Source organism: Diospyros lotus, chromosome 12, assembly GCF_014633365.1.
Source record: "Diospyros lotus cultivar Yz01 chromosome 12, ASM1463336v1, whole genome shotgun sequence".
Classification (NCBI taxonomy): domain Eukaryota; kingdom Viridiplantae; phylum Streptophyta; class Magnoliopsida; order Ericales; family Ebenaceae; genus Diospyros; species Diospyros lotus.
Window position 1 is genome coordinate 25,933,476 of NC_068349.1, and position 144,179 is coordinate 26,077,654.

Here is a 144,179-nt window from a genome sequence, read left to right on the forward strand (position 1 = left end):
GAGTGTGATCCGAATTGAGAGAGAGATTCAAATTGGGTGTAGGTGATTCGGATTTGCTTATATTTTCAGTGTGCAATGTTGCATTCCAATCGAATTTCGCCCCTGATTCAGTCCGAATCTCTGAAAACCCAAAGGATGAAAGTTGTATCTATTTCTATTATCTTTCCATATCATCTTGAATCACCAAAATTGGAGATCATATGAGAGAGTTATGGCCAAATTAGTGCGGTGTGTCACAGCTGTCCAGAATTCCGTAAATGCTGCATTCCAGCTTCTGTCTCCTCATTCAATCTGAATTTTGACTGTGATTAATACAGCTTATCTCACAACTTAAATCATAAAAGTTGTAAATATGTCTCTTGGCTTTCCATACCATTTTGAATCAACTCAATCGGAGCTCGGATGAGTGAGTTATGCCTGAAATTCGAAAGCATGTCGAATCTGTCCAAAAATATCCGCTTTTCATTAAACCCTCTCAAATCCGGATCCGGGTCGGCCATTCGGGTATCCTCTGAAATCAGACGAACGCATGTTTCTGGAAGCGAGTTCCCAAGCCATTTCTCGACCAAAAATCCCAACTTTTAGAGTGGTGGTAGAGAGTTTCCAGGCTGTCTAGTCGTTGTCTCCTCTTGTCTCTAATTTCAGCCTATATAAACAAAGAGAATGTGAGGATTAGGCAGAGAATTTTCAGAGTTGCCGAGAGCAGAAGAAAACAAAGGAAGAAGGAGGAGAGTTTGACAGCTTTTGGGGTCTTCTTCTTTGCGAATCAGGCAAGCTTCCCTCCTCCTTTTCTCTCCTTGGGTCACTGTTATTTTTCCAGTGAATGTGCGAGCTGCGAGCTCTTCGCCTTCCAGTTATCTTTTATTTCCAAGCGTCTTTGTTCCTCCTCTTCCTTGCCTGCCTCCTCCATCTTGTTGTTCACGTTTTATATAGAAGTGGGTTTCGGTGGTTAAATATGTATATATATACGGTCCCGGTGGCCTTCGCGCAAGTCTGTGAGGTATTCTAAGGTGTTTGGCAGTTGGGAATGGGAGTTCCGATAGGTCCTCGGGTGGCTGCCATTGCTGGGTACTACAATGGGACTCGTCTATATCACCTCACGATATGCCCAATGATCGCCCACGTGCAGCCTTTATCTAGGCCCATCGAAACGATGTCAAAGCATATCGGTCTTCTTATGAGATGACCGTGACAACCTCAGGTCCAATGATTAGTTACACCCATCTCGTATGAGAATTCCATCAACATATAACCAAAATGGATTCTCATGGCGAGTCATGTTTAATGACACATTCTCCAACATTGGTCACCTATGTACTTGTCTAGGCATCCCCATGCCTATGGGTGTGAGACCCCCATTGCTATCACATAGCAAAAATATAGTACATACAAATCTTACCGCAATTATCAATGTCCATTCTTGACATTGCTACGACTTGGTACGTTTAATGATGTTTAGAAACTGTGATGCATCATCTCACATCTTTATAAATTAATCACAGTATACATCATATGGATTTTTATCTAGTTTCATTTGGTTATTACAATAATAACAAGAAACTAATAGAATGACTTCTTGTGAATTTGAACAACTCCTTATTCAAATAATAAACATGATTACAATTGTTAGTGTACAACATGTCCAATTTGATTGGGTTTAGAGCACCTACACGAACAGATATTTGGGTAATGGGATCGATGGTCATCCCATTCACATCATCTAAGGAATGATGATAAATGTATCAACCTATAATTTGGCAAAGGAAGGGATGTCAGGTAGTAAGTTAGGTAGTTGTGAGTTAAATGAGTGTTAATTGTAACTTTGAGTATGATTTGTGGCTTTAAGGAATGTAATTAAGGATGAAAAGAAAGATGTAACAAGACTACTCTAGACTTTGTTATGAATTTTTATGATAAGCTAGTAATGATACTTGGGGTTAGCAAACGCATCTGTAACCCCTGTCAGTTGATGATTGAGGTGTTCAAATAATACTTACATGAGTTTGTGGACCGATATCTGACTTGTTCTCCTTGATAGAATTCAAGCATGAGAAACTATAGGTATTAGGAGTATAAGTGTTGCATCGTGTGCTGAGTGGGCTCGGGCAATCAGAGGTTTGGAAATGGGGGTGAAGGAATGGTAATTGCATACGTGGGTCGGGGTAGGTCAAACTATGGGTGGTATGTTTTCCCCGATGTAGGCATGTGATGTGTTGTAAACTTGCTTAGGAAATGTGTTTTCCAGTAATAGCAAGCAATGGGATTGCGGTTCCCATACTTGGCCTTTGGGGAAGGAAAATTTTATTCTTGTTACCGACCTAACCTTCGGTTTGGTATGCAAATTGTTGTACACCCTAGAAATTGTATGTAATTGGCTCTGATTTGATTATCCTGAACTCTGCCCTTGTTGATGCGGATGTTGATGCAGTAGTAGGCGTGGTATGGCAGCGTTATATGAAAAGTTTGAGGTCTTCATGATTGCTTGAGGTGCCTATTCTTTCAAAGGGATTCGAATGCGGGGTACGACGGTGGATAGAGTTTTTGAAGGGTTGTGGTTGTGTGATCCAGTACCATCTCGGGAAAATGAACGTGGTGGCTAACGAGCCTACTCTACAAGCCTGTTCTGGGTGAACGTGGTGGCTAATGCGAGAATGAGCTTATTCTATTGACCCGAGAGTGGGGACTGGTGGAGGCTTTTTGACCTGTGGCATTGGATGTGATTCCTGATGGAACATCTATTTACGTTGCTAGCCTAGCGATTCATTCTCATCTGATGAACAGACCTGGCAAGCTATTCTAGAAGACTCGAAGGTATGGTCGTGAGTTGACAATCGGGAAATGGTCGAAAACCTTGATACTGATTTCGGATGAAACATTTCAATTTTTGAGTTAAAAATGTGTGCCTTAGGCCAAGAGTTAAGGCAAACCATATTGATCGAGGCACACCAGGTCAAATAAATCATTGACCTTAAAGTGAGTCTTAAGGAATGAAATAATATATCTTAGAGAGGGTACTTTGGAGACATCATGATTTTGAGGAATTTGCTTGGGAAAGTAGATACTAAGTGAGTTATGAAGAAAATTTCGAGGACGAAATTCTTTTAAGGGGGGAGGATGTAATACCCTGGATTTTTAAACTCAAATATGAAGTGATACCTAAGGTTATTAGGTTCTAATACTTGAGGAAATAGGTCATTTCAAAGGATTATAGAAGCCTTAAGACAGTTTCAATTTCTAAACTAGTGGCAAAATCGTAAATATTGAAGTTGGGTAAAAGTGTAATTTATCTAAAATCTTGGGGTGCTAAGTGTAATTTATCCATTTTACAGGGACCAAAAAGTGCAATTAAAAATGGCCCAGGGACTATGTTGCAAAGGATCTAAGTACAGTTACGTGAAAAGTTCAGGCCGAAGCGTCGTTTGTTGAAACCTTAAAATATCGCTTCTAAATATATTGGATTTCAAACTCAAATCAAATGTAGCTTTGGATCGTTTTGAAGTCCAAGTCCAAGTCTTTGTTAAAGTAAGTCTTCTCCAACTCTTCTTTAAGTCTTTGCTAAGTCTTTTCCAAGTATTTTCTAAGTCTTCTCCAAGTCTTTTGCTTAGTCTCCAGGCTAGAGACATGTGGTAAGCAACCATTGGACTACTTGGAAGCTAAGTTAAGGACTCATGATGACCCTTGAGGTGGTGACATGTGGTTGGTTAGAAAAGTCTATAAATAGGCGCCTATGTTAATCACAAATCATTTCAAACATTCTAGAGGAGAATCTCTTCCAAATTGAAGGAAACGAAGGGGAAGGTCTTGTTCTTGAGAAAAATGAGAGAATCCTACAAAAAGAAAGAAGAAAATCGATAGAGAATCGAGGGGGAACGGGCCTCACCGGAGTTTTTGAGTCTTTCTCGAAGTTTGTGTCAAGTAGTCAGAAAACCCATCCCTCTCATTGTAAACCATGCTTCCTAAGGTAATTAGTCAAGGTGAGTGATTCTTGCATGTTTTGTGACACTTTGAGCATTTGTTGCTTCACTTGTGTGTGGATGTTGGCTTGCATATCATGCCTTCATGGCTTACATGTCATATTTTCCCTTCTTTATGCATATTCCTTCTGCTTTGTCATATATCGTGTTCATGTTGGTGACTGTGGCTAGTTGTTGGGCCATCATGGAAGATCTCGTGCTCTTACGGTGAGCCAAGGGGTGACTATGATGACCGCGGGGGTGATTGCAACACCCTGGCATTGCTACCACATGGATGGATTTCTTAATGGCATTATTGCATCTGCACGCATGAACTTTCCTTTTATGAGTCACTCACTTAGATGTTATTATCTAACTCGGGTGTTTCATACCCCTGGGACATTCAACATCCCAGGTATATCATATGTGCCAGGTGATCCAAGTTCCAGTACGAGTAAGGGCAAAAGGTGGTGCTTGGCTAGCTTTGGATTTTGCAGTTAGCTTTTGATTTTATTTCATTATTACCCTTGTAACCAAGTGATGTATTGTAATTAGCAGCTAGGTTACTCAAAGTTGTAGGAGGTGTGTGTGGGTGTCCTACAATTGTACCTGCAGTCAAGTGTTGTGTTCTCTGGAGTATTGAAGGTTGTATGCATTTCTTGTACTTGCAAAGGAAATCTAGTGGAAACCCCTTTATTTAGCTTTGGTTAAGCTTGCAGGTTCGATCCAATGCTTCCGTTGGTAAGGGTTTCCATAATGCCCGTAGGTGATATTTTCTTATATTTCACGTTGTTTTGTATTTAGAAAAGTTGGGCGTTACACAACCCAAATGGGTGGAGAGGGAACCTTAGGCCCATTCTCAGACTATTTTCATGGATGACCACTCTTCCCCCTTCAACTTTTAAGGTACTCTCTTTTTTGCTCGATCTCCTTAGAAACCACGAATGGTAGGTTAGTGTTAGCGCCTTAATGCTAGATTTAGATGACATCTAGTATGTGTAATAGGGACTAATGATGTATTCTTGTAAATTTATTAATGGTCATATCATTATTCATAAATCTCCTTTTATATATGAATGAGTCTCTAGATATCCTAATAAAGATTTTATTCTTAAGTTGTTAAGAATATGTTACAAAGATCTTTAGTTCGGGATTTCTTAAAGTAATTCCTAATTCTTAGATTTCTCAAAAGGGGAATATGATTAATCGATTGCAGAGTATCACATGGACTACTACCATTGATTAATATGAGATACTATTGATAATGGATTGTGAGTCACATGCCATATTGCATAAGATATAGATTGTGGACATGTGGGTAGATGTTAGTTGAATGTCTACTAAATGTGACACTTGTAACGAATTACATGGTTGAGAGAATTAATGATCTGTTACTGGTTTTCGAGTATGTAACTAGTCCTCAAACCAGAGGCAAAATGGTTGTCTTGTGTGTTAGTGTCGAAGATTTTTTGTTAAGAGGAACCATCTGAAATGAGAGGTGGGAAAGCTCTATGTGTGATTTTTGTGCAGTAGTATACACAGGGAGGTGATTACTGAAAGGATCCATTGACCTCTAGCATGGGGAAAACATCATATACAATCATAGTTGGTTTGTGATTATTTGAATGCCTGGCTAGGGTATGCATGATCGAAAAGAAGTTTCCGATGCCAGAAAGTATTTTAATGTGTCATCTCAATCACACCACACTAAATCTTGGCATAGCTAGTGAGTCATGTGAATTTAATCAGTCCATGACTCTCTGTCAGTCAGGATGTTAGTCAGTGGAAGGATTATAGTATATGGTAATTGAAAACCCAAATAGGTTTACAAGAAGTATTAACTTTATTTCCATTAGGATCATCTTGAATCTATGCTAGAGGACACTCTAGATCTTTCAAGATGCTTTAGGGAGATGGAGAGATCCTCATAATAGATGAAATGTTTAATCAATGTTAAAGAGTTTGACATGTCTTGATTGCTACATGATTGTGAACCTAGAAGGTCACAAGCATACTAGACAATGCACTAGATTAGTGATTCGTCGTTGTTAATCTATTCTTCATCATTAAAAAATTGATTGAGCAATCCCTATAATAATTGACAACCTTGTGAATGACATTTTGTTGAACCCCACCAGGAACCTTCAGGACTAAGCACTTACCACCGCGCCAAAAACTATAGTTGTTAATAGAGGTACAACTCTTTATCCCTATCCACACTGTGGGTTTGCAACCACATCCCCAAGTCTCAAGCAGTCTCATGGAGTAGCTAGGACAATGGTTATGGACCAATAGTCCCCCTCCCCAGCACACCAAGGGAGACTCAAACCTGTAACATGCTCTGATACCAGTTGGACCCCACCAAGAACCTTCAAGACTAAGCACTTACCACCATTGCAAAAGCTATAGTTGTTAGTAGAGGCACAACTCTTTATCCCTATCCATATTGTGGGTTTGCAACCCCATCCCTAGGTCTCAATAGGCAGTCTCACGGAGCCACTGGGGCTATGGCCATGGACCAATACATTTCACCCGTGAGCTTTCGTTTTCTATCGCTTTCAGAAACAGAGCATTTAATTCTCTATTGCTTTTTTAATTATGCCTTTTGCATAGCATTAAATAAAGTGGATGGGTGGGAGAATAAAACAAGAAAAGGAAAGAAATCAGTTATGCACATTTCCTCTTCTCCTTTTCTCTCGTGTGCTTCTTATTCTTCTTTCTCTAGAAGCCATCTTCCATCTCCTTCTTACTCCCTCGTTCTTCTTGTTGATCCTTAGTCGTTTGATGACCAGTTTTCATCCATAAGAATAAATCCACAGCCTTGGTTCACCTTCATTAAGATAGGCAAGCACACATCCGTTATAGTACATTTTAGGCATCACCTGACTAGGTCCCTTGCATTTGTGAGGGTGGACTAGTCATCCAAGTAAGTAGGTTTCGGAAGCTATCCATGTCAGTTTGTGGAGGCTTGATGGGAGGTCGAGAGCTATACGACAATGGTGCATTAAATAACCGATAACTTCTTCTTCCCTTGAGGTATAGGATACCTAACCCCCTATGGTTGGATGTTTTGATATGCGTATCATTGCATCATATCAATTTTTGCAAGGATTTTATGTTTTGCTTCCATTGTCTGTGTGTTAAGTTTTTGAAAATGTTTTGAAAACCCATCTCATTCCTTACATGATGCACCAAGTGTTGGTGTGTTATTTCAAGGTATACTGAAGGCCTTCCTAAGCCTCTACATGTCCTTGTGCTAAGGACGTGTTAGTGTATGCCCTATGCGCCAAGTATGGTGAGCTCATAAATGATGCACTAAGATGTAAGTCAGTGTAGGCTTCACGAACCAAATGTTGTGGTTTGGTGACAGATACACTATAACACCCCATTTCCTAGAATTGCTCGAGAAAAGGTACGAAGGGAAAAATAGATAAAAAAAAAATAAAACCCTCTGATAAATTGAAATCTGATACCATAACTGAACATCTCAATCAAATTTAAATAAAAACTCTGAGTCAACACAAACTAAAAATCATAAACTCTGTCTAAGGGACAATCCCTCAATTGAACTATAAAATAATCCTAAACTGATAAGACATTATAAACTAACAAATTCCCAGACATCTTTGATCTTGACCGGCTCCACGTATACACACTACTGACCACTGCTGCTAGGCCCTATATTTGGTACTCTCCCACTAGGATTTGGAATGGTGAAGAGTACAAGGTGAGCTACAAAGCTCAACAAGTAATAAGTTAGAAAGAATAACTGAAACTAAATCAAAAAATATCGATGTTGATAAATTACTTATTGAACTTGTACTAAGTATAATCATTGTTTGTTTGCATTCACAAAATGTAATGCACATAAACTGTAAACTAAATGCAGGTATGCAAGTTTAGCTCATAAGCCCACATAACTGTAATACATACCTGACTTATCTGAATCCTGCATACATAAAAACTATAAGCAAATACTGTGGGCAATATGCCCTTAACCCACCGGTCGTCACCAGGCGAGCAACATATAAACTAAAATTGGTAGGATCCCCACGAACAAGCTGCCTTGCGTGCCTACTGAATGTAATGTCCATACACATGCTAGCACACGATATGAAGTGCTCCATATAAAGTCATGCTCAATGCTCATACCAAAATGTATGCACATAATCTCACAAAATAATGTTGATCATGTCATAATAAATACTAAACATGTAATCTGATTTTCAAAATATTGGAATACAAAGATTATATGAATTATGTATTATGGTATGGGTATGATTAACTTGTTATATTCTGGCATATAAATTAAATATTTGGAGGTATTGAACATTTTTATTTGAATAAAACTTGAATTAAGTTGTACTGAAAGTTTAATTGGATTTCTGGAAAAGCCATCCAGATATCAGAAAGGATTGCTGCATCACTCACCCTGCATTGTCACTTTTTATCCTTATTCCAATTATAATGAAGGTTATTTAGCAGCTCAAATCATCATAAAAAAAATAGTGAGGCATTTAAACTCGCCAGTGCACGAGTGTAATCGTATAGGAAATTTATATTTTCCTAGTAAGTCCGAGTCGATTCACAGGGAGATTACTCATGAAATGAGGTAATCACACCAAATCGACCAGCTTAAAGAATATGAGAATTGTTTAGACTGATAGTAATTATCTGATGTCTGGATATGGAGAAATCTTAGGTTAAGACAATTCGAGTGCCAAGCTCAACTAATTCCCATATAGCTTTCTTAAGAATAACAGAATGTTTAGATTGCTTGAGGTTCAGTCATTAAATAAACTGCCGAGATAATGATAACTCTGGTTCTAGCAATTCCCAAACATGGCATTGAGGATTTATGTTAAGCAATTATCATAAATCAGTGTATAAATAACGTTTTACACAGATGATCATTTAGGCTTGGGTATGAGAATGTTTCCAGGTTAAGTAACCCCCATACATGGCATAGAGACTCTAGGTTAGGCATACGAACCAATCCAAGCCTGAAGTTTTTAAATGAAGAACAGCTCTCAAGCTCCCTTAGGTTCTGCTATTGAACATTTGAAGTTCGGCTACCTTGGGTAATCAGAGGCATTGGACACTGTCCTTGCCTTGCCCCAAGTTTAGAGTTAGCCACATATTTTCATGGAAAATAAATAACTTAAATTAAACTCAGTAGATAGGTAATGAATAGAATGAAAACAATCACGATAACTATAAGATGAACTACTGTTGTATTGAATGCTGAAAGAAAGACAAAACTACAATTGGTATGAACTTGCAGTAAACTGGAAGAACAAAATGATGAACGAGAATCAAAGTACGTGTTTAAAAGTACAGACCAACATGCAGAATGTAAAGGAAAAGACTACTTTCTACTGATTCCTATCTGATTCTAAGCATAAAAAGAGTTTGTTGTTATTGTCCCTACTGTCTTGATTCTGAGGAGGATCATCCCTTTTTAAACTTGTAGCACATAGAGGAGAAGGACCACTTGGTAAAAAATTATCCAAAAAGTTGAATGAATTTACCACTCGTTCCATCGCATTCATTTGCGCATTTGAATGGGTGGGAGAAGACATTCGAATGGCATGCTTAATTCCCTTGAGTTGCTCGCGTTATTCGAATGAGTGCAAGGGTCATTCATGCACTCATTCGAAGAATTTCCCTTTTACTGTTCATTTCCTCATTGATTTTCTTTAGTCATTCGAATGCAACAGTGACTACATTCGGATGAATTTTTTATTTTGCTCTATGATTTCTTCAATGCATTCGAATGAATTTGGCTATATTCGAATGGGATTATTTTCATCTGAATGGGTTTGACTTATTCGAATGACCTTGATTTCTCGATTCACTACTTCATATTTGAATTAAGCTAACCTCGTCCGAATGAGTAATTGGTGGCCCTAACATTCGAATGAGTGCATATACCATTTGAATGAATTTTCCTTGGCTAGTTCTTTTTCTTTCTTTCTTGGGTTGCTCATCTTCATCTAAATATTCGATCATGCTTCCAAAGAATTATCTTGACCATTGATCGTTATCTTCCATTGAATCCTACAAACAAGTATTTTTTTGACATTTTAGCTCATTAAATTAATTATGGATCAATAAAATTATGAAATTTTTTTGATATTTTTGATCATCAATCAAGGATATCCGGATATGATGAAAGACATCCAAATATGAAGAAGGCTCATCTGGATACACTAGCATTCAAATCATAAGCTATTCGAATATGCTGAGATGAAAGACATCCAGATATGAATGGGCTTAAACTAAAGAAATGTAATGTAAATAAGTTATGATGTATACATGCTATAGATTGTGCTTTCAAGTAAATCCTTTTGAAACTCTATCATGTTTCTATTCATGTTTCGAAACCCCTTTGAAAAGGTTTTCATTGTTTTCAAGTGTATGCTATTTCGAAACATCTTTGCAATGCATTTTTTTTCAAATCCGATTTTAGACTATGTTTCGAAACTTGGATTCTATGTTTCAAAACACCTGACATTTCTGTCAGCAAAACAATCAAATCCGAAATACATGTGTGCTGCATTTTTGTCTCTATCTAAAAGTATTTTATAAATGTATTCTCCATGCTCTAAAAATTCAAATTCAAATTTGAATGTGAGTGCTTTTAATTAATCATAGTGGGGAATAGATTATGTCTCCCACTCATTGTTGTCTCTAAGTGCAAGTTCAGCTGGAAAGGTTGTATGTTTCCAAACACGAGGAGTATGTTTCGAAACCTTAGTGTAAATTTGTGATGTTTCGAAACCTACTTTTCTGTCTTGTCTCTAATGACTATAAAACAGTTAAATTTCTATCTCTTGATATAAATAGCAGGTGTTTGAAGACAAGAACAAGAAAGAACAAGAGAACACACACTAGAGACATACACAAGCACAAGTGGTGATCAAAACCTTTATTCAAGTTCTCAAAGAAGATCTTCTACAAATCCTACTCTTGTGCATTGCAAGTGTGAAAGGAGAAGCAAGTGCAAACAAGGAGTCTCATCTCTTCAACTCTCCTCACCTCAAACCAAAAGGTTTGTATAGTCATTTGGTAAGGCATTTTATTGCATTCAATCTATTGGGCTGTAAAGATAAAACTTTATTTATCTTGTTAATGTTGTAAGGTTTGAGTTTAGCCTAAAACTCATTGTGGTGAAAGGTTTGAATTGAGCCCATAAAAACTCATTATACAAGGTTTTGGGGTGAACCGTGGTAAAACCCTTATTGTGGTTCATCACTAGTAAAAATGATTGGGTTTGAAAAATCTTTCAAGTGGGTAAGCTTGAACATAGTGGACTAGGTGGGGTGCTGAACCACTATATATAGGGGTGTGCAGCGGTTCGGTTAGACCAAACTAACCGGACCAAACTGACCGGTTCGGTTCGGTTAATTTATAATCGGTTATCGGTTCGGTTAAGGAGGGTCAAATTTCGGTTTATAAAAAATCAGTTCGGTTTTACTGGTTTGGTTTACTCAGTTAACTGAACCGACCGATAATCAAAATGACGTCATTTTGTATATGATAAAAATCATGTCGTTTGACGCAAAAAATTGAGTCTGCACAGAGAAGATATCGCGTGAAGAACAATGGGGGGCTACGCACGCATCCATTCGGACCAATCCATTGTGCGAGAGAGAGAGAGGGAAACCAAAACCCTAGCATCATCGTTGCTTCCAACCGTCGCCGTCGCTTCCAACCGTAGCTGTCGATTCCATTCGTCGCAACATTGTCTTTTCCTTTGCCGTTAGACGTTGACAGAGTTGAGGTGAGTTCTTGTTCGTCATCGTCAGTGGCTTTGTATCTTTGATTCTTTGAGCGTTCGAGCCCTAATCCATCCTAACCGAAACTAAGAGAAAGAGAAGCCCTATCGTCTGTCGATATTCATCATCGTCGGTTAGGTCCTTGACTCATTTCGTTTTACTCCTAGCCCTAACTGAAACCCTAAACCTAAATCACAATCGATTAGACCCAGACCACACCTAGTCACCGACGATTGACCCACACGGCTGTTAGTGTAGGTGCTCTAGACTCAATCAGATTGGGCATGTTGTACACTGACAATTGTAATCATGTTTATTATTTGAATAAGGAGTTGTTCAAATTTACAAGAAGTCATTCTATTAGTTTCGTGTTATTATTGTAATAACTAAATGAAACTAGATATAAGTCCATATGATGTATATTGTGATTAATCTATAAAGATGTGAGATGATGCATCACAGTTTCTAGACATCATTAAACGTCCCAAGTCGTAGCAGTGTCAAGAATGGACATTGACAATTGCGGTAAGACTTGTATGTGCTATGTTTTTGCTATGTGATAGCAATGGGGGTCTCACACCCATAGGCATGGGGATGCCTAGACAAGTACATAAGTGACCAATGTTGGAGAACGTGTCACTGGACATGACTCGCCATGAGAATCCATTTTGGTTATATGTTGATGGTATTCTCATACGAGATGGGTGTAACTAATCCTTGGACCTGAGGTTATCACGATCATCTCATAAGAAGACTGATATGCTTTTACATCGTTTCGATGGGCCTAGACAAAGGCTGCACGTGGGCGATCATTGGGTATATCATGAGGCTTATGGAGATGGGTGTATAACTAAAATGGGACTCATCTATCCCTTGATAGAGGATGATGTATCTAAGGCGCCTTCGGTGGATATTCACTTTAAATCCATGGCCATGGTGAAAGAGATCAATAAGGAGTTATTGATTTACTTTCTAATTAAGTGAAGATATCCGGAAGACCGAAGAAAACTCATGTGATCGTTATCAAGCAACACATCGCCATACTTGAGATCACATAAGATACATTGACGAGAGGATCGAATTACACGGTAACCATGCTCGTGAAAGGTTATTTGCGGATTATGAATCCTTCTGAATAATTGGGTAGGCATGATGCCTTGCTAGAGGCCAATCTTGTCTTATGTGTTTGTACCGACACATTGCCAACATATTCGGAAGCCTAATGAGTCATACGCAATAGGCACGGTCCCTGGCTTAAACCAGGAGAGTGGATGTATAGTTAAGTGGGACACTTCGGCAAGATGTTGTGCCATCGTAGGTTCTCACGGGAAAAGAACAAATAGACGTAATGACGTCGATATGGCGAGGGGTCGTCATAATGGAAAGAGTTTCCTAAAATGACAATTGATTAAATTAGGAAGGAGTTTCTAATTTAATAATTTTCTATTTGTTGGAGTGGCAAATAGGAAATAAAATATATTTGGGCTTAAGTTAATATTCGGACTAAATTAGATTTGGGCTAAATATTAAATTAAATATTATATTTGGACAAAATTGGATTTGGGCCAAATATTAAAATAAATATTATATTTGGACTAAATTAGATTTGAGCTAAATATTAAATATTATATTTGGACCAAATTAGATTTTGGCCAAATATTAAATAAAATATATTTGGGCTTGAATTAGATTTGGGCCATAATATTTTATTTAACCCATAAAAGGATTGAACCATTTAATTATATTTCTAGTTGGACTAGAATAAACCCACTTAAGATTCTAATTAAATTAGAATTAATGGGCCAGCCTAATCCATTAGGGTTTTAGAAACCCTAGGATATTTCCTTATAAATATTCCTTTATGGGTTGCCCAAAATTAATGAGTTTTTGGTGTCGTTTTTCAAGAGTTGAAAAATGTATTGCCGTTCACTCTTTCCGTTTTTTTTTGGCATCGATTTGAAATGTGGGTGTTCTTTTACCGTCCATACACAAGCCGCGCAAAGGAGAAGGAGCTAGCACTCCTATTCCGCTCTCCTTGCCAACAGACGTGTGCCACGTATCACGAGTTAGAGGCCGGACGCTTGGACGGCTCGAATCCGCGAACGACTCGATAATTTAAATGTTAGATTTGTTTATTTGTTTATGAATGATTTAATTTCGACGTTGATCCAATCGCCGGGATCGGGGTAAGTTCAAAATTTTGAATTACGCTGTTTACCCCATAGCGATCTTGCTTTACTTTCAATGGTATCAGAGCCATCGTCGAAATATTTCAATTCCTTACGTGCGGATTTGGTTATGTTGTTATTTGTGAAATAATTAATTAATTGTTGCGTTTGTATTTTTGGATTGCAAAACATTTTTGGGTGAAGGGCAAAAGATCGTGTTTGACACGAAAAATGGCGAAACGGGGTTCAGGGTGCATACGGATGCACTGGGGCGTCGAAAGACGCAGCCGAGCGGGGCTCGCGTGCTCTGGGCATGGCCTAGGCGCGCACATGGCCCGATCAGGCGCAGCCGCGCGCGCTGGTGCGCTGCCAGGCTTGGCCACGCGTGCGCATGGGGCGGCCGGGCGCGGGCGCGACCCGGGGCCCGCAGGTGTGACCCGCACGCCCGCACGTGGCTGCGGCCGACCCGCGCGGCCCCAGCGGCCCGCGCTTGCCCCCTAGCGGCCCTAGCGGCCGCGACCATTGCGCCTGGCGCGGCCCCAGCGCGCCCAGCGCAGGCTAGGTACGCCCAATGGGCCTTGCGGCCTGGCAGCATGTTCGACATGCTGCCCAGCCACCTCCCGGCCCCTCCCGCTCCCTCGGGCTTGGGTTTGACCCTTCCCCGGGGTCCCCGTGGAGCACCCGGGCTGACTCTTCGGTGGCCCAGTGCGTTCCATACCCTCAGGTGGGGCCCGGCCAAATTGTTTGGCTATTTTTATTATTTTTATTCGATCCATGAGTGTATGACACCTATGGGCCGTAATAAAAAATGGGTCGAGGCCATTAATTGGATTATTTATTAATTAATGGGCTATTAGTGTATGTTTGATATGCATTGGTTAATTCAAGACCTGTTGAGCCTTGTTAGTTAGACTAATGGATGGAGCCCAAGCCTAACACAATTAAAACAATTTTGTTTTTCCAAAATTATACAAATTTTCAATTTATTGAAAGCGTTTCATTAAGATTGAAATAGATGCAATAATTAATTAACATAATAATGAATGAATCAATTAGATTGATTGCATGTGTGTATGGTATGGATTGAGTCAACCATTTATTTTATGTTTGGAATGAATGCTTGTAAATTTGGTTTTTGAAATAGGGCCTGCATGTCCTGCCTCTCTTATACTTTGATGTACATTCTCTTCTCATCTCACTCCCCCCGAATGTAACTCGGGATTTCTCATTATATGTAATGTATGTAGAATAGAATATAGTAGTGATAGTTGTAGTTTGTATGAAGAGAAAGAGATGGAGCCAAATTGAAGACAAGATTCGAAAACCAACGAAGGCTTGAAGAATGTGCTTGTGAAGCAAGATGTGATTCTTTACCTAGGTTTGACCCACTAGCTTCCCTTCTATGGCTCGAGGGGACTAGCCGTAGTTATCCATACCATACACCGGTTTGAGTCATTTATTATGCATTATTAATTTGATTAATTGCATGTGATGAGACCTAAGTAAATAAATAATAAATCCCTCATTAATATTAAGCCAACTTGCCTTCCATCATTATGAAGCATTAGGTTTCTAGCTGGCACTTGATTTGTTGAGTCACTCAAGGTCATGTGTTACCTATGATTCCTATGTTTCATGGGCCATGAGATGTCCTTGAATGGTGGGTCCGACTTAACTAGAAAGGTGGGGTTTGTTGAGTCACTCAAGGCCTTACTGAGTATAGAGGCAAAGATTGGGAGTCACATAAGATGTGCTTGGCAAGGAGTTGTCAACCCAATGAATCTAGGAGTTGCATGGAGATGCAATTGGTAGCAAGTACCTACCTAATCGATCCTAACACAATTTGTTGAGTCACTCAAGGTTGTGCGAGGGGAGATGGGATCCTAGCCTACTAGGAAATCTTCCAACGGGATTTCTCAAGTTATGTTTTGAAGGTGGCAAACTCGTAGAAAATAGTGGGAGCAATCATAAAATGTTACTTCTTGCAATTTATGATTTCATAATTCAATATGATTATAATAATATCTCTATTTAGTTGTTGATCCAAAATGTCTGGAAACATGTCAATAAGATCGATACTCGAGGGTAATAATACCTTCAATGAGACTAATTTCTATGATTGTGAGATCATCTTGAGGATAATCCTCACATATGATAAGATTCTTTATGCGATAAAGAGCTATCTTCTTACAAAGCCACCAGTTAAAGAAATAATAGCACATTAGGCCTGGACGATGCACATGGGTGATATGATCATCGCTTGATATATCGTCTTGGCTGCCATGACCCCAAAACATAGGTCGTATCATAAGAGTTATGATGCCTATGAGATCATGGCTAGGCTCAAGGATCATCTATTGAGAAGCATGTCATGGAGATGATACGTTTTATCAATAGGTTGCTAGAGCTCAACTTGGGTATGGATGTCGAAACTTACCCTACATTTGGTGCTACAGTCCCTTCCTAACGGCTATGGAAAAGACTCTTGGAGAGTGGTTGTCCATACTTGGAGAGACCAAGCCTAAAATTGATTATAGGCCAAGGGAAGTGTTATCTTAGTTGAAGGGCCTAAGGCGCACAGGGGTAAGCCCAAGAGTAAGAAAGCCAAAAGGAAGAAAAGTTCTTTCATAGCGCAATCTGGTAGTATCCAGAAGACTAAAACCCAAAGGGCAAAGAGGATGCAATCTATCTCCACTGTGATAAACCAAGAAGTGTAGAGTAAGAAGAGTTCTACTCAAGGCACTTCAAGTATTTATGTTATTGGAATTAATCTATCTACTTTTGATCAATCCACATGGGTATTAGATACTGGATCTAGTGCTCATATCTACACTTTTGTGTATGGGCTTAGGAGTACGAGGAGATTAATAATAGGAGAAGTGTACCTACATGTGGTAAATGGGACCTATTTATTAACATTGCCCATAGGGCTTGTATTGGAGTTACATAATTATTACTACAATCCTAGTTTGACTAGGAATATAATTTCTAATTCTTGTTTGACAAGGATGAATATTCATTTTTATTTAAGGACAATAGTTGTTTGTTTTATAAAAATGAGTTGTTTTATGGTAAAACAACAATACGTAATGGTTTGTATGTCCTTGATGTTGATACTCCTATAAATAACATAAATATTAAGTGACTTAAATCAGGTGATTTAAATATCACTTATTTATGGCATTGTCGCCTTGGCCATATAAATGAGACTCGCACATTGATAGAGCGCATATTTTCATATTATTTAGCCCTCATATTTAGTCTTTTTGCACGTTAGTTGTGTCATTTTATTCATCTTGATTTTGTTTTATTTTATTTTATAGGAATTGAGCTTCACACTATTTTATTTTATTTTGGACAGATTTGGGCTTCCTTTGTCAAGAGGAATTTTGATGGCAAGAAGGGAAACAAGGAGATTGGAGACAAAGAAGCAAAAGTGTGCTGACAGATTTGACTTTCTGTTCTTCTTTCAAATTTTTGGCCATGTTATAATCCCATAACGTGAATAATGTCTTCAGAGATATTGTAGAGGACTTCTTGGTCTTTCTGTAATGGTATGGTTTGTCCAAATCCAAGTTCGTTTGGGCCTCCAAACATCGCTTCAAAGTTGGGGCCAGATAGCTGGGTCAAATTAGGAAAGCTACACAGACGCTAAATCTTTAAAAGGCCATAACTTTGGCGTCCGATATCCAAATCAAGTGATTAAAAATCTAAAATTCATCTACTCTTCCTGATCTAAAATTTTTATGAAGGGGCCGAAGCCCAGAACGCACGTTATCCTATTCGAAATCAGCTGTAAAGTTTCGGTAACCTAGGGTTTTCTCCCTAAGTTCTATTTAAGCACATTAAGAGGCCATTAGGGGGGGATAATTCTTTTCTCACGTGAACAGTAGCCAATTTTCCTTTTCTCCATTGTTCTTGTCAAGATGGAAGGCTAAGGATTTTGTAACCGGTTGCATGCCATACTCCTTATCCGGTTTGAATCTTTGAACGTTTTTGTATATCTATTTTCATCTTTAATCTTATGGTTTTGTTTCTTTGCTTCTTCTCAAGTGTGTATGTATTTTATGCGATCGTATGAATGCATGCATGATGCTTAGGCAGATTTGACTAATAGGCTCGATTGGGGTATTTGTTTGCAAGAAACAACATAAACTTAGTGGGCGATTGTTCATGTCGGTTTCAGATCTGTGTGCTAAAAAAATTGAAACTTGTATATTGATTAAGAAGATCTTCTGTGATTTTTATATTTGTTTCAATTTAGTCTTCGGCGATTGTCAAACATTTTCTTTAGATTTGGGGATTAAAGATAAATAGGTTCTTTATATGGTGGATGATGATACCCGGGTAGGGAGGAAAGGTTGCAACTGGTTGCATCTTGGTTTACTATGTTCTTGTTTATTTTGTTTTCTATTTTTCATCAACCCGCCCCCCCCCCCCCGCGTTTAGTCTTGTTTTGACAGATCCGTTTGAGGTTCGTTGGGAGACGACTTTGGGTTGCACCCTTATTGCAAATCCGAATCATTATTCATCTAATCTATCGGTGTTTGACAGCCCGACCACACATCCAACTTGTATAGAGCTGGATATCTTAGCACATTTGATTATGAATCATGTGGTGCTAGCGAATCTTGTTTACTTGGAAAAATGACTAAGTCTCTTTTTAAAGTAAAGGGAGGCTACATAAGTGCTAGGGATTGTGCACATTAATGTGTGTGGACCCATGTCCGCCCAAGCTAGAGGTGGATATGTCTACTTCATAACCTTTACTGATGATAGATCATGTTTTGATTATGTGTATCTTATGGGACACAAATCTGAGGCTTTTGAAAAGTTCAAAGAATTCAGATTTGAAGTAGAGAAACAAACTGGGAAAAGTATCAAAGTACTTCGATCAGATCGAGATAGTGAATACTTGAACAGTGAGTTTCTAGATCATCTGAAGCAGAATGTGATTCTCTTACAATGGACTCCACCTGGAACATCAGAGATGAATGGTGTGTCTAAAGGAGGAATAGGACCTTGTTGGACATGGTCTGGTCCATGATGAGTCGCGCTGAACTCCCTATTTCATTTTGGGGATACACACTCCTCACCGCGATCTTTGTTTTGAACAGGGTTCCAAGTAAATCAGTTACTCAAACTCCATATAAGATATGGAAAGGAAAGAAGCCAAATTTGTCTTTCCTTAAGATTTGGGGTTGTCAAATTTATGTTAAACGTGTTGACAGTAATAAGCTACAACCCAAATCAACGAGATATCTGTTTGTGGGATATCCAAATAGATATTACTTTTACCACCCATGTGAACAAAAGGTGTTTTGTTGCCAAGCATGTGGTATTCTTTGAGAAGGAATTCTTAGATGCTGTGGCTAGTGGGAGGAATGTTAAGCTCGAATAAGATTCGAGGCGAACCACAAGCAAATACTCCCCTCCAGGAATCCGAGAAAGATCAAACACAAGAAGTTGTGTCAACTCCCCAACCTTCTACACAAGAACCTCGTAGGTCGACGAGGGTTCGTCGTGAGCAGGAGAGATATGGATTTCTCATCTCGGCACATGGAGATGTGCTTCTAGCTGAGAACGATGAGCCTACTACCTATGATGAGGGTCTGACATTGACTCTGGGTTATGGTAGATGGATGACAAAATAGCTTTCCTGAAAGGAAACCTGGTCGAGAATGTGTATAAGACACAGTCTGACGGTTTTGTTACTCATAAACATGCAAATAAGATTTGCAATTTGCAAAGGTTCATTTATGGACTAAGGCAAGCATCCCAGAGTTAGAATCAATGTTTTGATGAAAAGATCAAAAAGTTTGATTTTTCACAAAAGGGAAGTTAATCCTTGTGTTTATAAGAAGGTTAGTGGGAGCGTGGTGATCCTTTTAGTCCTATATGTGGACAATATATTGCTCATAGGGAATGGTGTTCCCATTATGCAATTAGTTAAAATATGGCTTTCAAAATATTTTTTCCATGAAGAATTTGGGAGAAGCAGCCTATATTCTAGGAATAAGGATCTATAGAGATAGATCCAGGAGGTTGCTAGCACTCTCCCATAGTGTGTACATTGACAGGGAGCTAAAGAGGTTTAGCATGGAAGATTCTAGGAGGAGAAATCTTCCCATGTCACATGGAATACATCTCTCCAAGGCTATGTGTTCGAAGGCACAAGATGAGAGAGATAGGATGAGTCTAGCACCATATGCCTTGGCTATTAGCTCGATCATGTATGCCATATTATGTACGAGTCCTGATATCGCATATACTTTGAGCATATGTAGTAGATATCAAGCTGATCCAGGTGAGAAACACTGGATTGCTATGAAAAACATTCTTAAGTACTTGTGAAGCACTAAAGAAATGTTTTTGCCATATGGAGAATGAGAGCATACCACGAAGGGGTTCATGGATGCCAGTTTCCAATTCGACCATGATGATTTTAAATCACGTACAGTCGAAATTCATATTCTGCCTATATGGCTGGGCCATGAGTCGGAAGAGTTCCAACAAGAGATAATGGCAGATTCAACAACTGAAGTCGAATACATAACAACCTTCGAAGCAGCTAAGGAGGTTGTATGGATCCGTAAGTTCATTGATGAACTTAAAGTGGTGTCCAGCATTGTTGATCCAATAATAGTTATTGGGACAACAATGGAGCCATCGCGTAAGTGAATGAACCACGGTCTCATCAACGGATCAAATTTGTATTGCGACATCACCATATGATAATGGAGATTATCAGTTAAGGTGACATATATAGAGAAAGTGTCGACGGATGACAACGTCGTAGATCCCTTAACTAAAGCTCTGTCCCAAGAGAAACATTAAAGTCATGTTCAATCATCAGGTATAAGATACATGAGTGATTGGCTCTAGTGCAAGTGGGAGAATGTTAGTGTAGGTGCTCTAGACCCAATCAGATTGGGCATGTTGTACGCTGCCAATTGTAATCATGTTTATTATTTGAATAAGGAGTTGTTCAAATTCACAAGAAGTCATTCTATTAGTTTCTTATTATTATTGTAATAACTGAATGAAACAAGATAGAAGTCCATATGATGTATATTGTGATTAATCTATAAAGATGTGAGATGATGCATCACAGTTTCTAGACATCATTAAACGTCCCAAGTCGTAGCAATGTCAAGAATGGACATTGACAATTGCGGTAAGACTTGTATGTGCTATGTTTTTGCTATGTGATAGCAATGGGGGTCTCACACCCATAGGCATGGGGATGCCTAGACAAGTACATAGGTGACCAATGTTGGAGAACGTGTCACTGGACATGACTCACCATGAGAATCTATTTTGGTTATATGTTGATGGTATTCTCATATGAGATGGGTGTAACTAATACTTGGACCTGAGGTTATCACGGTCATCTTATAAGAAGACCGATATGCTTTGACATCGTTTCGATGGGCCTAGACAAAGGCTGCACGTGGGCGATCGTTGGGTATATCATGAGGCTTATGGAGATGGGTGTATAACTAAAATGGGACTCGTCTATCCCTTGATAGAGGATGATGTATCTAAGGCGCCTTCGGTGGATATTCACTTTAAATCCATGGCCATGGTGAAAGAGATCAATAAGGAGTTATTGATTTACTTTCTAATTAAGTGAAGATATCCGGAAGACCGAAGAAAACTCATGTGATCGTTATCAAGCAACACATCGCCATACTTGAGATCACATAAGATACATTGACGAGAGGATCGAATTACACGGTAACCATGCTCGTGAAAGGTTATTTGCGGATTATGAATCCTTCTGAATAATTGGGCAGGCATGATGCCTTGCTAGAGGCCAATCTTGTCTTATGTGTTTGTACCGACACATTGCCAACATATTCGGAAGCCTAATGAATCATACGCAATAGGGACGGTCCCTGGCTTAAACCAGGAGAGTGGACATATGGTTAAGTGGGACACTTCGGCAAGATGTTGTGCCGTTGTAAGTTCTCACGGGAAAAGAACAAATAGACGTAATGACGTCGATATGGCGAGGGATCGTCATAATGGAAAGAGTTTCCTAAAATGACAATTGATTAAATTAGGAAGGAGTTTCGAATTTAATAATTTTCTATTTATTGGAGTGGCAAATAGGAAATAAAATATATTTGGGTTTAAGTTAATATTTGGACTAAATTAGATTTGGGCCAAATATTAAATTAAATATTATATTTAGACTAAATTGGATTTGGGCCAAATATTAAAATAAATATTATATTTGGACTAAATTAGATTTGAGCCAAATATTAAATATTATATTTGGACCAAATTAGATTTGGGCCAAATATTAAATAAAATATATTTGGGCTTGAATTAGATTTGGGCCATAATATTTTATTTAACCCATAAAAGGATTGGGCCATTTAATTATATTTCTAGTTGGATTAGAATAAACCCACTTAAGATTCTAATTAAATTAGAATTAATGGGCCAGCCCAATCCATTAGGGTTTTAGAAACCCTAGGATATTTCCTTATAAATATCCATTTATGGGTTGCCCAAAATTAATGAGTTTTTGGTGTCATTTTTCAAGAGTTGAAAAACCTATTGCCGTTCACTCTTCCCGTTTCTTTTTGGCATCGATTTGAAACGTAGGTGTTCTTTTACCATCCATACACAAGCCGCACAAAAGAGAAGGAGCTAGCACTCCTATTCCGCTCTCCTTGCCAACGGACGCGTGCCGTATGTCACGAGTTAGAGGTCGGACGCTTGGACGGCTCAAATCCACGAACGACTCGATAATCTAAAGGTTAGATTTATTTGTTTGTTTGTGAATGATTTAATTTTGATGTTGATCCAATCATCGGGATCGGGGTAAGTTCAAAATTTTGAACTACGTTGTTTACCCCGTAACGATCTTGCTTTACTTTCAACGGCCACACCTACGACCAACATAGAGGTTAGGTTAGTTTCGAATTTTCGTTAGGTTAGGGTTTTGGATTTTTTAAATTTTTTAGACTTTTAGTTACTGGTTTGGGGGTTTTTTGTTTGTTGTTGGTACCATTATTTTTCTCATTTCTTGTTAACTTCTTATTGTTGCCATTCTTTGTCATGTTAGGATTCATTACCTGTTCTTTTTGAAACATATCAGGTTGTATAAGGAAAGGAAAGGAGGTTGCTGAACTTGATGTTCTTTTTGCAAATTTCCAGGCATGTATTTTTTATTCCAACATTATTTAGTTGTGTAATGTGGTAGAAGTGAATTACATGTTGAATCAACTGCTTTATAATAAAGGGAAAAATTATAAACCAAACACATTTTCATTTTCAAATAATTAGTAGAAGTGGACAAAATGGGATACCCTGTCCCATTCTATCCCTTAATTTTTCATTTTAAATTACATCCCCTTAGAAGTGAATTCCATTTTTCAGTATTCATTTTCACTATTCATTTTCATATAATTAGTAGAAGTGGACAGAATTAGGAGGATGATAGAATTTTAATTGCAACCCCTTAATTTTTCTTTTAAATTATAAGATTGTAAGTTAATTACAAGATTGTAAGTTAATCACAAGAAGACATTTTAACTCACTGTTTTAAAACATATTAATTACAATTGTATTAATTTTATATGGCTAGAGAATAAGACACTAGTCACGCCACAAACATCCCTAATAGTATGGATGATAGTTCAAGACCTACACCAATAGTACCAAGTCAAGGTAGTCAATCTCAAGTTGAAGCTGATAGAGAGGTGCAACATCACTAGGAAAGGCAAAGAAAAAAACAATAAGAGCTAGGTCAGATGTGTGGGATCATTTTACTAAGTTTACAAATGCAGAGGATCAGATTAAAGGGAGATGCAACTATTGTTCTAGGGAGTTCCACTGTGATCCCCAAAAAAATGGGACTACGGCTCTAAGGAATCATATGGGAACATGTAAAAAACACCCTCATGCTTTGGAAACCCACCAAATGCAATTAAACTTGCAACCAACTTCAATGACAACAAGGGCTGGGAGAGAGGGGGAAAGTATGGGATTGGTAAATTGGAAATTTGATCAAGTGCTTGCTAGAAAGGCTTTAGCTCGCATGGTGATGATAGATGAGATCCCTTTCAAATTTGTTGAGCGTTAGGGGTTTAGGCACTTCATTAATGTGATTTGTCCAAAATTTCAGACTCCTTCATGTTGGACAATTTCTCATGATTGTTTTGAATTATTTAATGAAAAGAGGTTGAAATTGATGAATGAGGTAAAAAATACATGTCAAAGAGTTTGCTTAACCTCCATTCAAAGGATTAATTATATGTGCTTGACAGCGCACTATATTGATAATAATTGGACATTGAAGAAAAAAAAATTAAATTTTTGTCTAATATATAGTCACAAGGGTCATGCTATTGCCATGGCAATTGAGAAGTGTCTAATGGGGTGAAAACTTGATAGAGTTTTGACTTTGATTGTAGATAATGCTAGTTCAAATGATGTTGTTGTGGGTAACTTCAGGAAAAAAAAAATGGCAAAATGGGATGCTAGCATTATGAGTGACCATTATTTACATATTAGGTGTGTGGCTCATATAATAAATTTGGCTGTACAACATAGGTTGAAAGAGCTAGATGAATCAACAACAAGAGTTAGGGATGCAGTAAGATATATTAGACAATCTCCAGCAAGACTAAGAAAATTCAAAGAATGTGTGGAAGTGGAAAAAATAGAATCTAAGGGCCTATTGTCGTTGGATGTTGCAACTAGATGGAATTCCACATACTTGATGTTAAAGACTGCTCAAAAGTTTGAGAGGGTTTTTGAGAGATTTGATGAGGAAGAGCCATGTTTTATGCTTGATCTAGGTACAAGTAGTTGGAATAATGACCTGCAACAGGTTATTACTATTGATGGGAGACCCAAGCCAGAGGATTGGACGAGGGTCAGAATGTTTATTAGAGTGTTGCAACAATTTTATGAGCTTACTTTGTGGGTTTCGAGTACTTCATAGGTCACATCCAACACTTTTTTCCATGAGATTAGTATTGTTCATTGTCTTTTACATGAGTGGCAGGAGGGTGACGATCTTGAGTTGAGTGAGATGGCAGAAAAAATGAAAGAAAAGTTTGATAAATATTAGAGGGATCCAGAAAAAATAAATCACCTGCTTTACATTGTTGTGGTGCTTGATCCTAGGCCCAAGTTAGAGTTTATGGAGTATTGACTGCACTCTCACCCTATAATTAAAACACAATAAAACTTTTATATTTTTTTTATTTTGATGAGAGGTTTACACTCATCAGTGTACGAGTGCAGTTGCAGTCCAAATTTAAATTTGTATTTTCTAGATGAGTCCAGATCGTCCACTGAGAGATTTATTTGTGGAAAAAGAAAAAGAATTTCACACACACGCACAAGCATTTGAATGAATTGGCAACAAGATTTTTTAAATAACAGATACTAGGAAATAAAGCAAGGCAGAAGTTGAAATAAATGCTGAATGTGAGAATATGAAATTGGATAGTGTTGTTGTCAAAATACAACAATTAAAATTTGTGATGTGGGGTCCACTTGAGCACGGTGTCGGGTGAAGTTAGGTTGCCGTAAGAGATGTTGCTTCAAGGGAGATTGCCGTTAGAATGCTCGCCACAAGGATTTGCTGTTAGTTCTCGCCACTAGCTTTTGCCACTAGCTCTCGCCACACGGTCTTGCCACTAGCTCTCGCCACAAGGTCTTGCCACTAGCTCTCGCCACACGGTCTTGCCACTAGCTCTCGCCACAAGGTCTTGCAAGTAGCTCTCGACACAAGGTCTTGCCACTAGCTCTCGCCACAAGGTCTTACCACTAGCTCTCGCCGCTAACTCTTGCCACAAGGTCTCGCCACTAGCTCTTACCACTAGCTCTCGCCACAAGGTCTTGCCCCTAGCTCTCGCCACGAGGTCTTGCCACTAGCTTTCGCCGCTAGCTCACGCCATGAGGTCTTACCACTAACTCTCGCCGCTAGGTTCGCCGCAAGACTTTTCCCTCACCGCTAGGTTCGCCGCAAGGATTCGGCCCTGTTAATGCTGAGAAAATGGGTTAGAAGGCTCACGAGAATCTTCCCCGCGAAGACCCTCCGATGCCAAAGTCAGTCCCGAATACCGATGAATATTCCTGAAAAAATAGTAAAAGTGTATTCAAAGTGTCCAGATTTTACCGAAATTGGAAGTCCTCATTAATGTCCTGTAGCTAGGTATTTATAGGGCACGATTCTCAAGGGTGGCTGGTGTCGACACGTGGCGGTTGCTGAATGGGTTAGAGCCAAACCAAAAAAGTGGGGGAGCTCGCTACAATTTAGCCGCGGGCAGCTGGGCCTCGCGGCAGCGTGCCTTGCGGCCAACACTGCCGCAAGGCAGCAGCTCCTTGCGACAAACAGCTGCGAGGCTGCACCTCGCGGCATGCAGCTGTGAGGCTGCTGTGCCTCGCGGCGTGCAGTCGCGAGGCCGCTGTTCCTCACGGCGTGTAGCCGCGAGGCTGTGCAAGCCTCATGCAGCCGTGAGGTTGCACCTCGCGGCTGCTGCTCCTTGCGGCTGCGAGGTAGCCGCAAATCAACCAGCTGGCGGCAATTGTTGCCGCCAGCTTTCTTCAAATTTTCTTTCTTTTTTGATTTTTATCCCATCTTTTTTTATGGTACCACAATTGCCCCCTACTCTTTTGTTTTGTCTTTAAACGAAATTGAAGAGTAAAAAAAATATTTAGTCAAGGAGTCGGGTCTAGCACCTTAACTCAACCAAAGATTCTATGATGCCCAAGGATCTAACACCAGCCAAGGGCTTTAGGTACCAGATTATCTCTAGGAAGCCATACCCTTGATAAGTAGATTCCACTACGGAATTCTTGTCGGGTGTCCGAGCTTGCCGGGAGGTCTAAGCGTCGGATCAACTAAGGAGTCGGGTCTAGCTCGGGAGCATAGCACCGGACTCAGTCGATGGATCCCGACGAGCCTACGGGCACAGTCTCCGGAACATCCGACGATCCTATGATGGGTTGTAGTGCTCTGGCTATTATGTTCTCCATGTCCGTCTTTCGGGGCTAGCCTATTTCAGGGAATTTGGGTTTGGCCAGTGATCCAGCACAGGATTTCTACCAGACATCCGAGTTTGCCTGGAGATCTAGGCACCGGATCAACCAAGGAGTCGGGTCTAGCCAAAAAGGCATAGCAGCGAACTCAAACGAGGGATCCGGGTGAGTTTGCAGGCATAGGCATCGGATATCCTGGTAATCCCGGGCTGACTCGTGGTCATAGGCACCAGATTACAACTAGATGACTCAACTCCGATAAGCGGGGTCATGGCAGAGTTATCATAGGGTTGTTGTCTTTCCATGCCTTCCTTGGGCCAGTCTACCTTAGGGGATCTGGGTTTGGCCAGTGGCCCGGCACGAGATTCCTACCAGACATCCGAGTTTGCTGGGAGACTTAGGCGCCAGATCAACTAAGGAGTCAAGTTTAGCCAAAAAGGCATAGCACCGAACTCAAACAAGGGATCCGGGTGAGTCTGCGAGCATAGGCATCGGATCCTCTAGTGATCCCGGGCCAGCTCGTGGTCATCGGCACCAGATTGCCACTAGGCGACTTGACCTTCGGGAGCGGTCTTATGCTGGAGCTATCAGGTGATCACTTCACTTCTTTTCTGCCTTCCTAAGGCCAGTCTACCTCAGGGAATCTGGGTTTAGCCAGTGGTCCAGCACGGGATTCCTACCAAACATCTAAGTTTGCCGGGAGACCTAGGCACTAGATCAACCAAGGAGCCGGGTCTAGCCAAAAAGGCATAGCACCAAACTCAAACGAGGGATCCGGGTGAGTTTGCGGGCATAGGCGTCGGATGTTCTGGTAATCCCAGGCCATCCCGTGGTCATCGACACCAGATTGCAGCTAGGCAACTTGACCTATTGGAAGCGAGTTGTGCTTGAGCCGCTATACCTATAAGACACATACAAATAATCTGGGCTCCTGCAGATTTTGCGTGGTTCGGCTTATAGTTTTGCCTACTCCACGGGAATACATGGGATATATTCTTTTATTTATCGGGGGATGTTATTACAATGGAAAATTTAAAGATAATTCCGTCCTTTAACCGGGTCGAGGAACGCTTCTGACGATAGGCTTGACTCTATGTCTCATGCTTCGTCCCTTCCCTTGGGGCTAAAGCCAGGAAGTACCTCTGAGGTGCACGATGTTCCGATCTTTTCCTATCGCCTCACTTTGTGGTGTTGGTAGTGTGCACCTGTTGGTGTCTACCATCTTCTGGATTTTGTAAGGTCCTTCGCACTTCGGGCTAGGTTTCCCTTCCTCTTCTATTACCTTCCCCTGCGTCCAAAATTTTTATTTGGGTGACAAATTGTTCTGCTCGGTCGAACAACTCAGTCACTGAATTTGGCTCGGAGAAGACTAAGGATCTTCTAAGCGAGGCATAGGTAGTTCCATTTAGCAGGGCTGACGCTGCTAATCCGATTGGGAGATCCCTTACTTCCTGCGTCGCAACTCTAAATCGCTCGATGTATTGCTTTAGGGATTCATTCGACTTCTGCTGTAAACTCATTAGATATATTGCACTCTTCTTCTCTGGAAGATAGACGGAGAATGCATCTAGAAATTCTTTCTTCAACTGTTCGAATGATCGTATATGTTCTGCCGGTAATTCAGTGAACCACTGCTGAGCTTGTCCTGCCAGGGAGAGTGGGAAAGCCCTGCACCTAGTGACCTCATTCCATCCATTTAACACGGCCACTGCGACAAAATGTTGTAAGTGTTTCTCGGGGTCCTCCCTAAAAGTAAAGCAAGATCGCTACGGGGCAAGCAGCGTAGTTCAAAAATTTTGAACCTTACCCCGATCCCGGCAATTGGATCAACGTCGTAATCAAATCATTCACAAACAAATAAATAAATCTAACCTTTAGATTATCGAATCGTTTGCAGATTTGAGTCGTCCAAGCGTCCGGCCTCTAACTCGTGATACGCGGCACGCGTCCGTTGGCAAGGAGAGCGGAATAGGAGTGCTAGCTCCCTCTCCTTTACGCGGCTTATGTATGGACGGAAAAAGAACGCCCTCGTTTCGTATTGATGCCAAAAGAAACGAAAAGAGTGAACGTCAATACATTTTTCAACTCTTGAAAAACGACACCAAAAACTCTCCTTTTTTTTTCTTATATATTGGGCAACCCATAAAGGGATATTTATAGTGAAATATCCTAGGGTTTCTAAAACCCTAATGGATTGGGCTAACCCATTAATTCTAATTTAATTAGAATATTAAGTGGGCTTATTCTAGTCCAACTAGAAATATAATTAAATGGCCCAAATCATTTTATAGGTTTAAATAAAATATTTTGGCCCAAATCTAATTCAAGCCCAAATATAATATTTAATATTTAGCCCAAATCTAATTTGGTCCAAATATAATATTTAATATTTAGCCCAAATCTAATTTGGTCCAAATATAATATTTATTTTAATATTTGGCCCAAATCCAATTTAGTCCAAATATTAACTTAAGCCCAAATATATTTTATTTCCTATTTGCCACTCCAACAAATAGAAAATTATTAAATTAGAAACTCCTTCCTAATTTAATTAATTGTCATTTTAGGAAACTCTTTCCATTATGACGACTCCTCGTCATATCGACGTCATTACGTCTGTTTGTTCTTTTTCCATAAGAATCTACGACAGCACAACTTCTTGCTGAAGTGTCCCACTTAACCATACGTCAACTCTCTTGGTTTAAGTCAGGGACCGTGCCTATTGCGTATGACTCATTAGGCTTCCGAATATGTTGGCAATGTGTGGGTACAAACACATAAGACAAGATTGGCCTCTAGCAAGGCGTCATGCCTACCCAATTATTCAGAAGGATTCATAATCCGCAAATAACCTTTCACGAGCATGGTTACCGTGTAATTCGATCCTCTCATCAATGTATCTTATGTGATCTCAAGTATGGCGATGTGTTGCTTGATAACGATCACATGAGTTTTCTTCGGTCTTCCGGATATCTTCACTTAATAGAAAGTAAATCAATAACTCCTTATTGATCTCTTTTACCATGGCCATGGATTTAAAGTGAATATCCACTGAAGGCGCCTTAGATACATCATCATCTATCAAGGGACAGACGAGTTCCATCTTAGCTATGCACCCATCTCCATAAGCCTCACGATATACCCAACGATTGCCCACGTGCAGTTTTTGTCTAGGCCCATCAAAACGATGTCAAAGCATACCGGTCTTCTTATGAGATGACCGTGACAACCTCAGGTCCAAGGATTAGTTACACCCATCTCATATGAGAATTCCATCAACATATAACCAAAATGGATTCTCATGGCGAGTCATGTCCAGTGACACGTTCTCCAACATTGGTCACCTATGTACTTGTCTAGGCATCCCCATGCCTATGGGTGTGAGACCCCCATTGCTATCACATAGCAAAAACATAGCACATACAAGTCTTACCGCAATTGTCAATGTCCATTCTTGACATTGCTACGACTTGGGACGTTTAATGATGTCTAGAAACTGTGATGCATCATCTCACATCTTTATAGATTAATCACAGTATACATCATATGGACTTCTATCTAGTTTCATTCGATTATTACAATAATAACAAGAAACTAATAGAATGACTTCTTGTGAATTTGAACAACTCCTTATTCAAATAATAAACATGATTACAATTGTCAGCGTACAACATGCCCAATCTGATTGGGTCTAGAACACCTACACTAACATTCTCCCACTTGCACTAGAGCCAATCACTCATGTATCTTATACCTGATGATCGAACATGACTTTCATGTTTCTCCTGGAACAGAGCTTTACTCAAGGGATCTACGACATTGTCATCCGTCGACACTTTCTCTATATATGTCACCTCAGTTGATAATCTCCATTATCATATGGTGATGTCGCAATATAAATTTGGTTCGTTGATGAGACCAAGGTTCTTTCGCTTATGCGGTGGCTCCATTATTGTCCCAATAACTGTTATTGGATCAATAATGCGGGACTCCACTTTAAGTTCATCAATGAACTTACGGATCCATACAACCTCCTTAACTGCTTCGAAGGTTGTTATGTATTCGACTTCAGTTGTTGAATCTGCCATTATCTCTTCTTGGAACTCTTCCAACTCATGGCCCAGCCATATAGGCATAATATGAATTTCGACTGTACATGATTTAAAATCATCATAGTCGAATTGGAAACTGGCATCCATGAACCCCTTCATGGTATGCTCTCATTCTCCATATGACAAAAACATCTCTTTAGTGCTTCACAAGTACTTAAGAATGTTTTTCACAACAATCTAGTGTTTCTCACCTAGATTAGCTTGATATCTACTACATATGCTCAAAGTATATGCGATATTAGGCCTCATACATAACATGGCATACATGATCGAGCCAATAACCAAGGCATATTGTGCTCAACTCATCCTATCTCTCTCATCTTGTGTCTTCAAACACATAACCTTGGAGAGATGTATTCCATGTGACATGGGAAGACTTCTCCTCCTAGAATCTTCCATGCTAAACCTCTTTAGCACCCTGTCAATGTACGCACTATGGGAGAGTGCTAGCAACTTCCTAGATCTATCTCTATAGATCCTTATTCCCAGAATATAGGCTGCTTCTCCCAAATCCTTCATGGAGAAAATATTTTGAAAGCCATATTTTAACTAATTGCATCATGGGAACTTCATTCCCTATGAGCAATATATTGTCCACATATAGGACTAAAAGGACCACCACGCTCCCACTAACCTTCTTGTAAACACAAGGATCAACTTCCCTTTTGTGAAAAATCAAACTTTTGATCTTTTCATCAAAACATTGATTCTAACTCCGGGATGCTTGCCTTAGTCCATAAATGGACATTTGCAAATTGCAAATCTTATTTTCATGTTTATGAGTAACAAAACCGTCAGGCTGTGTCATATACACATCCTCGACCAGGTTTCCTTTAAGGAAAGCTGTTTTGTCATCCATCTTCCATAACCCAGAGTCAATGTCAGACATTGCCTCATCATAGGTAGTAGGATCATCGTTCTCAGCTAGAAGCACATCTCCATGTGCCGAGATGAGAAATCCATATCTCTCTTGCTCGCGACGAACCCTCATCGACCTACGAGGTTCTTGTGTCGAAGGTTAGGGAGTTGACACAACTTCTTGTGTCTGATCTTTCTCGGGTTCTTGGAGGGGAGTTGTAACACCCCGTCTCGCCCGGCGTGTCACTATAAGGGTATTCCCGGAATTTCTTTTTTTTTTTTCTCTTTAAGTTAAACACGCGCGGTATTTCAAGAACAATCTTCACATGCAGAAACAAAACCCCGCGAACCCCAGTCTTGCCCGTTTAACTATCAAGATCAATAATCTTAAACTAAACGAGTCTTAATACAACGCAGCGGATACACTAATACCAAAACACCATAGTTCTTACATGGTATTTCCATAGCAAAATATTTAATACAGATCAAATGATAAAATCGCTATTATACAACTGTTCATTTACGACCTGAAACACATACTAAAGCCTCCAAACGTTACAACGACTAACAAACTAAGCACCATTGGTCCTCAACCGGCCACATCCTTGTCTTCGCAGCAGTCCCTGGCTGGAACATTAAACGTTCCAGGGGCATGGCCCAGGTTAGATGATAAACATCTAAGTGATGGTATAGAAACATATTTTACAATGAATGAGAGACACACGAGCATGGCATATTCAGACAAGCGGCAACATGCAAAACATGTCTAACTTGAGAAACTCCCCTGACACACTTAATCCCTCGAATGCCCCACTGTAACACCCGTTCACCTGGTCTAATGTTAATCCCTCGAGTGCACCGTCGTGACACCCGTTCACCTGGTTTAACATTGTTCCCTCGAGTGCCCCAGTGTGACACCCATTCACCTGGATTAACATTGTCCCTTTCTCAAGTAGACCCCAACCCGTCCAACACAGAAAATAACATTGACACGAATATCAATACCCCGATGATATGAAAATCACATGCCATGCACCGACTCTTTTGTAAGTAAAAATAGTTGATGTAATATATCACATGTACAATATGCAAATGATGACATAAATACATAAATGAAATGCTTTCGCAGTACAACCCAAGTTCCGGAGGGTAAAACCGCTCACTAGAACTGGTCTCATTTGCGTGTAACCTAAGTTCGGGAGGGTAACACCGCCCACCTGAACCCACTACACACCTTCCAACATGTTTTCAAGATAAGGTAAAGATAGGATCAGACCACTCACCTCGAACGTATTCGGATCGCCTCGATCCTCGTGCACGGCCTCGATTTACGTGTCAAACCCCAAATACTTGAACTTGTGCTCAACCTCAAGCCAAGATACTTCCTAAATATCATATTTAATTAAGGAAGCATTAAAATCTATTTTCCTCAATTTTTCCATAATTTCCTCTATTTTCTCCCAATTTTCACCTCAATAATTCCAAAATAATTATTTCTTCAACTATTTTCCAAAATATTTCAACACAATAATTCCTAGAATAATTAAAGATAAATATTGGAATTAAAATTACCAAAATATCCCTTCGCACGCGCTCTCACGCGCCTAGCGCGTGGCTGCGCGTGAAAGCTGGCGCGTGCAGCCACGCTCATCGTCTTCTTCCTTAAGACCGGCCGGTGACGACCCCTCCGATGACCGATCTGAGCATACCCCCTTCAAGCCTTCGATGAGTCGATCCCATTGGCACCATTTTTAGGCCGAAAGGCCACCGGAAAATGCCCCTAACGGGCAGTTGCAGGTGGCGGAAGGCGGTCCGCCACCCATCCTCGGCCGAGCTTCGATCGGCCTCTACACTACCCCAAAATACTTCAAAACACTCCCATTTTCTTCTCCTTGTTGCAAGGATCATAAACCCCTTAATCACTTTCCCAAATACTTCCGAAAACGCATTCGATTTGAGCTCCAAAAGTCAAAACCCTCGGCCTCAATTTATAATAAAAATCCGATCCTTTTTCCGGCCAATCAACGGCCAAGCTTGGTCCCCAAGTGTTCTCCTGGCCGTATACAACCTTCCCCAAGCAAGCCTCGGTCGTCCCATCACCGGAAACGGCCTCCACGTGCGGTGGCAGTGCGGCGGCCGAAATCCCTTCGCGTTCACACTATGCCATTTTCCATTTTTTGCATTTTGACCCCTGTTTTCTTCAAATGACAATTCTGCCCTTTTTACAACTCCCCTGATAAATCCAAATATACCTCTAAGTCCCACAAGTTTAGTACATCTCATTTGACCCTCAAGACTCCTGAAAGATTATCGTTTTGACCTCCTTTGGGCAAAATTAGAAAACTGCACTTAGGCCCGATTGGTCAAATTGACCTTAAATCCATTTGATTCAACCCGAAATCGCTTAAGGGTTGTTCTACATATTAAATACTAGTCATTGACGTGCTCCGTTGATCTTCTGGACGTTTCCTACATCGATTCGGTTTTTTCAGCCCGGTCGACAGCTGTACCGAAAACTGTTCCCAATCCCACTTCTTTCATCACTAAAAATCATAATTCGAATCACTTGTCGATACTGTACAATTTTCTTTAGCTATCTAAGATCCGGGTTACTCCCTCCGACTGATTTAATCACCTAAGACTGCGTTAGTGTGTCATATAGCCTTATTCTTTCGATAATTCTAGTTATACCCTTCATTAAATATCATTTATACTCTTAATAATTTCCCGAATATTATAGGAGTATTTGTTTATGGTTCGCCTCGAATCTTATTTGAGCTTAACATTCCTCCCACTAGCCACAGCATCTAAGAATTTCTTCTCAAGGAATACCACATGCTTAGCAACAAAACACCTTTTGTTCATATGGGTGGTAAAAGTAATATCCATTTGGATATCCAACAAACAAACATCTCATTGATTTGGGTTTTAACTTATTATTGTCAACACGCTTGACATAAGCTTCACAACCCCAAATCTTAAGGAAAGATAGATTTAGCTTCTTTCATTTCCATATCTCATATGGAGTCTGAGTAACTGACTTACTTAGAACCCTGTTCAAAACAAAGATCATGGTGAGGAGTGCGTATTCCCAAAATGAAATAGGGAGTTCAATGCGTCTCATTATGGACCAGACCATGTCCAACAAGGTCCTATTCCTCCTTTCAGACACACCGTTCATCACTGGTGTTCCAAGTGGAGTCCATTGTAAGAGAATCCCATTCTGCTTCAGATGATCTAGAAACTCACTATTCAAGTATTCATCATCTCGATCTGATCGAAGTACTTTGATACTTTTCTCAGTTTGTTTCTCTACTTCAAATATGAATTCTTTGAACTTTTCAAAAGCCTCAGATTTGTGTCTCATAAGATACACATAACCAAAACATGATCTATCATCAGTAAAGGTTATGAAGTAGACATATCCACCTCTAGCTTGGGTGGACATGGGTCCACACACATCAATGTGCACAAACCCTAGCACTTATGTAGCCTCCATTTACTTTAAAAAGAGACTTAGTCATCTGACCAAGTAAACAAGATTCGCAAGCACCATATGATTCATAATCAGATGTGCTAATTTATCCATCTTTATGCAAGTTGAATATGCAAGTCTCATTTATATGGCTAATACGACAATGCCATAAATAAGTGCTATTTAAATCACCTGATTTAAGTCGCTTAATATTTATGTTATTTATAGGAGTATCAACATCAAGGACATACAAACCATTACGTACTATTGTTTTACCATAAAATAACTCATTTTTATAAAATGAACAACTATTGTCTTTAAATAAAAATGAATATCCATCATTGTCAAACAAGAATTAGAAATTATATTCCTAGTCAAACTAGAATTGTAGTAACAGTTATGTAACTCCAATACAAGCCCTATGGGCAATGTTAATAAATAGGTCCCTACAATTAATGGAACAACTTTTGATCCATTTACCACGTGTACGTACACTTCTCCTATTATTAATCTCCTCGTACTCCTAAGCCCATACACGAAAGTGTAAATATGAGCACTAGATCCAGTATCTAATACCCATGTGGACTAATCAGAAGTAGATAGATTAATTCCAATAACATAAATACCTGAAATGCCTTGAGTAGAACTCTTCTTACTCTACACTTTTCGATTTATCACAGTAGAGATAGATTGCATCCTCTTTGCCCTTTGGGTTTTAGTCTTCTGGACACTTCCAGATTGTGTTATGGAAGAACTTTTCTTCCTTTTGGCTTTCTTACTCTTGGGCTTGCCCCTGTGCGCCTTGGGCCCTTCAACTAAGAGAACACTTCCCTTGACCTATAATCAATTTTAGGCTTGGTCCCCTTAAGTATGGACAACCACTCTCCAAGAGTCTTTTCCATAGCCGATAGGGAGGGATTGTAGCACCAAATCTAGGGTAAGTTTCAGCATCCATACCCAAGTTCAACTCTAGTAACCTATTGATAAAACGTATCATCTCCATGACATACTTCTCAATAGATGATCCTTGAGCCTAGCCATGATCTCATAGGCATCATAACTCTTATGTTGCGACCAAGACGATATACCAAGCGATGATTATATCACCCTTGTGCATCTCCCAGGCCTAATGTGCTACTATTTCCTTAATTGGATGCTTCATAAGAAGAGATCTCTCTATCGCATAGAGAATCTTTATCATGTGTGAGGACTATCCTCAAGATAATCTCCCAATCATAGAAATTAGTCCCGTTGAAGGTATTATTGCCCTCGAGTATCGATCTTATTGATATGTTTCCAGACATTCTGGATCAACAACTAAATAGAGATATTATTATAATCATATTGAATTACGAAATCATAAATTGCAAGAAGTAACATTTTATGATTGCTCCCACTATTTTCTACGAGTTTGCCACCCTCAAGACATAACTCGGGAAATCCCGTTGGAAGATTTCCTTGTGGGCTAGGATCCCATCTCCCCTCGCACAACCTTGAGTGACTCAACAAATTGTGCTAGAATCGATTAGGTAGGTACTTGCTACCAATTGCATCTACATGCAACTCTTAGATTCATTGGGTTGACAACTCCTTGGCAAGCACATCTTATGTGACTCCCAATCTTTGTCTCTATACTTAGTAAGGCCTTGAGTGACTCAACAAACCCCACCTTTCTAGTTAAGTCGGACCCATCATTCAGGGACATCTCATGGCTCATGAAACATAGGAATCATAGGTGACACATGACCTTGAGTGACTCAACAAATCAAGTGCCAGCTAGAAACCTAATGCTTCATAATTATGGAAGGCAAGTTGGCTTAATATTAATGAGGGATTTATTATTTATTTATTTAGGTCTCATCACATGCAATTAATCAAATTAATAATGCATAATAAACGACTCAAACCGGTGTATGGTATGGATAACTACGGCTAGTCCCTGGCCAGCGATTGTCGAACCACTCCAGAATTAGAGATCTATGTATCTCTTCTCTAGTTTGCAGCAAAGTGCACCCTAGGTCATCTCTCACAAGGAGCCTCACTTTCCTCTACGAACAAGAAGAACCAATACAACCAACAGTTTGTTTGGGGGGGGGGGGGTTTGACAGAAAACTAATTAACAAAACAGAAAGACAAGGATGGATGAAAAATCAGTACAAGAAATGCAACCGGCTGTGTATTTGTCCCCTCTATGAAATCTTCCTCGTCCAACCTATAAATCTTAGCTTGTTAGATGTTTTAATCTCTGGATATCAAACTTAAGGCATCCCCAACAATCGTCCAAGGATTAGAATGATTGGAATAACAAAATGAATACAAAAACCTCTTATAAACAAAATGCAACCATTCACTCTCTATTCAACCTATCCGAACCTATGCAAGAACAACTGTTCAAGCACATAATATTCATTTCCGAGATGTTATACCAACCGGCTATAACATTCTGTTCTCTTAAGCATTTAACAGAAAATGAAACCATGCAAATTCACACAAACCTGCCATGAACTCCATGCATTCACAAATCTGCTCAAACTAAACCAAATGGAAATGAATAAGAAACAAACAAGAAACCAGGTTTTTGTAGCTCGTCCGGGACTCAGATTCCACATGGATTCAAGATATACATCCGGTTACAAATGCTCTAGCCTATCATTACAGCAAGGAAGACAAAATGGAATAAAATGAAGAAAACAGAAAAAATGCTACAACCACCAAAAACGGCCAGAGAATCCTCTCTCTTTTCTCTCCCCTCCCTCTGAATATGAGTGCTAAGAGGCCTCAAATACATGGCTAAGAAATGAAGAGCTAGGAAGGCTAGGGTTGGGCCTAGCCCAACAGAAAATAAGTGAGCCCAAAAACAGCAAAATTGAGCAGCCCAAGTCTGCTCCTTGAAAGTGAGCCCAAGCTCCTTTAGTTGAGCCACTTCTCTAGTCCATCCAACATTCCCTAAAGCCTGGATCCATAGAAGTAAGATAGAAAATAGTGTAAGGATGATTTGAAGCATAATAAAATAGAAACAATGAAATATCAGCAAAAATTACTTCAAATGGCCTAATAAGACTGAGGTGAAATGCCAAAATATAGTATAAATATGCATGCTATCAGTCCCCTCGAGCCATAGAAGGGAAGCTAGCGGGTCAAACCTAGGTGAAGAATCACCTCTTGCTTCATAAGCACATTCTTCAAGCCTTCGTTGGTCTTCAAATCTTGTCTTCAAATTAGCTCCATCTCTTGCTCTTCATACAAACTACAACTATTAATACTCTATTCTATTCTATTACATAGAATCAAAAACCCCGAGTTACATTCGGGGGGAGTGAAATGAGAAGAGAATGTACATCAGAGTATAAGAGAGGCAGGACACGCAAGCCCTATTTCAAAAACCAAATTTACAAGCATTCATTCCCAACATAAAATAAATGGTCGACTCGATCCATACCATACACCCATGCAATCAATCTAATTGATTCATTCACAATTATGTTAATTAATTGTCGCATCTATTTCAATCTTAATGAAACACTTTCAATAAATTGAAAATTTGTATAATTTTGGAAAAACAAAATTGTTTTAATTGTGTTGGGCTTGGGCTCTATCCATTAGTCTAACTAACAAGGCTCAACAGGCCTTGGATCAACCAATGTATGTCAAACATACACTAGCAGCCCATAATTAATAAATAATCCAATTAACGGCCCTGACCCATTTTTAATCACGGCCCATAGGTGTCATACACTTATGGATTGGATAAAAATAATAAAAAAATAGCCAAACAATTTGGTCAGGACCCACGTAAGGGAACGGAACTCACTGGGCCACCGAAGGGTCAGCTCGGGTGCTTCACATGGACCTCGGGGAAGGGTCAAACCGAAGCCCGAGGGTAGGAAGGACCAGGAGGCGGCCGGGCAACATGTCACACATGCTGCCAGGACAAAAGGGCCATTGGACGCTCCAGGGGCGCGCCTGGGCTGTGCGGGCCGCTGGGGGTGAGGAGGCCACGGGCTGCTTGCAGGTCGAACCCGCGGGCCGCACTCGGGTTACGGGTTGCGCCCGCGCCCGGTCGTGCCTTGCGCGCGTGCGGGCCGCCTTGCAGTGCCTGCGCGCGCGCACGGTCGCGCCTGGCTGCGCTCCAGCGCGGGCGGTCGGGCCTGGCCGGGCCCTGCACGCGCCCAGGCTGCCCCAGGCCGTGCCCAGCGCGTGCAGGCCATGCTCGGCCGCGTCTTTGGATGCCCTGGTGCATCCGTATGCACCCCGAACCCCATTTTTTGCTTTTTCGTGTCATACACGAACTTTTGCCCTTTCACCAAAAACGTTTTGCAACCAAAAAAAATACAAATGCAACAATTATTTAATTATTTCACAAATAACAACATAACCGTATTCGCACGTAAGGAATTGAAATATTTCGACGATGGCTCTGATACCACTGAAAGTAAAGCAAGATCACTACGGGGCAAGCAGCGTAGTTCAAAAATTTTGAACCTTACCCCGATCTCGGCGATTGGATCAACGTCGAAATCAAATCATTCACAAACAAATAAATAAATCTAACCTTTAGATTATCAAGTCGTTTGTGGATTTGTTTCTTTATTGCTTATTACTTGTTGAGTCTTGCGACTCACCTTGTATTCCTCACCATTCCAGGTACTAGAGATAAAACACCTGAGGTTGGTCCTAGCAGTAGTATTGGGGGACGCTAGTTTTTTTTTCTGTGTACGCAGAACCTGCTCACACCATGAGATTCTGGTGTTATGGTTTTTAGTTCATAGTTGACTTTCTTTCCTTATGTTGAGGGATATGTTATTCAGTTGCCAATATTGGCCGAGATGTTATGTTGAGCTTATAGACTTAAGGAGACTTATGTTACTTCTTTACGTTATCTCTCCGTTATGATAGTTTGTTTCTAATTCTTCATTTTTATTATTTCTTTTAGTTTTAATTTCGTCAACGTAGCATCTTTTCCTTGGCTATAAGGGAGGGTGCTACATTTGTTGGTATCAAAGCAAAGGTTGAGTCAGAGTCTCCCGTACACACATAGGATGTTGGGTAGAGTTAGGATTTGAGTCTAATAGTTGGGTAGTCTAAGCCCAAGTAGATATTATTTTCTGATCCTTCGTGGTGATACAGGAAGATGAGTGGCAGAAGAGGACGACCTAGCACCCGCAGTCAGGCTAGAGCAGCTCGTGAGGAGATTCCTGAGCAGACACCTGAGGCGCCTATAGAGAACACCAGAGATGAATATCGATCAGAGATGGCCGAGTTGAGGAGTATGCTGACAGGGTTGATGCAAGTGGTGAATACAATAGCCACTAACCAGGTTAAGCAAAGGTCTCAAGAAGCAAGCGGTGCTGGAAGTGCTCCACCAGTCATTCCAGTGGCACCCGTTGCCCCAGTTGTTGCAGACCCCGGGACGCAATTGTTGAAGCACTTCATGGCATTTCGACCCCCTGAGTTTTGTGGTGGTGTAGATGCAGTTGCTGCAGAGGATTGGATGCTAGCTATCGAGAAGCACCATCGCTCCATTGGGTGCTTGGATGACCGTCGGGTAAGGCTCAGCACATTCTTGCTTCGAGGAGATGCTGAGAGATGGTGGGAGACTGCCCGCCAGAGATATGGGGGGAGAGAGCCTACATGGGCTGAGTTCCAGGAGGCATTTTATATAGCTTACTGTCCGAGATGGGTTCGAGAGCAGAAAGTTTACGACTTCATAGAGTTGGTGCAAGGGAGCAAGACTGTGGCGCAGTACGAGGCAGAGTTTACGGCCCTATCCAGGTATGTTACGGACTTGGTTTCCACCGAGGAGAAGAAAATTGCTAAATTTCAGAGAGGACTACGTCCAGACATCCGTCATGCCTATGGAGGAGTCTAGTGCAATGACTACGCAGTAGCTGTTCAGCGAGCCTATGCTATTGAAAGAGACCGCAATGAATGGAGGGTGATACAATCAAACAAGAAAGGAGCTAGTTCATCTCAAGTAAGCAAGAAGAGGAAGTGGGCGGCCGGGCCAGGTCGCGATGAAGGAAATGAGCCTTTGTGTCGCAAGTGTGGGAGATGGCATCGAGGACAGTGCATGGCGAGACAGGAGGTATGCTACCAGTGTGGGCAGGCAGGCCACAAAAAGAGAGATTGCCCAGGGAATCAAATAGCACCACCAGCAACACCAGTACCCCCATCCCAGGAGGTTACTTGCTTCAAATGTGGACAGTGAGGGCATAAGGCAAACATTTGTACACGTCCACCGCAGCATCGAGGGCAGCGCAATGGAGGTCAGGGACAGAGAGGTAATCAGAGGCCACCAGCAAGAGATCCAGTGGCAATCTAGGCACCAGCGCCACCACTTCCAGCAACTCAGCAGGCACTAGTGGCAGACAGACCCCAAACCTAGGGCAGAGTTTACGCCCTCACTACAGCAGAGGCCGAGCAGGGCAGTGGGACCATCCAAGGTATTCTATCACTTTATGATCATGACGTGCGAGTATTTTCGATACGGGTTCTACTCATTCATTTATTGCTCCGCATGCTATGTGTTACATACCTCATTCTTGTACCCCATTGCCATATCAATTGCTTGTGTCTACGCCTGGGGATAGAGTCTTGGTGGGAATCGAAATATTTGAAAATTATGAGATTGGGGTGCATGATAGGAAGTTGTTAGCCGATTTGATTATCCTTGCCATTAGCGACTTTGATTTGATTCTCGGTATGGACTGGTTATCCCGACATTATGCCAAGGTCGACTGTCGTAAGAAGATCATCTCTTTTGAGATTCCTCAGCAACCGATCATTATCTACAGAGGCGTCAAGCCTGTATCTTCTATTCCCATGATTTCTATGATAAAAGCGGAGAAACTATTATGAGAAGGTTGTGAAGCCTATCTAGCCTTTGTGACTACTGACGAGGTGAGCAGGAAGGAGTTGTCTGAAGTACCAGTTGTGCGTGACTTCTCAGATGTCCTCCCTGATAATCTACAAGGTTTTCCTCCCTGACGAGACGTGGAGTTTTCTATAGAGTTCCTGTCAGGCACCCAGCTTATATCGAAGGCACCGTATCGCATGGCACCAAATGAGCTTAAGGAGTTGAAGATCCAGTTGGAAGAGTTGATAGAGAAGGGCTTCATCTGACCCAGTTCTTCTCCATGGGGCGCACCATTTTTATTCGTGAGGAAGAAAGATGACTCGTTGAGATTATGTATCGACTACCAACAGTTGAATCAGGTGACTATCAAGAACAAGTATCCCTTACCCCGAGTTAATGACCTGCTAGATCAGTTGCGAGGAGCCAAGGTCTTTTCCAAGATAGACTTGAGATTGGGCTACCATTAGGTGCGGGTCAGAGAGGGAGATATTCAGAAGACAGCTTTAAGGACTCGTTATGTGCACTATGAGTTTGTGGTCATGCCTTTTGGTCTGACGAATGCTCCATCCATTTTCATGGACCTGATGAACCGAGTGCTCCATGAGTATTTAGATTCCTTCATTATCGTATTTATTGATGATATTCTAGTATACTCACCCAGTGTAGAGGAGCATCTCTCCTTGGTTTTGAGGAGGCTTAAAGATGAGCAGTTGTATGCAAAATTTAGCAAGTGCGAGTTCTGGCTAGACAAGATTGGATTCTTGGGTCACGTCATTTCTGGTGATGGTATCTCAGTAGACCCTGAGAAAACCAAGGCAGTTATTGAGTGGCCAAGGCCGACGACAGTAACGGAGATCCATAGTTTCTTGGGTCTTACCGGTTACTATAGGAGATTTTTTGAGGGTTTTGCCCATTTATCCTCCCCGATGATGAAGCTGACAAGGAAAGGAGTTAAGTTTGAGTGGAATGACTCATGTGAACGAGCTTTTCAGGAGTTAAAGATGAGGTTGACTACCGCGCCAGTCTTAGCTATTCCGAGGAGTGGGGAAAAATTCTCTATTTATAGTGACGCTTCTTATTCTGGGCTAGGTTGAGTGTTGATGCAAGATGGGAGAGTTAACGCTTACACGTCGAGAGAGTTGAAGAAACACGAGGCGAACTACCCCACTCACGACTTGGAACTAGCAGCAGTGGTTTTTGCTTTAAAGATTTAGCGACATTATCTGTACGGCGAGAAAGTGGAGATCTACACCGACCATAAGAGCTTACACTACTTATTATCGCAGAAGGAGTTGAATATGAGGCAGAGGAGGTGGATTGAATTCTTCAAGGACTTCGACTGCGAGATCTTATACCATCCGGGTAAAGCAAACGTGGTAGCTGACGCGTTGAGTAGACGAGGAGCTTCTATAGCAGCCTTGATGGTGCAGGAGTGGATATTGCTTGAGCAGTTGAGAGCTTTGTCTATTTCAGACCTAGAGGATCAAGCTATGGTGAGTTGTGCTTACATGAGAGTTCAGCCTGAGCTGTTCGACAGGATTAGAGCCCAACAGTTGGAGGATGAGCACTTAGCCTGAGTACTTGTAGACGTTGAGAGTCATACGTCCATGGGGTATTCTATTCGAGACGATGGTATTCTTCTTTCTCGTGGCCGTGTTTGCATTCCTACTAGTGAGGAGCTTAGGCGGGAGATCATGAGTGAGGCGCATAGGAGCCATTACACCATTCATCCCGGCGTATCCAAGATGTACCAAGATTTGAAGAGACAGTTCTGGTGGAATGGGATGAAGAGAGACGTGGCCAAGTTTGTGGCCCAGTGTTCTGTTTGTCAATAGGTAAAGGCCGAGCATCAGAGACCTGCAGGGTTATTGCTACCATTGTCAATCCCGGAGTGGAAATGGGATAGTGTGGCTATGGATTTTGTGATGGGATTGCCCAGGACGTTTAAAGGCTATGATGCTATATGGGTGATCGTGGATCGTTTGACCAAGTCAGCTCATTTCCTGCCAATCAAGAAGACGTATCCGATGAATAGACTGGCTAGGCTTTACATCGAGGAGATAGTGAGGTTACATGGAGTCCCTTCTAGCATTGTTTCAGATAGAGATCCCAGATTCACTTCACATTTTTGGGGGGCTTTGCAGAACACTTTGGGTACTTGTTTGAGATTCAGTACGGCATTTCATCCTCAGACAGATGGTCAGTCAGAGAGGACTATCAGGACCTTGGAGGACATGTTGAGAGCCTGTGTATTAGACTTCCATGGCAGTTGGGACGAGCACTTACCGTTGGTGGAATTTGCTTATAACAATAGTTTCCATTCGAGTATTGGCATGCCACCCTACGAAGCTTTGTATGGCCGACCATGTCATTCGCCTATTTGTTGGGAAGAGATCGGTGACCAAGCTTTGCTAGGGCCCGAGATTGTGGAGCAGACGACAGAGATGATCAAGCTTGTCAAATCCAGAATGAAGACAGCCCAAGACCGACAGAAGAGTTATGCGGACAAGAGGTGACGCGATCTAGAATTTCGAGGTTGGAGACCACGTTTGGTTGAGAGTCATGCCTATGAAGGGCGTGCGACGTTTTGGAGTGTCAGGAAAACTTAGCCCACGTTTCATTGGGCCATTCGAGATTCTGAGATGAGTTGGATCCTTAGCTTACGAGCTAGCTTTACCACCTCAGTTGAATCATGTTCATAACATATTTCATGTGTCGATGTTGAGGAAATACATGCCCGATACACAACATGTGATTGATTACCAGACGCTCGAGGTTGGAAAAGATGTGACCTATGAGGAGATGCCCGTCTCTATTTTTGAGCGCAAAGAAAAGATTCTGAGAAACCGAGTTATTCCTCTCGTGAAAGTGCACTGGCAACGACACTCTCGAGACGAGGCAACTTGGGAGCTAGAGGAAGAAATATGTCGCCGATACCCCTCTTTGTTTGAGTAATCAGGTACGAATTTGGGGATTAAATTCTTTTAAGGGGGGGAGTAATTGTAGTGACCCGTGTCAGGGCTTAAAAGATTTTAATAAATTATTTATTTTGAGACTTGGAGTTTTGGGAGCTAAAGTAATTTTATTGGGAGCTAAAGTAATTTTATCTATTTATTCATTCATTTATTTATTTTGACCAAGGAAATTATTTCATGTGAATTATCATTTAAAGGAGAGTATTATTAGTATTATTCAAAAATTATTATGAGAAAGGCAAATCAAGAAAATAATGAGCATAGGGTGCTGCTTTAAAAAGGGTAATTTGGGCAAATCCAATTTGGGCTAGGTTTAAAGGCTTTAAGCTTATATATATACATGCTACAGTGCCCTAGAGAGTTGCGCCGAGTTGCATTCTGGGCAAGCTGGGAGGCAGAGAGAAGGGAGAAAAGGCATAGGCACATAGCATTGAGGTAACTCTTGGTTTCTATTCCTTCTTTTCATTACAGAGATCTCCAACCCATTAAGAATAAAGCACTGGTCATGCTGGTTTCATTTACATATAGGTTTGCATTATATATAATAGAGGAGAGTGCAGAGACTTGGGATTTCAATTCATAACGTTAAGGTAAGTGCTTCTTCTTCTTGATTTTTGTTGGATATTCAAGTTTCAGCCATAAGATAACCCTTCAAGCAAATTTTTAGTGATATTTCAGTTTCTTGTTCGTTCATATGTATATATATATATACGCTCATATATAATTATTACAGTGAGATCCTTTTAGTGATCTATCTTTGATTTTCCAAGTTTAATTCCATTTCAATGGGAATTTGATCTTCCCATGCTCTCTTGCAGAATGGTTTAGCCTTAGGATGATTTGTTTGGGTTATATATATATATATATATAGTTAAGTTGCAGAAAGTATATATATATACGTATATCATGTTGCAGAGGATGGAGGGACCTTGAATTTGAGTTCTTAACTCAATTTGATCCTTTCTATTTGAGATGTATCATGTTTCCAATTATTCTTCTTTGAATCAACTAGTTTAACTAATTTATTTATTTATTTTGTTTAATTATTCCTTCTTAATAAGTCTTTAAAAAATTAATTTAAAATTCTTATTAATGAAGCTTAATGAGTTTTAATGAACACTTATACCTCATAAATCATTCTTAAGCGTGTTTTATACATCTAGCTTATCCTTAATGTCATAAGACTTGAGATGTATTATTTATCATTGAGTTTTAATTAAAATAAATATTATTGTATCCATTACTCCATATTAATTCTTAAGAGATTTAATATTAGTTGCCTCAACATAATTTATCAAACATTCAAAGTTTTAATGTTCTAAAATCCTTAAGACTTGCAATTGGAGTTTAATAATGCTTTCCAAGTTCAATGAGTGCTAAGCTAATTGCCTTGGTTGAAGAGTAGTAATTAAATTGAGTTAAGAGTTAGAGGCTCAATATTCTTATAATCATTCCAAGGTACCAAGTCTCTAATACATTGAGAATTAAGACACATGCATTGCATGAGATTATATGAGTTTATGTGCATTCATGATTGAGTGAGCATTGAGCATGAGATTACTTGGAGCACTTCATATTGTGTGTTAGCACGTACTTGATGCATCATGCATTGATAGGCGACCTAGTCCGCAATGGGATCCATTGAGCTTGTTTTTTAGATTATCAACTACCGGTAGTTAGGGGCATGTACGGCCCTAGCGAGTTATTTTATTTTTGCTTCTAGCTTATGGAGCAGGGGTTTCGACCCTAGTGTATTTATATGTGCTTATTGTGATATTTTACTCTTGAGTAATGAAATGGTTTTGATGAATGTCTATATGAAAATCAATATATGAAAATCAATCTATATGGATTTTGTGAATGAGAAAATGAATTTTTAATATATGAGTTTTGAAGCAAGGTATGAAAACCTATAGAAGAAATTTTGAGTAAGGTTAAGGTGATTTGTTTCAAATATATACTTTTGATAATCTCAACTTGTTTTAAAGATAATCAAAATGAGTTTTTAAAGAATCGAATAAGGTTGTTTTGAAAATTCAAGTTTTTCTAAAGAATAGTCGACTATCAGGATTATTCTGTTGACTATGTTTCAAAATAGTCGACTGTTTTTAATGTTCTGTCGACTATTTAAGCATCTGTCGACTATTTTAGCATCTGTCGACTATCGAGTAAAAATAGTCGACTATGCCTTTTGATCTGTCGACTATTTTTGTTCATGAAATTCAAAAATTTCTTCTCATTTCAGCTTCTGTCGACTATTCAAGTATGTCTGTCGACTATTGAATTTTTGTATTAAAAATAGTCGACTATCAGTATATGTCTGTCGACTATTCTTAGTTTTACTTGTAAAAATAGTTGACTAATCTTTTCTTCTGTCGACTATTATGTTTCACAGATTTTATAACGGCGAGTTTTTCAACTCCAACGGTCACAAAAACGGCTAGTTTCTTCTTCAAGGAGAGGCTAATGGACTGAAATGAGATGATCTAGCAATTGCAAACAATTTTATTCGAGCTTACAGTGTTTGGGCTTTCATTGTTTTATTTTTCTCTCCAAGGCTTGGCTATTCTATCATTGTAAATTTATTGTTAAGCCTTGTTTTTCATTGTGAGAGAACTTGTAACTAAGAGTGTTAACTCTTAGCTTATCTCTTTCATTTGTATTGTTTCTATTTTCCTAGCTTGTGTAGCTAGAGGGCCCATTAAATTGGGAGGTTGTATTTCCTAGCTTGTGTAGCTAGAGGACCTACTTGTGTAAGTAGGAGGTTTTAGTGAATTGGTTTAAAATCCTTAGTGGGAGCTAAGGTAGTGGATTAGGCTTGGTTTAAGCCGAACCACTATAAATCCTTTGTGTCTTTTATTCTCCTTGCTTTACATTTGTCATTTCATATGTTCTATATTTTAAATCACTAAAACCTCAATTGGGTTAGAAAGTTTTTCAAGTTTTATCAAGATTTTTTTAAATATCCAATTCACCCCCCCTCTTGGTGTGTGCCATAGCATCTCCCATTCTAACATATTGTTCATTGTTGCAGGTTCCAGCCACAGGTAGGTATGAGATTTGTTTCTCGGCCTTGTGCCATTAAATGTGTTGCATTAAGCTATGTGGACCTCAGTGCCAATATTTGCATTCCTGCATGAGTTATATGTTTAATTAAACCTGCATGTCAATCAAGGAATTGAGTTTATTTCAATATGCCCCTCAATTGAGTATTTATATCATTAGGTCCACGACTAACCAACCTCTATATTGAGTGAGTTAGATATTCCTCATTTTGAGATGAGTTGGTCGAGTCAAGTTCGAGACTTTCCTTGATTCCGTATTATTGTTTCTTCATTGCATATTACTTGCTGAGTCTTGCGACTCACCTTGTATTCCTCACCATTCTAGGTACTAGAGATAAAACACCTGAGGTTGGTCCTAGCAGTAGCAGTGGGGGACGCTAGTTTTTTTTTCTGTGTACGCGGAACCTGCTCACACCGTGAGATTCTGGTGTTATGGTTATTAGTTCGTAGTTGACTTTCTTTCCTTATGTTGAGGGATATGTTATTCAGTTGCCAATATTGGCCGAGATGTTATGTTGAGCTTATAGACTTAAGGAGACTTATGTTACTTCTTTACGTTATCTCTCCGTTATGATAGTTTGTTTCTAATTCTTCATTTTTATTATTTCTTTTAGTTTTAATTTCGTCAACGTAGCATCTTTTCCTTGGCTTTAAGGGAGGGTGCTACACCAAGAGACAACAGATAATGCAGGAATAACATTCACTTCAAACAGTTGCTCATCAGGGAAATTATCATAGATTGGTTCATCAAATTGTGTGAGATCTTGACCTGGAATCCTTGACAAATGATCAACTACCACATTCTCTACTTCTTTCTTGTCTCTTATTTCAATGTTGAACTCTTGGAGGAGTAAGATCCATCAGAGGAGATGGGGTTTAGCATCTTGTTTTGTAAACAAATACTTCAGAGCAGTGTGATCAGTAAAAATTATCACTAATGACCCTACGAGGTAAGATCGAAACTTGTTCAGAGCAAAGACAACTGCTAGTAACTCTTTCTCTATAGTGGTATAATTCTTTTGCACCTCGTTAAGAGTTTTGCTAGCATAGTATATCACATAAGGTTTCTTATCCTTCCTCTGCCCTAACACATCTCCTACCGCGTAATCACTAGCATCGCACATAAGTTCAAACGGGAGGGACCAATCAGGGGACTGAATGATAGGTGCTAAAATGAGTGCATCTTTCAATTTATCAAAGCATTTTGACAGGCAGGAGTCCATTCAAACGGAACATCCTGAGACAACAAATGGCACAAGGGCCTTGTTATGGTGCTAAAGGAAGCAATGAATCTCTTATAAAACCCTGCATGTCCTAGAAAACTTCTGATGTCTTTCACATTTCTAGGGATAGGGAGTTTTTGAATGGTTTCAATTTTTGACCTATCTACCTCCATCCCCCTAGATGAAACAATGTGTCCCAAGACTATGCCCTGTTTCACCATGAAGTGACACTTTTCCCAGTTGAGTATTAGAATTTTTTCCTCACATCTTGCTAAAACCTTTTTCAGATTCTCCAAACATGCCTCAAAGTTACTTCCATAAACAGAAAAGTCATCCATGAATACTTCAACAATCTGCTCAACCATTTCACTAAAAATGCTCATCATACACCTTTGAAAGGTGGCTGGAGCATTGCATAACCCAAATGGCATGCGCCTGTATGCAAATGTCTCAAATGGACATGTGAAAGTAGTCTTCTCCTGATCTTCTAGTGCAATTTCTATCTGATTATACCCTGAGTACCCATCTAAGAAACAATAGTAGGCTTGGCTTGCTATTCTCTCCAGAACTTGATCTAAGAAAGGTAGAGGAAAATGATCTTTCCTTGTCACAGAATTGAGCTTTCTATAATCAATGCACATACGCCATCCTATTTGGATGCGCGTGGGAATTAGCTCATTGTTCTCATTTTTTACAACAGTGACTCCAAACCTTTTTGGTACTACTTGAGTTAGACTTACCCACTTAGAATTAAAGATTGGGTAAATTATTCTAGCATCCAACAGCTTAAGCACTTCTTTTCTAACAACTTCTTTCATGTTGGGATTTAATCTCCTTTGCATTTGCCTAACTAGTTTTGCTCCTTCTTCTAAGAATATCTTATGAGTACAAATCAAAGGGCTAATACCTTGCAAATCTGAAATGGTCCATCCTAATGACTTCCTATGTGCTTTCAGAACTTCTATCAGTTGTTGCTCTTGCTGAGGTGTCAAACTAGAAGAGATCACCACTGGGAATGCTTCCCCTTCTCCTAAAAAGACATACTTTAAATCACTGGGCAATGGCTTTCTCTCAGGCGTGGACTGATGGCTATCAGAAGCCGTGAGCTTACTGTCCAAGTTCCCTAATGGCTCTGTTTGTTTGCTCCTAAGTTTTGGAAACTTGATTATTGATTCCTATTTGGCTTTGGATGAATTGATGTAGAGTGTCCTCTAAAGGTCTCCTATGAGGTGGCTGGTAAGTGTTGGATGAGGAACCTTAATTTGGTTGGAAAGATTGTTGTGCAGGGAATGGTAGCTGAGAATGATTTGCAGAATCATTTCTCCAAGAAAAAATTGGGTGGTTTCTATTATTGGGATGATATGAGTTGTAATTTTAGTTATGCCCGTAATAGTTTCCCCATTGATTTTGGTTTTACCTACCCTCAAAATTGTGTGGATGTGCATTATTTGTTTGTCCATACAATACCTCTTTGAAAGAAGGTAATGTAGGACATTCCTCAGTCTTGTGCTCTGTTGTGTCACAAACTGCACATTTTACTTCTATTTGATTAACAGACTGTGTTCTCTTAGTTTCCAGACTTTCAATCTTTCTTGTCAAGGTAGCTATCCTAGCATTCAGATCATCACTCTCACTCAGTTGGTACCTATAACACCCCGCTCCAACCGAGGGGCGTTATAAATGCAGAATAAACCATCATGAATTTCGAGGATATATTTTTTTCACAAACACAACGTCTGTACGTGAATAGTACACTAGCTAAGTTCCCAAGAAAGAGAGGTGGGTCACAAACGGACACACTTAAGGACCAAGTCTTTCCTTAGGCAGAACTTTCCTAGACATGCACATCCATTACATAACACTTAAATCCGTAATTTTCCCCGACAATTCTGATTACCTTCTCAGCATATCAAACTTAAAAACATAAAGCTAGGACAGGTAATATCATCATTAAACAAATGCAGAAGATAGATCAAAATCTGATGTGATACATAACTGAAACCATTTTATACATAACATCAAAATTGCATCATCATCTAACATGACATCATCAAAAGGAAATACATATAATCTGAAACATATACTACGATCCACCTACAAGTTACCGTCACTCCTCGACAATTCCTTTCCCTTTAGAACAGTTGCTACCACCTAGAACGTTAGAATATTCCAAGGACAAAAGTCCAACATAAGATGATGAATCATCTAAGTGAGAGTTCAAAACATTTTCATGAATGTATTAAGATATGAAACAACATAATATCATGACAAAACCCGACCCAAGAGAATCCCACACAACACTTAACCCTAACCGGGGAAAATGCAATCTCTCTAAGGGCATCACAACCACATTGACACATTGGCAAAACACAGTCCTAGCTTAAGAGAGAGCAACGTCAATGCATGAACCCGGGAACTACCCTGTCATCATTATGTTCCCACTCAGAAGCTTACGGAGCACTGTCAACATCAATCCTGGCCAAATGATGATCAACACTATCTACGTCCACCTTGGAAACAATATTACCGCGCAAGGCATCTGGGGTGGTGTCCACTCGCAGCCCCCTCTTGCCAGTCCGAGGTGGTGTACACTCTCAGTCCCGCCACTTGTTGACTCGCAAGGGTGGTGTCCACTCTCAGCCCCCGTCACAAGTGGGTATTTTCCCTTGGCACGTTTCCCTAGTGCTACCACTTCAAGTGCCACCTCATAAGTTGACATCCCAACCCAAAAACACACCAATGATCATATGAAACAACATATCATGTACATAATTTTATCACAAAATTCAATGCACATGCATAAACCATTTCGGGACAAACCCGTATGAAAACAACCATCACAGGTAAAACCATTCAAATGCAGCAAAACATTTGCATGGATCAAATCAAGTTTATAAAAGGAGAATAACATGAACAAATGAATTTTTGGGGTTAGAACTGCTCACCTTTTTGACAAAATCCAAAGTACCTCGAAAAGCACGCACTGCCTTGATTTGCGTGCCCGACCTCGTTTTTCGTGTCAACCTCAAAAGTTGCACCAACATTCAACCCTATGCCTCAAAGTACCCTAAATATCATTTAAATATCATAAATCTTATTTTTCTCCTAATTTCTTTATTTTCTCTATTTTCTCTCATTTTTCTCTCTAAAAATTCAAAATAAATAGCTATCAAACTATTTTCTTCAATGTTTCTCCACAAAAAATCATTATAACCTATGAACTTCAAGATAAAAATACTGGACTTACCCGGATGGTGCATTTTCATGAAAAACGAGGCTCTTTGATGCTAAAACTGAGACAACAAAAATCCTAACTTCAAAACTAATTGCACAGGCACCTAGATCTTGATTTTTAAAGATTTAACAAAATTTTTCCAAATTTTTTTGAAGCAGCACGCGCTCCCACGCGCAGTAAAAATGCTACCTCATGCGCCTCACTCGCGCAGTCGAAATACTGCACATGCCTTTTCTTCTTCCTCTGCCAGTTCGTCAGCAGTCGCGCCTCGCCTGGTTTTTTTTACGATTTCTCCCTCCTCCGAACTCCGTTTTGCCCCCCGTTTGAACCTACACCTTCCTCTCTTTGCCCTCCACCGGATAATAGCTTAAAATCGGTCAATTGGAGCCATTTATTGACTACTCAACACAATTTTCCGGTGAAACTCATTTTTCCGATGAGGCTTCGGATCTCCCTCAACCCTCAACCAAAATGGCTCAAATTGCACAGAAACGAAGTTTGAGACATGGGAAACAAAAGCCCCTTATCCGATGCTCTCAATTAGTTCACAAACTCACCGATTTACAAAATTAACTTTCTTCCTCTTCTCAGCCACTTCTATTTATAAGCCTTCCCGAGCTTCCAAACGCTCAGGACTTGCACAAGCGACCCCTCTGAGGCTTCTATCACTCCTGGATTGACCTAATCTCGCCAAAATCTGACCACAAAACAACCTTTTAGTGCTTCCAAAATCCGACCGAAAGCTTGGTCGAAAATCATCAAATTTCGACTACCTCGTGTCCTATTATCAACCCAAGCCCGACCCAAAGGCATCCCCAACCCATTTGGCTCCATTCCCCATGGTCGGTAGGCGCTTTTTGGTGACTAGATTTGGTCTCTCGGCCATGGCAGGAAGCTTCCTAGCTTCAAGTTTCAAATATTGCACTTTTGCCCACCTAATTTTGTCTTTTATGCCTTGGCCCATTTTCACAAAGCCCATAAACTTTCTAATATTTCCATTAAGTCCCTCAAGTCATAAAAACTTTCATTCCTTCTCAAAAGATTCCAAAAACTCACCATCTCGACCTCCCTCCGGCTAATTTGGTAAACTGTACTTTGGCCTGAATCTTTGTTTTAGCCTCAAACCCTTTCGTTTCTTCCAAAAACCACTAAAGGTTTTCTCTAGATACCAAATATGAATACCCTCGGGGTTTCATTAACTTTTCGGAAGCCCCCTACAATAATTCAGTTTTACAGCCTATCTCATAGCTGCATTTTTAGCTGTAACGAAAACTATTCCCAACCCAAATTATTTTGATTCCATAAATCATATCTCAATTTTCTCGACACTGCCATATCATTTTCTTTAGGCATCTTGACTCCAGGGTACTCCCGGCAGTCGATTCGGTCAATTTCTCGGGGTATTCTGATACCTATTTTCCTCAAAATTCAATTTTTCTGATAAAATACTATTCTTATATAACCCAACGTTCTCGGGTATTACAGTACCTACCTCTAGACTGTGAATTTTCTCTTGAGTCATTAGAAGATATTGGTTCAACCTCACAATTTCTAGTATTTTTTACTAAGGTATTAAAGAACTAGAATGCTTCATCTGGAGTCTTATCGTAAAACTCACCATTACACATGGTGGACACTTGCATTTTCAATTGAGGATTAAGAGCATCATGAAAGAAACTGACCACTCTCCATTGTTCAAAAGCATGGTGTGGGCAAGCATGGAGAAGGTCCTTAAACCTCTCCCAAGTTTGAGCAAAGTTCTCATTGGGTTTGCACACAAAATTCATAATTTGCCTATAAAGGGTGGCAGTCCTATTGGTTGGGAAATATTTTTTCAAAAATGTCATTTGCATTTCCCTTCAAGTTCCTATGAACCTAGGTGGAAGAGTGCTCAACCACATCTTAGTCTTATCCTTGAGTGAAAATGGGAAGAGCTTTAATCTTATGACATTTTCATTCACTGTATGATCCATACAGGTGCTACACACTTCCTCAAACTCTTTCATATGGGTGTATGGGTTTTCAGAATCCATGCTATGGAAAGTTGGCAACAGTTGGATGGTGTCAGGCTTGAAATTAAACCTATGATGGTTGATGGGAAGAATAATGAATGAGGGAGTTATCTACCTAGGAGGATGAAGATACTCCCTAAGGGGTCTAATCATTTCCTGATCAATGGGATCAGGGTCACCGTGGTCACTACCATGTGCAGACATATTAAGTGCAAGTGGCAAGTTCTCGTTGTGCTGAGACATGAGTGATTGATATTCTACAATCTACATGACCTAAGTATCATACACTATGTACAAAAATAAAGTAAAAAAAATAAAGTTACCGAATTTATTAGGAGATGCTTATTCTTATTTTTTTTTTCTTTTTTATTTTTGCCTCAATCTCCCCGACAACGGTGCCAAAATTTGGCTGCACTCTCACCCTGCAATTAAAACACAATAAAAAAAACACAATAAAACTTCTATGTTTTTTTCTTTATTTTGGTAAGAGGTTTATACTCATCAGTGTACAAGTGCAGTTGTAATCCAAATTTAAATTTGTATTTTCTGGATGAGTCCAGGTCGTCTACTGAGAGATTTATTTATGGCAAAAGAAAAAGAATGTCACACACACGCATTTGAACGAATTGGCAACAAGATTTTTTATGGATTTTTTAGATAACAGATACTAGAAAATAAAGTAAGGCAGAAGTTGAAATAAACGCTGAATGTGAGAATATGAAATTGGATAGCACTTGAGTTAAGACAATTTCAGCACCAACTCGTTGATCCCCAATTTTTAACAGAAAAGATTAGCAACATTAATTTAATTTCAGATATGAGGGTTTGTTATTAAATGAAATTACAGATGATGATAGTTCTAGTTTAAGCAATCCCCATACATGATATGCGGGATTCTAATTTAAGCAACTACCATAAATCCGATTGCAATTAATACACAAAATAACTAAATTAATCATCCGGGTTTGGGTATGATAGCGTTTCCAGTTCTAGTAACTCCCATGCATGGCATGAAAGTTCTAAGCTAGGTTTACGCTCCAATCCAAACCTAGTGATTTTTCAATAATTAATACACACTCATAGTGAAATTTAAATTAATGTCACTCATTTAAAGTGCATCTTTTTTGGGGAATCATTGGTGTTGGACACTGTCTTTGCCTTAAGCCAAGATTGGATTTAGCTACTCATCTCCATTTGAAAGTTAATTGAAAAGAATTTAAATGGCGTAATTTAAATTGTAACAACCCGTTAGAGAGCATAGTATTTATTCAGAATTAGTTAATTAATTATTGAAGTAATTAATTAAGAGAACTTGCCATTTAATTTTCAATGTGGCAATTTAGAATATTTTTAATTGAGAGATCAGCATTTAATTAGCATTTAATTCTTTATTTAGTGTTGAAATTAAATGCAAGGACTTGAGGGTCATTTAAGAAGTTGTTATTTATTTAATTAGTTAATAAGAGTTATTATGAGATTAGGAGTCTAGGTGCGAGAAGGCTTGGGCTTAGAAGTCTCCGAGTTATAATGGGAATGTGAGATGGACTTAGGGCTGTTTATATATATATATATATTTGACCGTAGCCATATGTTCTTCACGCCACAAGAACAGAGAGCAGGAGCCAACAGTGGGTTCAAGTCTTTGCTTAGGAAGATTTTCGTTGCAATCGTTGATCTGATCAAAGTTAACATAAGGCAAGTATCTTATCTGTAATTCCTTTCATTACAGATTCATAATAGTTTGTCCTCAGTTGATTCCAGCGTTCCATTGAGTTCCCAGATTTATATCAGTTGCAGTATATATATATATATGTATACGCAAAACAGTGAGTGCATGAGGAAGTTATGTGGGATTCTTTCTAGTGAATCTTTTAAATATGATCTTCACATCATATTAGCAATGATCTCAGAATACCAAGACTCATTGATTTGGGTTTCCAGTTTAATCAGATGGTATGTTCAAGAATATGTATATAGATTCATGCGATATATCCATGTCCAGTGAGATATGATAAGCCATGCACAATTCTTTTTAGCGTTTTCTTTCATAAGCGATTGATTTAATACATCTTGATATTATTTTATATCAATTGGGATTGTTCTCCCAAGATTTCTTTTGGAATGGTGTAGTGATGCTAAGTTTTGATTCAAGATATGGTCTCTGTTATCGTAAGCTTCGTTTTGTATAAGTTTCCAGTCATTCGAATGAGTTCAGTGGTATCCGAATGAGTTTTCAGTGCTATCGTAAGTTTTTCCCTTATAATGTATCAGTCATTCGAATGAGTCCCTTGTCATTCGAATGAGTCATGTGTTATCGTATCATTCGTATGTATTTTTGAAGTTTTGAGACTGTAATTCGAATGAGTTTTCTTGTCATTCGAATGAGCCCTTGAAGATTTGAATAAGTTGTTGCTTTGTATAGTCTAGCATTCGAATGAGTCCCTCTGTCATTCGAATGACCCGTGAGTACCCCATAAATTCATTCGAATGAGGGTACTGTTGCATTCGAATGAGTCACTTTTTGCCAGTTCAAAAGTTGGAAGTTGTCAAAATTCATTCGAATGAATTTGTGAGTCATTCGAATGAGTCCTTGATCAGATCCAAATAGCCTTTGTTATATATCATCTATCATTCGAATGAGCCTCTGTCATTCGAATGAGCTTGCTGTAATCCATTTTTTCATTCGAATGGGCTGCTGTTTCATCCAAATTGCTTCCTTATGCTTCCTCAATCATCCAAATAGTATCATATGGCATCCGAATGGTTTCCAATAAATTCTTAATGCAAGTCTTAAATTTAATATAAATATTCAATAATTCAAATATTGAATTTTTATGCCAAGATATGATAAAAATCCAATATGCCCATGCCTATACTCAGAAATATCTGAATAATTGTGCCTCAATATGGTTGGTAAAAATCATATACCATGTTTAGTAGTTAATTATAACATGATCAGCATTATTTTGTGAGATTATGTGCATACACATTGGTATGAGCATTGAGCATGACTTTCTATGGAGCACTACATATTGTGTGCTAGCATGTATGTGAGCATTGCATTATGCGCGCCAGGCGGCTAGTCCGCAGGGATCCCACTAGTTTTCAATTGCAGTTTGTGTGTCGCTCGCCTGATGTCGACCAGGGAGCTAGGGGCATATTGCCCAAAGTATGTGCTTACAGTTTTTATGTTTGCAGGACACAGATCAGTCAGGTATGTATTACAGTTATATGGGCCTACGTGCCAAAGTTGCATACCTGCATTTAGTTACAGTTTATGTGCATTACATCTTGTAAATGCTATCCAGTGATTATTATATCTCTCAGTACAAGTTCAGTAAGTATTTTATCAGCATCGATATTCTTCGATTCAGCTTCAGTTATTCTTTCCAGTTTATTACTTGATGAGCTTTGTAACTCACCTTGTACTCTTCACCATTCTAGGTCCTAGTGGGGGAATACCAGATGTGGGGCCTAGTAGCAGTGTCCAGTAGTGTGTGTACATGGAGCCGCTCAAGACCAAAGATGTCTGGGAGTTTATTAGTTGGTGTTTTATTAGTTTAGGTTTATTTTATATTTCAGTTTAGGGATTTTCCCTTAGATGTAGTTTATGGTTTTCAGTTGATGTTGACTCTGAGTTTTATTTCAATTGATTGAGATATTCAATATTGGTATTAGATTTCATATTATCAGTCAGTTTATTTTATTTTCCCGTAGCACCTCTTCTCGGGCAGTTCTAGGAGATGAGGGTGTTACATAAATAACATAATTTAAATGACAAGAATTAAAATAGCAAAAATTAACCGACCATTTAGCTGGTGGATAATAAAAAAAACGTGAATTAAAATTACAAAAATTTAAAGGCAGAAATTAACCGGCCATTTAGGCAGTGGATAATAAAGTAACAATAAATGACATAAGAATTCAAGAGAAGAAAGAAAGAAAGTAAGATCACAAGAGAAAACAATAGAGAAAAGAAGAGATAACAAGAGCAATTCTCAAAGAGAAAATTCTAAGAAAACAACTAAGATTTGATTCAAAAATAATAATCACCCTTACAAGTGCAACCAACTGAGCTATTTATAGCCCACAAGATGCAATACAAACCACACAATTTCAATTATTTAACTAGACATAATTATATCTAATGGGCACTCACACACCTAAAGTTAAATAGATTTTAGCTAAAAGACACATCTAAATAAGCACTCATAAAATAAATATTTAAAAAAAATAGATTTTTACAAGTTGGGTTTTGGGTCTTCTTTATGTTGGATTTGGGCCTTCCTTGAAATTAAAATGCTTGGGCCTTCCTTAGAATTAAAATGCTTGGGCCTTCCTTTGGTTGGACTCCATTGAATAGTTGACACAATTGCACTAGATTTTGAGTAGTAACGTTGGCCATCCGATTGACTCTTTAACATCTTCAATTACTCGACAAATGTCAATTTCTTCATATCATCCTAACAATAGTACATAATGTGCATAATTATTCAAATTAAACATTAATATAAGATAAAAAAATAGGGATATAATTTATTAAGATTTAGAAAAATTAACTCCTCATCAAGTATGCACTTCAGGAGATGTATCCAGGTGAGAAAAGGGTTGCTGCAGTTTTATCCTTAAAAAATGTCGTATATGCTTTGTATGAAGAATATAAGAAAAAATTGGCACCTTAAGGTAAAGTAGGAGAGCGGTCTCAAGTGTCTACTCCACCTGTTGTGGAGAATGTCAAGAAGGGAAAATCTGGTAGACCAAATTTGCTTAGTTCTAGTTTCAAGAAGTATAAGTATGCCAGTGGTAGTGTATAAGCACCTTAGGCGAATCCCACATCGGCCATGCAAAGGGGGGGAACTGAGCATATAAGTGCGAAAAATGTTCTACATAGTGATGCGCGTTTTGGGATTAAATCCCAAAGCGATAAAACCGAGGATTGGTTGTGACCTGAACAAGACAATACGTTGCTATGTGGACCCCGGCCGTTATAGAATGGTATTAGAGCTGACCCCTGAGCCTCTAAGTGCAGTGGTGGGGAAAACCTCAGCGAGGACACTGAGTCCCAAGGGGGGGTATGTGTAAGCACCTTAGGCGAATCCTACATTGGCCATGCAAAGGGGGGGAACTAGGCATATAAATGTAGAGGGTGTTCTACATAGTGATGCGCGTTTTGGGATTAAATCCCAGAGCGATAAAATTGGGGATTAGTTGTGACTTGAACCGAACAATACGTTGCTATGTGGACCCCGGCCATTACATAGTGGGTCTACAACTGTGCCTTCAGAATGGGATAAGTATTTAAGTGAAGTGTGTGAGGAGGAAATTAATGACTTTGATATTTTGAATTGGTGGAAAGCTAATTGTCATCAGTTTCCAATTTTATCTTTCATTGCTCAAGATGTGTTGGCAATTCCAATTTCTATTGTTGCATCCGAGTCTGCTTTCAGCACAAGGGGTCGAGTACTTGATCCATTTAGGAGTTCTCTTTCTCCTAAACTGGTTGAAAGTTTGATTTGTACACAAGATTGGTTTTGGTCATCTACCACCCCATTGAGTGTTGAAGAAGATTTGGATCATGTTAAACAACTTGAAGAAGGTAAACTCATTGTTACTCTTTTTTTTTTTAATTTTAGTTCAATACTTGTTACTTTTAAATTATTTAATTAATTGTGTATTGTTTTAGAATTGGCAAAGGTTATTGTTGACAGCCCTGCACCTATGAAAATTTAGATTTTGAAGACTCATGCATTTGTAAGTAAGAGAATTTGAACCTCTCAGTATTTCAATATCTATTGGTTATTTGGTTTTCTTTGGTTAACTATGTTTGAGGTTTTTTTTTTAATTGCCATTATTTTAGTTTCTCTTTATTTGATTCTGAAAATTTTTGAGTTACAATCTGGAATTAGTATGTGATATTAACTTGTGACTTCTCTGGATGGAGAAGTTACTTTCTTCACTTATGGGTTAAGTCTTCAAAGAAAGTATTGATTGTTAGTTCATCTGGTTTCTTCTTGTGGTTGTTTGGGTATGTTTGTAGAGTGTGATGTTAATTGCCTTTGTGTAGTTGGAGTAGACGTTTCTTAGTGGGAGGTGTGCTGGGATATTATTCCATTTTTTTGCTTTTATTTTCTTATGATTCCAAACAAATTCATTATTTAGTTATGCCCTTTTCTCACTTGGGTTTGTGGTTCTTAAGCCGCTAGCACATTGTCTATGACCAACTTTGTCTATTTATCTTGTGGTTGGGAAGCTGTATATTATGAATTCTTACATGTTCCAGAAAGTTGGTTAATCCTTCTGGCTCTTTTAAGTTTGATAAATATTGCAAGTTACAGAAAGTTGTAAAAAGCATATTGTTGCATGTTGTTTGATAATAATATTAATATGTTACAGAGATTAAAAATGCATGAACTGAAGTTCAACTTTTCTTTTTTCGAAGGTTGGAGAAGTTAGGAGCTCTTAAGTGGAGCAGACAACAGAGTAGTGCACTTTCTCATGGCGCAGCTTAAGCTCGTGGATGTGAAGGCGTTTTGGACACCCCAACAAACCTATTTCAGGTGCTTTACTCCATCATGCTTCCTGGTGGACTCTAGTCAAGTCCTATGCTATGTTTTCTTTTTTAGTCTAGGTTTGTGAGGTATGAGGCATTACCATGTTTGTTCCTACATGATAATATTCCCTGTGGCTAGCCTATGCACGAGCACCAACAATGGAGGCTTATTACATGTATGTGGTTACATCATATTATTCATCTGCTTTCAAACTCTATGTTGCTGTTATGTTTGTTGTTATTGAATAACAACATATTGGTTATGTTTGTTGTTATTACTTGTATGTTGTATATTTTGTTATGTTTGTTGTTATTGAAGTTACTTTTGAACCATGTCTTGTGACAAGTTGAGTGAAATATTATTGTTGAATGTATATTATTGTTTGAAATCTTGATTGCAAAGCTGAAAGCTAATTTTTCAGTATTAGAAATCTTGAATTGCAAAGCTTTGTTTCCCAATTCAGTAGGATAATTTAGAAGGTACATTAGGCTAGTTCAAACAATAATACACATTTCAAAGGTTCGGTTAGACCGAACAAATAGACCAAACTGGCTAGTTCGGTTCAGTTATATAGTAGTCGATTCTCGATTCAGTTAATAGTTTAGGCTAAACTTTGGTTAGCATTTCGGTTCGGTTAGGGCATTTTAGAGATCGGTTATTTCAGTTTGGTTATTTTGATTATTCCATTGGTGTCGGTCGATTCAGTTCGGTTATTGTTTCCGGTTAGGTTTGGTTCGGTTATTGATTTTCGGGCAGTTCAATTCGGTTAAAACCTAATGCACACCCCTAACTATATATCTTGTGTGCAATTGTTCTTTTGCTTTTGCTTATCATTATTGCTTATTGCTCATGCTTTCAAAATAATTGTTTTCAAAGACTAAAACAAAGTTTTCTTGAGCTTAAACATACATATTCATATAAGCATATCTTTGATCTCAAACATATTTGGTATACTCTTACTTATGTAAATCATCTTTGCCAAAGATCATTATTTTGAAATACAAGCTAAGAAATTTTGAAACAAGCAAAACAGTAAGTTGTATTTCGAGACATACATACCTCATAGATTTCGAAACAAGCTAAAACAGTAGAGTATATTTCGAAACATATGTAGTAGGTTTCGAAACCTACTTAACAAAAAAGTTTATTTCAAAACATATAGCCTATATTTTGAAACCTAGTGTTTTGCCATAAATTAGAGTTTTAAATTATCGAAAATTTATACAAATCCCAATTCACCCTCCCCCCTCTTGTGATATATTTGTCATCATTAGGACTAACATTATCTGGATAGAAGAGAAGGACATCTAGATATAAGCTATCCGAATGTACGAAGAACCATTCGGATATCACACGTAAAGAACTTGGAACTCATTTGGATATGAATCAATATATCCAAATATTACTCTCAACAAGAACTGGATGCATCCAGATACAGCTTGGGGTATCTGGATATTACTCACAAGTTTAAAAGATCCATCCAGATATCACCTACAATTAAACTCTAGACATATCCGGATGTGGATCAATCCATCTGGATATCACAAGGCCATCCAGATATCACCTGCAATTAAACTCTGGACATATCCGAATGTGGATCAATCCATCCAGATATCACAAGGTCATCCGGATACGAACAAAGGCTATCCGGATGTTACTCATAGAAATCTTTTTGACACATCCGAATAGCCTCTAGCCTATCCGGATGTCACTCACATACTTGAAAAAATTCATCTGGATATGAAGGCTCACATCTGGATATCTGTAAATTAATAACCCAGAACGAACGCTCACAGAGACTGGAACTTTATTCGATTCTTAACAAACTACACCATTCTGAAATAATCTTGGGAAAACAAATCCCAATTGACTTGAAATAACATCAAGGATGATTCAACGATGATATTTAGAAGAATCGCTGTAAAGAAAATAATGCATGAACTGCCATGAAACTCACTGTAAACGCATATAGATATATATATATATATGCGTATATGTAAAAATTGAAATTGAACAAAAGTTCTTGATTAATCTAAAAACACTGATATGAACCTGTAAAGGAAGGATTTACAAGGAAGATACTTGCTTTAGGATCTTCTTGATCAACTCTAACATTTGCAACCAGAAATCTCCTTTGCAAAAGAACTGTTGAAGCTTCTTCAATTTTTTTGTTCTCCATGATGTGAAGAAGACTATAGCTAATGGGCTATATATAGACATAAAATCCCTAGATCACACTCCCTTTATAACTTGGAATCCTTCTCCTAAATTAACTTGGAGATTTCTTAAATCTTCTCCTTCTCACGTATGGACTCCCAATTTCTTAATAACTTTAACTAAATAATTAATAATTCCTATTAAAAGAAATTATTATTAAAACTCTTAATTAATAATGAAACTCTAGAATTACCTTCATATCCTTGCATTTGATTCTTAAATAATTAAATGTCATTAAATATTATTTCTCAATTAGAAATCTAAATTGCCACATTAAATAATTAATTGACAAATTCTTATAACTTAAATAACTATTTAAATAATTCTAAATAAATTTTGAGCCCTCTAATGGGTCGTTACATACACAAAGATTGTTGCAATGATAAAATAAATTAGGCATGATTCATTATTTGTACTTAATTGTATATAAATTCCTAAGGATGAAGTCCCAAGGACTAACCTATGTGGAGAGTGGTTAAAGCGTGACTTTAATTATAAGAGCACTTAACACATACACCAAAAGGTTAGTACCTTAAAACATAGTCCTTAGTCATGGTATCATTGAGAAGGGATATCAATGATTGATGCAAGACTGGAATACATATTGCTTTTGTCTTAAGGAAGACAACAACCATTCTTACAAGGTCGGTGGTATGGAATCCAAGGTAAATGTATGGGCGCTTGTTGGAAAACAAGTTTACTAGACATGACTCAACATGGGATTCCATAAGGTTTACAGGTGTCTATGGAAACCCTGGTGGCGACTGTGTAAAGTCATCTTTAGACTTATGGTCACCATAGTATCTTGTATGTAGATATGCATACTTTGACTCCTTTATTAAAGCATCCAGTAAAGGGTGTGAACTCAGTAGTGGTTGGGTATGTCATGAAGCACACAAAGGTTGTGAGTGATCTAAAGTGGATTCATCGACCCTTAATGGGAGAATGTCTCTTGGGCCCCTTTGATTAAAAGGTAATTGTTAAATCTATGCATTGTGGGAATTTGATTTAAGATTGGATCTTAAATAAAATACTCTTAAAGTTATCTTTTTTGATATATCAAAGATAGTAAAACCAAACTTAGAAGAGATGACACCTTATCCAATTGGGGGTCATGATTCATTCTTTTACAAATTGGGGGTCTTAATGGATCGTTTTTTATCCTTCTACTAATTAGGGGTCTTAATGGATCGCTTTTGATCCTTCTACTAATTGGGGGTCTTGATGGATTGCTAGATCCTACTCAAGGTCTATGGTTCTTTATGGAAAAGAATCATTGCCAACATATGTAGAATCCTAATGGGTCATGCTCAATAGTACAATATGATGAGGTAATTGTGGGCTCGATAGGTTTTGCGAGTAAACTTAAGTGTAAGAGCTGGTATTTCCTAAATATTAATGAGATCAATATTAAGAAAATTAATATAAATAATGATCCTAATATTATGAGAATAAAGTCATTTAATGTCCTTGTCAAAGATGCAAACCCTAATTTGGATTTGAATCCTTATTAGGCTTTAGGGTTTGGTGACTTATTAGCCCAAATTATTAGTTGATCTTATTTATCACTTATCTCGGGTTAATGGGCTAGATTAAGGAGTTTAATATGGGTTATAAGTGGCTGGTTTAAAATGTTTAATTAAAGCTAAGCCCAATGAAAGAAGAGCCACACACATGGGCATAAGCCTACAAAAGCTAGTGTTTCATGAAAAGTCTAATATTGTAACAACCAGGGTCTACATAGCAATGTATTATCTAGTTCAAGTCACAACCAATCCCTAGTTTTGTCGGTCTGGGATTTAATCACAAAACGCGCATCACTATGTAGAACACCCTCTGCACTTATATACCCAGTTCCCCCCCGCCCCTTTGCATGGCCGATGTGGGATTCGCCTAAGGTGCCTACACACACCACCCCTTAGGGACTCAGCGTCCTCACTGAGGTTTTCCCCACCATCGTGCTTAGAGTCACCTTAGGCGAATTCCATATCAGCCATGCAAAGGGGGGGAACTGGTCATATAAGTGTGGAGGGTGTTCTACATAGTAACGTGCATTTTGGGATTAAATCTCAGACCGAAAAATCGGGGATTGGTTGTGACCTGAACCAGATAATACATTGCTATATAGACCCTGACCATTACATAATGGTATTAGAGCCGACCCCCAAGCCTTTGAGAGCGGTGGTGGGACAAAACTCAGCTAAGACGTTGAGTCCCTAAGGGGGGTGCGTGTAGGCACCTTAGGCGAATCCCACATCGTCCATGCAAAGGGGGGGAACTGGTCATATAAGTGTGGAGGGTGTTCTACATAGTGACGCGTGTTTTGGGATTAAATCCCAGAGTGACAAAATCGGGGATTGGTTGTGACCTGAACAGGATAATACGTTACTACATGGACTCCAACCGTTATAGAATATGTAATACCCCAAGAGCCCAAAGAAAGGTAGTATATATCGAGAATAAGTAAGGAAGGAAATAACATCAGCTAGATACATCTTGGGCTGAATGTAGGTAAAGAACTTCCGGATTAAGCATGCTTGGGCTAGGGAAGCTCAAGGATGGGTGACCCTAGGGAGTTTGCGTAGGCTCATCAGGGTAAGTTATTCTGAGCCTTCCTATCACTTGATGCAGGATGTTACATGTGGTATCAGAGCTGACCTTTGGTGAAGGCGGTTTGATGAGGGCGGGGAGTGGCATCGAGGCTCGAGGGCGTGTACAAAGAGTAGTTTCTGGCAGGCTTCTAGGATGGAAGCCCCCTAAGGGGAGAAAATCTAATACTAGTTGTAAGGTCGCATGACGAGGACATCATATGCTCAAGGGGGGAGAATGTCATACCCTATGAGCTCAGAGAAGGCTAGTATATATCGATGATAAGTAATGAAGGAAACAACACCACCTGGATACCTTTTAGGTTAAATATAGGCAAAAAAACTCCTAGGTTAAGCATACTTAAGCTGGGAAAGCTTAAGGATGGGTGACCCCTGGGAAGTTCGCGTAGGCCCATCAGGTTAAGTTGTTTCAGTTCTTCCTATCGCTCGATACGGGATGTTACAGGTGGTATCAAAGCTGACCCTTGGAGAAAGCGATCTGATGAGGTCGGAGAGTGGTGCTGGGGCACGAGGGCCTGAGCAAGGAGTGGCTCTTGGCATGCTTCTAGGATGGTAGCCTCCAAAAAGGGAGAAGATCTGGGACCAGTTGTAAGGTATCATGACAAGAATATCATGTGCTCAAATGGGGGCGAGAATGTAATACCCCAAGAGCCCAGATAAGGGTAGTATATATCAAGGATAAGTAAGGAATGAAACAACACTAGCCTGGATACTTTTTGGGCTGAATATAGGCAAAGAACTCCTGGGTTAAGCGTGCTTGGACTGGGGAAGCTCAAGGATGGATGACCCTTGGGAAGTTCGCGTAGGCCCATCAGGGTAAGTTGTTCCGGTCCTTCCTATTGCTGGATGCGGGATGTTACAAATATACCCTTGTTGAGAGTCAAATTGGGAGAGAAGAAAAAGAGAGAAAAACCCAAGAAGAGAGTAAGACTCTCGACCATACACAAGGTGTGCCATTTTCCCTCTAAATTCCACCATTTCATTGAGCTAACACTCCATGATACTCTAGGGAAGTCGCTCATGTTGTTGTTCCAAGTGCTGTTTGCATGGATTAAATGTTAGAGGCTGGGCATTTGTGCAGATAGAGGCGATCATTCTCCCTCAATGACTTGTGCTACAAAAGGTAACATCTTAACCTTCCTCCATAATCTATTCCCTAGGAGCTAGTCCTTTAAGGGAATATGTGAATAAAATTTTTAAATTTCATTGCGTATGTTTACATGGATTCCTTCAGAACGGAGGGCTGACTCTTGGAGGTTTATGCCTTGTCATTCCTTGCCTCCCAAGATCTGTGGACAAACTTAAGTTTAACCATTAAATTACCTTAGTTTAAAAAAGGCTTGAAGTTGTTTGAGTAGTTTTGGTTCTTCGGGATGAAGTTGTTTAGACAACGTTCTGGATAGTTCTACGGGGAAGAGTTCTTTTGGATGCTCTGTGGGACAATCATGATACAAAGTTGTTTAGGAAGGGTTGTGTTAGAGTTATGCCCCATAAGCCAATTATATTTATGTAATTAATCATACTTTTTCATTAGGATTCTTTATCTTCAATCAATTGTTATTGCAAGGCATTATGTTTTATTTGTCATTGATGTGTGTCATCATTATTTATTGCGATCTATACTTGACAAAGTCCATAGATCAAATAGGCTTATGGAATATGGTCGTGCATAGAGATGACGATTATGAAACATATTTCTTATAAGCCTTGATCTTAAATATTCCTAGTCATAGAGTTATTAGGAATTGACACTAATAACTCGGATAAGCTAGCACATATGATGCATACTCAATCAAGAGAATGTCTTGTTTCATGGACATTTGTGTGAGGACACTATTGCATATATGTGGGTGCTTATTATAAGAATAAGTACACTAAACTGACCCATTACAAAATCCCTAATGGTTATTGTTTAATGTCGAATTGGAATTCTTATGTTGCAATTGTGCAGATTGATCCTTAGACTTGAGACATCATGGTAGTCTTATATTTGACTGGTTACGCCTTGGTACTTTTTTGGATTCTAATAGAGTTATTGACAAACTGTCACTAGGCATGGTCTTGTCACATATGAAAACTTGTGAATGTCAAAATAGGATTCATCACTTATTGTTAAGATGGGAGGATGTCCTATATATTCTGATGATTTCATGACTGTGGAAATTCTTAGCCAAGGTGAGGTAGAAATCACAAAGTGTTTTGATTTCACCTATCAAGTCATAAATCTAGAATAAATACATAGTTATTGAATGATTAGGGTTTCTTCATAAAGCCATGCCCTAAATTCAATCGGGACATAGATCGATGAAAGAATTTTACTGCACGATAATTGCAATTGAAAAGGTCCGTGTTTATTTCATCATTGGCTAGGTATTCATGGCATGTTGCTAGACATTAACCATGATATGTAGGATTTTAGAATTAATTTGATTAATTCTAAAACTATTAATTAAAGAGTTTAATTAATAAGCCCATGAGATGTGTTTAATTAATCCAATAAGTTGGGCCCTGATATAGCCCAATAGGATTGGCCCCTACATCTAGTCTAATAGTGAACCTAAGGGGTCACACACTTAGATCGAGCCCATTCTACAATTAAAAAATGGAGAGAGCCGGCCCAATGTGATTAAGGGCCGAGCCTAAAATGTTTAGGGTTTTCTATGGCATGATTAGGGTTTTTGAACTCTGTTTATATGCCGCTTAAGAAGCTGAAAATGGGGTGAAATTTTTCGGTTCTCTCAATACGTCTAGGGTTGCTAGCACAACCAAGGACGTTGTTGAAGGATTGATTGTGTGGACTGACTTAGAGGAGATTGTGCTTACATCTCTGAGGATCGAAATCGGACTACGTCGAAGGCTACACGGTCACAGTTTCTAACAGGTTGGACTCGTAAGAGTCTCGATATAATATAAGTAAAAAGTGGGGAACCGCAAAATGACCCCCCGGCTGCTATTTATAGACCGCCACTCGGGAGGCGAATCAACACGTAATCATTACATATGCACCTCTCCTGAACAAGAAATGCATGCCTCTCACGAACCACTTACACGTATGTTTCTCCATGACAATTGCCTCACATATTTCTCTTGGACAACTAAGACGCATAACTGGAGCAAGATTTGGCTTCTCTGGGATAACTCCACCACTCTTAGGGTACTATTCCCTTTGAATTTTAGTCAAAGACAAGAGTGCGTAGCCATTATTGTAGCTTGTTCTTAGGGGTGTTCTCCCGAAGAAGGCATCATTCTCGGGAGAAGAAGTTTTGCGGAATGAGTTCTCCCAAGAGAGGAAGTTATCTTGGAGGACCTCATGTATAGTTCTCTTGGGAGGAGTTCTCTTGGAGAAACATTTCGCATATCACAATCCACTTGGTTAAGCAATCATCTTGGGGAAGAACAAGAGATAACCTTTTCTCGGACAACTTTGCCCTATGTTGTCTTGGACAATGTAACCCACTTGCAACAAGCTCTCTATCCTTTAAGGTAGTATTTGTTAAAATGAGTAAGATAAGATTGTATTAAAATAACTTATCTATAAGATCCAAGATAACTTATCCGAATATGAGGTAAGGGGGAGATAAATTTATCTAGAAAGTCTAAGATAAGAAATCACATTACTTCTTTCTAGATAAATTTAACAAACACAATGAAAAAAACTTTTATCCGGGATACTTTTTCATATCCCACCTTTTTTGGTTTATATCTTAGTTAACAAACACTACCTAAGGAACTATTCTTCCGGGGGATGTTTCTCACCAGGCCCTTTTTTGAGCTCAACCCCAGGACAACACTGCGTGCGACTGGGACAACATTGTGCCTTGTGACCAGAACAACATTACGTCCCTTTTGCACAAGTGCCAAGTATAAATACCCCCTGACCCTTTGTCTTCTGGATCTTCTTTCCGACCTTTGGACTTCTAACACCCGTACAACTATACTTCTTCCAAAGAAATGTTTTTCACCCGAACAACCTTCACCACATATTTCACTTGCATTTCATTTGAATCTCTTCCTCACCATGACACTTACTGACTTAACCATTGGAGGGCTCATGTGGGAGAAATTCTTGCATGTCTTCTAACTAATTGTTTTCTTGTATAAACTCTTCCAGGAACACATCATTTCTCTCGAACAACAGAGAATCTCCTGAACAACTCTCTCTTGGATAAACTCTTTCTTTCCTAGACAGTGGATTGAGCCCCTTCACAACTGTGGTGACTTCTCCCAACAAGGCTTGTTCTCCTACTAGGTTCTATTGACTTTTAGAGCTCCTCCCGTTATATAAATTTTAATTATTATATCTCAAGTAAAAACATATTTTGAAATAAATATTCAATTTTTTAAGTAGTAATGTACCACTTTAATTTTGTTTTAATTTTAGACCAACATTAATCTTTGGTTAATATAAAAATTGCTAAATGTTGAGTGGTTGTCACCTTAATAGTTTTTTTACATTATCTTACATATGCAAGAGAATATATTTATATAAACAAAAATAAGGTAAATCTGTAACGCCCCAGAAATATTCTGATATTTAGTGTAAGAGTATATGGTGAATTATGTAATATGTGAGATTGTTAAAGCTAAAATTATGTTATTAGGTTAATAATATGGTGTAAGTGTTATTTTATATAAGTTATGTGGGTTTAATTGTGGAGGTAGAGACTAGTGAGCGTGAGTGGCGGCCAAGTTTCTTCTCCCATCTTCTGAAAGCTTCCAAGCACGTGAGATTTTAGCTTCTGGAATCATTCTATATGAATATTTGCACCAAAGAGCCCATATATAGGTATTTATCTAAGAAAGAGATGACATTCTCGGCCATCACCAAAGGAAGGAAACAGAGAGGTTTTTTTTGGTTTTTGCTTCTTTGTCTCTTCACGAGTTAGCAAGCAAGGGGGGGCTGGAAAATCAAGATTAGGTGTTTATCAACAAGCTAGAAGCAACAAAAGGCAAGCATCCTCATCCATATAGCCATATTTGTTCCAATTATTCATATGTTTATATAGGTATATCATTTTGTTTCAAAAGCTTTGTTTGATCTCATTTTCTGGTTAAACTTTGTTGTAATTGGTCCAAGGGGTCTTGTTTACCTCTATTCCATTGGGGATGAAGCTATTTTTGATAGGATTTCAGAGTTGGCGAAGTTTTAAACTCGGTTTCGTCGAAGAAGACGATGAACAGTAAAATTACAGCACTCTGTTTTCGATTTGCATCTTGATTTTGACCCTGTTAAAGTCCGAATCTCTCAAAACTTAAAACATGAAAGTTGTATATATTCCTCTTTTCTTTTTATAGAAACTTGAATCAGCTAAATCGGAGTTCATATGAGTAAGTTATGCCCAAAATACTGAGAGATGTCAAAACTGTAAAACTTCCGTTTTTTGTAAATAATGCCCCATGGCCGAATTTGCTTCATGAAAATCTCCATGTTCAACTATGCATTACACATATGATTTATATAAATGCAAGAGAATTATATGGGGTATTGTATGGAGCATTTTACATTATTAGAGCTTGCTATCTTATTTAAGTATGATTAAATGCATGATTAAAGTCTTAAATGCATGGTTAAAGTCTAATATTTACTATACATTCATGGGTTCATGATGAGGTGTGCAAGCATGGGTTTATTCATGGATTATTATTATCAAGATTAGCGCGCCTATATTTTTGCGCTGAGTGGGTAAAGCATGCTGCGGATTATTCCGTTGGGGCATATACACGGGCTATTAGGGGCTAGGCTTGTGTGGTATGTGAACCCCACAGTTCAAATCAGTGCGGGGCTTATTGGCTCCGGAGGTTATTTATGTATTACATGCATCTTGATTATGTATTCATTATATAAACATGAGTCATGTTTCAGTTGTATAATAATACAGAGTCCCACGTCAGTTTATTATGGGTGTCAGCGGTATATTGCATGTGATATCATGGCCCACGCCAATATTGAGTGGCTTTTAGCTTTCCATAAGTATGGCATACTTCATATTTGTGATGCGTGAGATTCAGTTATCTTTTCATGTCTCGCCATCTTAATGCTTCAGTTCAGTTATTCCAGCTTCCAGTTATTTTATATTGCTTGCTGGGCCTTGTGGCTCACTTTGCTTGCGTCATTCCAGGCAGGGGCAAGGCTAGAGCGAATGCCGGGCCTAGTGGAGTTTGAGTGTTGATCTTAGACGTGTACAGAGTAGTCTAGAGTTTAGGGCTTCTTTTGTTGTCAGCTTTCGCTGTTTTGTTATGTATGGGTCAAATCAGTGTATTTTGAGACTTATTACGGATATGACCCTGATGTACACAGATTTGCCACATATATGTATGTTATTTAAGTACCCTTGTTGGGGGTTTCCAGTTTAGTTGTTTGGCATTTCTGTTTATGTGAGTGGCAGGTACCATCCTTATTGACACTTCCTCCTTAGGTCCCTGAGCTAGGGTACTTAAGGGTGAGGGCGCCACAAAGTTTGGTATCAGAGCCAAGGTTGAGGGTCAGTGTTGGGCGTTTAGTTGGGAAGTCTAAGATGGGACGAGACTCTGTACACATAGGAATGTCATGTTAAGTTAAGTTGAGTCTAGGACTCTTATGTGAAGTCAATGAGTGTGGTATTGTGTTCTAAGCAAGTGTATTGTGCAGGACAGATGAGTGGTCGAAGAGGCAGGCCACGGACATGCAGCCAAGGCCAAGGTCGAGCTGCGCCTGCACCAGAGGCTCCAGCAGGGCCGAGTGGCGATTGGCGGCAAGAGATAGCAGGTGTGGTGCGCGGGGTTATGGAGATGTTCGTAGCAAGCCAGGCAGGACCAGCTCAGGCAGCTCCAGTTGATACCAGTGGGGGACAAGTTCCTACTCCCACGGTACAGGGGATAGGTAGCAGTGCAGGGAGCGATTTGTTGAGGAACTTCATGGTGCTCCGTCCTCCAGAATTTTATGGGGGCATTGATGTTTCAGCGGCAGAGAACTGGATCCTATCCATTGAGAAGCATCTTCGGACGATGGGATGCACCAACGTTCAGAAGGTGCAGTTAGCCACATTTCTCCTACGCGGCGATGCAGAGCGTTGGTGGGAGACAGTCAGGCAGCGATATGTGGATCGAGAACCGTTGTGGGCCGAGTTTCAGGAAGCCTTCAATGAGCACTATTTCCCCGACTGGGTCCGAGAGAGGAAGATGTACGAGTTCATTAACTTGGTACAGGGAGTCCACACTGTAGCACAGTATAAGGCTGAGTTCACTTCGCTAGCCCGTTTTGCTCCGGGTATGATTTCTACTGAGGCTACGAAGGCGGCCAAGTTTCAGAAGGGTCTGCGAGTTGAGATCCGACATGCCTTAGCAGGAGCAAGGATATCATCTTATTCTACAGTGGTGCAGCGGGCTCATGCTATTGAGGGGGACTTGGCAGAGTTGCACAATGATCAGACGTTGCAGAAAGTGATGAGTTCATCTCAGGGATCTAGTAGCAGTGGTAAGAAGAGGAAGTGGGAGGCACGTCAAGCTAAGGGGAAGATGACAGTTCCATTATGTCCCACTTGTGGTAAGAGACATAGTGGCGTATGTCGTATGGGGAGCAACGTATGTTATCAGTGCGGCCAACCTGGTCATGTGCGTTCAGAGTGTCCTCAGCGCCCGGGAGCAATTGTCATTGCCCGAGATGCTGAGATTACATGTTTTCGGTGCGGCCGAAAGGGACACCGAGTGGAGCATTGCACATTTTCTCCTCAGCCTGGGTTTGGTGGACAACATTACGGTGGTCAGGGGCCGAGGCCTAATCAGAGACCGCCTGTGCCTAGAGTTCAGGGAGGGGCAGCACAGCAGATGGCAGCACCTCCAGTACAGCGCCCAGTAGCTGCTGATAGACCCCATGTTCAGGGGCGTGTGTTCGCCATTACCTCAGCAGATGCGGAACAGAGCAATGAATCGGTGCAAGGTATTCTCTCCCTGTATGATATTGATGTGCGTGTACTATTTGATACGGGATCCACTCATTCCTTTATTGCCCCACATGTAGTGAGTCTTATTCCCGTTAATGGGACCCCATTGCCATATTATTTGTCAGTGGTTACTCCGGGTGGGGTAGCATTATTGGCCGGTGAAGTCCTTAGGGACTGTGACATTAAAGTCTGTGATAAGAGGTGCCCAGGTGATTTGATTATTTTAGATATTTCAGACTTTGATTTGATACTCGGTATGGATTGGTTGTTTCGATATTATGCGAAAGTTGATTGCCGTCAGAAGGTAATCCATTTTGAGATGCCACAGCAGCCTACCATTATGTATCGAGGTATTAAGCCGGTGGGTGCAGTTCCTATGATCTCTGTCATGAAAGCAGGCATGGGTGTGAGGCGTACCTAGCCTACGTGACGATGAGCGGGGACCTTAAGATGGGGTTGTCGGAGATACAAGTCGTATGTGAGTTCCCTTATGTATTTCCAGATGAATTGCCAGGATTACCTCCTCAGAGGGAGATTGATTTCTCAGTAGAGTTGATGCCAGGGACTCAACCTATTTCCAAGACACCCTACAGGATGGCTCCTAATGAATTAAAGGAACTAAAGATGCAGTTGCAAGAATTGATAGATAAAGGCTTTATTAGGCCTAGCACTTCACCGTGGGGAGCACCGGTGTTGTTCGTGCGAAAGAAAGACGAGTCATTGAGACTATGTATTGATTACCGGCAGCTGAATCAAGCGACTCAGAAGAACAAGTATCCTCTTCCACGTGTAGATGACCTATTGGACCAGCTTCAGGGAGCTTCGATATTTTCGAAGATTGATTTGAGGTCAGGTTATCATCAGATTCGAGTGAGAGAGGAGGACATAGCGAAGACTGCGTTTCGCACACGGTATGGGCATTATGAGTTTGTAGTGATGCCATTTGGGCTCACTAATGCCCCAGTTATTTTTATGGATCTTATGCACCGGGTGTTCCGAGAGTACCTAGATTGTTTTGTTATTGTTTTTATTGATGATATTCTAGTGTACTCACCAGGTCTTGAGGAGCATGAAGTCCATCTTCGGACTGTTTTACAGAGGTTACGAGATAGGCATCTTTATGCGAAGTTGAGTAAGTGTGACTTCTGGAAAAGACAAGTTGGTTTTCTGGGCCATATTGTCTCCGGGGAAGGTATTGCAGTTGATCCTGAGAAGACGAGAGCTGTAGATGAATGGCCGAGGCCTAGCACCGTGACCGAGATTCGGAGTTTTCTCGGACTTGCCGGTTATTATCGGAGATTCATTGAGGGGTTTGCTCGCCTAGCCTTGCCTATGACTAAGTTGACCAGGAAGGGGGAAAAGTTTGTTTGGAGTGAAGCCTGTGAAGAGAGTTTTCAAGAATTGAAGCAACGTTTGACTTCCACGCCGGTGTTGGCTATCCCTAAGAGTGAGGTAAAGTTCACCATTTACAGTGATGCATCTTATTCAGGCCTAGGTTGTGTTTTGATGCAAGATGGTCGTGTGAATGCTTATGCTTCTAGACAGTTAAAGAAACACGAGATGAATTATCCTACGCATGACTTAGAGTTAGCTGTAATTGTATTTGCTTTAAAGATATGGCGGCACTACCTGTATGGTGAGAAGGTTGAGATTTTTACGGATCATAAAAGTCTTAAATATTTGTTCTCCCAGAAAGAACTTAATATGAGGCAGAGGCGTTGGCTTGAGTTGCTTAAGGATTATGATCTCGAGATTATGTACCATCCAGGTAAGGCTAATGTTGTAACCGATGCACTGAGTCGACGCGGTGCGTCTATGGCTATGATGATGGTGCATGAGTGGGGGCTGTTACAGCAGATGAGTGAGTTAGCCATTACTCCTCTCAAGGAGAAGGTCATTGTGCATTGTGTTTATTTGAGAGTTCAACCAGAGTTGACTAACAGGATTCGTGTGCACCAGAGTGGTGATATCTTGTTGGCTAAGATTTTGGATGATATGGAGAGATTTACCCCTTTGGGTTATAGTCAGCGAGGGGATGACCTGTTGTTGTATCGGGGCAGGATTTGTGTTCCAGATGTTGAAGCTATCAGGCAGGAGAGTCTGACTGAAGCCCATAGATCTCGTTACACCATTCACCCAAGTGTGACGAAGATGTACCAGACATTACGGCCGAGGTTTTGGTGGGATGGCATGAAAAGGGACATTGCAAAGTATGTGTCACAATGTCTTATTTGTCAGCAGGTAAAGGCAGAGCATCAGAGACCTGCAGGTACGTTACAGTCCTTACCCATTCTAGAGTGGAAATGGGACAGTATATCTATGGACTTTGTGTCAGGTTTGCCTCGGACTGTGAAAGGTGACGATGCTATATGGGTCATTGTTGATAGGCTGACAAAGACAACACATTTTTTTGCCAGTGAAGAAGACCTATTCTCTGAACCAGTTAGCAACACTATACATTGCTGAGGTAGTAAGGTTGCATGGAGTGCCCTCTAACATTGTGTCAGATAGAGACTCCAGATTTACTTCGCATTTTTGGAGAGCGTTACAAGAGGCATTGGGCACACAGTTACGGTTCAGTACGGCATTCCATCCACAGACTGACGGGCAGACATAGCGTACTATCCAGACACTAGAGGATATGTTGAGAGCCTGTGTCTTGGATTTTCATGGTAATTGGTGTGATCACCTTCCATTGATCGAGTTTGCTTATAATAACAGTTTCCATGCCAGTATTGGGATGCCACCATACGAGGAGTTATACGGTCGCCCATGCAGATCACCGTTATGTTGGGAGGAACCAGGTGATAGAGCGGTGTTGGGACCGGAATTGGTCGAGCTCACGACAGAGAAGATTCAGCTTATCAGGGCACGAATGAAAGTTTCCCAAGACAGGCAGAGGAGTTATGCTAACAAGCGTCGTCGAGCGCTTGAGTTTGATGTTGGTGACTCTGTTTTGTTGCGAGTTATGCCTATGAAGGGCATCAGACGTTTTGGCTTATCGGGGAAGCTTAGCCCTCGGTATATTGAGCCGTTTGAGATTCTTGAGCGTGTAGGGTTAGTTACCTACCGCTTAGCTTTGCCACCACGTTTGTCTCGTGTTCATAATGTGTTTCATGTATCGATGTTACGGAAGTATGTGCCGGATCCCGAGCATGTTATTGATTATCAGTCTCTTGAGGTCCAGGAGGATGTGTCTTATGAGGAGGAGCCTCTTTGTATCCTAGACCGTAAGGAGAAGGTATTGAGGACCCGGACCATTCCGTATGTGAAGGTGCAGTGGCAGCGGCATAGTCCTGAGGAAGCTACATAGGAGTTAGAGGAGAAGATACAACAATCCTATCCCCAGTTATTTATATGACCATGTACAAATTTGGAGGACCAAATTCTTTTAAGGGGGGGAGAACTTGTAACGCCCCAGAAATATTCTGATATTTAGTGTAAGAGTATATGGTGAATTATGTAATATGTGAGATTGTTAAAACTAAAATTATGTTATTAGGTTAATAATATGGTGTAAGTGTTATTTTATATAAGTTATGTGGGTTTAATTGTGGAGGCAGAGACTAGTGAGCGTGAGTGGCGGCCAAGTTTCTTCTCCCATCTTCTGAAAGCTTCCAAGCACGTGAGATTTTAGCTTTTGGAATCATTCTATATGAATATTTGCACCAAAGAGCCCATATATAGGTATTTATCTAAGAAAGAGATGACATTCTCGGCCATCACCAAAGGAAGGAAACAGAGAGGTTTTTTTTGGTTTTTGCTTCTTTGTCTCTTCACGAGTTAGCAAGCAAGGGGGGGCTGGAAAATCAAGATTAGGTGTTTATCAACAAGCTAGAAGCAACAAAAGGCAAGCATCCTCATCCATATAGCCATATTTGTTCCAATTATTCATATGTTTATATAGGTATATCATTTTGTTTCAAAAGCTTTGTTTGATCTCATTTTCTGGTTAAACTTTGTTGTAATTGGTCCAAGGGGTCTTGTTTACCTCTATTCCATTGGGGATGAAGCTATTTTTGATAGGATTTCAGAGTTGGCGAAGTTTTAAACTCGGTTTCACCGAAGAAGACGATGAACAGTACAATTACAGCACTCTGTTTTCGATTTAAAGCTTGATTTTGACCCTGTTAAAGTCCGAATCTCTCAAAACTTAAAACATGAAAGTTGTAGATATTCCTCTTGTCTTTTTATAGAAACTTGAATCAGATAAATCGGAGTTCATATGAGTAAGTTATGCCCAAAATACAGAGAGATGTCAAAACTGTAAAACTTCCGTTTTTTGTAAATAATGCCCCATGGCCGAATTTGCTTCATGAAAATCTCCATGTTCAACTATGCATTACACATATGATTTATATAAATGCAAGAGAATTATATGGGGTATTGTATGGAGCATTTTACATGATTAGAGCTTGCTATCTTATTTAAGTATGATTAAATGCATGGTTAAAGTCTAATATTTACTATACATTCATGGGTTCATGATGAGGTGTGCAAGCATGGGTTTATTCATGGATTATTATTATCAAGATTAGCTCGCCTATATTTTTGCGCTGAGTGGGTAAAGCATGCTGCGGATTATTCCGTTGGGGCATATACACGGGCTATTAGGGGCTAGGCTTGTGTGGTATGTGAACCCCACAGTTCAAATCAGTGCGGGGCTTATTGGCTCCGGAGGTTATTTATGTATTACATGCATCTTGATTATGTATTCATTATATAAACATGAGTCATGTTTCAGTTGTATAATAATACAGAGTCCCACGTCAGTTTATTATGGGTGTCAGTAGTATATTGCATGTGATATCATGGCCCACGCCAATATTGAGTGGCTTTTAGCTTTCCATAAGTATGGCATACTTCATATTTGTGATGCGTGAGATTCAGTTATCTTTTCATGTCTCGCCATCTTAATGCTTCAGTTCAATTATTCCAGCTTCCAATTATTTTATATTGCTTGCTGGGCCTTATGACTCACTTTGCTTGCGTCATTCCAGGCATAGGCAAGGCTAGAGCGGATGCCGGGCCTAGTGGAGTCTGAGTGTTGATCTTAGACGTGTACAGAGTAGTCCAGAGTTCAGGGTTTCTTTTGTTGTCAGCTTCCGCTGTTTTGTTATGTATGGGTCAAATCAGTGTATTTTGAGACTTATTACGGATATGACCTTGATGTACACAGATTTGCCACATATATGTATGTTATTTAAGTACCCTTGTTGGGGGTTTTCAGTTTAGTTGTTTGGCATTTCTATTTATGTGAGTGGCAGGTACCATCCTTATTGACACTTCCTCCTTGGGTCCCTGAACTAGGGTACTTAAGGGTGAGGGCGCCACGAAATCCATCTTTGAAGCCACCAAATCTTTGAAGATTCAATTCATCTATGTTCACAAGCTTTGATCCTTCATCTTCTTCTTCTCCTTTCTTTCTACATCATCAGCCTGCCTAGAGACGAATTTTTTAGAATTGATCCCTAGTGGGTCACCCGCAAGTGATGGGTTCAGTAGGACCCAACCTGGCTTGACTCACTGCCTATGAGCTATCTAAAGCCTAGAAGAGTTCTAGCAGATTTTGTTTTTTGTTTTTAATTTTTTTATATTTTTATTATTTAGATTTAGTTTTTAATATAAATAATTTAATTAATATTAATGTGATGCAAAACTATGTCTTGGGATGACAATTTAATTAATTGATTCTAAACTATGTCTTTGGCCTTATAATAACTGGCATTAGCTCTTAAAATTAATGAAAGAGAAGTGCACACAAAGAACTGAAAACACAGGGACTTTTAGAACCAATCTTGAAGTAGAGGAGTTTGCCAAAACAATTCCTTATAGGAGGTATCTATTCAATTAACTCAACAAAAAATATAATTATAAATTTATATTATATATATATATTTTATTCATCTAGGATGTTTGAGTTCCGCTCGACTAATTCTCAGGAACAGCTAACATTCCCCCACGATGCACTATTCCAGTAAATTCAGATGCGGACATAATTTATACAAATTCAAAGCGGGACATTTGGTATGATTCATGCGAAATTTATTTTCCAACTAAATGTTGTTTTTTAACAATAATTTTGCCTCTAAATCACCGCACTTATTCAAATTTTAATATTTTATGTAAAATTCTAAATATTTTACCATTACACACATCTGCGAGGGCTATAACATATTATATTTATACCTTATAAATAGGGATTTTAGATGAAAGCAACAGAAGTGACCAAGGGCAGCAAAGTGAGAGATGGCAAACGCGATGACGAAAACCTAGATTCAATGAGAATGAAAATGAACACTAATGGGGATGAAGATGAATGCAAACATGATAAAGATAACCCAAATTTGATTAACTCGGATTTGGTTTATCTTCATTGGCACTGGTAGAATTCTGAAACCCCCAACAACGACTAAGGCTTGTTTGTCAGCAGCTTGTCAGTTCCTAGTTATATAGTTATATATAATTATATATTATAAATTTATAGTTATAGTTTAGTTTATATAAATATAGTTTTCGATAAATACAAGCTGATGCGTAAAAAATAATTAAGGTGACAACCATGTCAACCACCTTAATTAGGAGACTATGTCAATATATATGTAATGCTTTTTACTAATAAAAGATTAATGTAAGCATAAAATAAAAATAAAATTAAAGTTGAAGACTGTTATTGAAAAAATTACAAATTAAGTCCAAAATTAAAACAAAATTAAAGTTGAATGGTTTAAAACTTTAATCCAAAATAAAAACAAATGTGAAATTTGAATTTGTTTTTTTCTTTTGCAATTTGACCTTTCTTTTATGATCTACCTAAGAGAGAGAGAGAGAGAGAGAGAGAGAGAGAGAGAGAAGAAAGCCTTGAATTTGGAGATGAGGAGGTATATACAGGCATTGGTAATGAAGGTGATGAGCAAAATGCAACAAACCAGCCATTAACTACCCACAGGAACAGTTAGTTGGGCATTCAACACCGGCCCTGTAGTCTTCCTTGGGTGGTTTAACCGCCTCTCCAAGAACAAGACCGAAACACCTCTTCCTCTTTTCTCTAGCAATTATCGCCCCTGTTTTGGTTTGTTATAAGTTGTTGGGGGCGGACCCCCCAACCCTTCTTCTTAACCATAGCCCAAACAAAATCCCAACTTTTTTATGTGATTGATTGTTTCCCTCACTGACAATCCAATGTTTCTGCCTCTCTCTCTCTCTATATATATATATATCATTGATCTTGTTCTAGAGAGAGAGAGAAGAGAGAGGAGAGATGGCAGGCATTGCGGCGGCCTTCTCCTCCGGCGTCGGGCTCTTCAAGACGAAGGAATCAGCCGGCAATGGCTACGGAGCTTCTCTGCTTCACTACAATGGCTTGAGACCAGTTAAGAGCAACCAAGCCCCTTCTACTGGCTATAATAAGCCAACCACTTCAGGTTTGATATGATTTGAGCGGATAATGTGTTCATCTTATTATTGGACATCTTTTTGCAACATCAGATGATTAATTGTCTTTTCTTTGTGGGATATTTTAAATCAAACAAAGTTTCATATATATTGTCAGCCTCCTCAAAATGCAGAAGAATCAGGGCTGTGGGCAGCCCAACTGTTTTAGCTCCTAAACGGGAAACTGATCCCAAGAAAAGGATCGTCATAACTGGAATGGGCCTTGTCTCAGTTTTCGGGAGCGACATCGATACATATTACAACAAACTTCTCGAGGGAGAAAGCGGCATCACCCTCATCGACAGATTCGATGCTTCAACCTTCTCTGTTCGATTTGCCGGCCAGATTCGTGGCTTCTCCTCTACAGGTTACATTGACGGCAAGAATGACCGCCGCCTTGACGATTGCTGGAGGTACTGCTTAGTTGCCGGCAGAAGGGCCCTCGATGATGCCAAGCTTGGACCGCAAGTTCTCAAAACGGTTTGTCCCAACGTACCCTAACTCCAACTACCCTTTAATTGCTTGAAAATGGAGAGTTCATATGACAAAATGGAAGACCTGCTTGTTGCAGATGGACAGATCTAAAATAGGAGTTCTAGTGGGCTCGGGCATGGGCGGCTTGACAGCTTTCAGTGCTGGGGTCGAGGCTCTTATCCAGAAGGGATACAAGAAGATTACTCCCTTTTTCATTCCTTATTCCATCACCAATATGGGTTCCGCATTATTAGCTATAGACACGGGCTTGATGGGACCAAATTACTCCATCTCAACAGCCTGTGCAACTGCAAACTACTGCTTTTACGCAGCTGCAAATCACATTAGAAGGGGCGAAGCCGATATTATGGTTGCTGGTGGCACTGAGGCTGCGGTCACAGCGACTGGTGTTGGCGGGTTCATTGCCTGCCGGGCCTTGTCTCAAAGGAACGATGAGCCTCAGAAAGCTTCGAGGCCCTGGGACAAAGAGCGTGATGGTTTTGTAATAGGAGAAGGCTCCGGGGTGCTGGTAATTCCTTTTACACAAACTCATCTTGATTTGCCCTGTTATGTATTTACGCTGCTGTCTCTGAATTTCTTAACTACTTGTTTGTTTGCGGAGAAAAGATCATGGAGAGCTTAGAGCACGCAATGAAAAGAGGAGCCAATATAGTTGCAGAGTATTTGGGAGGTGCCATAACGTGTGATGCTCATCACATGACTGATCCTCGGGCCGATGGCCTGGGAGTTTCATCTTGTATAAGCAAGGCCTTGGACGATGCTGGAGTCTCCCCTGAGGAGGTAACTTTAAATAGATTTCTAAGTCACAACTTGATAAACTATAGAGTGTAGACTCTCTGATGCAGAGATCATCAAATTCATCCATCATTTACAGGTGAACTATGTTAATGCCCACGCAACATCGACTCTTGCCGGCGATCTGGCAGAGGTTAATGCCATCAAGAAGGTCTTTAAGGATACATCGGAGCTGAAAATGAATGGAACCAAGGCAAGATCCGCATGACCTGTGCTGGGTACTTAGATTGATATGAAGACATTATAGCTCTATAATATTTGAAGTTTCTGATTCATTTGTTTTCAGTCGATGATTGGGCATGGGCTTGGAGCTGCTGGTGGGTTGGAAGCCATTGCAACTATAAAGGCAATCAACACTGGGTGGCTGCATCCAACCATTAACCAATATGTAGTGCATCATATCAAAACCCCATCCTTTTGTTCTACATTGGTTACACTACTAACAATGTTTTTATGATGCATTTCAGAAGCGTTAATTTATTTCTGCCTTTATGGTGCAGAACTCGGAGCATGAGGTTACAATCGACACAGTTCCGAATGTAAAGAAAAAGCACGAAGTTAATGTTGGTATGCGTTCTTAGCGCCCACCCCCCTCCCCTAGTCAAAAGCAAATTGTTGCTTTAAGAAACAAAAAATAACTGTTACATAACAAATATGTTTTCCTGATGAAAAATTCCAATGCCTTGCAGCTATCTCCAACTCATTCGGCTTTGGGGGGCATAACTCGGTGGTTGTTTTCGCTCCATTCAAGCCTTAAAATGAAGCTTAAGCTATCTCCAACTCTTTTTGTTCAGATTCATTTTGGACTTAGCAAATTAAGCAGGGAGTGTCGTTTCCAAGTATTGGGGTCATTTATCATGCATGGCATATCGATATGCAGCTTCTTTTACACACGTTTTCTTTCCATTCCATAAAATGTACCTGATATATAATTCAGATGAGGTTCACAATGTACGGGTGAATAATACTTTTGTCTTGCCGCCTTTTTCCTATATTGTCATCTAAGCATTGAATTAAAATCACCCTATGACTGTTGGCCTAGCTGCTGGCAACAAAACACTAAGACTACAGCTGCTGCAATAATATGGCAAAAAAGAAAGACAATAATGGTATGCTATCGGATTCAATTAGCACCTTTTCCCCCTTCTAGTTTTTACCAGCTGCGCCACCAATGCCGAAAATACAAAAATGGCTCGTTCGGCCAATTGAATCCGCCTCCATTTTGGGCCAACAGCATATATATCATCATCCAAAGAATAATGATAATTATTATAGCAAAACAGGGCAGCCTGAATTGGGCTGCTGCGGCATTGAAAAGTCTAATTAAACGGGGGGCCATGCAGGCAGGGGTAGGTTAAAAACTATTCAAAACATCGGCATCCCAACATAAGAATGCCAACCTCAAAGAAGTTAGAAACGAGGCTTTTTATGCCTTTGGCTTATAAAAGCCTATGCACAAGTGAGAATGTGCGGATATTAATATTTATGCAGTAAGAAAATGGAGGTTTTTGTTGAGTATGAAACAGAACTACTACGAGACTACTTAAAACATGTAACTGGCAAACTCAGCTCAGCACATAGAAAGGGATGGGGTATGGGGGTTAATAATAATACCAAATTCCCCATAACAGCTAGCATCTCATGAATGGCGATGAGGATCTCCATTCTCCACTCCTCAAATGCCTTCTTCCAAGTAGTCGGTACAAGAAAGGAAGCTGTCTTTTTTTTTCTTGGGATCGTTCAACAACTATACATGCATATGTGATACAGGGCGGGTACCTGCATCTGGTTCTGGCTTTCCGATCGGCAGCTGCCGGTGACGACGAAGCATCTACACAGCGGACAAATTGGATTCGAATGGAGCCAGCAGCGAATGCAATCGGCGTGAAAGACGTGTTTGCACCTCGGGATCTGGTGCAGCCAGAGGTGGCTTAACCGTGAAGCCAATTAGGCAACCGCCAAACCCCCCATTTTAAAAGCCCCAAAATTTTATAATTTATTTATTTTTTAATAAAAAAATTATTAAAAATAATTTAAAGCCAAAATAAAATCCAACCTTTTGTCTTTTTTATTTCTCTTTTTCAATTTATACCATTGTCTCTTCCCATTATTTCCAATTTACTGTTGATTTTATATAAAACCAAACATAGTTTAACACATATTTATGAAATGAAAATTTACTCATTATTGGTGAATTTTATCTTTTTAATACTTTATTTTATTTCTTTCTATAGGAGAATTAGAAATAAATAGCTTTTTGCTCTACTAGCACAAATCTCTTAGAGTTTCAAAGAAAAATTAGTTTTGTTTTTCTTTGTTTATTGTAGTAGGTTATTTAACTTCTTTTGATCTCTTAGACATTATATTTTAATTGAAAACTCACTATCGTTAAAAGATTATCATATTTTATAGTTGATTGAACTTTAATTTTTTATTCTTTTTTAATTAAATCAAATGATAAATTTTTCTCGTAAAAATGTGTATTATTTATTTTTTTACAAAAAAAAAAATAATACTCTAGAAAAGGCCTCCATAAACTTTTTCGCCTAAGGTCCCCAAATTGGTTGAGTCAACTCTAGGTGCAACTCCTCCTCCACCATGAATTATCCCAAACTAATACTATACTTGTCGCCAGATTCGTACACGCTTAATTTCTTATTGAAATCAATTGCCAAAGTAATGAATTAGATTGATTTCGTTGACGACGGAGCTTTGAATTTCGAAGATCAACTTACATTGAATCTCTAAACCTCAAATCTTCATCGTAAAGGATCACATGAAGCTTGTCCTTGAGGTTCCCCTTCACATCCATTGATACAATCTGCAAGTATCATAAACACGAAGAAGATTGATAAGTTAAAATGCACAAGAATATATATGTATATGTATGTGTGTATTGCAATTGATTAATCTATCTTATCGATAAAGAAGCGAAGGTAGTGGTTGGGGACAGAGAAGATAGTGGCGGGAGGCCCTCTCTTGAGGTAGAACAAAAAGAAGAGAATGGGGATGGAGAAGATGAATGTCTGGTACAGTTTTATCTAAAGCGATTAAGGGCACAAGAAGTGATCATCATCAGCAGTTGACATTACACCTTTTGCAACAAGAGGTCAATGAATTCCATCAGCGAACACTTGTCTTCATACACCGCTACATAAAGACAATACAGATAGCATTCTCATCTTTCACACTTGATAGTTTCGCTCAACGACAAATCATCGACACTAGTGCACAATACAACTGTGTCACCTTCAGTCAAATGACTAGATTCACAATCGAAAATGAATAACATATCATTAATTCTTCTAGCAATGTGATTTGTTACGTGCGTCACATTTAGTAGATGTTCAACTAACACCTACCCACATGTCTGCTATTTGCATCTTAAGTAAGAGTTCTAGCAAATAACAACATAGGTAGCGGAAACGAAATAAGATCACCTTGCAAGACTCGGTATGTAACAACCATATGAATCAAAACAAAACCCATCCATAAGAGGTAAGAAAAGTATACCTTACTGGATGAAGAAGGAGATGCTAATTATGTTAAAACTCCTTAGATTTGTAGCTCCCAACCTCACTATAAGTTCCTAAAGCAATCCCATGAACAACCGCCGATAGTCATGAATGTCTCTAAACTTGTCTCTATTAGATGACCAATCCCCCTCCCTCCCGGTTAGCATGAGGGACCAAGTGAATCTACGCTCCAAGTGACCTTAAAACGCTCCAAGAAAATTTTGTGCTAGATAAGCTTCTACATAGGCGATAAGGTTTTGTGGTTATGTTTTTAAATGGATAAACCCACTGTGACATTATGGGGTGCTAGATGCAAGAGATCTATAAGTAAAATGGGATTAAGAAGAAGAAAGGTGTTAAGAAATTTGATATCTTGATTTAATGAGAAAATTAGTAAATTTGGTTAAAGAATAATGACTAAAACAATTAGGAATAATATGTAAAATTTTTGAGAAAGCAAAGTTTTAATTAAGTAATTTATTCAAATAAATTCAAAGTTAATCGAGTAATTAGCTTAAAGTAATTGAGTATGTGAATGATCAGAAAAGGCTTAAGTAAAATTTTCAAACTTTTGTTAAAAGAATGAAATGATTGTGTAATCGAGTTTTGAGAACTGACAAACATCCAAATTAAAAGAGGGATGAATTAGGTTTTCAAAAACTTTTCTTGATTTTAAAGACTCTTTGAATAAATCGGTTTGGGTCTTTCAAACTAAAGTTTTGAATATATCCTTTACAAAAGATTATATGAGATAAGTGTAAGATAAAATCAATGCAAGAAAACTTATCCTTTTTAAGATTAGAAAGCTTTTGATGAAGTAATAAAACTGATCTTAAAATTTGCTAAAAACTAACTTTGTTGAAAGAAGAATAAAGTATTGAAATGAAATAAAGGAATATAAATAATGCAATATACACAGATTTATAGTATGGCCAACCAGCCTAATCCACTCCCTTGGCTCTTTACCAAGGATTTAACAATCTACTATAGCTATAAGTTCAACTTTTCAAAGGTGTAGCTGTAACCTTTACTTTTCACAAGCTCAATAGTAACCAATACAATCAATTTTTTAAGGCTCAACCAAAATCATTGCCTTTCCAAAGGATCAAGAGTAATCTCTTGCCTTTTAGGGATCAGACATAACCATAACAAGATATATTGCAATTTAAACTTTTTAAGAAACTGTTACAATGATTGAGATCAAATACAAAATATGTTTCTCACAAATAAAAGAGAGATTTGAAGAATAAAGAAAATAAACACTCTTTCTTTCTTTTTAGAATAAAGGATGGAGACTTGAAGTATCATTTTTTGCTCAAAGAGGTAGTGAAAAATATTCAAGAATAGAAGCCTTGATCTTTATTTTCATCTCTTTTTATAGTTGTTGTCAAGATAGAATGAAATCTATAAGGACAACATTTTTTTCATAAAAAAATCATTAGAATATTCAAGTATCAAGGTAAATCATTGGGTTAAAATTTAGAGCCTTTTTAAAGTCTCAACGGTCCAAACTGTGCATTAAAGCACTTGCAATGGTTAGTTCAACAACTAGTTTAACGGCTCTATTTTTCAACTTCAGCACAAAATAATCAACTAGCTTTGGCTCCTACTCGACTAACATTGGTCAATAATCAATTATCTTTTAACTGCACTTTGTTATATCCTTCAGCTACTTGATTAAACTTAGTAGCCACTTGATTGTGTATGCATTGCATGCTGCCAACCAAGAGATACATAAAATACTCCACTATTATACAATAATAGTCGATTAATCATTAACATACACTTGATTACTCACCAAAAATACTCAATTAAAACTTCATAATCATTTCTCAAACACAATTACTCGGATATGGAATAGATACTCGATTAATACAAGATCTTGCTTAACTCTTAGTCGATTAACAAGATATATAACACTTGGTTATCACTTGATTGCTTTTGAAATAGCCAAAACTTACAATAAAACACTCAATTACTAAGAGAACTTACTCGACTATCATTCAGTTAACATATATTATTTTGACGAGTGTCTTGAGACAAGATTTATGGCATTGAAAGAAATCAGAACAGAGACAATTTTTGATATAGTTGTGATTCAGCTTGAATAACCGAATGATCGTAAGGGACTTTCGAAGAGTCAACAGATCCCTGAAAGGATTCAATTTTTGCATAAGGAACAACCATGAAGTGGTTTCGGGAAGAAACAAAAGGATTCGCGATTAAGACATGATCTTACATATATTGAGGCCTAAGTGTAAATTTTTAATCTTGGCCAAGGGTGGTTAAAAAGATATTTTTTCTAAATATTTGGGGGTGAAATGAAGAGTTTGAAACTCATGGGTCTTAATGAAATTATTGGAAAACTTAAGGGCTTCAAGAAAGGGGCCGAAATGCAATTGGGAAAAGTTAAAGAGGCCAAAGTGTAATTTCTAAAAGTCCACAAGTGTGAAACCTACAACTTCATGTGGTTGTTGGTGAAAGTTAAGGATTCCGATGATGGACGATCGAAATCTTGCCAGGGATAGGTCCATCATGACCTAGGATGCTTGATGACCAAGTTGTGGCCGCTGATTAGTCGAGGAATGACCGATTTTTAACTATAAATAGCAAGGGTTTTGGCCGAAGGTTAACACACAAATTGCTCGCATTTGAGTGATTCAAGGGAAATCGATAAGGAGCTTTCGTTCCTCGTGTCTTGGAGAGTGATTCTGGAGAATTTGGTGAGGTTTCATATAGGTTTGAGTGAGCTTTAAGGGATAGCTGAAGTTTCGAGCTTCACCAGAGGCGAGCTTTCAGCAAGCTTTTGAAGGGCTTCCAGCTATGTTTTCGGGCATCCAAGGGTGCCAAGGTGATCGACTTGAGGTGTAGGGAAAGAAAGGTGAAGAAAATTGACCATTGAAGCAACTTCCGATTGCTCGCAGCGAAGTGTTCGCCTGAGAAGAAATAGTGCATGCAGTACACGCGTGGATTCCACGCGCAACACACACAATTGGCGCGTGAGGACGCGTAAGGTACGATTTAAATTCAAAATTAATTTTATTATTTTTAAAAAATTATTTTATGATTTATGGTGGTGGAAAATTTGAGAAAAACCTTGAAGAGGTATTTATTGTGGAATTATTGAGGGAAAAATAGGAAAAAATGAGGAAAATTATGAGAAAATTAGAAAAAATAGAATATTGATATGCTTGAATAAATATGATGGCCAGAGTATGTTAAGGTTATGAATTAAGTACATTAGAAACTTGGCACGAGAATCAAGATATTATGAGATATGTCGAGGTGAGTGGTTCTATCCAAACTTAGCATATTTTATAAATCAATATGATTCATATATGCAAGTATGTTCTACCATCTATTTGACATATTGACATGCCTTATTATGTATACATCATGTAATTGTATTCACATGTCATGATGATTAAATATGCATATGTTCACGATGATATTGTTGATCATGCATTGCATATGTTTGGGAGTACGGATAGGCATCGTTGCTCTACCATAGGTGTTGTACAACACCTCAGCCTGGTAAGGAGATTGTAAAATGGGGAGTAGCATTAAAGTGTAGTCAATGCCTCGTCAGTTCAAACAAAAAGAATGAGGACATTTTGCATTTTGCATACATGCACGAAATATGAATTTTGTACTCTTACTTAGATGATTCAGTATCTAATTGGATTTTGTTCCTAAAATATTCAAACGTTCCAAATGAAGATTGTAACAGAAGCGAGCATGAAAGAAACATGTAATGGCACATAGAAAAAGTGCATGTTGTATTGGCTATATGTTTACGCAACCTATGTATTTAAGTTTTGCTACTTTGAATTCTGAACGTTTTGAAGGATAATGAGGTATAACCTTATTTATGGTTAATGTTAAAGTTAAGGTTCGATTCTTGCCTTCCGCTATCAATTAAGTACCTACCCTAGCTTATATGATGTATGAATCCCATGCTAGCTGGGTAGATGAAAATTTTGAGAGTTTTGTGTTATATTGAGATTGTTTCTTGAAAAAAAAAATACATAGCCCGGAATTTCCTAAAGTTGTAACATGCCTGGGAATGTGGGGTGTTACACTCACTACCAGCCATCTGCACACCCTTTCGCTCGACTAACCTTTCTACGCGTGTTGCCAACTATCTGTAACCATGTCGCACTGCTCTCTCACTCACCCACATGTCTTCTCATCAACTACCGCCACTTGCGTCATGCCTTCTTCGCCCATGTGAGCCACTTGTCTCACACCTACCGCACACGCTTTAATCGACACATTGGTATGACCCTTCTGGGCATCTGCGCAAGCATTTGGTCAAGTCACCGGTGACTTCTCAGTTCACCCAAGGACCCCCTAGATCTCATCCCTTGTCGCCTCATGGTGATAAGGCTAGCCTCCGAAGGATTTTCTTCTTCTCGGGACCTTTCCCAGAAGGGTTCTCACTTAAGTCCATGCATGGCTAAGCCCGGGACCACCAGATGCAATAGAAGAGTTATGCTCTCCCTACATCTGTATGTTACGTGCTAATCACGTGTCCCAATCACAATCGATCTCTATAAATACACGTTGACCCCTCGACTTCAAATAGGTTATTTCAACCATAGAGCTTATCTCTCTACCCTTCTGTGTCACTCACCCAAAGGGCTTAGCCACACATCTCACTCATGTTGCTCACCCATGCACCTCATCACAAGGCACCCACGAACTTCATGCATGTAACACATCTGAGCATACTATATCCAACTGCATCTTTACTTCTCCATGATATCTATTGACTTAAGCATCAAAGGGTTTTACAAGAGAAATCCCTGCATGCCTTTTGACTATCTTTTGTCTTGTTGACCACCTAGAAGACCTATCTATAGGTATCACCTACGAACTCTACAAGCACCCACCTATCTGAGGCCCCTCTGCTAGGGGTGAGAAAAAGTTCTGTTAAACCGAACTAACCGAATCAAACTGAAAAGTTCGGTCGATTCGGTTCGTTTTTTCAAAAATAGTGGTTCGGTTCGGTTATATTTTTGTTTAAAAATTGGTTATTCGGTTCGGTTCGGTTATTTTGATAGAAATACCAAAAACTCGAACCGAACCGAACTTGTAAAAAATAGCCTCACTCACTTGAACTGAATCAGCCACAACCCCCCATCGCGCGAACCGAACTGCCCCCCTCACGAGTCACGCACGTTGGCGCGACATTTCATTTTCTCTGTTCTTCATTCTTCTCTCTCTCTCTATCTCTCTCTCGCGTCTCGGCATTTCATCTTCTCTTCGATTCGATTTCAAGTTCACAGATCTAGCGATGGCAAATACGAAGACGAAGGCGAAGACAAAGATGAAGGCTCTTCGATGGTGATGGCAAAGACGAAGGCTCTTCGAAGTTTCGTAGATTAGGCACTAGCTGAAGGCTTTTTGACTTCATCTCTTCATCTGTTCTCTCTCCCTCCACCATCCGTTGTCGATGCCGAATAAGAAGACGAAGGCCGGAGATGAAGACGAAGACTATGCCGATGGTTTTTCGGTAAGTTTGCACTCTATTTCTCTTTTATATTGAAATTTTGAAACCTAGATCTACTAAAATCCCACCATTAGATGCTTTTAGTATTTGGGTATGTGGGTCACCGTGGTTGGGGGAATCCGATGATCGGTTCAGATCATCGGAATTGCCGGTCGGCAGCAACAGCAAAGCCGGTCTCTTGGTTAGTTTATTTCTAGTTCGATTTTCGGTTTCGGTTCGGTTAGTACGGTTTAGGTTTCGGTTAGATTGGTTTGTTAGGGTTGGTCGGTCAGTTCGGTTCGGTTATTGCATTTGGTTCGGTTCGGTTCGGTTCACAATTTTTGGGCGGTTTGGTTCAGTTATAACCGATTGCACACCCCCACCCTCTGCCTTTCCAGTGCTCCATCTTTTTAGTCCCTTAGACAGCGGGTCAAGCCCCTGGTTGTTTATCTTCTTTGGTGACTCCTGGAATTCTTTCTTGCTTGGGCCTACCAACTGTTTGTCGAGGTACCCCTACATACAAATTCAATTGTTGTAGTTTGGCAACAACACTTTTGGAGTTTCGTGTTTTCATTTTCTTTAGGCCTTTTGAATGTTTTCCACAGACAATGCTAATTGTTATTGCTCAAATACAATAATGAGTTTATTAACTAAAAATGTCATCATCAAGTTGTTTGGACTCTGCACGAAAGAGAATTATCAAAGGGTGTAGGAGAGTCCTCGTGCAAATACTATAATCTTCAAGTCAAACACTAAATAATTGAAGGCCATATTAAAATCAGTACTATAGATGTACCTCTTTCAGAATGACGGTTCATCTATTTATAGAGGAATATAGGGATTTTTCAAATCTCTTAAAATTGTGATTTTTTTTAGATAATGTTTATCCTAATATTCTAAAGTCTACTAGGATTAGGTTTCTTATGAATAACGTTTATCCTTACATTTTGAGATCCATTAGAATTAGGATCTGTATATAAAATGTTTATCTCTTTTGTAGAACTTTCAGAAGAATTTTCGGATGTCAGAGTTATCTTGTTTACGCTTTATTCGAAATGCCCCTCCCTAATTAGAGAAAAATAACACCTTTTTAAGCCAAAAAGTTATTTTGGAGTTTCAGAGTTTTTTGGTCTTTGAATAGTCTTTTGTCTATGACACATAAAAAATAAAATTTAAGTTTGATTTTATTATATCACTACTTAATTTGAATGTCACACAACCTGTATTCTCAGAATTCATCATAGAAAACTCCAATTTACACAAACATATATATGCATACACAACAATAAGTAATTAACTTATAATTCCACGTTGATATAACATTAATAGATCACAATTATATTAAATATTTTTGAGATCCCCCTTTTTCTTTGTCTTGAATTAGTTGAACAATTTATGTTATAATAGTGCTTAATTAATCTGAATAATATCCACATGCTTATTTTTCAGTGTAAAATTAAGTGTCAGCAAATATATATGATTAGTAGATACAGATGGGGGCAGACATCAGAGACTGGATTAGGGATTTTGTTAGAGAAATTTATTGGGATCACAAAATTAAAATTAGTGAGGTAGCAGACGACGTTGTAATTTATGATTGGTTCAAATTATTTAAATTTTAAATATTAAATATTAAAATTTACAAGTCATGCATTTGTTAAAATGAACAAAATAAGAGGCATTAAAATAAGATTGGAATGCTTTTCGGATCAAGATATAGAATGATCAAGATAAGACTATGAAGTATTTTAAGATTTTTATCAGAATGTTTGTTAAATTTTTTAGAATCTACTGATAATTGTATTTTTTTTTATATATTTGTTAATACATATGATAAACACCAAGATAAGAATTTTTTTTTACCAAAATGTCCTTATTACCAAATTCATTCAAAATTGTTTGTTAACATCAACAACAAATTTAAAATTAAAATAGTATTTTATGATTAATATGAATTGTCAAAAAAATAAAAATAAAATTAAAAATTATATTTTATTTTCTAAATTCATGTTCAAAAATAGATTTAAAAAGAGTTAAAAAATACAAATAATTATTGTTGGAATTACAATAATTCCACCTAAATAATTAAAAATGTCCAAAATATATTTTCATAATAGATAATAAAATATAAAATTAAATAAAATAATTTAAAAATTGGTGAAAGGAATTGTATTAGTTAATAAAATATATATAGAGAGAGAGAAAGAGAGAGAAATTTAAATTTTAAAAATCATTGAAAGGAATAATGTCATTTAAATTTTAAAAATTGTCAAAACATATAACAATTTAAAAATATATTAAATAATATTAATTATAAAACTTACATAAATAAGTTTTTTAATATTTCCTATATCTGATATTTTTTTTTTTTATCTTAATTAACAAACACCGTCTTAACAAAAAAAAAAAAAAAAAAAGTGATTTTGTTCATGATTAGTGTCTAACACGATTGTTGCCACCAACATCCTTGTGAAGGCACAAGCAACTATGCCACGGGGGTAGAGGGTGGGCAGGGCAAGTCGCCTTCCTTCTTCCTTCTGCTTTCATTTATGGGCTAAGACTGCCGGCCTGCCTAACCGCCCGCCCGCTGCCTTCATTTTACAGTGGAAATGTAATAGATTGAAGAGGGCTTGAAATAGAACAAGCGATATATATAAGATGAGCACTGAGAGACATAATTAAATAAGAGGTGATAATGTTAATAAGTTTGATTATAACTTGAATTCGGGTTTTTGATGCTCAATTGCTTTCTCGTTTAATCTAATCTGAAGTCCAAAAAAGAAGATGACAAAATTTGATTAGGAAAACTCTGAAAATGTCACAGTGGGAGGAAAAGAAGGATATTATTGATGATAGAAACTGGGTGAGGAGGGTGGGCCTAGACTAGACTAGACATCAGGGACACCAACATTCTGAGCCATGCCATTTGTAACCTTTTTGGGCTTTCCAGAGAGGGTGGTTTCTGTCCCAAAGCCCATCTCCACTTTGCCTTGGTTTTCCAGCATCTGTCTCTTGGTTGATTTGTAGAACGTCCAGTAGAGTGCAAGCTGGGCCAGCCCAAGCAAAGAGCCCAGACCATTAGGCGCCTGAATGCAAACACAAAACAAACCCATCAGTGCCATATCTGTAACAAATTAATTGAAATTGGGAAACCAAAGAGATCATCTCCTCGTATATTCACTTACAGCTATGAAAGGGTCAAAGCGGATGAGGGCATAAATAGTCCAGCAAACGCCATTGCCAAAGGAAGCCAGCGAAAGGGATAATGGCATATACTCCACACTCTTCGTCTTAATCACCATTCTCTGCAAAATCTCTTAATACATTAACAAACATTTGCTATATAATATATATGTATATATATAAATTTCTCACAATTTGACCAGAGAATGTTCTGCTCTGCCCCTTTATGACTGTGAAGTATAAACAGCACATATATATATATGTATATCTATATATACACTGGTGCACGCGTCTAATTCTAACTAATTAAATGTATATAGACTGAACCACTGAATATATAGTAACTTGTAACTGGTAACTGGTAACTGATAAGAGCATTTATCAGTCCATGTGATACTCAGTTGCCGTCGTCTTCTTGCTTGGGTGATTTGGTTCACCACGGATGTTGCAAGCCCAAAGTCAATATATTTTTGTTTTATTACAATGGGTTCCGAACATTGCTCAGCTAAGTCCACTATGAATTTATGTATACCGACTCGTACAACATGGATGAGCTAATCCGTACGCGCGTGCGTGTGTGTAATTAAAGAGAAAGATAAAAGAGTAATATTTATATTTGATGACTGTGGAAGGCGGGTGGCGGGTAGGAGAGATGAGGGAGGGGGACTAACCATGACCGACAAAGGCGAAGCATACATCATGATATTGCCGACAATGGCAATACTTCCGACGATGGTAGAACGGAGCTTGGTAGTGTGGGCGAGGGTGAGAACGGAAAGGGCCAGAGCGGCCACGAATACGAGCTCAATAAGCATTATGGCCAGCACTCTGAGCCTCTTCCGTGCGTCGGAGAATCGGAGAAAGAGGAGCAGATAGACAAGCTCGATGACGGTGCCTGAGCCGTTGATGGTGACCACCAGCAAGCTGTGTGGCTGCACCATCGGCAGCCCGTACAACACCCACAGGCAGCAGTTCACCAGTGTGGCCAAGTATGGCGCCGCCGAGTACTGCTCCACTCCTCCTTTCTTCCATATTTTAACAAACGTCGGCCTGCAAAATGCATCCATCATCAGTATATCTATATATCTATATTATATATTTAATTATATCGATCGATACCCACAACCACAAACGGTGTACAATAATTACAATAATGATACTCGTCGGAAATGGGATTAATGGGAGCTAGCTTACACTGGTGACATGAACAGCATGATTGAAATTACGTTCCCTGAAACGTACACCAAGTCAGTTGTGATCACATACGACACAGAAAAGAAAATAAGAAGAAAGATTTTTGCAGAACAGGAATTAAGCATCTCTCTTAATTTCTATATATCCCTATGCTTCCCTCTAGAAGAAAAGTTTTGTTTCTTGGGTTGTTTGTAAAGAACAAATTAAAACCACACACACCTAGAATTCCAACTGCTGTGCGAGCTGCATCTGTAGAAACCATGGCTGAGAGAGGGAGAGAGAGAGAGAGAGAGTGGTTTGTTTAATTAAGCTAGCGGTGAAGCTGAGAGCTAGACCAGAGTCATATATGCAGATAACACGAGAGAGAGAGAGAGGAGGGGGGGGGGGGGGGGGGGGGGGGATTGGGTTGGATTTGGATCTTATCTGGGCTTGGGCAACTCTCTTTGGGGGGCATGTGCAGGACATGTAGTCGGGGAAGCGTGGCCTCTATATATATATACGCGAGGAGGAGGGTGGGGGCATTAAAAGAGGAAAAGATAAAAGATATTTATAAGATATGCATCAAAAGAGAGGAGAGAGGAGAGGAATTGTGCTTGTGTGTTTAGAATGGTATTGGTTGGCACAGCCTTCAAAGTTTCTGAAAACTATGCCCCCCCCCCCCCCACCCCCACCCCGTCGCAGCAGCAGCTATCGTTGGATGAGGTAACCGCCAATGTTACTTTCCCTCGCTCGTTTCACAGTTCTCATCCATCCATCCACCCCATCCACGGTATATGACTATAATATTTATTCAATTCAATTCAAGCTTATCCACCCCCATTCCCTCTCCTAATTTTGGCCTTGCCTTGACCATCCCACCCCTCTCCCACTCCCAACTGCTTTTTCCCATTGTACCTACGTATGTAATATCACGTATTCAATGAGCCCCTTATCGAGTATTTTTAAGCATCAGTGCCTTAGAAATGCACCAAAAAAATAAAAAAGGGTATATTGTTAAAAAATACAATAAAATACGATGCACCAGAATCTAGACAGTACCTTAGCTAGCTAGAGTTTGCCCTTGTTTGAATTAATTACAAAAATGGTACATGTAAGTCAGTGATTCAACCCTTGAAGGTCAAGTTCTTGACCAAATTTGGAGGATATATAGTAATAAAGCGTAACAAGAGGGCGGGCGGGCCATTTCTCTCATTTGGGTCGCCATCCCCGTGATGGCTGATAGGTTGGTCATGATTAGGATGTGAGCCTGCTGCAGCATAGCATAGCATAGCATAGCATGCATGCATGCATTTGGTGTTCCAATTCGGCACATCACATGGGAATAATAAAAACACTTAGAACTAAACCTTAAAGTAATTAACCATCCAGTTGATTAATTAATGATGTATGAAAAGCAACCATTTCTTTTATATATCCTTCAAAGTAATAGATAATTTGTTGGCATAATAGTGTGTTGGAATATCCTCCTTGTTTTATTTTCTGTGACTTAATGATGCTCTAACAGAATTATTCATATTCTTAAGAGTTTTTCTTTCTTCGAAACAAAGGGCAAAAAAGAAAAAGAATACAAATTTTATAATAAAATAAATGCAAGGTTCCATAGAAGGAAACTCAACTTTAAAAGATTAGAGAGAACCTTGTAACCTCTAAATTAATGCCTTTTTAAATAAAAGTGAATTATATATATTATCTAGCTAACAGAAAGGACAAAAAATAAAAGTGAATTATATTGATTTGGGTTTGATAGATACATGAATGCATGCATGTAACAAGTTATATATAATAATTCATTAATCCACAAAGTTGAACCTGCGTGGAAAAACATTGTTGCCAAAATCAATGATGAGATGGAGATATGGTCAAGTTGCATATCAACATTAATATGGAGGAGGAGGAAGAAGAAGAAGAGGATCTGATCTGCCTGCCTGAAATCGATAAACATTGCGAGAGAGATTGCCTGATTTTGATATCTCTCTCTCTCTCTCTCTCTCTCTCTCTGGGCTTTAATATTAATATTAATTGCTGATGCAGAAAAACATTATCCAGTCTCTTGCCGCCCGCTTGCTTGCTGCTATCTCATCTCTCTCAATTAATTTTCTCGATTCAATTTCCATACTCGACCCGTCGAAAATCGCAGGACAAGTAAATGACATGACAAATTAATTGTCCACAACGTCCACCCCAATTCTCTCGTAACTACATTACATGTAACCACTATATTCATCATCTCATCTCCCTAGTTAATTAGTCATTTTAACATTACTGACTTTCAAGTACTTGGGAATATATATATGTGTAATGTGTGTGTTCCAGTCCTTCCAAATCTTTTGTATCTTTTTCTTGATTACTTGAGCTAATTTCAGGGGTCGGAGTGTAGTCACAAAACAAGCATGAATTGATTGAAATTTGAATGATTATGAGAGTACTCTTTAACTTGACTAAACTCTTACTCAATTCATATTACACTAACCAACCAACATCAATACTTATACGCAGGAATCCCTGTTAAAATACTCATCACATAAGCTGGACAAGTTCAATATCTCGCATTATTTAGTACTGTATACAGCGTGAATATGCTTGTCCACGCCTTGCAACTAAGGGATCAAGCATGTTATGTTGCTCCATATATCCATTCCTTTATCCGTGCACCACTTAAACGAGTGTTTGTTTTTCCCATGAAGGAAAGATTTCCGCCACGAGTCTGATCATGGCCCGGGCTCACAGACAGTTGGAAATTTTATTTGTTCATTAGTTCGTTAGGAACGCTCTTGATTGAGTAATCACCTTGTCACCATTCATGGTTCTCACCCCGAGCTGTGTTCTACCTTGGGACTCGAGCCTTTCTCTGACAGCTTTCCACAGTGGCTAGCCCTCTTTGAATGCTTGTTTATTAATTGTAAATTCAAACTGCAACTCTAATGTTGAATTATTTTTTTAAAATAAAATTAAAAACACTTCCCTTATCACACACGCATCACTAGGACTAGGAGAAGGAAGAGGCATGGATTGAGTGGGTGGTTTGGGAGGAATACTGGTAGCAAAGTGGATGATTTCGTTGATGAAACCCATCATCATGTCACAACCTGTGGCTCGCATTTTAAAACTAGACTCGGCTAATTTCCATGCGCTCGTTCTCTGCCTTCATCGATCTCATCTTTTCTCCTCAATTGGGTAGGTGCATGATGATGTAACAGGAAAAGTTTTTCATTTTGAATTTGAAAAATAATTTAAGGCACGTTTTAGTATGATTTTTTTTTTTTCCAGGAAGGGTTTTAATTTTGTAAAAATTCATGTTCCTTCCGCCCCAAATGATGGTCTTAGGTGAGCTTGCAACGACAAGGAGAGGACTCCTGTGGTCGATTCGTCGGGGGACGATTGACATCTACAAGCACTCCGATGCTCCAATAAGTAAGAGAGAGTAAATGCGTAGACTATCAATAGGATAGAGAATAACATACCTTGACTTTGAAGAGAGCTAATTTATATAGAATGAGGGGAGGCCTCGTGCATGCATGCGTCGTGAGTTTGCAGGGTAATATGACTGAACATGATGCTGACAAGACTGTCATTAATGAGGATGAGATATATCATAAATGATGAGAGGATCTTGAGAAGATACGGGAGTATCCAGTGTACAGCTGTAATGATATTGTTGTAGGCTGGCACAAGACTAGAATCGGACTGCGGGCTGGGGACTAGGACTGGAACGTGGGCCAAGGGTCAAAATTGGGCCAATCGGATCCAATTCCTTTGACTTAAGGGGGGGGGGGGGGGGGGGAATGGGGAGCTAGGTAGGAGAAAACTTGATTTGTTTGGGTGAGAGTTTCCCGGCCCACCCATACCCAATCCTTCCAACACCTCAATTCTTGAAAGTATTGACAAATGGTTCGCAAATTTTACTATTTTGTTTTTATTATTTTTATAAAATTTTATTATTATTTTGAAAGTGAATGATGTAATTGCTACCTACTCTAATCTAATTTTATTACTTTATGATTTAATCACATTTTGTTTTTATTTGTCCAAACAAATTAAAGTTATATATGCTCATCTCTTTTACATATTACGCTTCTCAAATAAACAAAATTAACAACACTTAATCTTATTTCCCTTCAACTCCTATTCTGTCCACTACGTGCCCTACCTCTCTCCCAAGCAAAGGGATCTTCGAAATTAATAAAAAGTCCGCTTTGGCTCTAACTTTGAATTGATAGGTCCTTCCATGGAAAGTCCTCCTTTAATGATGTTAGAATGTGTGAGATTTTTCTGAAGTGATTGATAGGGATTAATTATATATATATTTATTTATTTTTTATTTTAATTTTATGTTTATTTTTTTACATAAATATGTGTTTATATGAATTTTATATTATTTTAATCTCTTTTTTAGAACCGACAAAGAATATTAATTCAAAGATTTGGATGTAAAAAGAAAAAAAAAGAGATATAAATTAATTTATAAAATTAAAATAATATTATAAAGATATTATTATATTTAATTAATAATATAATATAATTATTTATTAATAATTAAATATATATATACTATATTAAACATTATATTATATTATTTATATATATATTATACTATATTATATATTATAGTATATTATTTATATATATGTATTATATATGATAATAAAGTAAGGTAAACCTGGAGTAGTGGGTTGCCATTATAATAATAATAATAATAATATTATAATTGATGTTGAATTGCAATTTGACTTGAAGTCGAACGTGAGAAAGAGTAGGGCGGCCGTGTTAACTTATATCTATATATATATTATAACAAAACAATCGTCAATTTTTTTCCTGCTATTTTCAGTTACTATTTTGATATTTTATTATATTTTTTTAATTTTTTTACTTACTCAAAATGAAATTTTTATAGGTCATTAATTAAGTCTACATTTGTGAAAAACATGTAGTTCTTGGAACATGTAAATGGTTTTTTTCATGATTGAATAGTGTTTTGAAGAATATGTAAGCATGTTGGTATATGAAAAGGCAAGATAAATATTATTAATTTATCCATATTATTAATTTTCAAATATTAACATGAAATTTTAATTGAAATAAATTACAAAAAAATGAGACTTTTTTAAATCGGGAGAAATCTTGATATATTAGGTTATACCGTCGAATACCGACTGTCAAGTAAATTTTTTTTATTTATTTATATATAATTTAATTATTTTTATTTTATTTTTTTATAATTTTAAATGTTATAATTTTTTATATAACTTAAATATTATAATTTTATTTTTTAACTTTATTTTTTTTGTTATCTTTTAAAAAATGTGACCTGTCTTAAATGTGATAATTGATTGTTAGGAGAAATATGTGAAGTCATGTATGGATAATCAATTTTAAAATTTTGATTATTATTGTTGTTACACGATTACAACAATAAATTTATAAAATGGGAAACCACCGATGGATGACCCTCGTATGGCGTATCTGAGCGATGAGTGAGTCTCCCGGGGTAATGTGGCAGCGATGGGTGAGTCTCGCAGGGCGTTTCCGAGCGATGGATGACCTATTAGAGAATAAATCGGTTAGGAGCGCGGGCGAAAGTCCCCGCGCGGACCCTCCGATGCTTAAGTTAGATCACCGTAGAAATTGAGTATTCGAAAGTAAGAGAGTAAATGCGAGAGTCAGAGATTGCTTACCGAATGAGAGAAAGTGACCTCCTATTTATAGCAACAAGAGGGGCATCCATGTGTCGCGTGTTCCGAGTTTTGTGGCAAGAATCTCGGAGAGGCTTTGACCAAGTCTCGCGGGAATAGCCTTAGGCCGAGTTTCTTGGAGGCGGTGGCGCAAGGACAGGGGGCACGTGGCACATGGATGTCAGTGCGGCGCCTTAGGTGACCCTCACCCGGGGGTTTGCACGAGTGCAGGCAAGGAGAGCACGAGGGGTCGTGCGCGCCAGTGCACGGAACCGGGTGCGAAAGGGGGGCGTGCGCGAGGGCGCGCGCGGGAGGCTGTGCGTGTGAGCGGCTGCGTGCGCGGGCGGCCGCGAGCAAGGTGTGCGCGGCCGCCTGCCGGCAAGGGCACGCGGGGCCGCCTGTGAGCAGGGGGGGTGCACTCGGGGGTACCTCACCCCCGAGTGACCCTCTCTCGGGGGGGAGGACCGCGCGCAAATGCGCGCGGCCGCCCTTGTGCAGGGGCGCGCGCGGCCGTGCGCACGCCCAGCTGCGCCCGCGCAGCTGGGCGCCCCCGGGCGGGGGCACTCGGGGGTACCTCACCCCCGAGTGACCCTCTCTCGGGGGAGGACCGCGCGTAAATGCGCGCGGTTGCCTTTGTGCAGGGGCGCGCGCGCGGCTGCGCGCCCGCAGCCGTGCGCACTCCCAGCTGCGCCTGCGCAGCTGAGCGCCCCCTAGGGGGGGCACTCGGCGGTACCCTACCCCCGAGTGACCCTCACTCGGGGGTGGCCCCCGTAGGCTAGGGGCGCGGCCTCCGCCAAGCAGCCGCGCGCTGCTTGGTCAGGCGAGCGCGGGGCTGCGCGAGCGCGGAGGGCCGCGCTAGGCGCGCCCGCGCCCCTGGGTGGCCTCCTTCCGCCACGTGGCGCTTTTTCGGGCTGCCATGCTTGCATCGCTCTTCAGTATCTTCACGCATAACAATTGCTCCCTACTCTTTCTGTCGAAAATCTCAGGAGAAAGAGTATTTTGCTTATGCTGCAACTCTTCTTACAAGAGACCACTTTCATTTCATTTTGAAGAGAAGGTTCTCTTCCGTATCCGCCTCTTCTAAGTCTTTCGGCTTTATTCTTTTTACAATGTCTTCTCAGAACCACCATAAAAGGATGACTTAGTCTTTCACTTTTTTCATTGCTCAACTACTCTCTCGTAAGGATCCTCTCAGCGTCCCAAGCTTCTTCACGGTATACTTCTTCATCCATGGCTCCAATTGCTGGTCGTAGCTTCTCGTAACCCTCATCCATGCGTGAGTCTACTCGTGGGTTTCTTCATTATCTAAGCGTGACCCTCACCCATGGGTCTTGCCTTTAGTCTTATGTTACCTCACCCATAGGTTTAATTATTGGCCTTATCCATGCGCGAGTCTTCTCATGGGTCTCTTTACCATCTAAGCGTGACCCTCACCCATGGGTCTTGCCCTTAGTCTTTCGTGACCTCACCCATAGGTTTAATTATTGGCCTTATCCATGCGCGAGTCTTCTCATGGGTCTCTTTACCATCTGGGCGTGACCCTCACCCATGGGTCCTGTCCTTAGTCTTTTGTGACCCCCAGGAGTCATAACTCACTCGAAAAATTTGCTTTTCGCAGCCGTGCCTTAGGATTTAAACACTCAACATGGGCCGTTTTAAGAATGCTTTACCACCTCCGCCTCCTGCTCCCAATGTATATATATCTTTGGGACGACGGTCTTCGGTGAAGGGGAGAGAATTAGCTGGGATACAGTCTCATTTCCATATCCCCATTGATCATCATATTAGGCTTCCTACGCCTGAGGAGACAAGTACCGCTATGGTAGGGGGACATGGCTTCGGGGTATATTTGGCTTCTTTAAGAGCAGGTCTTCGTTTCCCCTTGTCTAGCTTTGGCATGGAGTGGCTCGATTATCATTGCATTGTCCCTGCTCAACTTCATCCTAACGGTTGGGGTCAGTTAGTTGGATTCACCATCCTTTGCCATATGATCCAAGTGCCTCCTTCCGTAGAGTTGTTCGGTTGCTTCTATAGGTTGAGGAGGGTCGAACGGAGGGGCGTCTTTTTCACACTTCAAAGGATTGTGGGTTTATCTCCTCTCTTTCAAAAGCTCCAAAATAAGGTGGACTTCGAGTCCCGATGGATTGTGGTCGAGCCTCCTCCTAGCTGGAAAGCACCGCTTCGTTGGTGTTGGGATAACGAGCGGGACTTTTGGTCGGAGAAGCTTGATGACATCGGGATTTCTCGGGCTGTCTATCGCCGAGTAATTGAGAGATTATGTGCCCTTGGCACTTGTAATCTACCCGACCTGCTTACCTCAGAAAATATTGCTGCCGCAGGGTGGGGTGTTCGGCTTGAAGACATGCCCAGGACCTCCACTCTCGCTTTTGTGCCACCACTGGCTATGCCCGAGGACGCCTTACAAGTTGAGGAGGAAGAGGGCGGCGAGGAAGAGGACGAGGGCCCCGAGAAAGAGGGAAGATCTCTAGGGAGTATGGTCTTTCTTGGTTATTCTTCTTCTGAGGGTAGACCCCCAAAATTGTAGAGATTATCCATGCAAGTGGTTGACTTTTATCTCTTGTTTTGTAGACGATATGAATATATTCAAGGAACAAACGCTCAGACGACGTGGTAGGAATTCTCAACAGGCTGGTGAGCAAGATCAACAACCTCCTCCTCAAGCGCTCCATGACTTGTCACAGGGGCCTCCGTCTGACACTCCCGATCCTAGCCTTCTTCCTCCGCCAGTTCCTAGCTCGTCTCGAAGGCGTCTAAAAGTGAAGAGGTCCAAGGTGAGTGTCTTGCCCAGCCTTTCTTGTCCTGAACCCTCGGTTCCCACTTCAGGCCTTTCCATGTTAGACCTTTCTGTCCCCGAAGTCGCCCTCGGGGAACCAAATCTAGCCGATGCCTTTGGCTCACGAAGGAAGGGGACTGGCAGCTCTCGCTCTTCTTTTGGCAGCGAGCTTGATAGAATCAGGGAGGAGAGTCGCCAACCTTTTGTCCCTTTTCGTAGGGAACGACGAAAGCTAAAGGCTGAGCTCCCAGACTTTAGGCCTATTCTTCCTCCTATCGCTGAACCTAGACGAAATTCCGTGCCAATTCCTAACAGCACTAGAGTGAGGGGTGACCACTTCCAGGTGCAACCCGGGCTGATTGATTCAGACTCTGTAAGGGACCCGGGGGTGGGCGCCAGGATGATGTACGCTACCGTGCTCCCTCAAGATGAGCAGAATTTTTTTGGCAATTGGCCTAGCGTTGCCAACTCTCCTGAGCAAAAGATTATTGAGGTAGGATGCCTTTATTGTGCCTATATGTTGTATTTGCCGTCTGACTTGGTTGTTGGTCTTCTAATACATTGCTTGCACCCAGGGGGTTCAGGGGTTGGTGATATCCAACGCTATCGGGAGAGCTTATCATCATCGAGCAGAACAAGAGAAAGCGGAGGTAAGAGAAAACGCGATAAGTGGAGGGATCACGAGCGTTGCTATCAAGCCGATATCAGAAAGCTGAACCGAGAGGTAGAAGACATGCGTTCCAAGCTGGCGGAAGCTGATGGTGAATCGTCAAGCATAAAGGGGGAGATAGTGGATCTCCGGAATAGCAAAGAATCGCTGACGAGAGAGCTTTTAGGAGTTAAGGAAACTCATGAAAACCTTTTGCAAGAGCATTCTTTGAGGGTAGACGAGCTTGCTCGTTAGAAGAAGCAATATAGGTCGCTCAAGGACCGAAGGAAGGAAGAGATTTTAGCAGCACAGGAGAAGGCTGTGAGGGACTATCGCCTTTCAACGGACTGTCAAGAGAGAAAAATCAGTTATGGGGGCTGCTTTACGAAGTATGGATTCTATCTCGCACGCTCGTATCTGGAATTAAAACGCCCAGGAGAACAGTTCCCTGAATTGGTCTATACTGATGAGGTTGAGGAGTCTGATGTTCCTGACTGGCGAAGATATAATGATCCTGACCCCAGTAGTCCCAGGGCTTATTTGAATGCTCGTTTAGTTGATAATCTGGAGAACTTGTCGGGGCCGTGGGAGCCGTATGCCTTTGCCTCAGAGGAAGTGGAGATGACAGATGCCCTACCCACAGCTGATGACACAGTTATTGCATTCTCGGGCCAAGGAGAAGGGGAGGCCCCATCTGCTCCGAGTAGCGGTGCTCCCAGTTCTGGCAGGAGGAAGCGGACTTAGAATAGACCCCCTTTTTTTTTTTTTTAGTGTAGTAGCTTTTTCTCTGTTGAGTGAAGTATCTTTTATTTGTATGAATAAGATTCATCTTTTTTCTTAAACAGTAGTTACAGCTTGCTGATTTTTTACTATTATCTCCCATCGAAAGTCTGGTTCCGACCTTAGGGTTTTTAGACTCTTCATGCCACAAGGTGGACTATGGGCGCTTCAGCCCATAGTGGTCCTTTGGCCATTCCTTGTTCCTGTTATCGAGCCAGGCCAGTTAAGTAGGCTAGCGGGATAACCTTTTGATTTCAATGTTGAGGGGTTGCGGTGGACATATTTGTCACTTCGCTAGACCGGGCCACTTGGCTTTGAGGCAGGACGGCTATCATAGTCGTCGGGCCTATTGAGCCGTGCTTTTCTCATAGCGTATTATGTGGTAGGGCCTTTTGCATTATTATCGGGCTTAGTAGAATATCTTACTAGCGGGACATTAATTTGCTTGCTAATGCCATTTGATTTTCTCACCTCCGGGCAAGACTTGTCTTATTACTCTGCGGGGAAGCAATAAAAAAGGCTTTTTTTTTTTTTTTTGGTGCGAGAAGGGACCCATAGCGGGTTGTTCTCTTTCATTTGCCTTGAATAATGAAGAAAGGGAAAACACAAGCATTTTACGTGGTTCGGCAAAATGTGCCTACGTCCACGGTCCCTCTTCAGGTTCATATTATTATTGCGTTACATGTCCGAAGGGGAATATAATTTCAGGTGGTTTGTGCTCCAAGTTTTACCCATGGTTTCACCCTAGAGCGTTTGGAGGATACAGGTACTAGGACCTATCATTTCTTGAATGCGGTACGGCCCTTCCCAATTTGCTCGAAATTTTCCATCCTCTCGGTGTGCATTGGTGATGGCTGATTTTCTGAGGATCAAATCTCCCTTCTTGAGAGGTCGGCTCCTTACACGAGAGTTGTAATAGTTGGCAACCCTTTTATGATAGGCAGCGATTCGTACCGCCGCCCTGTCTCTCTGTTCCTCGATGAGATCAAGACTCTCTTTTAATGAATCAGAGTTTTTCGAACCGTCACATTTATCAAAAGCATCCAATCGGGGTGATCTGCACGAGATTTCTACAGGAATCAAAGCTTCTGTTCCGTACACCAGGTTAAATGGCGTTTCACCTGTTGAGACCCGACTGGTTGTTCGGTAGGCCCACAAGATGGTAGGCAATTCATCCACCCATGCTCCCTTTGCGCCTTCTAGCCGAGTTTTCAAGCCATGTAAAATTGTTCTGTTGCTGAATTCTGCTTGTCCGTTAGCTTGTGGATATGCTACTGAAGAAATCCTTAGCTGAATGTCCAAGCCTTTGCAAAAATTTCGGAAAGAATCACAGTCAAACTGCTTTCCATGATCGGTGTTAATGACTCGTGGGATTCCAAATCGACATACAATGTCTTTCCATACCATGGCCTCTACTTTCCTCGCACTGATGGTGGCTAGGGCTTCGGCTTCAATCCACTTGGTAAAATAATCTGTTGCCACTAAAAGGAATTTCCTTTGCCCTGTAGCTTGCGGAAATGGGCCGAGAATATCCAAGCCCCATTGAGCGAATGGAATGGGCTGGAATGTGGGTTGTAGTTGCGATATCGGAGCAGAATGAATCGGGGCGTGCCTCTGACATTTATCACACTCTTTGACCTTTGCTTGAGCATCATGTTGTAATGTGGGCCAGAAAAAGCCTGCTCTTAGGATTTTGGCCGCAAGGGCCCTTCCTCCCAGATGCTCACCGCATACTCCACTGTGAACCTCAGTCAAAGCATAATTGGTTTCCCGAGGGCCTAAGCATTTGAGGAGTGGCATAGTGTGCGCTCGCTTGTATAGCATCCCATCTATTATTGTGAAACGAGCTCCTCTAAACTTAATTTTCTTAGCCTCTTTTGGGTCTGCCGGTAATTCTCCCGTGGTCAAATATTTGTAGAAAGGGGTTCTCCAGTCGTTACTATTCTCAATACATGCTACTTCAGATTCTTCTATACTTGGTTGTTGAAGGACTTCCACATATACTGTTCTCCCAGTAGTTTCTTTAGTGGATGCTAATTTGGATAAAGCGTCTGCATGGCCATTAAGGGATCTGTTGATCTGTACTAGTCGGAAACTTTCGAACAACTGTGCGAGTGCCTTGACTTTCTGGAGATACTGTCCCATGGCCGGCTCTCTAGTCTCGTACTGCCCGTAGTATTGCTGAATGATCAGTTGAGAATCACTGTGGGCTATCAATTGTGCTACCTCAAGTTTTCGGGCTAACCTCAAACCAGCGATTAGTGCCTCATACTCGGCCACATTATTCGAACTTGGAAAAGCGAATCTTAGAGAGTATTCAAGGGATTCTCCTTCTGGTGGGATAAGCACTATTCCCGCTCCACTCCCTTGGGAACTGGCAGCCCCATCAACAAACAGTAACCACTCTGTTATGCTCTTTTCCTTGGCCTCCTTGGAGGGTGTACATTCGACAATAAAGTCTGCCAATGCTTGCCCTTTTATAGCCTGCCTAGGATGATATTGTATGTCATATTCACTCAACTCAATGGACCATTTGGTGAGACGACCGGAACACTCAGGCTTTTGTAAAATGCTCCGTAATGGTTGGTCTGTTAGTACGCTAATGGAGTGAGCTTGGAAATATGGCCTCAACTTTCTGGAGGCGTTCAATAGGGCCAGTGCCACCTTTTCTGTGAAGGGATAACGCGTTTTCGGCCCTTGTAGAACCTTACTGACGTAGTACACTGGTCGATCCACCTGCCCTTCTTTTTTAATTAGTACTGCACTTACTGCTTTGTCACTTACACCCAAGTATAGATATAACATTTCCCCAGTTTTAGGTCGAGTCAATAAAGGGACTTCCTTCAAGTACTCTTTTAATGCCTCAAATGACTTTTGGCATTGCTCCGTCCACTCAAATTTTTTCCCTGTCCTTAACGTCTGAAGAAACGGGAGTTCCCTTTCGGCCGATTTGGAGAGGAAACGCCCAAGAGCCGCCATTCGACCTGTCAGCCGTTGCACCTCCTTAATTGATGTTGGGGGTTCCATATCCAGTATCGCTTGTATCTTTTCGGGGTTCGCCTCAATGCCCCTTTGTGTGATCATATATCCTAAGAATTTTCCAGACTGAACGCCAAATGCACATTTTGCTGGGTTTAGGCGCATTTTGTATTGCCTAAAGACTTCAAGCACTCGTGCCAGCTTTTTAACATGCGATTCCTTCTCCCAACTTTTCACGATCATATCATCGACATATGCTTCCATTGTATCACCCAATAATTCCTTAAAGACTTTATTCACCATGCGTTGATAAGTGGCCCCCGCGTTCTTGAGCCCGAATGGCATAACTCGGTAACAATATGTCCCTTTTTCTGTAATGAATGATGTTTTCTCCTGATCTGGAGGATACATCATTATCTGATGATACCCTGAGAAGGCATCTAAGAAGCTCATTAGATGATACCCAGATGTTTCATCCACCAGACGATCAATCCGAGGTAATGGGTAGGAATCCTTAGGACACGCCTTGTTGAGGCCAGTGAAGTCTATACACACGCGTCATTTTTCGTTGGATTTTTTAATCATAACCACATTGGCCAACCACTCTGGATATAACACCTCTCGAATGAAACCTGCCTTTAGTAGCTTATCAATTTCTTCTTCTAACGCTGGTAGCCTATCAGGGGCGATATTCCTTTTTTTTTGTCGAACAGGCTTGAACTGAGGATCCACGTTCAAATGGTGACATATCACGTCGGGACTAATCCCTGGCATATCCCTTGGTGTCCAAGCAAAGACATCCAAATTTTCTCTAAGGCACCCCATGATTTCCTCTTTTACTGGTTTCGGAAGCTTCATGCCCACATACACTAACTTCTCGGGATCTGTGTCACTTAATCGCACTGCTTCTAACTCTTCCACTGGTTGGGGCTTGCGAGCAGTCTCTTCTTCCAGGGATTTGTGTATGGCTTTTTCAACGATAGATAAAGTCTGTTTTGCCTTTTTTCCTTTTGTGGATGATACATAACAGGATCTTGCCTTCCTCTGATCTCCACGAACTTGCCCTACTCCTGAGAGCATGGGGAATTTCATTAATAAGTAGCAAGAGGACACTACAGCCCTCATATCATTGAGGAGCGGTCGGCCTAAAATCATGTTGTATGCTGCAGAAGGGGCTTTGACCACCATGAAATTCGCCTGTCGAGTCACACTTTGAGGGTCGGCGCCTAATGTGACAGGTAGTTGAACAGATCCTGCTACCGAGACAGGTTCTCCAGTGAAGCTGTACAGGGGAGAGGACACTTTTCTCAACCGGTCTTGGGATATGTTCATTTGTTCGAAACAATTCCAATAGATTAGATTAACAGAGCTGCCGCTATCCACCAAAATTCTACTGATGGGGTGTTTGGCGATAACTGCAGAAATTACCATTGGATCATCATGTGGAAGTATTATATCACCTCTATCAGCAGGGGTGAACGTGATTGGCTCCTTGTCCTCTCTCACCTCCATCACAGAGTTGACTTGGTAGGCCTGACGGGCATAGGCCTTTCGAGAAGAAGAAGTATTCCCAGCTAAGGTCTCGCCCCCAGAGATAACATGAATAGCTTGATGAGTTGGCTCATTGTCAGGGGGGGCCACCATTCTGTCATCCCTTATCCCTTCATTCTGCCGTAAATTTCGTCTATCTTGACCTTCGGGCCTTTCTTCCCTTCTTTGACGGTCTCTGTCATTTCTACCTTCAGTCCTTACATATCTTTGCAAGTGCCTTTCACGAATGAGTGCTTCTATCTGATTTTTTAGCTCCCTACACTGATCGGTAGAGTGTCCCCGAGTTCGATGATACCTGCAGTACTCTTCTTGATTTCTCCCCATGGGGCGATCTGCCTTTTTCGGAAGCTGGAGGAGACCAGACCCCTCTACTGTCGCCAATATAGCTGATCAGGGGTTGATTGAGCCTAGTGTAATGATGGAATTGTGGCCCCACTGTATCCGACCTCCTGGTCCGTTCTTTTCGCGGGTTTGATCCTTCTTCAATATCTCGCTCTTTCCTCTTTCTTTCTCCGTCTTCACTTCCCCCTATCGTTCTCATCATTTTCGCATGGAGTATGTACCTGTTAGCCCGGACGAACAGGTCTGCCAGAGATTTCGGAGGGTCCAGGGATAATGATTCTTGCAAAGGGGTTAGTCATGTCCCTTGGAACATGGCAGACACCGCCATTTCAATCGGTAAATTACAGATCTCAAGTGTGGCATTTCGAAATCTGTCCACGTAGTACCGTAGGGTCTCTTTATTCCTTTGTCGAATGCTAAGCAGATATGTCGCATCCTTCTTTCTCTGACTGTTAATAATGAATGCTTTGATAAATTCTGTTTTTAGCTGCCCGAATGAAGAGATAGATGCCTCGGGTAAGCCGTTAAACCAGGCTCGAGCATGCCCAGTTAGGGTTAAAGGAAATGCCCTGCACATTATCTCGTCGTCCCATCCATGAAGCATCATTAAAGATTCATAATTTTGCACGTGATCGTACGGGTCGTCCTTTCCTGAATAAGGATTTATTTGAGGCATCTTGAACTTCCTCGGCAAAGGTTTCTCCATTACCTCGGCCACGAATGGTAGCTTTCCTCTGGATTGTTCCTCAGAGGTAGGTAATAACTTATTCTGTTGTAGGACCCGCTCAATCATCTTTTTCATATCGGCGGCCTCTCGTGCACTAAATGCAGTAGGGTTATCCTCAGGCCCATCATTTTGCTTGGTTATGGGTTTTGCCTCCCGGCCTCTTTCCATCGGAGTGCTGGCTATTGTTTCCGAATATCTTCCTCGTTGTGGGCTTCGTCTTTCTGTCTTTCGACGGTCAGTTCCTCCATGATTTCCTCGAAGGGGGGATGTTTGGCTGTGATCTTCCCTTAAAGGAGACCTTGGTTGATTGTTTCGAGTTTGGACAGGTTGAACGTGGGTTTCAGGGCTTGCGTCTCGATAGGAGTCGTTCCCTGGTACCTCCTGACGAGCCCTGTGAGATGGAACTATCTCCGGGATGAACTTTCTCAATGCAGCTGGGATTGTCCCGTGGGGGACCAGACTTTGCAAAATACCAGCCATTTCCCTCAGAGCTTGTATTCCTTCAGCGTGTTGCTGTCGCAGGGCTTCGTACTCAGCCCAAGGTACGACGGATGGGATCTGCATACCTGAGTAGGGTCCCGAGAGAATATGTGGGGCGGTAAGAGAAGGCACCTGAAGTTGGGTCCCCTAGTGGGTGAGAGGGCTCTGGAAGGGGCGGTTGCTGGTGTGTGAGGGACGGGTGACCCTCACGAGGGGATTGATGGGTGAGGGACGGTTGGCCACCATGGGTGAGGGGAGGCTGTCCCTCATGGGTGAGGGGCGGATGGCCCCCATGGATGAGGGGTAACGGGCCATCGCGAGTAGACTGATGCTGATCTTCCGCTCGAGGGAGGGTTTCTCGTCGAGGCGATTGGGCCCCACGGGAGAGGGTCTCGCGATTGCTTCGAGTTTGAGCCATGATGAGGGAAGAGTGTTGCAGTTTTTTGTTTGCGTTTCCCACAGACGGCGCCAATTGTTGTTACACGATTACAACAATAAATTTATAAAATGGGAAACCACCGATGGATGACCCTCGTATGGCGTATCTGAGCGATGAGTGAGTCTCCAGGGGTAATGTGGCAGCGATGGGTGAGTCTCGCAGGGCGTTTCCGAGCGATGGATGACCTATTAGAGAATAAATCGGTTAGGAGTGCGGGCGAAAGTCCCCGCGCGGACCCTCCGATGCTTAAGTTAGATCACCGTAGAAATTGAGTATTCGAAAGTAAGAGAGTAAATGCGAGAGTCAGAGATTGCTTACCGAATGAGAGAAAGTGACCTCCTATTTATAGCAACAAGAGGGGCATCCATGTGTCGCGTGTTCCGAGTTTTGTGGCAAGAATCTCGGAGAGGCTTTGACCAAGTCTCGCGGGAATAGCCTTAGGCCGAGTTTCTTGGAGGCGGTGGCTCAAGGACAGGGGGCACGTGGCACGTTGATGTCAGTGCGGCGCCTTGGGTGACCCTCACCCGGGGGTTTGCACGAGTGCAGGCAAGGAGAGCACGAGGGGTCGTGCGCGCAAGTGCACGGAACCGGGTGCGAAAGGGGGGCGTGCGCGAGGGCGCGCGCAGGAGGCTGTGCGTGTGAGCGGCTGCGCCCACGGGCGGCTGCGTGCGCGGGCGGCCGAGAGCAAGGTGTGCGCGGCCGCCTGCCGGCAAGGGCGCGCGGGGCCGCCTGTGCGCAGGGGGGGTGCACTCGGGGGTACCTCACCCCCGAGTGACCCTCTCTCGGGGGGGAGGACCGCGCTCAAATGCGCGCGGCCGTGCGCACGCCAGCTGCGCCCGCGCAGCTGGGCGCCCCCGGGCGGGGGCACTCGGGGGTACCTCACCCTCGAGTGACCCTCTCTCGGGGGAGGACCGCGCGCAAATGCGCGCGGTCGCCTTTGTGTAGGGGCGCGCGCGCGGCTGCGTGCCCGCAGCCGTGCGCACGCCCAGCTGCGCCCCCTAGGAGGGGCACTCGGCGGTACCCTACCCCCGAGTGACCCTCACTCGGGGGTGGCCCCCGCAGGCTAGGGGCGCGGCCTCCGCCAAGCAGCCGCGCGCTGCTTGGCCAGGCGAGCGCGGGGCTGCGCGAGCGCGGAGGGCCGCGCTAGGCGCGCCCGCGCCCCTGGGTGGCCTCCTTCCACCACGTGGCGCTTCCTCAGGCCGCCACGTGGCACTTTTTTGGCTGCCATGCTTGCATCGCTCTTCAGTATCTTCACGCATAACAATTATAATTAATTAATTATTTAAATTATCTTTATTTTATATATAGTTTCATTATTTTAAATTTATTTTTTATAATTTTAAATGTTATAATTTTATATAAAACTTTATTTTTGTTTGTTGTTTTTTTAAAATGTGACATGTCTTAAATGTGGTAATTGATTGTCAGGAGAAATATGTAAAGTCATGTGTGTATAATTAATTTTAAAAATTTGATTATTATCATTTATATAATTAATTAATTATATAAATTATCTTTATTTTATATAGTTTAATTAATTTAGATTTATTTTATTATAATTTTAAATGTTATAATTTTATATATAACTTAAATGTTATAATTTTATTTTTTAACTTTATTTTTTTTGTTGCTTTCTTAAAAATTTGATCCGTCTTAAATATAGTAATTGATTGTCAGGAGAAATATGTAAAGCCATGTATGAATAATCAATTTGAAAATTTAATTATTATTATTTATATAATTAATTATTTAAATTATTCTTATTTTATATATAGTTTAATTAATTTAAATTTATTTTTTATATTTTTAAATGTTATATATAATTTAAATATTATAATTTTATTTTTTAACTTTTTTTTATTATTTTTTAAAAATTTGACCTGTCTTAAATATGGTTATTGATTGCGAGAAGAAATATGTAAAGTCATGGATAATCAATTTTGAAAATTTGATTATTATCATTTATATAATTAATTGATTATTTAAATTATCTTTATTTTATATATAGTTTAATTAATTTAAATTAATTTTTTTATAATTTTAAATATTATAATTTTATATATAACTTAAATGTTATAATTTTCTTTTTTAACTTCTTTTTTTTTTTTGCTTCCTTAAAAATTTGACCAGTCTTAAATGTGGTAATTAATTGTTAGGAGAAATATGTAAAGTCATGTATGGATAATCAATTTAAAAAATTTGATTATTATTATTCATATAATTAATTGATTATTTAAATTATCTTTATTTTACTTACAATTTAATTAATTTAAATTTATTTTTTATAATTTTAAATGTCATAATTTTATTTTTCAACTTAATTGATTATTGTCATTTATTTAATTCTCATTTTTCTCCTTAGTCTACTATGAAGATATGCTATATGTTGGAATTAGAGAAATTAAATGCAAATTAAATTTGTGTTTTGAAAATTTTGTTAAGTAAGTAAGATTCGAATTGTGTAGCAAAGCGTGGGAAAAAAGAGAAATTTAATGGTTGCATGTAATTTGATAAATTAAGAGAAATAGGAGAATTTGAAGAAAGATAAATTAATAAAAGAAAGCAAATATCTCTCTCTTCTTCCTCTCCATTCCTGTTCAATCCTTCCATTTCCTCTCTTCTCCTTTCTCGATTCTTCTTCTCAAATTTTCTATTCTTCTTTACTTTTATTTAGTAAAAATTAACCGTATTTTTTTACTTAATTTGGTATTCTGGTGTAACATAGCACCATTATTCTATCAAGTGAGTGATGTAAATGCAACTAAGAAAAATTAGGCCTTGAGGGTTTGTATGGTAAGCACATATGAAACAAATACACGTGAAAATCTAAAAAAATAAAATATCTATCCATGAATACATATTTCAGAATAAATAGGTTGGTTATCGTTTATTTCTTTTTTTTTCCTGTTATTGTATAATTTTTTTATTTTTTACGCATTATTTATTGTATTACATGTTAATTTAAGTTTATTTTTTACATGGTTTCGAAATAGAGTTACGTGCTTTTAATTGTTCGTCTACCCTTGAATGCATATAAGGAAATCTTTCAAAATATGTGATCATTTTGTTGTATTTTCATGATTATAATACGATTATTTTATTTATTTTTTTCTTCTTTATTGTGATTTTCATTTATTGTAACTACCAAATAAATTATATAACTTTCACTTTAATAATTATTTTTTTTTTACAATACCCATGCATCGCATGGGTGAACCACTAGTATATTATTATATTACAATTGAGGCAGGGAATGGGAGAGAAGGAAGGAATTGAAGCGGTCGAGCACGCGCATAATGGATGAATTAAGAGGGAGCTTCTGGACGCGGCGCAAGAAGAAAAATTGGAGGCTTTTGGGCACGCATAGTGGAAACGACGAACACAGCCAACAATTGAAGCGACGCACGGAGGAAAATAGAAAGATTGGAGTGGGTAGTGGCGCAACACGCAGTATCAATTGCGATCCAGATCTGAAACAGCGGCGCACGGAGAAAAATAGAAAGATTGGAGCGGGTAGTGGCGCAACACACAGCATCAATTGCGACCCAGATCTGTTTCAGATCTGGGCAGGGAGCATCCTCTCTTCTTCATTCAATTTTATGTTGTTATTATTACTTTAATAATGTCTAGCTAATTTATTTTAGCTAGGATTTGGATGGATTTTAATTCTGGGATTATGTGATTATTTGTTTAGTTTGATTCAAAACTCGATTATTATTTGCATGAAGAATTTATATTGTCGCGTTTAATGCTTTAAAAGATTGGTCACATTTTAATGATTTAATGATTTATGCATGACTGATTAAAGGATTGTTATAAATTAGATCCATAGGCAATATAAATCACATGCTTGACTATGAAATCGAAAGATGATTAGCTTATGTATGAGAATCGAGGAAGCTTAGTGAGTCAAATTCCCTTCCGAGATTAGAGGTTTCCAAAGAACTTATTGCTTATTTATTTCGTTGATATCTGCTCAAAAATTTGATAGTGAAATTGAATTAATAAAGGATTAATATGACTTGAGAAAACTTATTAATTAATTGAGGAAAATCCACCATCACATGCAAATAATTATAAAATACTGTAAAAGTATTTGTGATTTTGAATCAAGTTGAATAGATAATTAGATAATCCAGATTAAATGAAATCTAAACCCTAGTGCATTCATTAATTAATCTTTCTCCCAAAGAATTCAATTTTCTATTTATTCTTCTTTTTATTTATCCAATTAATTAATTAATTCAACTTAGGCTAATTAAAATTGTTTTGGTATTGTGATCTAGCTCTCGTGGGATCGACACTCTTTTTATCACTATATGCATATTTGACTAGGGTGCACTTGCTCGAATTAATTGTGCATAAAATCACTCATCAAGTTTTTGGCGCCGTTGCCGGGAACTAGTTTATTGCATATCAAAACTGCATAATTTAGCCTTAGATTGAACATCTTTTTCCTTTCTTTTAGGATTTGCAATTTTAATTTAATTTTATTATTTATTATTTTTTTTGAAATTTTATTTTTAATTTTTAGTATTTTTTTTTTCTTTGTAGGTTTCAATGGTGCATGACACGTGCTAGTGGTGGAGAATTAATACCCCTTGATCAAGAAATTGAAAAAACTCTAAAAAAGCAAAAGAATGAGAAAAAGAGCAAGATGGAGCAAGAACAACAGACTCAAAATAATCCAAGGACATTGAGCTCATATGCTACACCTACTCTGGATGGCACTACCTCAAGCATTAGGAGGCCCAATGTGCAAGAAAACAACTTTGAGATCAAGCCTGCAATTATTCAAATGATCCAGATGAGTGTACAATTTTCTGGCCCTAATGATGATCCTAACTCTCATATTGCTAATTTTCTTTAAATATGTGATACATTTAGGCATAATGGAGTTAGTGAGGATGCAGTTTGACTTAGGTTGTTTCCCTTTTCCTTGAAAGATAGAGTAAAAGAATGGCTTAATTCTCTTCCTGCAGGTTCTATTACTACATGGAATGATTTAGCACAAAAGTTTTTATCTAAATATTTTCCACCTTCTAAAACGGCTAAATTAAGGAATGACATAACAACTTTTTCAAAATTTGGTAATGAATCCTTATATGAGTCGTGGGAGAGATTTAAAGAAATGCTTAGGAAATGTCTTCACCATGGTCTACCTGTTTGGATGCAAGTGCAAACTTTTTATAGTGGCATTAATCAATCTTCTCGTTCGATATTAGATGCAACTGCAGGTGGTACCCTTATGAGGAAAACTCACGAGGAAGCATATGAACTTTTGGAGGAGATGGCAGCCAATAGTTATCAATGGGACAATGAGAGAGCAAATAAAAAAGGAGTTGGAATTTATAATGTTGATTCTATCACTGCTTTATCTGTTCAAATTGCTGAATTAAAAAAGAATTTGGGTAATTTAGGGGTTTCAACTATGAATGCTTCTTCTTCTACTTCTCATTTTCTTTCTTGCGAGCTTTGTTGGCGAAAGGGACATGCGAGTGTAGATTGTCAAGTAGGAAACCCTTTTTCTTCTAGTTCTTCTGAACAAGCTAATTTTATTTCTTATGGTGGCAACAGGTCAAATTTTAATCCCTATTCCAACACTTACAATCCAGGATGGAGGAGCCATCCTAATCTTTCTTGGAGTAATAATCAACAAAGAGTGCCCCCCGGCTTTCAACAACAACAACATCAAATTCCACAGGAGAAGAAGTCAAATTTGGAAGATATGATAGCAAAGTTTATCAATAGTACAGAGGCAAGAATGTAGAGCTTAGAAACTCAAATTGGACAACTTGCCCAAGCAATTTCAGAAAGACCACAAGGAGGCTTGCCTAGCAATATTGAGAAGAATCCAAGGGAACATGTAAAAGCCATCACTTTGCGAAGTGGAAAAGAATTGGAAAGTAAAGAAAAACATGAAGAACATTCAAAAGAGGAAGAAAGCCGAGAGCTTAAAGCTAAAGAAGAGGATCGTGAGTTATCAACGGAGAAAAAGGCAAGTTCTTCTTCACTTAATTTAAAATCTTACAAACTGCCTCTTCCTTTTCCTAAAAGTTTTTTTAAGGCTAACTTGGATAAACAATTTGCTAAATTTTTAGAGGTGTTTAAAAAGTTGCATATTAACATCCCTCTCCTTGATACTATATCACAGATGCCAAGTTATGCCAAATTTTTGAAAAACATAATTGTAAACAAAAGGAAGTTTGAGGAATTTGAGATGGTGAAACTTAATGAAGAATGTTCTGCAATTCTAAAAAATAAATTGCCTCCAAAACTTAAGGATCCATGGAGCTTTTGTATTACTTGCACTATTGGTGGAATTAATTTTGATAAGGTTTTATGTGACCTCGGTGTAAGTATTAATTTGATGCCCTTTTATGTTTTCAGGAAACTTGGATTAAAAGAACCAACACCCACCACTGTTTCTCTTCAGTTGGCTGATAGAAGTATCAAATATCCAAGGGGAGTAGTGGATGATGTTTTGGTAAAAGTAGATAAATTTATTTTTCCTCTTCACTTTATTGTTCTAGACATGGAAGAAGATCATGATATGCCCCTAATTTTAGGGAGACCTTTTCTCGCTACCGGGAGAGCTTTAATTGATGTCCAACAAGGAAAACTTAGCCTTAGAAATAATGATGAAGAAGTTGTGTTTGATGTGATTAAGGCTATGAAACATTCAAATGGAAATGAAAATGAAGTCTTAAGGATAGATTGCATTGAAATTTGGTGGATAGGAAATTTCATGCATTAAGGTTAGATGACCCCATAGAAAATTGCATTGCTAACTCTTTTGATGTGAAGGATCAAATTTTAGATGAACAACACAAGGAGGCTGTGGGCTATTTGGGAGAAAAGTAAAAATTCAATCCATCCAAAAGACACAAATTGCTACCTTTGGATGTTTCCTCTTCCTCTTCTTCGAAAGCCAGACCGTCAATTGAGAAGCCTCCTATTCTTGAACTTAAACCTCTTCCTTCTCATTTAAAATATGTTTATCTGGGGGATTCATCTAGCTTACCTGTGGTTATTTCTTCTTCTTTGATAGGTCTTGAGGAAGAAAAGTTGATGAGGGTGCTTATGGAGCACAAAAAGGCATTTGGATGGAGCATTGTTGATATTCATGGAATAAGTCCATCAATTTGCATGCACAAAATCTTGATGGAAGAAGGATTCAAGCCTATGGTGCAATCCCAAAGAAGGTTAAATCCTAATATGCAAGAGGTAGTAAAGAAAGAGGTGATAAAATGGCTTGATTCAGGTATTATCTTTCCTATCTCTGATTCTTCTTGGGTAAGTCCTGTGCAAGTTGTGCCTAAAAAGGGTGGTATTACTGTGGTGAAAAATGAAAATAATAAATTAATTCCCACAAGAACAGTAACGAGATGGAGGGTGTGTATTGATTATAGGAAATTAAATGATGTTACTAGAAAAGATCACTTTCCCCTCCTATTTATTGATCAAATGATTGAAAAACTTGGGGGTCAAGAATTTTATTGTTTTCTTGATGGTTATTTTGGTTATCACCAAATTCCTATTGCTCCTGAAGACCAAGAGAAAACTACTTTTACATGCCCATATGGAACATTTGCATTTAGGAGAATGCCTTTTGGTTTGTGTAATGCTCCTGCAACATTTCAAAGGTGCATGATCTCTCTCTTTTCAGACTTCATTGATGATTTTATGGAAATTTTTATGGATGATTTCTCTATTTTTGGATCTTCATTTGATGCATGCTTGCATAATTTGTAAGGTGCTCAAAAGATGTGAGGAATCTAACCTTGTTCTTAATTGGGAAAAGTGTCACTTTATGGTTAAAGAAGGGATTGTTTTGGGCCACAAAGTGTCATCTAAAGGCATTGAAGTGGATCGAGCTAAAATTGAATTAATTGAAAAACTTCCTCTTCCTAAATCCATAAAAGAAGTTAGAGGTTTTTTGGGATATGCAGGTTTTTACAGGAGATTTATTAAGGACTTCTCTAAAATTGCCAATCCTTTAACTAATCTTCTAGTAAAAGATGCACCTTTTCAAATCACTGATGATTGTATACATGCATTTAATTGTTTGAAAGAGAAATTGATCCAAGCTTTTATAGTTTTAGCCCCCATGTGGAATTTTCCTTTTGAGATTATGTGTGATGCAAGTGATGATACTTTAGGTGCAGTTTTAGGACAAAGAATAGACAAGAAATTTCATACCATTTATTATGCAAGTAGAACTATGAATGATGCACAAAAAAATTATTCAACAATTGAAAAGGAACTACTTGCTGTAATGTTTGCTATTGAAAAATTTAGACCTTATTCGATATTGTCTAAAGTAATTGTCTATACTAATCATTCTGCATTAAAGTATTTACTTGCTAAAAAAGATGCTAAACATAGGTTGCTAAGATGGATTTTATTACTACAAGAATTTGACCTAGAAATTAAGGATAAAAAAGGCATTGAAAACTTGGTGGCTGATCACTTGTCAAGATTAGATGGGGAGCATGTGGAAAGCATGGCTAAACAATCTTTGCATGATGAATTCCCTGATGAAAAATTATGCTTTGTGCGAGATAATGATGAACCTTGGTATGCTGATTTTGCTAATTTTCTTGTAGGTAATGAGTTGCCCTGACATATCATTTCATCAAAAGAAGTTTTTATTAGATTTAAGGTACTATCTTTGGGAGGAATCATACCTATACAAGATTTGTGGAGATGGCATGGTGAGGAGATGCGTACCACAGGGGGAAATGCACAACATACTCAGTTTTTGTCATGACAAAGAAGTGGGTGGACATCATGGACCTTCTAAGACCGCGACTAAGGTTTTACAAACTGGCTTTTATTGGCCTACTGTTATATGCATTTCCCGTATCACCCCGCATGGGCCAGACTCGGTCCGATAGACCGGCCCAATCACCCAAGGCCAAGAAGGCCCGGACGACCTCGTCAAGGAAAGTCCAGCCTCCACCAAAGATCCGGAACTCGTAAAGCGAGCATATGGCGAGCTCCCGATAATCCCCCAACGAGCTCCAAGCAATCGACTAACGAGCTCCTGAAATATCCTCCAGATCGCTGGCCCATCCAGGTCGCTGGCCTAAAACCGCCAGCTCGCATGAGTGGCAAAGCTGTTGAGAAGTCAGAGGTAGGGTCCGATCACTTTATCTGTAACAGCCCATGCCCCTCGTAATGAGGATCCCACTCCCGGTCTTGTGAAGGCGATAAGAACTGTTTGTCCCCCATTATACAATCACTGTATTTTTATATATTATCTAAATTGTAAAAGCCCCTCAGTATAAATGAGAGTCAAAGAGATCATGAGGGGCAAGGACGGAAAGAATAATCAGATACCGCCACTCTAAGAGAATAATCAGACGGCGGTCTTGGACTAGGCATCGTTCTGGCCGAACCACGTAAAAGAGTCTGGTGTACACGCTTGGAATTTTGGGGGGGGGGGGTTTCCTTCCTTCTCGGTATTTTTGGATTGATTCACCGCGGTCCAAAACGAATCACGGTCGGCCGAAATTGAACGTCGACATTTTGGCGCTAGAGGAAGGGGCCGCTCTGATCAATAGCCATGGCTAGAGGAAGGAATACTCGAAGTTCCGAGGCGGCGGTCGACCCACCTGAAAATCACCATGACCGACCACGAGACTTACCACCAAATGGAGGACCCGTTGCCCCGACAGCCGATGCTCCTTTGCTGCCGCCGGCCGGAGACGCTCCCGGCATACCACCACGGGTCCCTGTCCAGCCTACTGTCCAAATCACTGGGACAGGGACGATTCGGGACTGGCAACAGCGCCAGGAAGCATTGGAGAATACGGTAATGCAACTCGCTGACGCGGTCAGAATTCTGGCCCAAGCTCAAGCACAGGCTGTCCACGACCCACCGACGTCGCCTCGCAGGGTCCGCCAACCGCGGGAGGAGAGACACCCACCCGCGGAAGAGGATATCGGGGATAACTATCCGTCCCCAATTCACCGCTCCCCAGTCCAAGAAAGAAGCAGGCGATCGCAAGCCCAGCAATCAGTAGGACCGGACTCAACTGTGGAAGAGCTGTATCAAATGGTGCGACAGCTGGAAGAACGACAAGGAGTCCACAGCCAGAATAATGGCCGTGGGGATAGGATGTCGTTCACCAGAGAGATTGAGCTCGAACCCCTGCCTCGGAGGTTTAAGGTCCCGAGCATGCCACAATATAATGGGGACAGCGACCCCTATGATTACCTGGATGCGTACAACGTGCAAATGGATCTACAGACAACCAGCTCGCTGGCTAAATGTCGCTCCTTCCCAGCAATCTTAGGAGACATCCCCCGAGCTTGGTTCAGGAGCCTTCCGCCTCGTAGCATCAACAGCTGGGAAGAGTGCCAACAGAGGTTCCTTAACCAATACAGGGCTCTAAGGAGGCAACTCGCGCCACCTTGCCACCTCGCCACCTCGCCACCGTATTCTAGAAAGCAAATGAGCCACTGAGGGATTACATCGCCAAGTTTAGGCGTGAGGTGAGCAACGTCGAGGATCCCTCGGATGAAAGTATCCTAACGGCGATCTCCGCCGGCCTCCGAAAAGACGGAAAGCTCTACGAGAGCATCTACCGAACCCCGGTCAAAGACCTGGGGGAATTCTATGAACGAGCTTCCAAGGAAATCCGATGGGAAGACGCCTTCGGGACGAAGAAACCCGTCGGGTCGAGAGAAGAAGCTAGGGGCCCCAACCAGAATAAGAGAAGGCACAACGGAGACGCCGGAAGAGAAGCTCGGGGGGAGCACTCGAGCAATGAAGTGTTCAAGCGAGCTCGGAAGGCAGAGGGAGATGAGCGACCTCGTAGATCACAGCGCTTTGATAGCTACTGTGCCCTGTCAGACCCCCAAGAAAGGATCTTCACCATCAAAAGGAACAAAGAGGAATTCGGGAAGCCCAACCCGTTAAGAACCCCAAACAAATTCCGAAACAAAGAAAAATTTTGCGCATACCACAACGAGGCGGGTCACAACACCTCGGAGTGCTGGGCCCTAAGGGACGCCATCGAAGATCTGATAAGAAGAGGTCGCTTAAAAGATTACGTGGTGCGGCCGACTAATCAACCAAGCCAGCCGCCGGTACAGCGGCAGCCCCCCCACCGATGATGACCAATCACCTGCTATACGAACCATCTACACGATCCATGGCAGGCCCCACCTCGCTGGATCCTCTCACAAATCCCGCGACAAATACATACGAGAGGCCAACCATGTCTTGCTAGCAAGATCGGGCGAACAGCCGGTTCCCGCGAAGCGGCCTAGGGGTAACCCAATCCCAGAGAAGATGTTTTTCTCGGAAGAAGACGCCAGAGACGTCCATTGGCCTCACAACGACGCACTCGTTATACGAGCCCAGGTCGGCAACTCCGAAGTGCGAAGGATAATGGTGGACACGGGCAGCTCGGTAAATGTAATGTACAGAGCATGCTTCGATCAGATGGGTTTGGGATCGAAACAGTTGAGCTCGTCCCCAGAGCCACTCTATGGGTTCACGGGGGACGCAGTGATTCCCGTCGGTCAGATCAGCCTTCCCCTCACCATTGGGGATGCAAACCGCCAGGCCACTACTTTGGCAGAATTCCTAATAATTGACTGCCCCTCAGCATACAACGTCGTACTCGGAAGGCTGGCGATGAACGACCTGGATCTAGTCACTTCAACCAGGTCGCTTACGGTGAAATTCCTGACCCCCAACGGTGTAGGGTGTGTACGAGGCGAGCAGCACCTCGCAAGACGTTGCTATGAGGATGCCCTGAAAATGGGAGCAAAGGGAAAGAAGGTAAATATCATCGCAAAGGTCGGCCCGCGATCAACTGGCCAATGGGAGGACCTGGATCCACGCGAGGTCGACTGCGAAAAACCCACCGGTCCCATGGAAGAGCTCGAAGATATCTCAGTCGGCGAGGCAGACGAGGAAAGGCACCTCAAGCTAGGCAAGAGTCTAGCCCCCGAGGTAAAATCCCAACTTACAGATTTCCTTAAAGCTAACCTTGATGTATTCGCATGGAACCACGAAGATATGGTGGGAATCGCCCCAGAAGTCATGTCACACAGGCTCAACGTAGATCCAAGCTATAGGCCAGTGTGCCGGAAGAGGAGGCCAATGACTCCGGAGCGTTATGCCGCTCTTAAAGAAGAAGTGGACAAACTCTTGGCAAATAATTTCATCAAGGAAGCCCACTATCCGGTCTGGGTGGCCAACTCGGTCCTAGTAAAAAAGAAAAACGGGAAGTGGAGGACCTGCATCGACTTCACCGACCTGAACAAGGCCTGTCCTAAAGACAGCTTTCCTCTCCCCAAAATCGATCAGCTCGTGGATGCAACGGCTGGTCACCGCCTCCTCAGTTTCATGGATGCCTATTCAGGCTACAACCAGATCCCCATGAACCCCACGGACCAAGAGCACACCTCGTTCATAACCGACCGGAGGCTCTATTGTTACAAGGTCATGCCCTTTGGATTGAAGAATGCTGGCGCGACCTACCAGAGGCTGGTCAATACGATGTTCGAAACACTGATCGGAAAAACCATGGAAGTATACGTTGACGACATGCTGGTAAAATCCGAGCAAGTGACGGACCACTTTTCCGATCTAAGAGAAACGTTTGGAGTCCTCAGGAGATATCAGATGAAGCTCAACCCGCTCAAGTGCGCCTTCGGTGTAGCCTCTAGAAAATTTCTTGGGCTTATGGTAAACAACAGAGGCATTGAAGCCAACCCAGACAAAATTAAGGCTCTGCTCGACATGAGGTCGCCCATAAGAAAGAAGGAGGTGCAAAGCCTCAATGGTCAGGTCGCGGCTCTGAGCCGTTTCATTTCAAAGGCAACTGACAAGTGTGCCCCGTTCTTCGAGCTTCTAAAAAAGGAGAAAGACTTCAGATGGACAGAAGAATGCGAGTTCGCATTCCAATAACTAAAGGAGTACATGGGACGGGCCCCATTGCTCGCCAAACCTAAGGAGGGAGAGAGGTTGACCTTGTACTTAGGAGTATCCCAACAGGCTCTCAGCGCGGCCCTCGTTCGGGGGGAAGAAGGGGTGCAGCACCCCATTTATTACGTCTCCAAAAGCCTAATCAATGCAGAAACAAGGTACGCACCAATCAAAAAATTGGCTTACTGTCTAATAGTGGCATCAAGGAAGCTGCGACCCTATTTTCAAGCTCATGAGATCGAAGTCCTGACCAAATACCCATTGAAACAAATCCTCCAAAAACCAGATACCTCAGGCCGCTTACTAAAATGGTCTATTGAGCTCGCTCAGTTCGACATAAAGTACAAACCAAGGACGGCGATAAAGGGTCAAGCGTTGGCAGACTTCATTGCCGAGTTTACTAGGCCAATTGACGAGGAGCCGGAAAACCTGAAAGGACCGTCCTGGGAACTATACGTCGATGGATCATCGAACGAACAAGGAGCGGGAGCCGGGGTTATGCTAATAAGCCCCGAAGGTCACAAAATCCTCTGCGCCTTGAGGTTCGGTTTTTTGGCCACCAATAATGAATCCGAGTATGAAGCCTTATTAGCAGGACTCCGCCTGGCAAAGGAAATACGAGCTGAATTCTTAGAGATCTTCAGCGACTCTCAGCTAGTTGTCAACCAGGTACGGGGAGAATACCAGGCCAGAGACACGAAGATGGCAGCATACTTACAGAAGGTACGCGAACTTTTAGCCACTTTCGAAAAATATGAAATGCATTAAATCCCCCATTCCCAGAACTCTCATGCGGACGCTCTGGCTCGCCTAGCAACTGCCCGAGACGCAGAATTCTTGGGGGACATACCTGTCAATTTTTTGGCCACCCCGAGCACGGAACAACGAGATGAAACGCTACTGATCACGGCGCCACAAAACTCATGGATGACCCCCATCTTGGAGTTCTGCAAGACGAGAAACTACCGGAAGACAAGCTGGAAGCATGTCACCTACGAGCTCAAGCCGCCCGATATTGCATCTACGATGATAGACTATACAAGAGGGGGTTCTCAGCCCCGCTCCTGAGGTGCATTGACGGCACCGATTGTCAGGCTGTGCTAGAAGAAATTCATGCAGGCCACAACGGTAATCATGCAGGGGCACTCTCTCTGGCACAAAAAGGCCCTCCAACAAGGGTTTTATTGGCCCACCGTGAAGCAAGATGCCATAGAGACGGTCAAGAAATGCGAGAAGTGCCAAAGGTTCGCCAAGGTTCCGCGAGCTCCGCCGGCTTACCTGCAGCAGATGAGCAGCCCTTGGCCCTTTGCCATTTGGGGCAAGGATCTAATCGGGCCGCTCCCCACGGCTCGCGGAGGATGCAAACATGCCATAGTGACAGTTAACTACTTCACCAAATGGGCAGAGGCCAAAGAGCTCGCACAGATCACCAGTGCGAAGACACAAGCGTTTACATGGGATAACATAATCTGCAGATTCGGAGTGCCACAGCAAATAGTAACGAACAACGGAACCCAATTCACCAGCGAGCAATTCATCAAATTCTGCGAGTCAATGGGGATTCAAAAGAGTTTCACCGCCGTTGATCACCCCCAGGCCAATGGGCAGGTCGAAGCAGTCAACAAAATAATCAAGCAGACCCTGAAGACAAAGCTCGAGGCTAGAAAGGGGGCCTGGGTGGATGAACTGCAAACAGTGCTATGGACCTATCGGATAACAGCCCGAAGCAGCACTGGAGAAACCCCATTCTCAATGGCGTATGGGTCGGAGGCTATGATCCCTGCTGAGAATAAAGTGGCCAGCCACCGAAGGGCCACCTTCAGCTTAGATCGCAATAACGAGCTACTGGCGGCTAATCTGGACCTGCTCGAGGAATCAAGAGATGTAGCTCGCGTAAGGATCGCCATTTATCAACAAAGGGTGGCACAATACTATAACAGGAAGGTCTGAATCCGACGTTACAACGTCGAAGATCCGGTACTACGCCTGGTACTCCCAGGAGCACGGGCGGCAAGCGATGGCACCTTAGGTCCTAACTGGGAAGGTCCATTTATCATCAAAGAAAACTTGAATAACGGAGCATATCATCTGGAAAACATGGACGGTCTCCCTCTCCCACGAGCTTGGAACGCAGAACACCTTCGTCCTTACTTCAGATAAATGTAATCGTTCTTGCCTATGCTCCGTCTTTTTCATTACGAATGACTTTCATGATTCTGGTTAGAATTTATGAAGTTTCATTGCACTTTATTCTTATTGGTATTCGATTGAATGCCCCCGTAACGAGGCGTCGAGAAGCCATGGTTTGCGAGCTGAGGCCTAAATAACCTAGCCACGGCGCTACGATCAACGGCTTAACCGAGCATTCACCTTGGTCCCTCCCTCAGGTCGTGGTTTGCGAGCTGAGAACCAATCATCTGGACTTTATGTCATGGTTTGGAACCTACTGAGCAACCACTTCCACAAGTAACCCCGAGCTTGGGTTCGCTAGCCGAGGTCCTTTTATCTTGGCTTAAAGCCATGGTCTGCAACCTACCTGGGTGTTCCCTCTTAGTTCAAATAAAACTTGTAGAAGCCACTGGGTGTTAGCTGAGGCCGTAACGCGACCTACCTGGACACATATCCTGGCCGTACAAGTCAACGAGATAACAAGCCATGGTGTGTTAGCTGGGGTCACTCTATGACCCGCCTGAACATATAACTTGGTGGTACAGGTTGCGCTTTCACTAGCTGGGGTCCTCCTATCTTGGCTTAAAGCCATGGTCTGCGACCTACCTGAGTGTTCGCTCCCAATTTATTAAAAACTTATTAAAGCCTCAACATGCCAGCTGAGGCCATGGCATAATCTCATATCCTAGCAAATTTTGCGTATTGGACCCTATCAGCTGAGGTCCGTCTTAACTTGGCTAAATAAGACCATTCGTGACCTACCAGGCACATGCCCTATAACGAGCTTCTCAGCCACTACATGTTAGACAAGATCACAAGGCCATCCGACTTTACATATATCTCGGCAAGGCTCTCGTTATTTCGTCAAAATATGCTGAACGGGGTTTCCTGGAAATTGCCTAAGTATGAGTGTTCGCACTGATTATTACAACTATCATCAACGAGCTAGTTAAAAAGCGTTAGTCTACGAGCTGATAAAACTCCGGATCTACCTGGACCTATGTTCGAACAGTTCGTTATCAAGTTACATACTCAAAAGTTTCTTATCAGTGAATCTTTCAAAAATGCGGGAGCCTTGTTGAAATGATTTTCAAGTTATACCATGAAGAAGTTACTTTCAAGTCACCTCATCGAAATTGGTTCAAGAATCGTTATGCCAAAACCTCGTCAGAGTTAACTTGAGTTCGCGAAGAAATCTAAGGCAACGTGCACAAAATGCCAATTTTTATTATTAGATGAAGCTCACGTTACAAAAAAAAAAAAAATATATATATATATATACATGTGGGAATCCTAGCTAAGAGGGGCGTTTGGTTCTACAGGATCAACCTCGACAGGGCGAGCTTCAGTAGATAGGTTCGGCTGGAGATCGACCTCGACAGCCCCGGCTGGACAAACCTCGGCAACCTCCACAGGAGGCTCCTTGGCGGTCTCACCAGACTGAGCCGCGGTGACCCCGAATAGCTCGGCCTCGACCTGAGGAGCTTGCGTTGCGACCAAAAACGAATCAAAGGGACTGGCATCGTCAGCGTCCTTCGCGGCCTCGTCAGCATACCGAGCCACCTCCTCAACAGCCTGCGCACCAAAGAAGGAGAAATCCATCTCAGGATGGTTCACCCAAAGGGTGTACAGAAATACCGAGCAAGTGTCGGATCTGGTCTCCTTACGTGCAGCGTCCATCCGCTCTCTGACCTCCGCCCTTATGTCGTCAATGGTCCTCTTGGCAAGCTCCTCGCATCGGACAGCACGATCATCCGCCCGTGTCCGCTCCTCCTTTGCCGCCCTAAGCTCCGCCTCGGTTGATTTGAGTCGCTCCTCAGCCCTGCGCAACTCCGCCTTCGCTCTATTTAGCTCGCCGGTGAGCCCGGAGTTGGCTTGCTCCCACATGTTCTTCGACCTGCGAAGCTCCTCGTCGAGATCTTTATTCTTTTGGACCTCCATCCTCAGACGCGTCAAGCAACCCTCCACCTCCTTTTGAGTGGCAAGGAGCTCGACCTGGAGATCTTTCTTCTCGCCTGAGAGCTTCGTTATTTTGGCCTTTTGGGCGTCCTTCTCGTCCTCAAGCTTCGCTATTTCGGCCTGACGGGACATGCTCACCGACTGAAACTGCTCCTCAAAATCTTTGTACTGAGCTCGGAGCTTCACGGCAGCAAGAGAAGTCTGCAAAAGAAGAAATGTTAGCTCATTAAAAAGTAGACTAAGAAACCAAGGTACGAAGAATTCCCACTTACCACCAAGCTGTGACGGGTCGTCGAGGGGCTTCGAGTTCGGACCCAGGAAGTCGGGCACGGAATCCAGGAGGGGACCAACAAAGACCCCTCCTAGCAGGGCCTCCAGGGCCAGCTCCTTCTCACGGACCCTGACTCGTTTGGCCCTGATATCCTCCCCCTGTTGCAGCTGGTCCGATCTCTGTTTCGAGCTGGCGGCAGGAGCGTCTCAAACCTCCACTGCGACCTCCTTCCCACGGGCTCCACTCGAACCATGGTCTCGGGAGGCAGGGGGCCGATGCCCTAGCTGCAGATGAGCTTGCTTTGGCTGTTAGGGCTGACGGGGTAGTGTTCTTTGCCGCTGCTCCTACTGCCCCCCCGCGGCTGTTGGGTTTGCTGCTGCTGAGGGCGTGATTGCGACTGCGGCTACTCCGACCTGCCATCCCGCGAGCTATAGCTCGGGGTCATGGAGGACGTAGTGCTCGACCTCGCCCTATGACGCTTCGGTTGGAGGAGCTCGAGATCAACCATGTTATCGTCTTGGTCGGCTTCCCCTCTTGAACTGTTCGGTTCGGCGACCTGCAAGCCGGAAGGGAGAATCTCCGTACCCAAGTCCCTGAAATGATCTCCCTCGATAGTCTCGGTGCCAAGAGGAGGGGCGAGCTCGTATTCGCGAAGTAGCTCGTCTGAAAGTTCAAGAATTTCCGAACTCGACTCCGCAGCCACAAGTTTGCCAAGGATATCAGTCTCCTCGGCCGATAAAATCGGTTTCTTCCCCCCAAAATCTGCATCAAAGCATGAGCAAGTTAAAACAAGCACTCTCGAAACAAAGGAAAGATTTATGAGAGCTCATATTCTCTTACCAGGGGTCAGCGCGAAGCTACAATTCCTAAGTAGAGAAAGGGAAGGGCAAGACACGAAGAACCAACTGGACTTGTAATCGCCCACGTTGGACTTCTCCTTTGCTTTACCCTGAGGAAGGGCGGCCTTGTACGGGGAAGGACGAGCCGCCAGGTAATACAGCCTGTCCTTGGCATTTTTGAAAGAAAATAAAAATCTTATCAGTTTTGGCGAAGGGAGAGGAAGCTTGTTTATAAGGAATAAGACGGCCAAAGAAGTGAGTTGGGCATACGAATTCGGTGTTAGTTGAAAGGGGGCGAGCTTGACGTCGTTCAAAAGGGCAATAAGGTACGGGGCTACTGGGAACCTAAAACCAGACTCGAGGTATTGGGGGCTAATAGCTATGAAATTGGCTGGCGGGTAGGTTGCATGGGAGCTCGAAGCAGGGATGTATATTCGGCAGGTCCTGGGGAGACGAAACTCCTGAGCACAAGTCATCACCTCGTGAGGCTTGGCCTTGGATGAGAATCTCTTAAAGACCGCAAGATCAGCACTCCCACCAGCGATCTGATCTTGAACCTTCAGCTCGGTTTCCGGAGAGGTTGGGACGGCGACCTCCCTGCACCCCGAGCTCGCACCCTCAAGATTTTGGCCCTCCATAATGAGACAATCTTCAGAGCTCGAAGTGTCGTTTTCTCCTACGATATAATTGCAGCGCTTTTGACCTGAATTTCCACGGTGTTGGTCGGACATCTACAAAGGAAAAGAGAGAACAGTCAGGTCGCAAGTCGCGAACCAAACCTCAAGAATCTAGAAAAAAAACCCTAAAACGTCCCCTAGGTCTTCCAGGCCGAGCGCTTCGCAAAGGGGTACCGCCTAGGGCGGAGGGGCTGCAACCGCAAGCCAGGTGTTCCATGAAAAGCTAATCCTAAGGTCATTGGACCCAAAGGCCCAGCAAACGCTAAACTAAACCGTGCCGTTTCTCTAAAAATGAGAACGACATCAATCGACGAAGCCAGAGAAACCACCGACGGCTAACCAACGATGGACGGCCTACAAGAAGAAAAAGAAGGTCACGACAAACTTACCTAAAAGCTGCGCCTGACGTCTGAATGGAGACTCGTACCAAGCACCGGACGAGAACGGTAGACGTCTGAAAGCACGGCGATAATGGAGGCCTCGAGAGAGGAAAGAGAAAGCAGGGAGGCAAAAGTTTGAGGGAATTTCAAAATAGCGTAAAAGAAGAAGCGGGCGGACACTCCCCACTATTTATACTGACGGCCTGGTCCATCTCAACCGTCGGATCAAATGACGACTTATCACACGCTCCGCATCCAGCGGCCGCACAACAGCTTGTGGGTCCCACGGGCGTAATCATGCGCAGAAATGGGGAGGGGGCGCGCATTAAATGCGCTGCCGACAAAGCGTGCTGCGTGGAACGACGAGACTTAAAGTGATTGGGCAGAAGTCGGAGGGATGGAAGAACAGCTGGTACGCGTCAGTTCCCAGCGCGAAGATCGCGTCGCGAACTGGGGGGCTTATGTTATATGTATTTCCCGTATCACCCCGCATGGGCCAGACTCGGTCCGATAGACCGGCCCAATCACCCAAGGCCAAGAAGGCCTGGACGACCTCGTCAAGGAAAGTCCAGCCTCCACCAAAGATCCGGAACTCGTAAAGCGAGCATATGGCGAGCTCCCGGTAATCCCCCACCGAGCTCCAAGCAATCGACTAACGAGCTCCTGAAATATCCTCCAGATCGCTGGCCCATCCAGGTCGCTGGCCTAAAACCTCCAGTTCGTATGAGTGGCAAAGCTGTTGAGAAGTCAGAGGTAGGGTCCGATCACTTTATCTGTAACAGCCCATGCCCCTCGTAATGAGGATCCCACTCCCGGTCTTGTGAAGGCGATAAGAACTGTTTGTGCCCCATTATACAATCACTGTATTTTATATATTATCTAAATTGTAAAAGCCCCTCAGTATAAATGAGAGTCAAAGAGACCATGAGGGGCAGGGACGGAAAGAATAATCAGATACCGCCACTCTGAGAGAATAATCTGACGGCGGCCGTGGACTAGGCATCGTTCTGGCCGAACCACGTAAAAGAGTCTGGTGTACACGCTTGGAATTTTGGGGGGGGGGGGTTTCCTTCCTTCTCGGTATTTTTGGATTGATTCACCGCGGCCCAAAACGAATCACGGTCAGCCGAAATTGAACGTCGACACCTACCTTATTCAAGGATGCTTATGCCTATGTAAGTGCTTGTGATCGATGCCAGCGGACAGGTAATATCTCAAGGAAAAATGAGATGACCCTCAACAATATTCTTATTTGTGATATTTTTTATGTTTGGGGCATCGATTTCATGGGTCCTTTTCCCAAATCTTTTAATAATGAGTATATACTTGTTGCCGTTGATTATGTGAGTAAATGGGTGGAAGCTAGTGCATGTCCCACTAATGATGCAAGGGTTGTCATAAAAGTTTTGAAGAAAAATATTTTCACTAGATTTGGGAAAATTTAGTGAAAATATAAGCTATCATTAGTGATGGAGGTACATATTTTTGCAATAAACAATTTGAAAATTTATTGGCTAAATATGGTGTTACCCATAAGATGGCTACCCCCTATCATCCTCAAACTAGTAGACAAGTGGAAATTTCAAATAGGGAATTGAAAAATATTTTGGAAAAGACTGTGAGCTTGTCTAGAAAGGATTGGTCTTTAAAATTAGATGATGCACTTTGGCCTTATAGGATAGCTTTCAAAACACCTATTGGAATGTCTCCTTATCGACTAGTTTTTGGTAAGACTTGTCACCTTCCTGTTGAGTTAGAGCATAAAGCATATTAGGCTATCAAATTGCTTAACTTTGATTTGCAAGTCGTAGGTGCACAATGAAAGATGACATTGAATGAGCTTGAAGAATGGCAGCATGAAGCTTGTAAAAATTCTAGGCTTTATAAAGAAAGAACCAAGGCATGGCATGATGCGCACATTAAAAAGGAGTTCAAAGTTGGAGAGAAGGTTCTTCTCTATAATTCTAGATTGAAGCTTTTTCCAGGCAAGCTAATGTCAAGATGGAGTGGTCCATACACAGTAACTCAAGTTTTCCCTTATGGTGCAATTGAAGTATCTCATGAAACTAAGGGAACTTTCAAAGTTAATGGACAACGATTGAAGCCTTATGTCGATGGTGGACATATATCTTTCTCCAAATCCACCATTCACTTGAAGGATCCTTGAGAATGACAACTTAGTCAAGCTAATGACTATAAATAAGTGCTTGATGGGAGGCAACCCATTCAAAATATTATTTATTTTTCTTAATTTTTAGAATATTCTTGTATTGATTTCTTATTTCATATTATTATTTTATTTTATTTTTTTATCTTTCTTCTTTTTAGGACTTGTTGAATCCAAAAGTTCGGCCTTTCTTCTTCAAAAGAATAAGCCCAGCAATCTTCAAGCATTTCAAGAAGGTTTACATCAGGGGAGTATTGCTTTTCTTTTCCTCTTTTCTTATTTTTTAAACATTGCGGACAATGTTTAATTTAAGTGTGGGGGTGGGAAATTCAATAATTTTCCTCAATTTTTTTGATTGCAAAAAAAAAAAAAAAAAAGAGAAAAAGAAAAAAAAAGAAGAAATATATAATGTGCATGAATGATGATTTTCTTTAGAAAAATGTTTTATTTTCATATTTAGGCTAATTTCATATTTCCTATATTAACTTTGGTTCAATGCATAGTTAATTCAAAATTGGGAATTGTTCTATTTGATTATTGATTCTAGGTTTAAGAGTGTTAAGGAAAGGGGATTGATTATGCCGGATTATCATGATTGTTGAAATATACGCTTCTTAATAAAATTTATGGGATTTTGTGATTATGCATGACTGATTATGTGAGAATAATATTGTGATTACTTCTCAAAACTAGGCTTAAACAGAGTTGAAGTAAAATGGGATGATGAAAAAAAAAAAGAGCAAAAAAAAAAAAAAGAAGAGGTTATTGTTATTTATCTACTCCAATATTTTGAGCTACTTAGTAGTAACTGGGGGTTGACAATGTGCTCTGCATCATCCTTCACATCAAACGGTAGTTCAAAATATGAGTATGCAAATGTATTCTAAGCAATTATTTAGGAGAGTAACCGGGTGTGTTCATCACAAAATGTCGACATTCGCGTCAAAAATCAAGTAATGCTTAGAAAAGAGTGATTTGAAAAAAAAAAAAATCATCCCTATTATTCCTTATGTTTGTAGTAGTGGAGAGAAGTGATTGCGAGAAAGCTATTGCATGATTTAATTGTGTTAGTTGCAAGGTTTCATGAATTAATTTTGAAGTATGTGTGGCATCAAAAGTGATGATTTTGCATAACTAATTCTTTCAGTTGATGCTTTTGGATTTAGAGTTAATGTGATAATATGGATGGTAACCAATTTCGAGATTAATTATACATTGATATGTTATTGGATTCTTGATTTTGGTCTAACATGAAAATGAAATGTTTATTTTATATTTCTTCTCTACTTTGCTTGAGAACAAGCAAAAGGTTAAGTGTGGGGTTATTTGATAGGGTTTAATTGTATATATATTTTTATCTATTTTTCATCTTAATCTTATGCTAATTTTCTTATATAAATATGTGTTTATATGGATTTTACATTATTTTAATATCTTTTTGTTGGAACCGGCAAAGAATATTAATTCAAAGATTTGGATGTAAAAAGAAAAAAAAAAGATATAAATTAATTTATAAAGTTAAAATAATATTATAAAGATATTATTATATTTAGTTAATAATATAATATAATTATTTATTAATAATTAAATATATATACTATATTAAACATTATATTATATTTTTTATATATATATTATATATTATAATATATTTTTTATATATACGTATTATATATGATAATAAAGTAACGTGAACATGGAGTAGTGGGTGGCCATTATAATAATAATAATAATATTATAATTGATGTTGAATTGCAATTGGACTTGAAGTCCAACGTGAGAAAGACTAGGGCGGCCATGTTAACCTATATATATTATTATATTATAATTGAGGCAGGGGATTGGAGAGAATGAAGGAATTGAAGCGGCCGAGCACGCGCACAGTGGATGAATTAAGAGGGAGCTTCTGGATGCGGTGCAAGAAGAAAAATTGGAGGCTTTTGGGCACGCATAGTGGAAACGACGGACACAACCAACAATTGAAGCGGCGCACGGAGGAAAACAGAAAGATTGGAGCGGGTAGTGTCGCAACACTCAGCATCAATTGCGACCCAAATCTATTTCAGATCTGGGCAGGGAGCATCCTCGCTTCTTCATTCAATTTTTTGTTGTTATTTTTATTTTAATAATATCTAGCTGATTTATTTTAGCTAGGGTTTGGATGGATTTTAATTCTGAAATTATGTGATTATTTGTTTAGTTTTATTCAAAACTTGATTATTATTTGCATGAGAAATTTATATTGTTGCGTTTAATGCTTTAAAAGATTGGACACCTTTTAATGATTCAATGATTTATGCATGATTGACTAAAGGATTGTTATAAATTAGATCCATAGGCAATATAAATCACATGCTTGATCATGACATCGAAAAATGATTAGCTCATGTGTGGGAATCGAGGAAGTTTAGTAAGTCAAATCCCTTTCCGAGATTAGAGGTTTCCAAATAACTTAATGCTTATTTATTTCGTTGATATTTGCTCAGAAATCTGACAGTGAAATTGAATTAATAAAGGATTAATAAGAAAGCTTATTAATTAATTGAGAGAAATCCACCATCACATGCAAATAATTATAAAATATTATAAAGGTATTTGTGATTTTGAATCGAGTTGAATAGATAATTAGATAATCCAGATTAAATGAAATCTAAACCCTAGTGCATTCATTAATTAATCTTTCTCCCAAAGAATTCAGTTTTCTATTTATTCTTTTTTTTTATTTATCCAATTAATTAATTCAACTTAAGCTAATTAAAATTGTTTTAGTATTGTGATTTAATCCTCGTGGGATCGACACTATTTTTATCACTATATGGATATTTGATTAGGGTGCACTTGCTCGAATTAATTATGCATAAAACCACACATCAGTGATCTTTTTCAGTTCAATTCTAGAAATTATGGTGAAGAAATCTAGTGTTAGTTATAAATGTGTATATGTCAATGTTGTTTAAATAAAAAAATATTTTAGTTGTTGTATTAGCTAGGTAGATATTGTCAAGTGTAATCAACTGCTATATATAGCAACCTTTGTTAATGAAAGAAATAAGAAAAAAATGTGTTGCCCTAACGAGTTTTGTGTCTCAATATCTATTTGAATTTATGTCTTTTGCAAGTTGTATTTATTGTGTGTGAGAGATAATTCCAACAGTGATATAAGAGCTATTTTCTTACGGGTTGTGGGTATAATCTCTTCTTTTTTCCTTTTTTCTTGAGGATTAAACATTTTGTGTTTGAATGATCAGCCATCATTTTACTAAACCAAAATTTTGAAAGTTGTTTGTTTATGGCAGCAGAAAGCTTCTCTGTAGCTAGTCCTCCAATTTTGAGAATTATTTAATGCGGGCTATTAAAATGAAGACCTACTTGAAAGCTCTCAACCTATGGGATGTAGTAGAGCAAGGAGCAACACATGTTCCACTTGTAAGAGAAAATACTATCTTGAATGAAATCAAGAAGCATGAAGAGCAAGTTACCAAAAGTCCAAAGGCACTTACATGCCTTCATTCTGCAGTATCAGAAGTTATTTTTGAAAGGATAATGGCCTTTGAAACAGCACAAGAGGCTTGGGACAAATTAAAAAAAGAATTTGATGGAAGTGTTAGGGTTAAGGCAATCAAGCTTTTGACTCTAGTTTGAACTCTTGAAGATGAAGGAAACTAAAGGTGTTAAAGATTATTCTGCTAAATTTATTGAAATAGTTAATTAGATTAGACTCTGTGGTGAGTTTATTTCAAATCAAAAGGTGGTGGAAAAGATCATGATAAGCTTCCTTGATAAATTTGAGTCCAAGATTTTAGTTATAGAAGAATCATGTGACTTGAGCACTCTTACTATTGCAAAACTTATCTCTAAGCTGCAAGCACAAGAGCAAAGTCTCAATGAGGTCTGAAGATGTTACCAAATGAGCCTCCAAGCTCTCAAAGCAAAGCATAAGGGAAAAACTCCACTAAGAATAAAGGAAGGGCAAGACAAAAACAGAAATGGTTAGGGGAAAAGAAAATTTTCACCTTGTGGAACTTGTGGAAAGACAAACCATGCTGAAGATAGATGCTAGAAGAAGGTTCAATGCAAGTTTTGCAAGAAGCAAGGTCATATAGAAAGATTTTGCAGAGCAAAACAAAATCAAACTCAACAATAACCCATTCAGCAAGCCAATTTCATTGATGAACAAACATAAGCTAAAGAATATTTGTTTTTTACATCTCAAATTTGTGAGTCACAAGAAAAATACATTTGGAATGTCGACAGTGGTTGCAACAACCATATGGCCAAAGATGCAAGCTTATTTAAGTTCTTTGATAGATCAATCAAAACCAAAATCATAATGGGAAATGGAGAGGTTGTACAAGCTGAAGGAAAAGGTTCAATTTCACTCTAGATAGAAAAATGTATGAAACTTATTCTAGATGTTTTGTTTATACCAAAGTTTGAGCAAAATCTTTTTAGTGTTGAACAATTGATAAATAAAGGAAATTATAGGGTATTTCAAAGAAATCTTTGCATTATATTTTATCTCTACATTATATTTTATTCATATAGTTGCAAGATTATAGAAGCAATAATGGAAAATAATAACTTTGTCTTGGATTTGAAATCTAATATATTTTGTACTGGAAGTGATATAGTAGTTGATTAAGACAAAACTGTAGAGGAAAAGAAAAGCCAGTAGAAAATTGGTTCTGCAAATGTTAGAAAGAAAATTGAGTATTGTAATGCAGCCATTTGCGATCTTATTTCAGATGTTAAGAGTCCAAAATCAGATGTTTGGAGTAAATAAATTAAGGAGGAATTTAAGAAGACTAAATCAAGTTCCATGCCATTAGTTTGTGATGAAAATGTGTCAAAAGTTAAGGTTGAAAAACTGATTGTTCCTTCAAGAGCTAATCAAGTAATTTGGTCCAAGAAGAGTTCATCAAATGTGAGATTGAATCAAGATGGAGTTTGTCAACCTTTTAATGGTGAAAATTCTACTATTTCAGTTATTAATCATCATCTTCAATATGGAAGAGCAAAGCAAGTTTATGTGAAGCACAGTCCAATTAAAAAAGCTAAGAAGAATTATTTTGTGAAGTTGGTTCATTGCGAATCAAATTATGAAGGTCCAACGTTTGAAGAGTTGATAGCAAAGATTGGAACTTCCAAGAAATATCTCAAGGAAGAGTGTTAGAATGTGTGAGATTTTTCTAAAGTGATCTTTTGCAGTTCAATTCCAGAAATTATGGTGAAGAAATCTAGTGTTAATTATGAATGTGTGTATGTCTTTAAATCTAGGAATGTTGTCTAAATAAAAAATGTTTTAGTTGTTGTGTTAGGTAGATATTGTCAAGTGTAATCAGCTACCATATATAGCAGCCTTTATTAATGAAAAAAGTGAGGGAAAAGTGTGTTGCCCTAATGAGTTTTGTTTTTCTAATGTCTATTTGAATTTTTGTCTTTTACAAGATGTCTTTATTGTGTGTGTGAGAGAATTCCAACAAATAACCAATATCTCTTTGGCTTGCAAGCTCTAACATAGACCCTTTTACTTATTTTTATGGTTCATTCTTCCAGCAACACATCACCATGGGTGTTGTTACAATAAATTGTTGCTAAAGGCTCAATTAGGGACACAACCAAATGCAACAAGTATTGTCTCTATGATGATTGTTTGCTTCCCTAATTGACTGATAAATATATATATTGATCCATACATTTAATACAAAAGTATGAAAGATAGTTATTAAATGATTTAATAGCACAAAATATTACACGTAGAGACATTTATTAATTTTTTAAGGGCTATTAGCATGAAAAAAAATCAATTTTTTTTTCACATTTTTACGATTTTATCCAAACATTTTAATTTTGACAATAGATGCATAATTTGGTCAATTTGTTACAATTTTAGCCACGATTCGAATCCCAATTCGAGAGGTGTGTGCACCTACTGACATGGCACGCCACCTGACATTTTAAAACATTTTGAGTGGACCCCACATTAAAACAAGAGGAAAAAAATAAAAAAATTGTTAAATATATATATGTTATATATATATATATACACACAGAGAGAAGAAGTAGGCGGAGGACGAGGATGGCGAACGGCAATAGCGACAACTATGACAGGTAGACAGCGATGACTAATCTAAAAGCAAGAGGTAATGATTGATCTAGGCTTCCTCCTGCTCACGACAACGATCGATCTGGAAGCTAGACCGACGACCGATCTAGGCTTTCTTCTGCTCACAACCACCTCACAGAAAGCAACTGATGGCCCTTTGCTTTTGCTGGTCGATGACATCCTTTATCGGCCGCCTCTGTAACGACCCGTTAGAGGGTCCAGTATTTATTCAAGAATGATTTAATTAATTATTGAAGTATTTGATTAAGCGATTTTGCCAATTAATTATTTAATGTGGCAATTTAGAGATTTTGAAGGAAAAGAATAGCATTTATTTCTTTTTAATTTTAGAGTTAAAGAATTTGCTAAGGTGGCAAACTAGTGATTTTTAATTGAGATAATAGTATTTAAATAGCATTTAAATGGCATTTATTTTATGGATTAAATGCAAGGGCATGAAGGTAATTTTGGAGTTTTATTATTATTTGAGAAGTTTTAATAATAATTTTTGTATTATTATTAATTAAGTGGGACTATGTATTTAAAGAAGAATGAGAATTCATGTATAAGATGGATTTGGATTAAGAGTCTTCTAGTCCCAATAGGAGAAGGTTTTGAGAGTCTCCAAGTTCAATTGAGAGAGGGATTCCAAGTTATAAAAGGAAAGAGATCTAGGACTTTATGTCTATATATAGAGCCCATTAGCTTAGCTTTTCTTCATGTCGTGTGAAGAACAGAAAGGCCAAGAGATAGCAGAGGCTTGCTAGAGTCTTCAGGATCACTCCAGGGTTCGATCAAAGAGTTCTATCAGGCAAGTATTCTTCCTGTAATCCCTTCCATTATAGGTTCATATCAGTTTTTCAGATTTTTCCAGTTCTTCATTGAGTTCTCAGATTTTATATCAGTAAGCAGAGACGTATATATATATATGCGTATAACAGTGAAGTTATGAGCAAGTTCTATTAATCCTCATCAATTTTGGATTACAAGTTCCATTAATCCTTATCCATTTTGGATTGCAAGTTCTATAAATCCTTATCCATTTTGGATTGCAACTTCTATTAATCCCTATCCATTTTGGATTACAAGTTCTATAAATCCTTATCCATTTTGGATTGCAAGTTCTATTAATCCTTATCCATTTTGGATTGTAAGTTCTATTAATCCTCATCTATTTTGGATTACAAGTTCCATTAATCCTTATCCATTTTGGATTGCAAGTTCCATTAATCCTTATCCATTTTGGATTGCAAAGTTTCATTAATCCTCATCCATTTTGGATTGCAAGTTCTATTAATCCTTATCCATTTTGGATTGCAAGTTCTATTAATCCTTATCCATTTTGGATTGCAAGTTCTATTACTCTAAGTTCTAATATCCAGATACCTTGTATCGTATCCGGATGTATCTAAAGTTCTTCGAGCATGATATCCGGATGGTTTCTTTATACATTCGGAAAGGTCAAGATAATATCCAGATGTCTCGCCAGATATCCGGATGCCTCCCTCAAAAGTTGAATTTTTCATTCGAATAGTCCCCAGTTATATCCGAATGCATCAGTGAGATATCCGGATGACCAGAATCATATCCAGATGTCCTAGTTCATATCCGAATACATCCCAGCATATCCGAATAGCTTCTACTTTGAATGTCAGTGTATCCGGATGAACCTTCTTCATATCCAGATGTCTTTCATCATATCCGGATATCCTTCCTGATATCCGGATGACTTTTCTAAAAATCCAATTTTAGCTTCCAGTGATATTTTAATCCAATTTTTAATCAAAGTAATGTATTCAATACCTCCAAATATTGAATTTAAAGGCTAGAATCTATCAAGTTAATCATGCCCATACCATAAATCATAATTCATAGAATCTTTGTATTCCAATATGTAGATGAAGATCATATCATGTTCAGCATTATTTTATTATAACATGATCAGCATTATTTTGTGAGATTATGTGCATACATTTTGGTATGAGCATTGAGCATGACTTTATATGGAGCACTACATATCGTGTGCCAGCATTTATGTGAGCATTGCATTGCATTATGCGCTCTAGGCGGCTTGTCCGCGGGGATCCCATCAGTTTCAGTTTCAACTCAGTTTATGAGTTGCTCGCCTGGTGGCAACCAGGGGGCTAGGGGCTTTGCCCACAGTATGTTCTTACAGTTTTTATGTATGCAAGTTTCAGATCAGACAGGTATGTGTTATCAGATTATCTGGGCCTATGAGCCAAAATTGCATACCTGCATTTAGTTTACAGTTTATGTGCATTACATTTTTATGAATGCAAACAGACAGTGATTATACAGTACAAGTTCAGTGAGTTATTTATCAGTATCGATATTCTTCGATTCAACTTTAGTATTCTTTCCAGCTTATTACTTGCTGAGCTTTTGTAGCTCACCTTGTACTCTTCACCCCTCCAGGTTCTAGCAGGGGAGTACCAGATGTGGGGCCTAGCAGCAGTGGTTTATAGTGTGTGTACGTGGAGCCGCTCAAGATAAAAGATGTCTGGGAGTCTGTTGAGTTTTATATTATTTTCTCAGTTTAGATCTATTTTATATTTCAGTTGAGGGATTGTCCGTTAGACAGAGTTTATGGTTTTTAGTCTGTATTAACTCAGAGTTTTTTTTTTCTAGTTGATTGAAATGTTCATTCATGGTATCAGATTTCAGATTATCAGTTAGTTTATTTTATTTTCCCCGTAGCACCTCTTCTCGGGCAGTTCTAGGAGAGGGGGTGTTATAGCCTCACCCTCGCCGTCGGTCATTTAAGCCAGCCCTATTGACGTCAATGATGGACCATCAAGTTTTCAGATTCTAGATCAGCCTCTATCGCCACCTCCAATTTCTAGATCGACTACCACCTTCAACCCAACACTATTGCCAGTCCCCGTCTTCCTTTGTCACCATCTCCATCCTCCGCATACCTTTCTTTTCTATGTGTGTGTGTGTGTATAACACATATATAGTTATTTTCTTTTTTATTTTTTTTCACTTGTCAATGTGGGGCTCACTCAAAATGTTTTAAAATGCCAAGTGGCATGCTACGTCAGTAGGTGCACATGCCTCTTGTGTAATACCCCATATTTTCGTGAAGTTGGCATGTATTTTAAGTGAGTTTAAAATATCAAAAAATATGCTTGAAATGGCAATAAGTGACCAAATTGGTCGCAGGGAGTGCCTTGGAGCTTAGATACCTAAGCACGAAGGTATATTTTTGACGAGCATCTCGAGGTAAAATTTATGACACTGAAAGAAATAAAATAAGAGACAATTTTTGATTAAGCTAACTTGTAGCCTAAAAAGACCGAATGATGGTAAGAGCTTCCCGAAAATCGTACATATTGATTAATTTTGAGATTTTAAGTATCTCGATAAATTTGATGCTTAAGGGTATAATTGTAATTAAAGAAATTATCCAAATGAAATAAGGATGAAATTAGGAGCTCATGTGGTAAAATATTAAAGTTGAAAACTTGAAATAAGGGCCAAAATATCATTTGGAAGAAGTTTGGGGTATTAGCTTGGATTTCAAAAGTTAAATTATTCTAGCTTCGGATTTCAAAAGCCATTCAATTATATCTTTTAGTCTTTGGAGTCCATGGCTTAGATTGTGACAAGTGGCATAAGGTGATTGGTTCAAGTAATCTATAAATAGGCACCATGGGTTATTCTCAAATCATTCAAGGGAGTTTAGAGGAGTGAGGCACTCTAAGTGTAGAGGCTTGCTCTAGAGAGATGGGAGGAAGTTCTGCAAGGAGGCAAGAAGAAAGCAGTGGAGAAGCGACGGAGAACGAGCCTCGTTGGAGTTGCGGGTCTTTGTCAGAATTTGACAAAATCAGTCAAAAAAAAAAGCGAGGTAAGTCCACTTTTTTGATAATCCTGTAGAGGGGGCAGAGAGGGTCGTGCAGGTTCAAACGAGGGTCGAATCGGAGTTAAAATGAGGAAATTATGGCCGAAAAACCAAACCGAGGCGAAGTTGTCAAAAGCTGCTGTGCAGCATGTGAGTTACACACACACGAAAGTGGTTGCGTGTGAAGGCACGTGGCCCACCTTTCTAGAGCGTATGAGGGGCCTATTTTTCTTCTACTTTTCCATTTT

The 144,179-nt window shown here is 40.1% G+C and overlaps 2 protein-coding genes and 1 non-coding gene across 7 annotated transcripts; 1 reads left to right on the plus strand and 2 right to left on the minus strand.

Annotated features, from left to right (window-relative positions):
* The first annotated feature begins 45,535 nt into the window (after positions 1–45,535).
* LOC127787241 (3-oxoacyl-[acyl-carrier-protein] synthase I, chloroplastic-like) lies at positions 45,536–83,757 on the plus strand. 5 transcript variants are annotated; one of them, XM_052315189.1, is made up of 11 exons: positions 45,536–45,627; positions 45,721–45,782; positions 61,167–61,284; positions 81,263–81,447; positions 81,558–81,937; positions 82,029–82,460; positions 82,559–82,732; positions 82,827–82,940; positions 83,034–83,135; positions 83,248–83,314; positions 83,437–83,757. In XM_052315189.1, exons 3-11 carry the CDS (start codon positions 61,223–61,225, stop codon positions 83,502–83,504), a joined length of 1,584 nt encoding a protein of 527 aa, XP_052171149.1. In that variant the 5' UTR covers positions 45,536–45,627; positions 45,721–45,782; positions 61,167–61,222; the 3' UTR covers positions 83,505–83,757. The 5 variants fall into 5 exon arrangements, with proteins under 5 accessions (XP_052171149.1, XP_052171152.1, XP_052171153.1 ...); XM_052315192.1 differs by having other exon boundaries at positions 81,576–81,937; positions 83,437–83,755; XM_052315190.1 differs by lacking the exons at positions 45,536–45,627; positions 45,721–45,782 and adding exons at positions 59,463–60,323; positions 60,411–60,478.
* Positions 83,758–94,501: 10,744 nt separating this feature from the next.
* On the minus strand, positions 94,502–96,501 carry LOC127787228 (bidirectional sugar transporter SWEET4-like). Its single transcript, XM_052315167.1, has 5 exons — positions 96,353–96,501; positions 96,134–96,170; positions 95,611–95,989; positions 94,942–95,061; positions 94,502–94,842 (listed from the first exon to the last, which is right to left on the minus strand). Exons 1-5 carry the CDS (start codon positions 96,393–96,395, stop codon positions 94,645–94,647), a joined length of 777 nt encoding a protein of 258 aa, XP_052171127.1. The 5' UTR covers positions 96,396–96,501; the 3' UTR covers positions 94,502–94,644.
* A 21,098-nt stretch (positions 96,502–117,599) lies between these two features.
* LOC127787755 (small nucleolar RNA R71) lies at positions 117,600–117,706 on the minus strand. Its single transcript, XR_008020220.1, has one exon. It is a non-coding gene; the product is annotated as a small nucleolar RNA R71 (small nucleolar RNA).
* Positions 117,707–144,179: the final 26,473 nt, after the last annotated feature.

Coding starts and splice junctions, on each gene's coding strand:
- LOC127787241 (XM_052315189.1), top strand. CDS start 61,223: ATGGCGCAGCTTAAGCTCGTGGATGTGAAGGCGTTTTGGACACCCCAA. Junction 61,285..81,262: donor CCCCAACAAACCTATTTCAG/GTGCTTTACTCC, acceptor CTTGTTCTAGAG/AGAGAGAGAAGAGAGAGGAG. Junction 82,461..82,558: donor GAGAAGGCTCCGGGGTGCTG/GTAATTCCTTTT, acceptor TGCGGAGAAAAG/ATCATGGAGAGCTTAGAGCA.
- LOC127787228 (XM_052315167.1), bottom strand. CDS start 96,395: ATGGTTTCTACAGATGCAGCTCGCACAGCAGTTGGAATTCTAG. Junction 95,062..95,610: donor CTTCGCCTTTGTCGGTCATG/GTTAGTCCCCCT, acceptor GAGATTTTGCAG/AGAATGGTGATTAAGACGAA. Junction 94,843..94,941: donor GCTTTGACCCTTTCATAGCT/GTAAGTGAATAT, acceptor GTTTGCATTCAG/GCGCCTAATGGTCTGGGCTC.